Below are 139,388 nucleotides of genomic sequence, written 5' to 3'. Positions count from 1 at the left end.
ACCAGGCGATGAAGAAACATAATGCAAACACAGGCAATGCTGGTGTTCAGCAGTGTTTTTGAATGGGTCTTGTCTGCTGCCCATTTAGTTAGACTGTTCTTTCATTTCTTACTGCTTCTATCTTCAAAAATTCAGATTTTCAGAAATGCAAAAAGGCAGTCTTTTTTTCAGATTGATGACCATGCATTTTGGAAATTTATTATGGACTTTGAATTGGTTTCCTTTGGTGATGAAACTCTGCCTTTAAAGCACTATGTAAGCCTCCAGTTCCAGTAAAAACCTCCCTAAAATTTGAGTTATGGGAATGTTACTGGACAGTTCATCACACAACCATATACTTTGTGTTTTCATTTTTGAAGGTGCGATGGGTTCATATTAAAGGGTCTCAGGGCAACGGGAATTGGCAGGGGCGAATGTGGATAAAAACGTCCTCTGCACATGGATGCCTTCCTCTCCTGTGCTCAGGTAGTGTAACAAGAGACGCAGTCTAAACCACAGAGCTGGCCAGTCACGCGGATGGATGGGCAGAGGTGGAAGAAAGCGGGGGATGGACTAGAAGGTGTGATGGCGGTGAAAGGTGCTGGAAGTCAAAACTGGCTGATCCAAAGTAAGCCGGCAGACTGGCCTTGTCCAGCGTTCGTTCTTGCTTCCATCTTACAATCCTGCTATTGATTTCGTGGGTCCTAATGAGTTCTCCGAGGCCATGTGGGATTTCTGTCTGGCTATCTTCCATTCGCTGTCTTGTCTTGATGAGAGAGTGTGGGTGTTTGTGGTTTTTCCCCCTTTATTTATTTGCTTTTGACTCTCCACACAAAAACCTCCCAACTGTAAATTAGTGAATATGTTTTGGTAGAAAATTCTCACATTCCACCACGCTCACAGCAACATGATATCTTCTGACGCTACTCCTCGAATGTGTATTCAGTATGAAAATTCAGGCTTCTTCTTCAGGACTCGGTTTTATCAATAATTTCAAATATATATATGTATACAGTATATATTTTGTTTTTGTTTTTTTTCTCGGTTAGAAGTAAGAGCTGATGCCAAAACAAAAACAAGTATATTCTAATACTTATTTTTTAAGTTATTTTTTAAAGTCGTTTTTTTTTTTGTTGTTTTTGTTTTGTTTGTGCTTTTTCACAGAGGGCAGTGGCAGCCTTATAAATAAAGAGGCAAGTTCATCACAAGTTAAAATCCCCTGACTGGCTGGGAAAATATAGGTAAGGAAGTGAAAGACACACACTGTACCTTACCTCAGCACTGCTCCCTATAGAAAAGAACTTCACCACCAACAGCTCAAGTGGAGCTTTTTGGTGGCCAGCAGTAGAAAACTGTGGAACTGGACAGCTCCCTGGTGTGAATGTGTATGTGTACATAAACCTCCCTCAAACTGAAACTGCACCCTCAGGTTGTGGCTGTAAAAAGAATGTGCTCTTCATCATCTTGCCTGGTTTAATAAGGTTCTAAAACTTCACTTTAGGTGATGAGTAGGTCAAGTCTCTTACAAAATCCAAGACATAAACATTAACATTCTATATGCAGCGCCTAAGTCTTCTTTGCGCTCTATCCTCTCATATAATCTGCTGATGCTGCCTACTGATGCTGCCTTGATGTACAGTATGAATTATATACAACATATATGTAACATGCTCTTTCATCTACAAATATATACATCACCCTGAACTCTTTCCTAAACCTTCCCAAGATCTATTCTGCCTTCATTCCCACATTCACACATGCAGCACTAGACATGCCGATATTATGTGAGTCTCACTGCCAGTTTTCAATTCAGTACAGAGGAGCACAGTTTTGGAATAAGTAGGCTACATGACCAATTTAAAATCAGCATTATCACTCCAAACGTCAAATATAAGCTAAGGTCCACTCTAATCCACCAGTCATAATGTGCACACACACACTCATTCACACATATTCATGCACTCATCACATTTAATACTGATTTAATACTGATTAGACACATCTAAAATATTTAGTTTGCTCTGTTTAATGTGTTTTTTTTGTTTTATGTCCATTATGTCCTAATTTTATTTATTGGCATCTATTTTTGAATTTCTTTGTTTTGTTACTAACATTGTATTGCTTATTTAGGTGCGATACACCATAAACCCCTTGGGATCTCACCTGCACAACTGGCTTTCATTTGCTGTATTGTTCTTCTTTTCTGTTTCAGTGTGCAAAAAATAACTAAATAAATAAATAATAATAATTACAGTAACTTGCTTTGAGGCCAAATTGCTGCAAATATCAACTTCAGAGGAATGAAGTAAATCGTTTTATTTTATTTTATTTTAGTCACACAAATGCACATTCTTTAAATGTTTTGAAAGGGCTTCATAAGCCCAAGGGTCATGACATTTTCTCAAGCTATCCACCAATTCACATACAAAACACAAAAATCACCAACATTGGTTGCAATTGCAAGGTTTTCACTTGACCATAGGGCAAATGGAATGTTATTAGCTTCAGGAGAGGTGTTGTTTCCTCATATACTGTACACTAGGGTGACCAGACATCAACATTTCTCAAGGACAGAAAAAAAACAGAAAAAACATCAAGTTACAAGTTGGTGTGTAAGTGTATTTGCAGTTGTGTGTGAGCCTGCGTTCGCATGTGTGTATGTGCTGGTGAGGGTTTCAGAAGACATGGTGGTGGATGTGTCACTTAAACCAGAGACACATTCGATGTGCCACTGAGATTTGTTCAATGTTCTCTCTTTAGGATGTGTTGCTGCTCTTTATGTGTCACATGATTTTTGGAAGGCTGTATTGATGCTTTCTCTTCTGCTGTGGATGGGGCTCTATGGGAAACTTGCACTACTTAGTAAGGGATCTTGACAATACATACTGTATATATTGACATATAAAAGGATACCTTGGAGATTACAAACACACCTAGGAAGAGATGTGTGAAATTGCTCTACATGGGGGCCACTGAAAACAATAAGTGAAACCTTGATCTTATCCTTTAGCTATTGTGTGCACCATGTTTTGATGTCATTAACTGTCCTACAGTGTAATATGTGCAAATGTTAATGGTGTTATCATTCCTGAAATGGCTGCACACTGTACTGTGGGATAGGCAATTCAGACAAAATGGCATCAATCCAGATGTTACTGCCCTGGAAGGCAAGATGAGTAATTTTAGTTCACTTATTTAGCACACCACCTGTGTGTGTCCACAATCCTGTTTTGTATTATGTTTATTATACACACTGAACATTGATTATTGAATGTTCTGTTGTCCGGCTGTTGTCGCCCTTGCACCACGGGTGCCAGTATGTACTGTGAAACTGTACTGTATGTTATATACATATTCATGTACATTAATTGTACGCAGTTAATTCAAATGATTCTGACTCTGCACCTTGTCCAGTTAAACAACTTGTTCTGTAGTCCCAGTGTAACAGTCCAGTGATGCTGCCCTCACGTCACGTAGCCTCTCCACTCGAAGGCACATCATGTCAAAAAGGATCTGGAAAAGGTCACAGAGAGAAATCCACCAAGGGGTCAGTGCGTTCCCTGGGGGGGGTTGATATAAAAACTGGACTCTCGGGGCACCATCCATCAAGCACTAGTTGAGGTTTGATGGCTTGGCTTTCCTGGCTATTCTCTGGTGACACTGTGAATCTCTCAGATTACTTCTCTCTCTCTCTCTCTCTCTTCATGGCAGTTGCCAAGGGATACAGAGGTCAGGGCGCCATCTCTCAGATTTTGAACTCAGAACAGGTACGCAAATCCTCTTCGTACACCCACTTTTTTTGGAGAGGGGTGGGCTGGGTTCTAATTCTCAAGCCCCCCCCCCCCCCCCCCCTTCCAGTTGCTGCAGTAAGGAACTCTGTGCGTTGCTCCCCTGCTGCCTGACTCACCAGCTCTGAAACACAGCACCATGTGACATCTCACGACAGCCTCTGTGCCTCCAGTTTGTGTCAGCATGGCAGGGGACATGAGTCGATGTACGAGCCCTGACCACTGAACTGTGAAGTCTGCGGGAGCTCCTGCGGGGACGGCGCTGGAGGGGCGCGAGCCAGAGCAGAGGGACGAGCCGTCACCTTCAGATGAGCCGCCTATACCTGATGTTTTGACAGCTCGGGGTGATCGACGCCCACCTCTGTGTAACCGAGAGGCCGTCGGGAGAGGCTGCCAGCTCGCACCGAGACGATGACTGTGTTTACTTGTACACTAATTGTCTAATTCTTGCCCTCATTTTGATTATGAAGAAAATTCAATTACGGTGTTTTGCCAGTGCAATGGAAGAGGAATGTCACCTTGAAATTCCTGTTTTCATGCAATCTCAGATATTGCCATTATTGCCTTCTCTTCTACAAGTCTCAAGCGATCATTTCTAAATGAATTAGAAATTATATCAGTATGCGTAAACTTGACCAACTCATTATTTTGAAGGTATGTTGGGCAAGTGTTGAAAGGCTGGAAAGGTCATAAAAAAACAATTTCTTGGATTCTGTTTATACACATTCGAACACAAATTCAATATTGCAACTAATTACACACATAATCAGTCTTGCAAACTATTTCACAACATGGAAAGAAATAGTATATTATAGTAAATATCCTAATTAATTGAAATAATAACATAATTAGATTGAAGTGTTTACAGCATGAATTATTTGTTGCATGAAGATTGGTGTGTTAATTGGGTGAAGCATCATTAACTAATAAATGTGGTCACAGACTGACATACTGTGGAGTAGTGGGGCATTTTTTGCAGTCATTCTGTTCTCTCCCCATATATTTAATTTTCCTTGATTTATACCAGTCATCATTTTTTGTTTGCTTTTACTCTCCTTTGAGATTTTCTTATTTTGTCTCGATAGTGTAAATCCATTCACTTTCAATCTGTATATAATGTATCAATTCAAGCCATTCAAAGTTCTTACATCTATGAAAAAAAACAACTAACTGTAAAAACAACTCTTTTTTTTCTGATTTTGACAAGTTGTTTGTGAAAGAGAAAGGTGAAAACTTTGATTCTTGACAAGGCAAAAACAATTTAGTGTTTGACTCAAACTGTTTTTTTATTCTCTAGGGGAGAAATCTAAGTGATCTGAGAGCTGGACCCTGCAGACAGTGTCTGGATGTTTTCCACGCTCTCTGGTGATGGACCTAAGTGAAGACAACAAGCTACACTCCACAGTTGCTACCACCCACCAGTATCTGCCTCACTGCTAATGATGCATGCGTGTGACTGCAGTTTGGAAACCTATGTGTTGCTGGATTCATTCTTGTCTGTCTGTTTGTGCTTTAGTGTGTGTCGGGGAGAGGGAAGGATGGAAATAGAATAATAATTTGTGGGTGTACAAAATTGCACATATCTAAGTTATTTTCTTTGCTCCTTTTATAGAAAAACAGTTCTGTATGGATAATGATAAAAGATTCTAAAAACCATCTTTCTTTCCAATGTGTGAAATATTCATAGTTTGAAACTGCAGTGATTTTCTGATCATCTGACCTAATGCCTGAGGTTTTCTTTCTGTTTAGTCTGATGTATTAGTTTCTAAAGCAGAAATCAAATTGAAGTTAATATTTCACTACACTCAGTCTTCTGTCTGTTCACCTCATGCACCACATACCCCTCCCCTACCTGTCTTTCTAACTACTTTATTTCCCTACAGGAATCTCTTAAGGAGATTTGTCAGTGACACAGTAACCCCATCATTCTCTTCTCAGACTTATATTTATTTATTTCTCCGGTCCTGTTTTGATTATCAAAACGTTGTTCATTCTGTAGCTCATTCCGAGTCTCTGGAAACAGTTTAATCTGTTGTGGTATGGTCTATTAGTATCGTATAATGAATGGCTATCAAGTAGCTCTTTGTTTATTTAGACTCCATCACCCTTCCTTCACCCACAATGTCCTTTGGTTCCATTCGTAATAAAACTTCTGCTCTCTCTGTCTCTGTTCCTTTGATCTTTGTGACTCTTTGACAGACGAACCCCACACTGTGGCTATTTATGAGACGATGTGTGACACACACGCACGCACTCACGCACACGCACACGCACACGCACACAAACGCTCAAATGTCAGAAGGGCTATGGGCAACTTATTAGCCAAAACGTGCTCCAGAGGGAAGTTGCATTAATTACTTTTCTGCCTGCCAGTGACAAGGAGGAGAGAGGGAACGCGGTCAATAGGGTCTCCATGGAGATGTCTTCAATCCAGCTGTTTTACAGTGGGTGGCTATACTAACTTTACTTTTGCCAACATTTTAAAGTATATTTTAATGATTCTCATATGATAATGCCAACAAAGATACATACTGACATATAATTCTTTCACCATAATTGAGATGTAGTAAATGACATTAGGGTGTGTGGAGATGCAGCCAAATTATTGTATTCATATTCAGATCAATTCGGCGATGGGTGTGGTTTAAACCAGAATTGCCCTTGAGACTGAAATGTTGAAAATAAAAACTCAAATAATGTTTTTTTTCCCCCTGGGAATCATTTCCATTGCTATTGTTGAAATGCTTAAGCATTAAACTCTTGGTTTTGCAAGGACATATGAATAATGATGTAGTATGAAAACAGATTTGCTTACCATAAACATAGGATTTTATAAACACAGCCATAAATAACTATAACCATAAACAATTGTAAACAGGAAAGAAATTTTCACCTTGAACTTGCTGTATGTTAGTATGAACTGCATGAACACTGGGGGAGACTAAACAGTCAAAAAATATGTCTTTCTGAATCAAAACAGATTTCCTCAGTCTCACTCTGAACTTCTCGATGAAACTGGATGAACCCCACCATGAAGTAAGTAAGTAAGTAACTTTATTTGTATAGCACCTTTCGAGAGCAGAGACGTCACAAAGTGCTTCACAGAGGAAATAAAGCATAAACATACAAACAGACATAAAGCACAATAAAAACAGACAAAAAAAACCAAACCAAAACACCATAAAAACAAAAGTAAATAGAAAATTACACAAAGGCAAGTCTAAACAAATGGGTCTTGAGCTGCTTTTTAAAGGTGTCCACAGTGTCCACAGATCTTAAGTCCAGAGGGAGAGAATTCCAAAGTTTAGGAGCCACAACCTCAAAAGCACAGTCTCCTGCTCTGATGAACAGGAGAGTCTGGCGATCATACACCCGAGCAGCAAGTCCATCGTTGACAAGCAGGAGAACGAACAGAGCAACACACAGGACAGGTAGGATACAACGGGATAGCCGGGCAGTGGCAAAGCCAAACACAGGCGCCATCATGCCCCGGAAGTGCAAAAAGCAAAAAAAATCACTGAACAGTCAATTATTAGCATTATTAGCATCTTCGTTATGGACTACCTGATGCTATGAACCTCATAACCTACCCAAAATAAAGAAAAATTAAAAGCTGAGAGCAAAAAGTGATTTCTCTGTGATTATAGGATTATAATTAAAACATCCAAATAATATTGGAAAAATTGTGAAGAAAGAAATATTTGTGTCAAACGCAATACTTGTGCTTTGACGAATATGGTATTTGGCTTCGGGAGCATCCCTAGTGGACACAATGAAGGCGTATTGAGCAAGAATCAATGGACAGACTCATGAGGATATATCTATACCATATATACTGTATGTGTGTGTGTCAAAACAACTCTTCAATTAATTTGAATATGTGCTTCATGCACAAAAAGTGAGAAATGTGTCTGACATCAAAATAGTGGTATTGTGGTTGTGGAGGTGGATGGCTGTATACATTTACCTTGAACTCTGGTGACTTGGTTTGATTTCCAACGTTCCGAAGTGTTTCTTATTTTGCTATGAACAAAACCTCACCTAACCTAGAATTGTTGTAGTTGCCTAACCTTAACCTTAACCCTTGGCATACTCCTTAACTTAAGTTGTTTTACTTTTGCTATTACTTAACCTTTTCAATGGACGAAATGCTGTGTGCATTTGTGATATTGTCACATAATCCAGTTTGTGGTGGAGGAACGTAATGTTCACATAATTTGTGTCCACAACACATAGTCCACATAGACATAGTCAATGACTGATGCATACAATCTAATCCCTTTTTTATACGCTCAACATCCTGCCTGCATTTGAGCATCATTTTAAAAATCTTTGCAGCAACAGGATATTTTTTGGAACTCCACCATGACATGAGCTCTGAGAACAAACTCATTCAGGAAATATGAGGCGCAGCATACTGTACCTCTTCCTGGGAAGCTTTGGCACGGACCACAGGACATCCATTAGGTCCATAGTTGGACTGTCACTAGGGCCCCGTGTCTCACTAACAAGTCTCTGTAGCCCTTATTAGGCTTGTTGTTGGCCGGACACTTAGGCCTGCAGCAGCATCCACCAGCTTCCATTCTCAGTGCTTGTTGTATGGGATGACAAGCTGTTTGAAGACACCCCCCTCCGCCCCACCACACACACACACACACACACACACAAACGCACACCCAGACACATGCTTACCAACCCCCAAACGTTCCCTATATTCTCCAAACAGAAGGATGTATATGTGAGTTGGAGGAAACATGGGGGATGAAACAGATGATCAAAGAGGTTTTCTCCACTAGTTCATGAATGTGTTCTGGACCACTTGCTGTCCTGGGATTTGTGGTCAGCCGCCACAGACGCGTGTAACTGTGACGACCACTTAAGGTGACCAGGTGGATTTTTCTGCGGGGATCAAACAGATGAGCAATCTTAATAAGCAGGATACAAGCTGCAGCAAAGGGAAACACATGTAACATATTAGTAAGGGTGGCGATGGCGGTGGTGGAGAGGAGCAGTAGTTTTGACCTAGATGTTTCTATCAGATCACTGAAATGTGAATATATCCCCACCTCAGCTGAAATCAAGACTAAGACAAATCAAGTTAAGAATGAATCTGACCTGAGAGCAATAGCAAGTGGAGTCTTTTCTCAGACCAAGAATAGAATGGAGTGTAAATCTTTCAAAATTGCTCTATTAATAATATACAGCGATAGAACAGGCCTACATTCATTTTCTATTCATTATATATCCTCAATGCAGCAAAAAAAATAATTTGGCTCATTAATCAAAGTCAATACATCCTTGGGAGTAAATTTGAGGTCAATGTAGAGGAGCAAGACAAGACAAATTAGGTCTGAGAGTGAGAGTTTTTGGTCTTGAAGTCAGTCATGGGACAAAAAAGCTATCTCTACAACTCCAACACTACCTCGCAGCATATTGTGTGAAACTGTCAGAAAGATTCTGAGATATATAAACTTTATATAATCTCATATGAGGTATTAGCAACACCTGAGCTTTGCTGTATCGGTTTTCACTTTCTAGCCAAACTGCAAATTAAAAAAAATTGTATTTCTCTGAAACTTATTGAAGTTTAGGGTTTAGGGTTAGACATAAGATCAAGATTAGGTTTAACATGAGAGATAGCTTCACAATCTGTTAATTTAAGGTTAGGGTTACATTTGTAATTTACTTCCAGATGAAAATGATGTCAAATTCCAGGCTTTACAGCTTTAGCAGACAGTGAGAACGGCGCTGTATCACTGAGCTATGCTGTATGCAAGGTAAAGTTGCATCACCCTGTCAGGTTTGACAGAACGGTTAGACGCTACTCTGAGTGAGACGTCTCCTGCTAAACTAGTGTCCCTGTTGTGTCGAGTGGGAACTGGCAGAATGGCAGAGCTGGAAGTAATGGGAGCTGAAGGAGGCAGTGTTGATTTGATAAATCAGTTTTACAGTGCCAGTGATGCTCTGCTAAGCAACGCTGACCCCCCGGCGTGATGGCATACGTTAATAAAAAGCGCTGCAAGACTCCCTCCGAATCCTAATCCGCTGGTGTCACACTGGATGAGAAAGGTCTTTAAAGTAGAGGGGCTATTATGTGTGTGTGAGTGTTCGTAGTTCTGTGTGTGTGTGTGTTTCTCTGGGCAGATGCATTTACCCGACAATAATGTGTTGAGTTGTGTGTGTGTGTGTGTGTGTGTGTGTGTGTGTGTGTGTGTGTGTGTGTGTGTGTGTGTGTGTGTGTAGGTGTGTGTGTGTGTGTGTGTGTGTGTGTGTAGGTGTGTGTGTGTGTGTGTGTGTGTGTGTGCGCTTGTCCATGCATCTTTATGCAAGTGGCAAATCGGTGTATGCATGGGGTAGTGACAGACACAGCACCTAATCTACATATCAATTTTCCTCATTTGAATACACCACTCATTGGGTGATGTGGTGATAATTACCTGTTACACAGTGAGTAGAGCATGGGCTCCCACTGTGCCTCTCTTTGTCAGACTGGGTCACTGAATTTGTACACAGTACAGTGGAGTATCGCACACTGGGGACTGGTGAGACGTGACAACACAGCACGAATCCCAGCTTCTCTTTATCAGCGGCAGACAATTTCTGCTGCTGTGGGAGCGCCATCATGTAGAAAATGACATGACAGTAATAGGTATGATTTCATGGGGTGGAGGAGAGGAATGGTGTCTTAACATGTGGGAGATATATTTTCAGAAATATCTTGACAATCTGTGCTTAATAGTGAGATGTCTTCCAAAGCACAATCTGTTTTGTCGAGAAAAGGTTAAAGCATTGCAGAAAAGGTCAAGAGGGACGCAGAAAGACATCTCTCGAAGGTTGTGTGACCACACAATGGAAAATATCCCGCCCTTCTCTTTGATAATAAGCACTGAGTGGAGACTGTTGGTTGACACCATAGAGATTATGGCTGACACTTTGTGATGTCAGGTGTCAGAATCATCAGCCAAGAAGACGAGGAAGAGAGAAAAAAAATGGAAAAACTATACAGGAGAGATATGACAGATTTACAAAACAGTGGACGCTTGCGTCGGTGTGTTCCCACTTGAGACTTCCCATTGCTATGTGAACTATGTGCTCACCATGTTCTATCAATCACTGACACTTGAGGTTACGTGACAATAATAAGATGAACATCATTGCTGACAGTCTTTTGGGAGTAGAGCTGTGGATCGACGTGAAACATCTACATCTATTGAGAAACAGAATGCGTGCTTGTAATAAAATCTGGTTTATGCAGCAATTTCTGATTTCCATATTTCACAAAAAAGAGGCCAAACAGTGCCTAAATGAGGACAGATGTGTCTTGGTGTCCATCCAAGTATACAACTCGTAGCCCCTCTCTCCATTCGACTCCCTGCAGCACTTGTACTTCCACTCCACTTGGCCTAATCCTGTGGTGGTGTGCTCGCAGATGCCGCCGAGCATTAAAAATGATCCCACTCATGCTCTACCTGGCAGTACAGTTGTATGTTCCCTGCCACTGCGGAACCTCTGTACACCGGCCCAGGACTCTCATGGTGAAGGGCCCACAAATGGGAATGAACAGGTGTCACTTTAATTATGGGTCCCCTCGTTGGAGTCTGGCAGAGCCGGCCGGGAGACGGTGGCTCTTTTAATTAACCTTGGAGCTCTGCTGTTGAAACACATTGACGGTGCCACGCTGGGCGGCTGCAGATAGGTGGACAATATATCTGCCAGTCTACACGACTCCCCGGCTTTTAATTACAAGCACCCAGGGAGCATGCTCACTTGTCTTCACCCTCGCACACGCTGCCTTCTCCTCCCCTCCTCTTCTCCCTGTCTGCTTATGGCAACATCAGTTTCACATCTCTCTCAGCGCCCTTCAGTCCACTCAACTAACACCATCACTGTTAGGCAGGCCATGGCTCAAAGTGGCAGAAAATGAGGGCAGTCCACCCTAAAAAAGTAGTTTGTGTTATCTTCAGAGAGTACCTAGGGAAAATAGATGTGTGGCAGCATAGAGTGAGCCAGCATTTGTACCTTTGCAGTCACAGTTTGGTGTAAATAAATTATATTTTCTCTCTCAGTTTCCATAGCCTTCTTCTAGCTCAGAGAAAGGAGCCAAGTAGATCAGCCTACTGGTATCTCAATGCTGGAGTGCTGCTGAGACCAAGGCTGTGCTGCATATTTCAATATGTCCATAGTCATAGTATGAATGCCTTTGTGAATGTCACTCACTTTGAATTTTACACAAACAATGCGGTTGACTTTTCACACCTCAGCTTTTGATTGACATTTTTATCCAATTATACCGATAATTATCTTGCAAACTACAGATGTTGCATCTCACATGTTTCCAGCTCATTTTCAAAATGTAGCAGGGAGAACAGCCTGTGGGAAATGAAGCTTTTACATTTGTGTGATCTTACCGTAATTTTATGCCATTTCTATGCTAATATAATGTTGTTATTTCTTGATATTAAAGAAGCAAACATGTTTTATACATTTTGAGTTTTCTAATCCAGTGTTTTGTATGGAAACATAATGTGCACAATAAAAAAGAAAAGCTCTTTTAAGGAACCTGTAAGGGCTCTTCAAATTGAAGTTGAGAAATATCTTATAGGTCCCATGAGGAACCCTACTAAACCCAACCAAAATAAAGAATAAAGAGATTGAGAAAGGGCCTGCACACTATCAAAAGGCTCTTCAGTTTCAAAACATGTAGGTGATTAATTTACATGAAAAAAAGATTTTGTTACATAGAATTAAACAGATTTTTGCATCTCAAAAATCTCTTTTTTGTGCAGGAATATTATTATTATGTAATTGGTAATGTGACAGTTGTCATCTTCAACTATGTCATCATTGTGTTACAGAAGCCTACATGCTCCTTCAAACATTCACACTTAAAGTTACACTAACAGGCCACTACACTGAAGATTTCGATCTTATGGTGACACAGAAAAAAGCACAGATGTCTATTTTTAGCCGTGACCTTCAGGCAGTAGTAGTAGTCACTCGGTCAGTTGGTTGGTCCCAAAAATGTTAAGAAACTTTACTGCACATGTGCCATTGAGACCACAGCTATAAAGACTCTCTGCTGTGTCAGTTTGAGTTTAGCACAGTTGGTGAAGCATAGGTTTACAATGCCAGAGATCCTAGGTTTACGGCCAGTGTCAACCAGACTTATTTTTGATCCGGCATGATGACACCCACTCACTCAATATAGAGTACCACAAGTCCCTATAGTAATACAATAGAAATATTATAGTCATTTTTGCTCAGTGATTTTAGGCTGTATTTTAGCCTTATACCCTTTTTGTATGGGTTTTATTGCTCTGGTGCCTAGTTTGTTATCTGTCTTGTCAGCTCTGTGCCTACAAATACAGGCTTTTACAGAAACATTTACATACTGTATACAACTTGTACAGGCTTGCTGTAGTGTCAATATACAAATAGCTGGCATATATCCTTTATAAAGACTTTAAGCTGCATCAGGCAACATTTTTATGTAAAAATACACCTGGCTTCTCAGCCTAAATCACAAAGTGGGGCGGCAGCAAAGAAGAGCATCCCATCTCCCCAAATGAGACGCCACAGATTTTGCAATAAAGCCAATATTCTCTGCGCATAGGCAGTGACATATCTAAATTTACGAGCAAAATATAAAACTTGCTCCTAAAAAGCAGCGAGCGAGCACTCTATCGAGAGAAAGGTGGACTCTCCAATGATGGCTGAACCTGCGGCGAAAACATCGTCTTCACCATCTCCACCAGCCACTAAGAAGAAGAAATGAGCTCACATTAGCTGATTTCAGGGTACTGATGCCCTCAGAATTCAAATGGTTACCTCAGTTACCTGTTGTTTGGGGCCACCAATGTGTGAAATTGCCTAGTGCAACTTTAAATGTAACTAAGAGTTGAAAAAGTAATGAGAGTAGAAGTAATGTGAGTAGAGGATGTAATGAAAATGTTCACCCTTGGAGCATCTTGACACACTAAAGCAATGAAACTTCCTCTTTTCTAAGGTGACCATTTGTGTCACAAAGAACCACAAGCTACAGAAACACTCCTGCCATCAGTGACTGCATTTACATGGACTTTGTAATGTTTCTTTAGTATTTTCCACCATGACCAGACTTGCTCCACTGTACGTGTTGTGAAACCGGCGTCCTGTAGTCTGTATACTACAGACTTGAATAGGTCAGCATTTCGATGCTTTCTCCCATCTAAACTGCCAAGTATATTTAATTCTTTCATCACTGAACGACAAAACTCAGTTTCCTCATCGCTCCAGAAGTGAGACGCTCTTGTTGCCGCCATTGTTTGTGTTTTTCTGTTACCTCACTTGGCTGAAGCCACGCCTGTGCAGGTAGTGGGCAGCGGTCAGAAACCTGGATAAGATGTATACATGCAACAGTATCCCGGTTTCTTTCGGAGTACTCCAGCTAGCATAATCAGGTTTCTCAAAACCGGGATAAGGGCTTATCCAGGTTTCTGAAATCGGGATATGATGTTTACATGCGCAAACACAAAAATGGGATACTTCAAAAACTCGATCATAACCGGGATACTCAAGTCCATGTAAACACAGTCACTGAAGATGAATTCAATTATGGCTCAGTTGTGGTCTAAATGTATCTTTTGAACAGCTAAATGTAGAGTTTATTTTTGAAAATGGATTTTGAGCTGTTTCATTGGTGAACTGATAGCTAATACGGAATCATACATGGTAGCTGGCTGTTTGAAGAGAGATTAGCTTGTCATCAGTGACAGCAGCTACAGCTAACTGAACAAGCTAGCACACTAACACTGTTTGACCAATTAGCATCATGCAGGTGGCCTACCATTGCCAAAAATGCTAAAGGGAAATGTCTTTTTCTGGGACAGAAAAATGTAACTTTGTGGCGAATTGCAATACAGCAAATTTAGCCCCAATGCACGAAAAACACTATGGAAGAAGCCCCAGAAGGTCCATTTGACATGCTTGGCTTTATTCGAAGTTAATCAATTTTGATGGTGAATTCCCTGGCTCATTATACTGATGTCTTTTGAATTCAGGTCACCTCCTGATTGTTAATGGATGGATTTACTTCTCATTGATTTTGCCAATTTTGATTTGCAACAAGAGATAGGTGCTAGTAGAGAAGCTATGTCAGAGAAAATATGCATGTCTATCTAATATATGTGCTCATGTCTGACACATTCATAATCTGAAATAATCAACTCTTGCAATTAGATAATAATTACATAAACATACACACACACACACACACACACACACACACACACACACACACCCAGTCAGCCAGACAAAGGTATTGATTAGATGCTAGCTTTGGTGTGAAAAAGCTCAAGACTTTGTGAAGGTGATTCTTAAGGAGGAAGCAGTATTATTTTTGTTCATTTGGCAAGTGAGATGGTGGGTGGCTGAGGAGAAAAGAGGAAATAGAGTGCCTTTGCCAGGTGCTAATACAAAGCAAGAAGGTCAACGCAAATTACTGCTCACCAAGCCGAGGCAAGATGTGACAGTCTTGGAGACGCAATGCCTTCGAATTAAATATGCCCATTCCTAAATACCAAGGCTGTATTATTTATCCAATATGTTAGATGCCACTTTCTCTGCAGGACTAGGTATTTTTCACTTGATTTGGGAAAATCTTATTAGAGAATGCATCTGCTAGAGAAACAAACATATCAAGTCTCTCTCTCTCTCTCTCTCTCTCTCTCTCTCTCTCTCTTTCTGTTTTTCTCTCTCCACTCCTTTCTTTCTGAAATGAATTTCAATTTAATCTGAAGTACTGTACTGCAGACTTTTTAGTCACTCACACCCTGGTTCCATTTTCTCCCTCCTTCTTCTAGGCCTCCTACAGCCCTTAATTCTTTTTTTATAGGATCACAAGAAGTCCTCTGGCAGTATTGAGTTTTTGGGCTTTGGGCTCGACAGGTATCACTCTCAGGTGGCTTGCCTTTGACTAGCACCCACTGTTCTTGAGTTTGAATTAGTTGATGTTTTTCAGGTCTGATACTGTCCCCTCTTAGATATTGGATTTTCTCCTTCAAACTCTACATCTTACATCTAACTTAATGGTGAATTGCCTTAGGGCAGCGAGTGTGTGTATATGTGTGTGTGTGTGTGTAATGGTAAAGTTCACTATAATATTGCTCAACATGACTATGTGCAAATAAAATGAGGCTCTTGCCCCACGCAGGAATCCAGTCAATAATGTTGTTTTTGATCATCATCCAATTAACTGCTCTCTTCAGTTAACAAGTAAATACAACAGCTATAGAGTCTGCTGGCTGTTTTCACCTCTTGTGCCCTTTGTGTGGTTTAAATGAGTGTAATTTTGCTTCTAGTGACATAACTCCCCCACTACATCTTGCAGGGCTACAGAATTGCTTGTCAAGACTACAAAACATAGGCTACTCATTGCTGAAAGGCCAGGAGGGTAAGAAATGTTCAGAAAAGAAGCAAGATGGGATTGACTTCTCCATGACTTAAAGGAATAGTTCACCCATATGTCAGCCGAAACAAAAGTTTGTATGTCCACGTAACACACAAAGTTAGCTAGCGCAGCTCCATGTCAGCCCTCTCAAAAACAACTGAAGTGGCTCATGGAGTTCTTTAGAGTTCCAAAAAGGGCAAAAATGACCATAAAATTACTCTAAACAGCTTGTGTAGCATAATGCAAGTGTTCTGAAGCCAAACAGTTTTGGTTGAGGTTAGGATTAAAGGAGTAGTTCACCCAAAAATGAAAATTCAGTCATTATCTACTCACTCCCATGCCAGTAGAAAACCCGGAGCTTGCCAGCTGAAGTACATTGCAGCTTTCTCTTCCCTTTCCCTTCTACAGCCTGCATTGATGTCCCTCAAAAAAATCTTACCTGCCTAGAAGAGAGAAGTGGAGAAGGTTTACCCACATTTTCTTACTGACTCGTGTGACCTGGGTGAGGAGAAATACAGATCTAATGGGGTAACAGTCTCATAACATTTTGTGAAAACATATTTCTCTCACTTTTCATGTATTTGCATTTGAAGACATTGTACTCATTTCACAAAATTTCAAGAGACCAGGCTGAATTGGTAGTATGATGAAAGCAGGATATATTTACAGACCTGTATAATCTTTCTTTTCTTTATGGAAGCCTTGGGACTTAAAGGCTGCAGAGACGAATAATGCTGAGTTTTGAAAAAGAAGGTCCAAAGAGGCCTCATAGGAGCAATCAATTTAGCATTTAATTAAATTACTTTATCAATGAAACCAATAATTATGATGTAATGCTCGCTCCCATTTTTAGAATTATTTCTATCTTGGACTAACATCAGATTCACCCTGGACTGACCTACACAGCATTTACTTTCATCTTAATGTCTTTCAATATATATGTACATTATATAACAATATACATGTTACAGTGTGCATATGTTGGTACTCTACATAGAAGTTACATATCTCTGGACACTTTTTCTGCACCCATGGCACCTCTCTGGAGTATTTTGTATACATTGGACAGCCAGAAATGTCATTATCAAACTTTGCACATACTGTATGTTATCAATGTATATGTTATACGGCCACTATTTTGCACACTAACACACACTAACATCCATACTGTATGTACTTAATATGTTCTAGTATTGAAATTGTCGGTTGACTATGTTTCCATAATAATAACAATAATAATAATACCCATTTATATCAGATTTTTCTTTACTGTATTCTTTTACTATTTGCTGCTGCGATGGCCCAAATTTCCCCACAGGGATAGATTTACTGTAGTCTAGTATAGTGTAGTGTAGTGTAGTGTAGTGTAGTATAGTGTAGTGTAGTGTAGTATAGTGTAGTGTAGTGTAGTGTAGTGTAGTGTAGTCTTGTCTTGTCTTATAAGCCTCGGCCCCCATGAGATCACTTTAATTTAATATTGAACATACACTTCCTACTTGTTCCTACAATTATGCCATTTGTGTAACAATATATTTCTGTATGAGCATGACACAGTTTTTGCCTTTGACTTTGAACACAGAAGATGCCAATGTAAAACCAAGGCAGATGACTGGAGCCTTGCTTACCGTGAGTGTGCTGATCACTCATCAACACCATTCAAATCCACTCTCATCTGAATATGCTAATAAACTACTTCTCTTCTCTCTGTCTCTGTCTGTCTCTCTCTCTCTCTCTCTCTCTCTTACTCTCTCTCTGTTTATCAAATAGATTTCTCTCTGTTTCACCCCATTTGTACTCTCCATTAAATTTTGAGATAACAGAATGGCATATCTTAACATTAAGGGGAAATTAATGTTAATACAATTCTAGATGTTTATGTGACCTGTTTTCCTTTCCTCCTATGTCTTTTAACAAGTTGTCCTCACAAATTACGTGACTTGTAGAGGCTGTAGAACTAGCCACAGTTCCACACAAATAATTAACTCATGGGAGACAGTGATACACCTCCCAAAATAGACATTTCTTTCACTTGATAAATGGGGTGATGTGCATGATAAATGATACACTTGCAGAGTGAAAGGTTAATGAAATGAGAGATCATTAAACAAATGGCTTCTTAGGTGAAAATTGCCTCACGTGGATGAAGTAAATGAAAACACCTGAAAAGATTCTATTGACTTCCAGATCCATTCAGCATCTCCTTCCATCCATAGACGTCTAATTATTATCACAGTTGGAGGTGTTCTTCAATCAGTTAATTTTCCACACTGATTAGGCTTGACATTTGACGATTGACATAAATTTTCTCTATACGTGTAAATCAGTTAAAATGTTCTCCATTATGCAAATAAGATGTCATGCAGTGAAGACTCCGGGACAAACATTTGCAACAAATGACTCATCGTATACGACAACGCATTTATGATTCAGTCATGATTTCTGATTAGAAAGGTAGCAAAAGGGCAGGCTATGACAAGCTTACAGAATAGAGTTTTGTTCAGAACTATGTCTTTCATCCAACAATGGCTGAGCATTGGCAAATGAAGGGCATTCCTGTGTAAAATATCTTTTCAAAGAACAACAATGTGTTTTGAGCTTTCATAGTGCCGCAATTACCTTCAATCTGCAGCTCAAACAAATATTCAGAGAACAAACCATGCGCTGACAGATTGTTGCTATTGTTGCACTAACAGAGAAATGTTGTCATATGTTTTGAACACAGGGGGGCAGTATGGAATCACAATGCCCTGAGTGACACCCCCCATGTTAATGAGCAGCATTTAGTCTTTCTAAACAGAATGTCTTGGAAGTCTTGTATGTTTGATCTTTTATCTTCATTGTTTGATCTATGCCATGGTTTTCAATCTGCCAATAGTCTCTTGGCACCTGCTGTCATTTTGATCTGCTGTATGTACACATCTAGAACAATCTGTGTTTGCTAGAAACACTAAGATCATCTTCAAAAGGGAGATAATCCAAATATTGTGTTAATAATCACTAATATCTTGCATCGCAAATCTTTATAGGATCGGCTTATACTGTTATGTTCCTAATTAGTAGCCACTTTCGGCTCACATAATGTCATCAATGTGGATGTTCTGTAATGTGAATGGTTCACATCTGACTGACCAAGAGCACACTTAAAGGGGATGTTATGCTCATTAGAGAGATGACTCATTGTTTTCCATCCTTACTCCATTGCTTTCTTGACTGCAGGCTTGGCCACAACCCCTGGGTCTAACCCCCTCCTTCCACCCTTGTGTGAATAACTCAATAACTCCCATCCGTGGCACAATTAAGGCATTATTACACCCTCCGCTGGACCTCATGCTCCAGGCTGAAGTGTGGGGGCAGAAGGGGCCTGGCTCGACCCCCATTTCCATCCCAGCCCACTGTGAAGCTCTGGCTACTCTCATCTCTGACCCATTTTATACCCCCTCGACCCCCCCCCACCCCCACCCCCCCTCGCAGTGCGTCCTCCTGAAACACAAACACACACTCTCTCTCTCTCTTGCACACACACACATACATGTTTGTGCACACACTTACACCCTTTCCATCGTCCCCATCCAGCTATCGTGAGTCACGTCAGTGCCAACAGCTGTGCGATGGGCACCATGTGGGGCACTGCTCATTCGGCCAAGCAGTGTGGGGAAGGGGGGGGCTGCATGTGGTTATGGGTGGTAGGGGTGTGTGTGTGTGTGTTTAGAGGGGAGTGCATGGCCCAATGTGCCCCCAATACTCCCGCTATCCCCACCGCCTCTCCACTGTCCCTTTCTTTCACCCTTCTCCACCCTTAGCTCTGCATGAAGGAAGCCATCTGGCCACTGCCAGTCATCTTAGGCTGTCACCTCAACTGTGATAATCTGTGACATCAGGGTAGGCTGCACTGCACACTTCAGCTTGTGAGCTGTGTGTCTGCTGATATTTACCTTCGTCCATCTGCCATCTACTGTCTCTTTCCCTTACATACAGGATGAATCCACCTTTACATCTTTTTCTCTTCTCTGCCATTGGGATGCAATTGTTATACATTGCATAACTGTGTTGTGGTTGTTGTTCTTTCCATAGACATTTGTGAGAGGCAGATGAGCCCATGTTGCTGTATGATGTTGTTGTTTGGTTATTTGTGCTCTGGCCTTGTCACTCTCAAGTGTTTTTCTTTTCACTCACAAAAGAGACCCTTGCGGTGTCTCTGTCAGCCTCCAAAGGAAAATAGGCTTTGTATAAACTTTAATTGAGTGTTTCATGTGAGGATTTCATCTGCCAGTGCGTCTCCCATTGAATGTATTGTTTTAAATGCGATGTCTGCATCGTCTGTCAAAGTTGTGAGAGCAGTTGATTATACTGAATTCAACATTTCTTTGCTCAAAAAAGAAAAAAAACAAAACAAACCTAAATCATCCCATATTTTATGGATGTTATAGTTGAGTTGAATGTTTTGTGAATGCAAACAATTCTCTCCAAAGCTGATGAACTGGAGAACCAAAGCTCATTCCTCCATTCATTATCATTGGAACAACTCCAGGCTTTTCCCCTTGACAACATCAAGATTAAGGTCTTGGTTTTTCTTCCTTATAGCTTCGGTCGAGAAATACAGACTTGATTTCACTGGAGGGAAAAAAAGGCCAAACTGCAATAGGTGATGTTTCATCAGGTTGGGTTTCAAACATTGCGAGTCTCAAGCTGCTCAAATTCCTCATATCATTCTCTGTGAAACCCTGTGTCCACTGTCTATGCATCATTAATATTCATATACACTAACATTTTCTTGAATGCCTCCAACTCAACTAGATAAGTCTAACAAATGGACTTGCGATAGAAGAGGGTTGCACTCCAAATGTCACGTCTGCAGGCTGTTCCATTTGTTTTGAATGCACTCCAAATGAAAAGCAATTTAAGAGCTCCAACCATTAGAAAGAGCCCTCGCCACTGAAGTGCAAACCAAAACTTAATTAGGAAAATGATGATTGCACTGTGCACGCACTCAGTTTGCTTTACAATTGGCCAAGCCTCTTTTTTGATACCTCCCTCATGCAATTTATTCAGTTCAGCATGTCTACATTTGCAAAATGTCAATACGTCCAGAGATTAAATTAAAGCAAGTCTCTGTCAAGAAGATGCATCTGTCACATCAATACAGGCAAATGATTAACTGGTCGACATTTCTTCCAACTAAATAGGCACAATAGGACCTGATCCAGCCTATTCTTTGTCAACAAGCCCTGTCAAATACACACCGCATGATGGAGAATGTAATTAAGTCGGATATCTGCCATGCATCTGAAATTGTGTGGGGTTTTTTTGTTTGTTTTTTTCAAACGAGCCTCCAAAAGAGTGTATTGATTTTGTTTTCTAATCTAAGATGTCAATGTGCTATTATGTCGTTGAAAATGTCCTTTCAATCAATTTGACCATAAATCATGCAGTGAGAATCAGATGAGTACAGTGCGGCTTTCCTCTAACCTACAGAAACATTCATTTCATTGTGCCGCATTAACAGAACAGAGAAAGCCACATGGAGTCCTCCATCAACCCCCACCCCCAGTCTCCCTCCCACACACTCTCTCACACACACACACACACACACACACACACACACACACACAGACGCACACATAGGCATGTGCAAGAACACATGCACACAGCCACATGCATCACCTGTTTAAATAGTGTGCAAATATAGCCAGAATAATTAACAGTCTAATATGGAAAGCTAATATTTGATCAATCCAGAATGTCCGTAGTGTGAGTCAAGTCAACAGAGCTGGAACAAATAAGAGCAAACCTTAACACAGGGAAAGGTCATGGGATCAATAATTCATTTAAGATGCTCCCTGGGATTGGCTCTGCAGTCGCCTTGTAATCAGGAGAGGAGATTTATTTATCTTAACCAACTTTAAATCCACATTCCGAAGGTAAAAAAAAAACATTGTTGTGCCATCTCAGTCGATTTTCAGTGCCCTCACAAGGCCAAAAGATTTTCTTTCTTTTCTTTTTTTTCTCCCCCCCCCCAGGAGCTGGCATGGACTGGATCTATAAAACTACTTGAACTGTGGACTGAACATCCATTAATGAAACATTGTAGCAAAAAAAAAGCAAAAAAAGAAAGAGCACAGACAATCTAAGGAAGGAAGTCCAAGGATAAATACTGTGAGAAAATCATTTTAAGTTAGCACTGCACATCTGCAAGTTGTCTCTGTGAAGACTTGTAACCCAATTTCACTCTGTTAGAGCTGTAAATATAATAAGGGGTTTCCGTCTGGAGCTGGATGAAGGGTCGGCTTTCAGACATAACACCCATATCTTTCAATTTTCGTGACTTATGTATTTATTTATTTTAATCAAATGTCTCTGGAAAAGAATATACTTTGCAGTGTTTTCAAATAAATTTAATTTAGTTCACAGGTATAGAGCAGTGCTGCACAATGCTGGGTGCCTGATTTGCGGAGCACTACCTCCTCCCCTGATTTAAATAATGCAACCCTGCTGAGTGGAGGCATTCCAGAGGGTATGTCAGTTCAGATGCTGTAAACATGCCCGCTCTGAAGGATTTAAGCAGTTGTTTAGGGATGTTTACCAATCAAAACCAAGTCCAGGTGTGACGCGGTAACTGGTGCAAATCAGAACCTGCCTGTTGAGATCGCTAGGTGTTTGAAAATGTGCTAACTTTAAATCAAACCGCTCACCATAAATCTTGACAGTGTCCTCATTAAACATTCCACATTGCCTACCTATATGGATGAAGAGTTAGATTCCTATAATAGGCCATATCAGAGTGATGTCACAACAACAAAGAGGGTGGATAACGTCGGTGGTGCTGCATCGGCGCTACAGTGTTTTTCGTGTTATTGAACCAAAGTAAGACGCCTTTTTAAGCTCTTGTGATTAGAAATACACTGACATTATGTAGTTCTGGCTGTCCACCGCAAATGAGACGTTCCTGATGTCGTTGCTGTTGATATTTGTTAGTGTATAAAACTAACAACCTAAATATTTAGCCTATTTAAGCATGTGTCCACAAACTACTATATTTTACCAAAATGTTTAGAAATGCTTAAAAGTTCTGTTTTGGCCACTGTCTTATACAAATTAACCATAACTTTCTGTTTTTATTTTATATTATGTTATATAGCCAAACAGTAACAGCCAGTGACACAAAGTAGGCTACGTTAATGTGATTCAGTGAGCAGAAGTTCAAATTCAAGCGCTGATCTAACAAAGCAACCTCAAACCAGTCATTCTTTAGTGTTTTGCTTTATAGTAGAAACTGTGGATTGTTCGTTATTTACTTTCAGACTTGATTGTAAAGCATCTTGACTGTAAAGCAGGGTATGATAGCAAAGCCAGATCACAAACCACTGCGTGTGTTGTGCTACTTGTGCTGTGCTAGAACCGTGGTCCATTAAAAACCGTGCGGATAAAACATTTATGGCGCTTTGACAATATGTTTTACTTGTGTAACAGAAAAGGACTCAAGGATTTCAGAAAGCTTATCATGTTGGCAAAATTTCGGTCAGGAAACCTTACCTACATGAAGTGAAAGATTTTACCTGAACAGTTTTTAATGAAACGCCTTGGGACTGGCAGTGCAGAGCCAGTCACAACGGAGCTACTGCTGTGCTAGACCCAAACAAGACTAGCAAAACCGAGAGACTGTATTACTGTCACTCTAGCAAGCTTGTATGTTATGCTACCCAACAGCGACGTTTATCATTTTTATTACTGACCTGTAAGAAAATGCTTGCCGCAAAACCCGGTCATGAGTGGTTTGCTGCCAGCCTGTCCCCAGTTCTGTAGATGCAGACGGCCTGTAAACTATTATCTGTATCCACCGATTCCGTTAAACGGAAAAAGCCTAAACCTAATCCAGTATGTACCACGCTATATTTGGCATTACAGCCCCAAACACAACCCGATTTCGGCATAATTGCTAATGTTTTGTTTAGTTGACTCGTATTGGCCGCTGCTTAAAACGAACGATTTCCGCTGCCAACAGGTGCGAGTTTGTTTGTTTACAAACATTCTGATTTGGACTATATGGATGAAGATTTAAATTCCTATAATAGAGCGCCTTTCAAGATTCCATTTTTTGCTACAAGACAGATGCTGGTTGAGTGAGCTTTTCACTGAAACAGCTGTCCTTAATAAACAAATGACTATAAAGGAGGCATTTCATAGGCAATTGCATTAACGAAGCAGCAGTGTGGGGTTTTGTATCAGCGTGTCACTCAACTCTTTTCCAGCCTGCTATTAGACCATATGGTTTACAGTTTAGAGACTCCAAACAATGTTCGACTGACGAGTGACTCTCAAACTAGCTTTGGGCAATTTTAGTCTGCGAGTACACGTAAAGTACACAAGCAACACACTCACACAACATGCGTGCACGCTTTATAATGGCATCAATAAGGACGGGTTAGGCAGGATGATTTTATAGAGCGGGTTTCAGTAATTTTGCGTCCATTGTTCACTTTATACATCCTTCCTACCCCTTCTCTCGCTTCCTCTCATGCCATGTAAATAGCTGCCTGTAGATAATTTTGTAATAGAGTGCGTCGGCGCACCGAACGCTTACTCTGCCATCCGCTCTGAATTTGTGCCTTTGTTAAATTGGATTTCAAATGCAATTATCTGTCAAGGTAATTCATGACAGAATAGCCCGCTGTAACTGCTCATTTGAAAGGATGCAGAGTCATTTATGAGTCATTTTGGAACAATACTGCGTCTCTTGGAAGAGGTGAGGCCTATGGGGAGCTCGGCAAGCTTTCTACTTTGTCAGAAATGGTAGAAATGAATGATTAGTGCTTTCCAATAACAGGTTCCAAGGAGAGTGTTTAAAGTAATACAGTAAGCAAATGTCTGGCCTAGATCTGTTTAGTAATGAGCTGGATCTCGATGATTAGTCAAATCCATCACAAATGGCTCTATTTGTATAATGTTTGCAAAACACAAGCATCTTGTATTCAGCAAGGAAGCTTTTCCAGGGAAATTATGTCGTTGGCAGATGGATTCTAAATATGAGGACTAGAGTACTGGTTGTAGGTAGCTTTATGTAGGCACAGCAAGTCCTTTGTCTGTCTGGGTACTTGGTTTGATGTGCAGTAGCTTACTTTTTTCTCTCTCTGAGCCACGCGGCGCTCACAACTCAAGAGAATTGTTTCTGATGCAGGACTTGAAGAATGCTACGTTAACATGCAGGCCACATGCAACTGGATTATCTACCTAATTCAGCTAAGGAGCAATAGGACCTTTGCTTTGTATTGACTTTATGCATGAGAAAATCCAAATCACTTTGAAATTTCAGTTGGATTGGAAGCAGGCTAAAGTGTTTATATGAGGGCATTTCATTTGGAATAAGACCGCGTTGGTCCTATTAATGGATTAAAAGGCTGCATGTAAATGTAATGGTGTGAATCTAGGCTGAGATTGGCTGGGGAAATCTGTGAGGGGGGAGTGAATGAATAACTCCATCCCCTCCCCTCCCCGCCCGTCACAAATGCCATCCAAGTGCCCTTGAGCCAGGCACTTAATTGTCAACCGCTCCGGTGGAGCTGATCAGTGGCCAACTGTGTTAGCGCTGGGCAGATCTTGCATGAGACTGTGTGAATGCGTGTAACTCTCCCTCCCCCTGCAACTGCTCCCCCAGGCTGTTGCTGTAAACAAGATAGTGTTGTTAGTCTTTTTGCATGGTTAAGTAACGGTTACAAGGGAAGATTCTTTGGAATGCACCCTCTCTTCCTTATCGGGTCCCTCTCAGTTTCTCCCTCTTCCTCTCTCGTCGGCTACGTTCACACTGCACCTGAAAGCATCCCAATTCAGATTTTTTCCCCCTGACACAGATCTGATGCATTCTATTCTATCCTGAATTAGCATGGAGAACGAGACACAAAAATAGAAAGAAAGCGAAATAGCTGACTTGATTGGTATTTGGGGAGACAGCTCAATTCGGTCAAAACTCAAAGGCACATATTGTAATCAAAATGTGTTAGAACCAGGCGGGAGAAGCGGAGGTACTAAAACAGATGTGACGTCTTTTGTTGCTCTTACTCTGCACGCTCGTGCCTTTTTGACATCGTTGTCAGTTCATATTGGTATCAGCTATGGGTTACATCTTAGAATAGACATGAACAGTCATCCAAAAGAATAAGATATGAGCCGCAATTCAGTATTGAGCATGAAGGCCTGCGGTGTGAACGTAGCCTTTTATTCTTCACAAAGATCCGACTTCTGGGCAAATGATGCTATTCATGTGGTGGAGGAAGCGCTCTTCAGCCATGGCAATCTCACACTCCAGTTTACCCATTCATTCTCACTGACAGGCAGACAGTAATGCAAAATAAACACAAACTCAAACATCATTTTTTATTCTCCAAATATACAGAGCAAAAGCATCATAGATTCACAGACCAATACAGGTAAAATACAACTTTTTTTTCCTTTTTTTTCCTTAGATACAGAGGGCCACTGCCTGAAAATAGTGGTTTACCCAGGAGAATTTACATTTTGTCTTTACATTACAGTTATGCTTATGGTTCACTATTTATACCAACTTTTGAAATGTCCATGTAAGTTATGTACTTTTTTCAGACCTAGGTCATGTAGTACTTGCAAATGATTCTGTTTATTTAAACCTATTTGGAGTACCATATGGGATTTACCGCATCAGAACAATTCAGATAGTCTGGTAAACTGACAATCACAGAAAAGTATACTAAATTGACTTTCAAATGCTTTGCTGTGATCCTTTTAATTTTCTATGACTCATTGCATTGTTTTATGTAGCACACTCCACTGCTTTCTGGTACTGCTAGCAGGTTAAAAGAAATGCTAAGGATTATTTGCAAATACTATTTAATCAAGGTCTGGTTTTTTTTCCTACAGTAGCATGTTATTAAAGTACTAACGAGATATTGATTGGTAGAAAAGAGAGAGAGAGTGGTTGAAAGCATTTACACAGTAATCAAAGGGCTATTGTGATCGATTCCTATTAATGTTTCAAATGGCACCTTCTCCGATGTATTCCATCATTGACAGTAAAACCTATCATACAGTGAGGGAGACTTCAGATAGCTTTATGTAAACCACCCTTTGCAGGCATGAGCAAGATATTGACAGTGCTAATGTTTTGGCATGTTAGATTATTTCTTCATTTCTTCATTTTTTTTTTTTTTTTCAATTTATTCAGACCAAGAACAAAGTTTTGGGTATCAAACAAATGTAATATAACCAGTGGGCACAGAAACTACTACAAAGAACTACCAACCAGTCTTACTTATTTTTCTCACTCCAGAAATGCCCTAACCCAGTGTATTAAGGGCCAGTCTTTAGCATTGCTGAATAATAGACTATCCTGCATCCACTGCTCTGAAAAGGTTGCTTTGTTTTATCAGGGAAGGGCAGCAACCCCCTTGTAATTGTTCAGGGTCTTTGTGTTTATTCATCTGTTTGGCCCTGGCAGCAGCGCTGTGCTTGTAGCCAGGCAAACAGGAGCAGCTGGTGCCAGCTGAGAGGCGTCCACAGGTGAGCAGGGCAGACTGGTCCCCACATGGGCTTTGATTCCTAAAGTAAGCCCTATGTGACTGACATGGCACTAGCACCCTGCCGTACACACATGCCCGCTGTAGCAGTTGTCATGTGGGGGGGTTGGAGCAGAAGGCTAGCACATCAAATATTTATCTGTTTGCTGTGCAGTGTGCACATTCTCCAGACTGGGGAAATGCATTATGTTTGGATCAGTGCAGGAGTTGCATCAGATAAGTTATATTGGACCCAAGGGTCTTTGGAAAGGAAAGCAAATTTGTCTGATTTGTTTTCAGGGAAAGATATGTGACAGTGTGTATTTTGGCATTTTCGAATAGTGGACATACTTGAGTTATGACACTGTGGACTGTGTTATGATATAACTGTTATGCATATGAAAAACTGTATTTTGTCCCATGGAAATTGGTTCATACTGTAATTGACTGGTATGAATACTGTGGCGGGGCAGTGCTAAGCAGGAAAATTGTGGAAATTGGTTAGACTTCTATACCCCACTCATAGATGCTCAGGAAAATTAAATAAAAATGCTAAATATCTTTTTTGTCATCCTTTTACCATCTGTAGGATGGTCGCACAAACATACTTGGCTGTCATCATAATACCAACTGCAAATTAACCAGAAATATAGCCTTTTAAGGTAGCTAGCATTGCTAACAATTTTAATGGCCATTAACAAACTGAAATGTTTAATTCAGTAGTAGCTTGCAGTCAATGTGTCATATGAGCACCTGTGTCCACATGCTAATGGCAGTAAGCTGCCACAAAATGATAGTTTGACCAACAATAAAAAATATAAGCCATTTTGCTGTGTGTCTCAGAGCAGGGTCTTTCTGCATCTCACTTCAGAGCTGTCACACCTACACACCACTTCTCATCCTACAGCCTGCTGTGTGCTCACCCAGTATAGAGTGAGACACTTTTGTCTGCGGGATCTAGAGGAAGAGAAAACTGCTCACACAAACCACTCATTTGCAAAAGACAAGCTTGGTTGGGATAAGTTGATGAAAATTTTGGAGAGACAAAAAGAAAGAAAATGATTGTCTGTCTGTACAATATTGATGCCACAGGGATTTGTTTAGCTCTAATATAGTGAAAACCGACTGAGAAGAAAGAAAAGCTGGCAAAAATTATATACAGAAAAAGACAGCATTAGAGATTTATATACAGTGTGCTAAGTGCCAAGCTGGATTATCAGCGTTGAAACAGAGCTTTTTGTCTTAAGCTGTACAATGGGCGCCAATCCATTTGTAAAATTAGAGTCCAAACCACTGCCACTCAAGTGGAAAACCCCATTCAAATGCCTTGAATATAATCATATGTAAAGTGCTTACAGCAACAACTTGCTTTTGTTGAAAATGCCATGCTTGGTTTTTCATGGGCTGAGAGGCATATTGTTTCAGAAAGTTTCAGGCTCACGTCATCCCGTTTGACTGCTGTACTACCTAAAATATTGAAAAACAAGCTAATCTGATGAGCTATCAAGTAACAGATGATAGTTCTGTTGTGTTTTTGATTTGACAAATTAGAAGCGATATCATCACTGTGAGTCACTTTGTCAGTAGTGCTTTACGGTAACATGCTGCCATGTTGCTTTTTTTCCGGGAACTACTCTTTACCCTTTAAAGAGTTGATCAAATACAGATCAGACTGATTCTATAAAGCATGATTGGTGCTGCCCTTGAAAGCCCACAGACATCTGAATGGCTTTTATAGGCTCTTGGCTAAAACCACTGCAATGTAACATATGATGTAGTTGTGACTGGATTGTGGACACATTACAGAGATGATAGACGCTTAAAGGGTTAGCCCTTATCAATCCCAGCCTGCTTCTTCACAGCTTCAGGAAACATCAGGCTCTGATTACAAGGTTCTACTATAATTTAGTTTAGCTTACATCTTATATTTTATTTGGAGGTATATCCAAATTTACCTTGAGATAGCATGTAGTAGCATCCTGGCAATAGTATAGATCCAATGGTATTACTCACACTTTTTTTTGCTTCATCTGCACTATGCACTTAATTAGGCCATTCGCAACAAAACTGCACTGGGACTATCATAGTGTTACTTTGTGTTTGTGTTTAACCACAAAACATGCACTGTGCATGACTGAGAGTCTTGACAGCAGGCTCACTTTGAAACTTTATGTAACATATGAGCGTTTGTGTAGTTTCGAATTCAATTACTCATTTCTGTGCGTCTACTCTCAACTCAAACAAATACAGTGTCAGTGATTAAATAATAAATCAAATTTCATATATGTATATGTCACGTACAGTACAAAACAAAACAAAATGTAAAAAAAACAACGCTCGCTGAGAGGAGTCAGCGTGGAGCCACCATCAGCTCCCCAGTAGCCAAATGAACAGCAGACGGCAAACGAAAACAAAATACATTTTCATATTTGCTTCTCACGTCCCTTGATGAGCAGCATGATCACAGTTAGGTATACAGTCAGGGTGCACTAAGCTCCAGTGTCAACAGTTACATTGAAGACAGCGATGGGGGAGCCACACAATGAGAAGCTCAGCTAAAATATAACATTTCATTCAGTAAGTACCCCCAAGAATATGGCTGACGATATGTGGCGTTATAGCAGGAGAATCTCACAAGTACAACACATGTTGGAGTTTGTGGGCTTTCCTAACCTGGTGCCCTCTTATACAGCAGCACCATGGAGGCTGCAGCTCCCCATCAAAAGAAGAGCACATACTGTATGTCTATCTCCCTTAGTCAAAGTTAGTATTGACGCAGTTCAAATAGACCCTCAAGGCAAAGGAGATAGGGGTGTGGGAAAAGACGAGGCGTTCATTTCTCATTTGGAGTCCTCAAAATGAGTGAAATCAAAGTCAAAAATTAGGATGCTAGAAAAGAAATTATAGATGCATAATGTACACTGATATTCTTTTATCTCAGACTGACAAACTGTCAAATACTGACTCAGGGCTTTAAGATGAGATCTCAGCCCGTCTTATCTGCTCAGCTCTGTGGCCCAGATGCTGCCGCGGAGAGGAAAACAGGCGTCCTTTAAAATTGTTCGGGAAGTCTGTGGGCACATGTAGAAAGTTTAATCCCACCTACACAGGAGACGAGGTTCGATAAGCCAAGCTTAACACACAGTGTGTGTGAGGAGAAGGGAGGAGGGGGGAGAGGGAAGAGGAACAGCTTTGATAACTAACACATGTGCACATTCATTTTTGTGCTTGAAACTACAAGAGAGCAGCAGGATATTGGCTTGCACTCGTACTCGTGCTGTTACAAGTAGCTCAACACTCATAACAACAATCCCAGTTTGTTTGTTTTTTTTGACTGACAATCTACAAAAGGCAAAAAAGGTCTTTGCCAGAGGAGCTGATTGTCACACATGGCCTTGTGATATTCCTGCCCTCTGATCCTCTAATAACCCCAATGCAGCAACCAAGTATTGGAATGTTCAAATTCCAAGCTTGTGTTGTCTCTGTGTTGGCAAATAACCTATCTGTGGCACAATTCTGATTATGGGTTAAAAAAAAAGGAGGTGGTTGAGGAGTTAATCACGAGGGAAATATAAGGCTTCTTGATCGAGAAGTCTGAACAAGTCAAATGTTGAATTAAAGCCGACCAGCTCCTCCTCCTGCATCTCCAGGCTTCCGGAAGAAACATTAAAACGGTTAAGCAGTGTGTCCGACGTTTGGCCTCCCAGGAGCCGATTCTCTCACAGTTCTCGAAACAATCGTGGCTGGCTGTTCCTTACCAACACCCTGCCCCGCCCTGGTGGTCAGACGTGGGTCTGCATGCGCTTCTGGAGGGGCCGGGTGAGGTCTGAGTTCTGAGAGGAGGACTGAGAATAGTGGGAGGAGGAGGAGGCCGACGCCTTGCTGTCTTTGTCGAACTGCACGTAGCCGTCCTGCTTGCTGTAGCTGCTGACGCTGCTGTCGCACTGCGTGTCGATGAAGGAGCTGGAGTCGCTGAGCGAGCCCCGCTGGAACTCCCGCTCGCACAGCTCGATGGAGCTGCTGCCCATGCCCAGCACAAAGCGTTGGCTGTAGTCGTAAAGGCGGTTGGGACCCGCGCCCAGGGTGGAGTAGATGTTGGTGAAGGACATGCCTGTTGGTACCCGCTGCTTGCCCAGAGTCCCAGTGTTGGTGGGGTTCCTCACCTCGGTGGACGGGTTCCCTGCCATGGTAGGGGTGTGGTGCTCCTTAAAGGTGTTGACACTGTAGTAGCCATTTGTCGGGTCCTGTTGAAAGCACAGGAAAGTTTGAAATGAGCTCTGACTTTCCTAATTATCACAGAATATGCAATATGACAATGCATGCAACGGCTTTATTTATTTATTTATTTAATCATTTATTATAATTATTAATTTTTTTTACTCTTAGTAACAGCGAACCACATCTCTGGAGGGCAGAATGAAAAATAAAACCGTCCCCTCGTTTATATGCATTTATTCTTCTCAAAGCTTAACAAGAGTCAAGGTCAAACTGGCATTAATTACCATTCAAATTGGCGAATAAATAAGGAAACAGGCTGCTGTGTACATCACATCCGAAAATAAGTAACAAAAAACTGTGGCAAGGCTTAGTGTTATGATTTAGTCAACCCCCATGCTAACCTTAAAATCATGTTTCTCGCTAATTAAGCGGGCCTTGATGAATCACATTTTGGATCCAACATGTCACAGCAAAGTTCACCCGTATACCAGCTGTAATTGGACCTAAACCAATTGTAGTGTCTGTAATTCCATGTATGCACAGAAACGGGTTCTGAGGCCACAGCTGTCCTGCTTGTTGTCTGTCTGCTGGGCTCCAGGCACTACGCTGTTGCTAAGGGTCCAGTTAGGGCGCGTGTGTGTGCGTGCGTGCATGTGTGTGTGTGTGTGTTTCCATGTCTGCGTGTCTGCGTGTGAATGGATGTGAATGAATGTCAAGCCAGGATGAGCACAATGCCAAATCCCCAAAGAAAAATGCTAATCACGGGGAAATGACTGAGACAACCTGAGAGGATCCTCGTTATGCTCGTCATTATCAGACGGCGGACAGGGAGGCTGTTTGCGTCTGGCCTTTATCTCTTGTTCAGTCCCCCTGCGCTCCGGTCCCATGCACGCTCTCATTAACTAGGATCAAAAAAGCCGGCCCCAGTGGGAGCAGGTATGCAGACAGAGACAACAGCAGTACACTCCAGGGTGCCAGCGCTAACATTCGGTTGGACAAAGGGATAAATCAATGGGACAAGATTTGTTGCAGGGGCACTGATTTGCTCTGGCATGCCACGGAGAGTGTGAATAGACATCATCTACGTCTAATTACTCATAAAGGGTTGTAATGATGATAACATCTATTTGTTGAATATAAATGGCGGGTGTGAGATTTCATCTTCAATCTGACTGACAAGTATGCCAAGTTGGAGGTGGAATAAACTGCGCCCACCTGGTAAGATAAACCGCTGCACTTGACTTTGCATTTATGTATTTGCATGGAAAAGAACCAACGGAGTTCTTCATAAGGGATAGTAACCACCTTCACCTTCTATTTTAATACCTTTTTCAAATGCCTTCTGTATTTGTTTATATTTAAATAATGGGAATTTGTATCATATAAGAACAGAATATGGAAAAAAAAATTGCAGGGTGACTGTTTCAATGCAACTTCACAAGATATAGTGGGATCTTTCTCACATTGTTGACAGAGCGGAGACTATTTCTGTTTCTATCCCCTGAGCGTTTGCTTAATGCGAGCCATGGTAAGTATTCTGTTGATGCAGCCCAAATCCTGCATGTGGAAACTATTGTAGTGAATGGGAAATTATTTGTTTAGGCTATTTCGTTTTCACTTCTCTAATAATTCGATTTTGAAAATGGTAAGCTCTTATTATAAAAATGCAACAATGACTGGGATAGCTGGAGCATGACTGATGAAAATCAAAATATATGATCTAATTCTGTATCTGCTGGGAGATTATATTAGTCATTTATCTTTTCTAAACTATCCATCCAAAGTGCTGACCACATGCCTCATCCACAGTACATACACACAAGGTTAGAATATACAGTACATTGTACATTTTTCCTGATATTAGGATTAAGATATAAAAACATTAAAAGATGCACTCTATATTGTGATACTATAGAGTGCATATAAAATATGCATTTGATACCTTTTTTTAACAACCATTTCATTACCTATTGTCTTTCACAATCAAAACAGATTCCATCTACTCTGTGGTTTAATGTCCTTCAGTTTTTTATTTCTAAAACATGTCTACACATAAAATATTCTGTAAATATTTATGGTAAAGTTGTGCAACACTTTGGGATGATTTATGGTAGAACTATGCTTAGTGTTTCTAGCCTATTCTACCCACACAACTCAACGACTGACTGTGATGCTGCTGCTGCGTTTTAGTGGTAAACATGATGGACTGGAAACTAAATGTTTGATATTACATATACACATATATATTGGACATCACTGGCTCTTGCCTTCTGGAGCTTCAGGGCCAGATGGCCTTTGATTCCTTGTACCACCTTTGATGATGGCCTAATTAATTAAATTAGACCTCTAATTGGATTCATTTTGCCCCTGGCTTCATCTTTGCTAAAGCACGGGTGGCAGGAGAGGGATTAATGCATTTCAGCCATCTTGGTCCCCGAGTTGAAGACCGAGGGCATAATGCCTTCAATAACCACTCTCTCCCCCTGTACCCGCTCTCTCTCCTCCTCTTACTCCCTCCCTCCCTCCTTCACGCTCTCATTGATCCTCATTCGTACCTTAATGTGCTGATATTCCTTCTCTTCCTCCTGTAATACCTCCAGCTGCTTCAGAACAGATTCCTGCTGGAACTCTCCTCGCTCGACCTGCGAAGAAATCAAGGAGAAATGCGACACGTGAGTCGGTTGTAGTTTCTCAACTTCCATTCATAGTCAAGACATCCTGAGATGGAAGGATTTCACTTTTTGTAAACTCTTAAATCATTCAGGCATGTTTCACCTTCACTCAGGGTTAGCAAGGAGCATAAATAATGTATCCATGAATCTTTTTTTTCTTACAAAATGCAGATGTGTAAGGTATCCAAGCTGTTTCCCCTACAGTAACATTAAGTACCTATTAGGTATTTTAGAGGAAGATGTAATCCAAGACCTCTCACTGTAACTAGTGCAGCCCTGGGACATACTGCATAGAAACCACAACACTCAATACCAAAGAGGCAGGGGTTTTCTGTGTGTCTAGAGGGCATGCAGATACAGTAGTAAACCAACTGTAAGATTACCCAATATGAGTTTAACATTTCCATAGCTACACTGTTCAGGGGCCTATTCTGCTTACAGGAGTGGTGGCATAATATTGCTAAATATAGGCACTGTGTCCTTACCACAGAGCATATACTGTCTACATAGCTTTCTGTTTTCCATTATTCATAAAGCGGCTTATTCTGCAGGAAACTGCTGTTAATATTAAAGCTATCCCGGAGATAAAAGGCATTCATTATCTTGCTGTGAGTATCAACAGGACGTACAGAATAAAAGTATACATTCTGTTGAGTGTTTACTTTGTAAGAAAACAGGAACAAGAAGTGAAAAGTAGTATGGCGCGACACTCACACTCACCATGAGTTGTTTCATGGAGGTGTGCTCTTCATTTTCTCGTGCTGCATTGTGGTCTTTATGTACAATCTCCACCCGGATGTCATTTTTCGCCGACACGACTCCTTTTAGATCTGGCAGAAACAGATGAGACATGTATCTCAATAAGCTGGATAAACACCCTTCTGTATTTGTTGATACTATAATTTCCCCCAGTGCATTTTGCAATACTATGGAATTTAGCAGGATCCCTGGGTTTGGTTTGCGAGAGCTCCCCCATTTCCCGAAAAACAATACAAAGCATTATGAATCATTTGTTTCCTGCCAACACAAGATTATCTTTTTCTGCATACATATGCAATCTCACACAGCCTTCCACGGCGGCTCATTCTGTTTGGGACAATGCTGATGATACTGTCATATAACAAAGTCTTACTTTCTGTCTTAATTTTGCTTGCAAGTTCTCTCTGGTGAGCACAGATGGAGACGGGCAGTGAGGGCATAACCAGGTGCGCGTCCTCTGTAGTATACAGACAATAGACATGCTGAGGGGACCAGTAGCACAGTTTGGTTCTTGGAAAGTGGCAGTGGCAGTGGCTGACTGTCTCTAACCTGAGTGACTTGGTACATGGATGGGTGGCAGTGAACATAACACAGGATGGAAGTAGCTTCAAATGGGAGTGCATTCAGACTGAGATTGCATGACATGAGCCCTTAACACGTTCTGGCTATCTCTGCACCAAAATTGTCCATCTTAACAAGTGATTTGATCTTGTGTTAAATCTGGCACCAAGTTCAAATGCAATTTATCTTGAGTCAGAATATTTCTTGAAGAAAGCGGCATCATCCTGAAGTCAGGTATGCCACTCCACTTTACAGATGTCAAAATTGTTGAGCCAAGTCAAATACTGGCAGATTTTTGCACTAATAAGATTCGCAGACTTAACATGAGATGAAATTACTTTTCTCGCCAACATATTTGAATAGATGGACATTTGGCAGTGGCGCCTGAGGACCATGTCTTCTACTTTGGCTGTGGCATGCATGCTTCGGTGGGTGCAGCAGGGAAGTGGAGACATACTTCTCTGGGAGCGGGTGCAACAGAATGCGCCGATGGTGCCCATGAGGACGATGAAGGCGACAAAGGCTCCCACGGCCACACCGATGATCACAGCCACAGGAAGAGATTCTGCAACCAAAAGAACATGTCCTTCTACAATAACACATTGTAAAGATTTCCAACCCATACACTCAATATGTATGGTACAGAATAGTAGAATACAATACAGTACTAAGACGTAGAGGCCATCTCTCTCAGACATACACACACACACACACATTTGCCTCTTCAACACACACAAACGAAGGGAAGATATGCTATACTTTATCCCTTTAAGATACTTTGACATTATCCCATGGGCACAATGGCATGAAATGAATTTATGGCCTGTATACTCAACCAACAGCAAACTCAAAGGAAAACTAATTAGTAAACCTTTTGTGTATCAGCAAGGGTAAACAGATATCTCATTATCCTACTGTCTAATAACTTTTAATTTACACTCATTTAAGCTAATAAAGGTATTTGGCTGAGAGCTTTTATTTTCATTGAGTACTAAACAGAGTGTAAGAGTGTGTGCATTAGTGTGAGTGTGTTATACACACGCATATATATACACACACACACACATATAAATATATATATATCTATATATATATATACTGTGTGTATATATATATGTATATATATGCTGGTCCTGCTACAAAGTGCACTATAATGAGGACCTGAGTTACCAACCCACATTAATGACCTTCTCGCACTTTAAACAAATGCAAAACAACTGAGTGCTCTTCCTACGCCATTAAAGCCTATTTAATGTCTTCATTGATCAATGTCACTTTCACATAAGCAGCTTATAATTTATCATTTGGGATAAGTGGATAGAAAACACAGCTTCCCTGATTGGAAAGGGAAGAAGGTAAACAAGTGAAAAGTACTCATTTATGAAGCACTGCAAAACAAATAGAGGATGCTTTAATGAAGCTTTTGCTCGAAGAAAGCGGAAAGCAGAGAGCTGTGTCTGCTGTGTTGTGTGCTGCACAGTATCTTGTATATTCAGGATGCAGAATGTGTTCAGGGCCACCGACTGCAATGACTATGTTCGTGAGTTGCACCTTAACACGTTAACATGGAAAATTAATTTGCAAGAAATGTATCAGTGTCATTACATTTTCATCAAATGTTTCAGAATTCTTGCCATGTGCTATTTATTCCGTCTTGCAGGTCTAAACTGGTAGAATGCCACATTTTGACATCTGCTGGTGTTAGACATTCTTCTGTCAACAACTTACTTCTGATAGGATTTGGAAAAAAACATATTCTTCTATATGTAAGTGATACATCAAAGTAATCATATAGTTGTATACTTGCGCTATAATACTGAATGTGTCATTTGATTATATACATCTATGAAGCATCTTGTGCGTCAACATCATCCATTCAAATCCAAGCCATAGATGACCAAGTAGCTATCAAATCCCATCTCACACACATACACACACACACACACACACAGGCATAGATGCAAACATGTGCAGTCACAAACGCACACTCACAACAAGACTGCCACAACCACACAGACGCACAAACACCACAGCATTATGACTTCAGCTCTACTCTACACCAGGGAACCACGGCCACGTGATTTGAAGAAGAGGAAGGTGGAACCTGTCGAACCTTGGCTCCCACCTTGTTCCTTGAGGCGTATGATCTCGGTGTCAGAGCCAAAGCTGTTCCACGCTGTACAGTTGTAGATGGTCTGGAAGTCAGCGGGGACGATGTTACTCATGGTCAGTGTGGAGATGACTCCTTCCTCCGTGCTGACCGTCTCCACCGTGTAGCGGCCCGACGTCCCGGACTCTAACACCGTCTCCTTCCAGGACCAGGCCTGACATGAGAGGGAAGGAAAAGAGATGGTATGTGTTAAAATTAATGCACCAAAACAAGTACAGAGTTTGAACAGTCCCATGGCGCACTGGTTTTGCAAGCTACAGCTAGCTAGCTAAAATGTTTTCAAATCACAAAAAAACAGCAGACATTGTTTGTAGAAAATGATTTTCTCCATGTTATAGTGCATATTATTATATTATTATTATATGTTGTAGCCTATGTATTGGGTATTCACTGGCCTTTGTTTTTATGTGTAAGAATAGGCTTTGTATTGCTGTACTGGCTGTACTGTAAAAGCCTATATCTTGCCGTATGTATTGGAATTGCATTGTATTGGTATCACAATGGATTTTTACTATTGTTTCTTTTTTATCGGCTCTGGCTGGTTCCTGAGCAATATTTATGTCTTCTTGGAATGTATTGTTTTTTCTATGTGTTTTATGGACTGTGTGATCTTTCTTCCTATGCGCACATGACCAACCCAATTTCCCCCTCGGGGATCAATAAAGTTTATCTATCTATCATAGGTATAGAGTGATGTGCCTGACGCCTGACAGACTGATCTGAATTTGCCTCTTGATGCTCATGGCGCTGTGGTGACATTGTGGGAAAAAAATAAGATTTACTCACCGGATTAACGATTTATGCCGTGTTGTGCTAATTTAGCATATGCCATTTAGTGTCTGTTTTTATTCAAGGCACTTCAAAATACAGAGTGCATTCATTTTGGGCGGCCGCAGTGTGAATCACATGCTTAATTTTTCCAGTGTTAAGTACTTTTAACTGGCAGTGCAACTACAGAATGGGGACATAGATTTTACTGGATAAAGACGGGTAGAGCTGAATCAAAATTCAAGGATAAACAACACATTCAAGACTTCATTCAAGACAACATATTCAAGTTTGCAAAAATCGTCTGGTGGCTGAATAGAGTGATGAGATGCAGATTAAGTATTATAAATTTAACCTTGGTTCAAGCATTTCTGAAGTGAAAATATACTGTTTTCATTGACCTCCAGGTTAGGGAATGAAATGCACACTACGTCATGTTCTTTTTCTGAAATAACTAAGCAAAGCGTAATATATCATAGAAAAAAGGAAAAGTGTTTTTTTTTTCTGACTCACAAATTCTAACCAGAAAAAAGACAGTAGGTGGTGTATAGTTTCACAATTGTTGTCTTATTTGTTTTTTTGACATATGGCAAGGAAAACAGGGCCTCTGTAATGACACTTTCATAATGTGAAGAATAAATAGTTTGAAATCCAGGATTATTATTCAAGACCTAGTAACCACTGCCTCTACAGGCTCACCCATCAAATAAACTGGATATTAATTATGTGGCTGGTTAATGCTGGGCATCAATATACAAAACACACATTAGATGACAGTGCATCGCAATTAAACATGCGCACGCCCACCCACACACACACACGCACACGCACACACACACACACACACACACACACACACACACACACACACACACAGACACACACACACACACACAAACACACACACACAGAAATTAATAATAGCACAAAGGGGGGCTCAGAGAGTAGGCTGTTTATCTAAGGTCCATAAATCTTAATGGGATCTGTGCTAACAGAGTATAAGTATGCATTAAATGAGAAATTAAGGGCCTAAGCTCGCTATGCTTCATGCCCCCCTATTCATACAAAAACAAATGATCGAGAAATACTATAACATTCATTTGCTTGCTTGCACTGCCCATGTTTTAAGATAGTTTAATCAATAGAGCAATAGAGCTGTCAGGGCATTATACTTTACTGTACAATGGTTTGATTTCTCCCATGAATGGATATATCAATCAAATATTGTCATGAGAAAGGGGTCATTATACTTTACATGTAATTTGCATTGTTTGGGTGCTGTTCGGGTGTGCTTGTTCTAAAATAACATAAATCAAGCAATGACATTTAAGATAAAATAGTTCAAATACTTACGATGCGGTCTGGAGGTGGCGTACTTCGAATGAAGCATTTGATCTGTCCCTTTTCCCCATGTAGCGCTTGCTGAGTCTGAGTACTGGAGATGGTAGGAGGCCCTATTTGGAATGATCATAAAAGTTTGAAAGTGAGTCAGATACAGTGAAAAATGAATCATCAAATTCATTTTCAGTTTGAGGTCATGTGACAATTCTGCTTAATCAAGTTCTTGTGACACGTTGTATTGTAATTGATTTTTAGCTGTCGTCTTCTCCCCGGAGAAAATCCGCTCTCCAATTCCAACTAGGAATACCTGAAGTGTACAGTAATTTGGGACTCCTGGGGAAGATTGTATTGTGGTTCGATATGAACATGCCTCAACCCTCGACGCAATCTAACCAAGGACAGGCCAGGACTGAATGAAGGGCATGAGTGTGGACCCAGACCTCATTCTGGATGGAGAAATAGTTGATTTATGGCTGGCTTGATTTCCCCCACTGAGATAAGGATCACAGTGGAGAGTGCTGAGGCATTTCTTTGGAGCATAATCAGGACTACAGAGATGGAAAGAGAAAAATGCCGCGGTGGAAAAATAACACACTTGCCACAGTGTTTCTCCTCATTCAATTTACTCACAGGAGATTTGACCCTTCACCCAACACTAGGTTAGCAAGTGACTGAGCCGCTAGTACCCACTCTACTCACATGGAAACCTCTTTCTCCTCAAGCATCCAACCCAAAATGTATTTTGGTGTGTTCCTACATGTCCTACATATGCCTTCTGGAATAAAACCCATTATAACTCAAAACACTGGTCTGTTTTACTCCACTGTTCATAAATATTACAACTGTACACAAACCTTAACAGCCTCTAAAATATGTAAAACCTGTGTTTAGCTGTCACATAACATTGATGCTTTTAAGAAAAGCTCAACAGTAAGCTAAAGAGTGAATGAAAAAGCCTTTTAATGCAATGAATCACTATGTAAACAAAGCCAGTTGTGGGGCCAGTCTCTCAACAGGGGCTGCAAGTATAGGCTTCAACAGTGGGTCAGCTGTCCTTTAAGTGATGATTGTTGTTGCCATTCCATTTCCGAACTGCTGAGCAGGCCGTTCAAGACGCTCCATTAGCCTGTAGTTGAAACCAATGATGAGAGTAGAAATCCTTGGATGTAATGCTGTGGTTTTGATGAAAGCCTAAGTATAGGTGCGCTGTAATGCAGATCAGATAAAATACTGATCAGTGTTGAGAGTGGTTGGGGCTGCGGGACGCCAGAACTTCCTGATGAGTCTTGTGGAAGCGCTAATTCAAATAAACGGATGGGAGGTGCCCACTTGAAAACTCCACTGACTCACTCTTTCGCTCTCACCCACCTCCACTTCCTCTGACACGCAGTTTCTGTGTCGGCGCTCCCCCGAAAATAGCGCAAAGGCAAAGTTACATCTTATCCTGTGAATTGGTAAATAGGCCTTTAAATGGCTGGCAGAATCAAATGTTAAACACATCTCTTGTGATGGCTAGGGTTAAGAGTGTGTGTTTGAGGGGGTGGCTGGAGAGGCAGCTTCTTGATTAGTAAGACAACTCGCTTCCCCGCCAACTTCCCTCAAACTCCCGCTCTCTGGCATCTCTCTGACGATACATAATTGCAGTTTATTACCTGTCTCTTATTAAAATGAATTAGCATTTTAATGAGACTCTGCCAGATGGTGTCTTGGTATGCTACTGGAGGATGCTGGAAGGCTGCTACTGCTGCTACTGCTGTGGAATGATTGTAGCAAACAACCCAACCCCCCCCTCCAACCCCCCACAAACACACAAACACACACACTGTATTGAAAACTGGTCCCTTCCTTACATTGGTTCGCCGACACGGGATAACTGTTAGACTGTTCACTGTAACACGTACTGTATCTACGTGTTACTTTTGATATAAGGACATCTGTATGTGTGTATGTGTGCATGCGCGTGTGAAATGTGTATATGTGGTTCGTATGGGCTCCTATGGTAAACACACAGCAAGATCAATTGCTTGCAGGCTGCCCAAGGCGTGCGGTAGTGGCTGGGGAGGATCTATTCTATGGATCAAAGCTGCAAATGAGGAATATAATTAGATAGCTTTATCTCCCTGGCTCAGACTGTCTGAGTATGTGTAGTGCTATATTGTGGTATGTGTGTGTGTGTGTGTGTGTGTGTGTGGTTGTTTGGAATGGTTCCTAAGGAGTTTGTGTACTCTGTGTGATCGGAGAATGAACAAGTTGGTGGGTGGAGGTGGGTGGCACTGCTACACCAGTGTTAGTGTCAGGGGAGGTAGTCAAAATATTGCGTGACATGTTTTATTCATTCAAGAGAGGAGGTGTCAACTTTTGGAGTGGGCACTGCCATCTGATTACGTGATATCGGAGCGAGAGTCAAAGGCCGGGCCTTACATTTCCTTCCTAAATTGAAGACACTGTGGGGCATCAGCTTTGAACAACAGTTTGACATTTCCATGCTACTTCACAGCGGCTCTGGTGATTTCTCTCTTTTCTTTTTTGACGGAGAGAGCACAGGGTGAAGGGATACAGAAGAAAAAGGTCTAGTGGGGTCAGTGGTTGCCAGATTTTACTTTTTTATATGGAGGTCCTGTGTATGTGTTTATTCTTGAGTGTTTTCAGTTAATTTAATCAGAGAAGATTTCTTTCAGTCAATACTTATGCCTCAATATAAGTTAACAGTTTTTTAAAATGTGAGGGTGAGAAAGATTCATTACTGTTAATATTAATCCTGCTTTTTTTGCATGATTTATTTCAAATATACTGTAGACAGCACAACACACCACATCAGTGGATTGCACAAGCCAGAATCAAATAATGTCATCGTCCTCCATCCACTATTGGCACTATACCTATATTCACATTTTTTCTTTAATGTAATCTATCCCCTAAAGCCAGAAATCATAAACATGTCACATATGGAGTTGGAAAAATCGGACAGGGATTTTGTAGACCCCCAGAATGTTTAAGGTTTTCTGCCCAAATGAACTTTGTTCTTTATAGCAGTCATCAGTTCTGAACTGGAACACTTACCTCCAGAAGCCCTCGAGTGCTCTCACAGTCAACTTCACCATCTTTCCCTATTTTGTCTCAATACATCTTTACAACCGGGACCAGATTGCTTTTTCTCCCTCTCTGTTTTCCTGCATGCTGTGGGATGCATATTGTCTTCCCTTCAAATACCACAGGAGACTATATATATACAGTGCATTTACAGTGAAGTCAGAGTAGATGGCACAAGCCAGACACAAATCATTTTATCCACCCACGATTAGCACTTTGGCTATATTTACATTTTTTAATGGGTGATAATAGCACTAAATTCATGAACTCATGTTATTCCTGTGGTTTAGTCAGTATTTACAAGCAAAAACTCCCTCCTAATGCCAGAAAACATGAAAAGTCTGGAACTGCCTCAGAGACAATGAACAGGAGGGTGTTTCTATTTTTATGCCCAAATGAGCTTTATAGGAGAGTGTTCCTTGTTCAATGCGCTCGCATGGCTGCTGACACTGAAGAGGGTGCTCCTCAGTGTGCAATGCATACAACTATCCATTTTGAATAGAAATGTTAATCTTAAGGTGATTATTAAATCTAAGAATGGCAAGTTGATACTTCTGTCTTTGTGGAGAACATTCTTCCCAAGTTGTCTCGGAGGGAACGAATGTCTCAAGAGCACAAGAGGAGAGATCACATCTTTACAGCTTGAGATGGGCTGTGTGCTTGATGTTGTTAGGCGTTCATTTCCACAGTTTATACGGCTGTGTACTATAGACTGCGCTGTTTGGATGTGATGTGTCATTCTCCCAATGCATCTTGGGGTTTCCTATTCGTTCTCACCGACCCAAGTCACAATCTGATTCATCCTCGGTTGGCAAGTAAACTTCTGAGATCTTTGTCCATGCTCCATTCTCTGAGTTTTTGTTTTGGAATCATAATTTGGCCAGTAAATATTACATCAAACACATCATGGAGGACACAAGAACACATATTGAGAAAGATCCATAGTCATTAGTTGAAAAAACAAATTCCATCTGATTTGGAACACACTTGAAGGTTTACTTCTGAAACGACGTGTTCCGGCCCATTTCCAGCCCTGGGTCAGTTCCATCTCAGTAGTCTATCTACAGCTTGGCATGTGGAAAGTGAGTCCTAGTGTGCCGGGTTTTCTGTTCGTTTCTAGGCTTCCTTTCCAGTTCATTGGTTGTACATCCAGAGGCAGATTTCTTGACCATTATACCATCCCTGGACACACAGAAGGAACCTTGGAGCTGTTGACCTCTGAGCTGTTGTGCTCCATAACAATCTCAGGCACTTCTTATAAGCCTGTAGATACAAGCCGGAACTGCTGCATGGCACCTCCTGCAGAAACAACTTGCCCCGCAACTAGCTTTTTTATATGGTGAGTTATTGGATTGAAGATGTTTTTTCACGCTGAAATTTAGTATCTGAGCTTTTTATAAGTACATGTGACAGGTACATATAATGGGAAAAGTAAGTTGCAAGTATCTTATTTAACAACTACAAAGTCCTCCAAAGGATCTCTTACTATACTTAAATTGAACTGGTCAGATAAATTGTACTGTATCTTAAAAGCAGTTTTCTCTGTCGTTAATTTGCACTATTCTCAGACGGTGTCATTGCCAGTTTGAGGAAGGCTGAAATGCTAATTTACAAGGCATATAAAGGCTGCGTCTAGAAGGAGGAAAGACAGAAAAAAAGATTTATAACAACCTGGTGCTCTGTGGGATATTGGGGGATCCTCCAGCCCTGTTTCTCCCTTAATGTGGTAATGGGCTCTCTCCCTAGGCTGCCCAACAGAGTATGATTATACATACTGGCCTGCCCACACACACACACACATACACACACACACACACCGCTGGACAGATGTACAGACTCACACCTGTGCATACATATAAATTAGTCTGTATTCCATGAACATATGGACCTTAAGTGTATGCAGGCTAAATCTTCTCAAGCATGTCAGTTGAATTCAATCAATTCCAACTCATTCAGGGTAGTGGAAAAACCCATGCATACATATTGTGTACTGTATAAATAATCACACGCATGGAAGTGTACACCCCTTCTTCACACATGTAGCCAATTTAACTATTTCAGACATGCACCCTATAGAATAATTACACTCAAGCATGGCTTCAAACAAATGCTGAGGTGCTTTCCGTTGTGAAAATGTTCAACTAGAGTAAGCAATATGTATCCATTAGTGATTTAAACACAAACTGCCTCCCCTGCTAGCTGTTTGATTATAATTAAATTACATTCTTCCCAGGGGAAAGCAGGGTTCCTCATGTCTGTGTGGTATGCCACAGTGGGAGCCAGTGACACACAACGGCAGAAGGGAGGGTGAGAAAGAAAGAGAGCGAGAGAGAGAGAGAGAGAGAGAGGAAAGGAAAGGAAAATGACAAATTCTAAACATGTATTTTAATTGATGGCATAAAAGAAGCGGGGGATAACTGCGGGGAAAACAAATATCAAAAACATTCACACATGCAGAAGACGCCCTCACATCATGAACAGTCTAAACATGCGCTGCATTCCTGTCTGCTCATTGCCTGAGATGTGATCAAGGCAGTCCTCCAGAGAAGCGCGGTCATTCGTTATGCTACTCATTCACTGTCAGAATCAATTGAGTCCCGCCAACTGTCAAAGATGTTGGGCTGGAGCTGATGAGAGGTGAGGAGTGCGCACATTCATCCACAGTTGAGACAGTGGCATAGGACAATCAATGAACCGACCACAGGAGAGAGCTCCCCACGTGCAACCACTTCAACCGCACCGTTTGTACTTTCACAGGCTTGACAATCTGATTTGCCTCAAGGACTGGGGAAGAAAAAAAAATATGACTCAGGACTCCTCATGTGGTTTGGAGAAAAGCGATGAATTTCAATTATTCAGAAGGGTAAAAAGGAAGGCAGCTTTTGAATGTCAAATACAAATTCGGGCCGGGAGGCGCGCGACGCAGAAGAAGAGAGGAAGAATATAAACAAATAAAAGAGACTCGAAGACATCCAAAGAACTTGGATAATGCTTGAATGAAGTCTGCGGAGACCAAGTAAACATGCCATTTCAGCTTTGTTGTATGTTTTCCAATGTGCTCTGAGATCTGCTGTGTTATAATCTTTATTAAAACAATCCATCTTCTTTCTCTTATGGCATTGTTTTCAAAAACAACACAATCTCCATAGTTACATGAGCAAGAAAGAGATGCATCAAAACAAACCGGCAAATTGGATATTATGTATTTTGTTTACATATTCAGGCTGCAGAAGGGATGCCAGTATGAGTTGCTAACAACAGAATGGGAGACGACTGAATTAGTCATGATTTTGTTTTACACCTGTTCTGCCTTGATTTTGACTGAATTACTGATTGAGGAGGGAGCTCATTGCAGTTCATAGAAGCTCATGGTTCTGATCTTGTGCTGGAGGGGGTGCTGGTATCCCATTCACTCTGATATGCTCAACTACTGTCTGAGTTTTGAAAAGAAAATCTTTACACATACAGTACTGTTTGCTACATGATATATCTTCATCCCCAAATCAGCACCAACGTTGCTTACAGGCAAACTCTGTGTTGTTCGTTTTTGAAATGTTCTCTGAAACACTGCCAGCGATCAAGTCAACAACATCTTGCCAACATCTTAAAACCCTCGCTCAATTTCTTGTTTTGGCCCAGGTTGCTTTCAGATGGACATGGGGAGAAAAGACTCTCTAAGAGACATGTAAATCCCACAACCAAGAGCCTCTGCCACACCAAAGCACGCTCTGTGAATATCAAGCACTGATAATGAAGTCATTTGTTTGAGAGTTGCCAGGTCTCCCACCAAGGCTGGTATTCATTAGTCAGTCACTGCCTCAGAAAAGGCAGCTTCCCTGCGACTCCTGCAGAATATAATCAGCATTTAAGTACATTTCGTCTGTTTATGAAATGCGCGACCATATCTTGAAAAGAGAGCACAGTCGGTCTCTATATTTATTGCTTTATATATAAGACTCCAAAATGATGACACTTGATGAAACAGTTCTGTTTTATCACATTACCTTTGTCATGAAAATTAATTTGCATGGATATGCTACGTGTCACATCCTTGGGCTGTGTGTGTGTGATGGCTGCTGTTTTATTTCTATACTTGTCTAAGCAAATTAACCTTGGCTCCAAAATAGTGATTTACCGAAGAAAAGACTGGTGAACAGAAAATAAACGGTAGAGCTTAATCTGTTGGAAGTTCCACAGATTGAAGGTTGATTTATATTTTTCATTCCTTTTGTAAACCACAGAGGAAGCAGAATACAGACTGCAGTGACAAATTGTTTTCTTCTTGGCGGCAGTGACCCCAGACCTCAGGATTCACACTCGTGTGTGTACGCGTATGTGTGTGTATGTATTTGATAACTGTGTGTGTGTGTGTGCATGTGTGGCAGTTTGTGTGCAGACATATCAATAATGTCTTATAGCCTACCATTGACAGTGAGTGAAACCTCCTTCTCCCCAGCCCCGACTCGTGGGACCACAGCACGGCAAACATATTTCCCAGCATCCTCCTGTCTCACCGCTTTCAGCGTCAGGATGTTCTCATTGCTCAGAACCTGCAGCAAAAAAGTAAAGTCAAAGATCACCAAATGAGCAATGACAGCAAAGGCACCTTCACGTTTGTGACAGCAACAAGGCAGCTCCGCGGGAAAAAAAAAGCAAGGCAGCACATGGACCGTTTAATGCCTTAAAGGGCACCTCTCCTCAATTATTAAAATCCAATTTAGGGGCTGAGCTCACTGGAGTAAGGGGGTTGGCTTTGCCCTTTGACGTTGACAAAGGGAAAGGTGGAATGAGTCTGCTTCTTAGATCAAATCAACGCATCTCAAGCCAAGTGTCAGAGAGCAGAGACGTAAACAGGCTGGGACTCCAACTGCCTCAAAATCTTAGGATTAACGGCCATTTCCAAACACCTGGTTTTAGCTATGAGGTCAGCTACCTACTCTAATACTTCTTATAAGGCATGGAAGCCCAGAAAACATAGTATGCCATTGAATAGTAAATGTTGCATATAGCTGGCACCATCTTTATCCATACCATCCTTCCCTGTATATTATACAGTGGATCAAAGTCCAGATCATAGGATTTATCAGAGAAATACAGCTTTGAATTTACTGTAAACCACTGAATGTACCAGAGACTGAAACAAAGGTCAAAAGCAATGCATATCAGTGTAAAAGCTCACCACTCCTGAGCCCCTCTTCATCCAGACTATGGTAAGGGAGGGGTTTCCTGTCCAGGCACAGTTGAACACAGCGTCAGATCCCAGGTCCACCTGTAAGGACTGGGGCTCCGCAGCCATGCGAGGACCAACTGTTGAAATAAACACAATCAAACTGGTCACGATTCATCCATAATCAGGCATAAACTGTGGTGGCACCAACACTTCAGTATCAAAATTTAAGACACAGCAAAAAATCTATAATGATGCACCATCACGTCATTGGCATTACTGAACAGCACTATGAAAAGGCATACAGAATTGCCTAAGGAGCCACTCACAGTAGACGTCAACGTTGCGGCTGATGTTGGTGCTGCCGAGGGGGTTGGTGACCTCACAGGACACGGGCTCTGTAAAAAAGGAGTGGTCCACAATCACCTCATAGGTGTCTCCGGAGACCTCCTTGATTATGCTTCCTCCTTTGGCCCACCTGATGAGAACAGTAGAAGGGAGAGAGACACAAAAATGAAGGGAAAGGGAAGAGGCATTAAGACAGGTTTTCACCCCTCCTTGTGTCAATAGCGTTCTTTTGTGTGAATAAATCATCATTCTGGGGCAGGTTTCTGTGCTGGCTTCAGCATATTTTTGTGGCAGCCCTCCATGCTGTGACAAGCTCCCTGGCGACTCAGAGCAGACAGCACGTTCCTCATTACGCCAAGCAGAGAGCGCAGCGCAGAGTGCCAGCTAAGAAAAACAAATCACAAAATGACAAATGGGTAGCTCCCCCACCTTTGAAGACGTCGGTTGACACATACTGTATTGCAGACAACAGCTGACGTTAATAAATTGACACGGGATCACATAAAGAACATCTGTTTGTGTTTGTGAACGATGGCTTCTGTGATGGGGATACAGACACTCCCTACGTGTTTAGGTAACACTTTTATGATGTCACGGGCAGTGCCGTCTCGCTCTGCGTGGCGTGGACGGCTCTCCGCTGCTGCGAGAGACAAGGCCCATTTATAAAACCGGAGCCGAGGCATCTGCGGACGTCTCGGGTCTCTTTGGAAAATTTACATGGTGTTTTGGGACCTTCAATGCATCATGCATCTAAACGCTGCCACCTTCCACAATAGAGACGTGGCTGCATGCTTATGTGGTGAATGAAAACAATGAGAACAGAACCGGTGCCTGTCTCCATTTTCTATTCCTGCCAGTACTGAGAGCAGTTTTCACGGGATAGGGAACTCATTTGTTTCCCATGACTAAGCTGGCCCCATGCTTGACTGAAATGCTATCATTTAAATGAGAACAGATTACCTCATTCAATCAGTAAGTGAAGTGAAGCAGAATTCTAATTGGGCTTCACAGGCTTTTTTGCATGTTTTTCTTTTTTTTTTTTCAGACAGCAGACTTTTCCAAAGTTGTGTTCTTCTTACTGTGTGACAAGGATGCAGTTGAGAGCTCAGCGACACCTGTGTTGCCAAAAATATTGAAATTAGGGCAGACGGGTGTTTTTGGCCCGTTTAGCCTCTTATATAACTGATCCAGTAGTAGTATTCTAGTGTAGGGCATACTCGTGTTTGTGTGTGTGTGTGTGCAAGTAACTATATATCAGATGCATTCTCTGTTGGGGAGTCTAGGGAGAGAATATATATGCAGTTTATACATCCACAACCTAATTCTTCGAACAGCTACTCAAGTATCCCTTAAGTATCGGCACAGGGAAAAGAAAAGCAAGTGTGTATGCTATGTTTTGAATGAAAGATTATGATAATCACTATGGTAATGATGATGATGATGATTGTTGATGTTCATCGCATCACTCAACCAGTGTGTCTACGAATATGAAGGAGAATGGTTGAAGACGTCTCTGTTGCTGTTTCTGAAGATGATGACAATGCTGATGATGACAATGATGATGATGATGATGATGACAATGATGACGATGATGATGATGGTGATGATGATGATGGCAATGACAATGTTGATGACAATGATGATGATGGCGATAATAAAAAATGATGATGATGATAATTACGTGAATTATGCTCATCACAGTTGAGATGATCATGATGATGGGAACAATGATGATGATGCCAATGATGACAATGATGTTGATGTCGATGATAATGATGATGAAAATTATGCTGATGACAACTGAGATGATCATGATGAGGACAACGATGATGATAACAATGATAACTGATGCTGATTATGACGACAATTGCACAAATTCTCTGTATTTCACTGTCTGTATGCAGAATGGTTTGCACATAGGTTTTACTAGCTGATACCGCAGGAGCCGTAATGAGGTAAGCACAGATGTTCGGGCAGCAGGTTGCTCCCAAATGGAGGTTGAGGCTGCCAGGATTGGGAGGCCTAGACAGCGTTAGAGGGAGCGGAGACAGAATGCCGTCTTCTGCAGGGAGTATGGGAGCACTGTTGGTGTGCTGGGCGCTCTCCAAGACTCATGTCTAAACATAGCTGGCCCAGGGTAACACAAACACCTGCATTCCCATTGGGAGGTTAGAGGGGCCAGTGCATGCTTACTCAATAGCTGACTCACTTTACTCTGGTTTATCCTATTCAGGGATTTAGCTCAGACAAAGGGGTGTGAATCAGGTGCACTTGAGTGTTTGCGTGCGTTTTTATGTGTACAATATGTGCGTGTTTGTGTATGTGCGCGTGTGTGTACACTGACGCTGTTATAATACAGATAAACAAGTCTGCCATTAATGAAACCAGAGGATGATGGAGGTATGAAAGGGAAAGAGAATTTACTATTTGCTGAACAGTGACAATTCAATTAAATTAAATAGGTATCTATGCCATCAGCATGGTAAATCAAGCCGCACAATTGTCAGCATGGTTAAGCACACTAGAGTGCAGTTCTATTCTCCCCTTATATGCATATTCATAATGATGACTGTCAAAATACCAGTGGAATATAAAAAAAAAAAACCCTACGATATTGTAATAACATGCTGTCGTTTTGACATGGACATCAAATTGTGATCTGTCGCTACAGAAAGACACAAATGAAAACACAACCGAGATGGTTGCTGCTTTGACACAATGTGACAAGAGGCCTAATATTGGAAGAGAAAAACAATGTTATATGTATTTTCTTCTGATACATCGTGAAAAACATTAAATTTTTGACATGGGGTTGAAGACGTGCAACGGAGGCTGTCATTTGAGTGTCTTTCTGTTCAAAGAAAAGGCGAGTGCCGTGTTTGTCTAGCATTACACCTGTGGCATTAAATATAAAGAGCATACTAGTCAAAACCAAATCACCAGTTCCCCACCAACTGCCGGTGTAGCAAGTGACATCAATTTAATTTGCTGTGTTAAAACACTTCCCTTTATTTGTATTATTTTTTACAGGGGCAGTAAAACACTTTATTGTTAACGCATGATTTTCTCTCTCGCACATATTTGTGGCTGCGGCTCATGGCGGGATGCACTGGGAGGCATAAAGAGAGTTCCGCTTTTTGTGTCAAAAAATGGAATGACGGAGAGTGGCGCGGCTGCACAATTCATTAATTAGCTTTACCTCCGAGATATGTAAAAAGAAGGGAGAGGGTTGAGATGGTAGAGTCAGACAAACAAAAAGACAACAAACAATCCGGCACCAACAACAACATCGGAAATATTTAAGTGCGGAGCGGATTGGGATGTCGTTTGCTGCGGTGTCATGTAAAAAAGCTGGTTTTGTTGTCGCTCGGTGCATGGTTGAACGTGCAGACAAGGGACCTGATTTGCCTTGTTTGTTATTCTCCCCTTTCTCTCCCCATCTCTCTGGTGAGCTCTTGTTTGGATCCGGAAGAAGCCTTTGCATCTTCATCAGCGGGGTGTTTGTGCGTGATTGTGATGTACGCCAGTCACCCCTCCCACCATTATCAACAGGTAATGAAGACGTTCAGAAGCCCTCCTCTTTCCCTCTCAGAAGGCGTTGATTCATGCAGCACACTTGAGTGCTGACTGAAACGCATGCCCATTACTCTCACTTCATTCCCGCTTTAAACAGCATATTAACTTTTCAGCACTTTCTTCCTCTCTTCTACCCTACCCCCCCCCACCCCTCCTCTCCTCCGCCTCCACACCACGTCCTCTCTGATTCCCTGACCTCTTCTCTCTTTACTCTCCCCTTGAGCTTTAAGTGAGCTGGCTCAGGTTCAGGTATCTGTAGAAACATATCTTATTTCCATTTGCCCCTTTAAAGTCGGATTTATTGCACCGGAGCGGCAATCACAGGGGGTTGTGGGCGGTAGAAAGCGCCATGCTTTTGACTGGTGCCCCCGCTATCTTGGGTCTGTGTCTCAAGTGTCCATCCAATTGGAGGATGGCAGAGTGGCGCGGTGCACGCCGGGGATGGATGGCACTCCGGGGGTTGGCAAAGAGGCCATCCGTCTAAGAACTACTCTGTCCTTGTGCCGTATCTGATCTGAGCTAGACAGAGTGTATTAGTGCTGAATAACGGCCCCACACTGCTCGACCGGCTCCCTGCTCTCCTCTGCGATATTTGTCTCCAGAGGGAGGAGGTTAGGGGGAGAGGGGTGGTGGTGGTGGTGGTGGGAGGGGGGGGGGGGGGGGGTGGAAGCCTCCCAGGCAGCCATGATGAGGCCCCAGAGCTCCAATGATGCATGGGAGCCCCAAGCAAAATAAGTGCTTGAATAAATATCAAATAAATCGAAATTGGAAAAAATAAGAAACTGGGGAATTGGTTAAGAGCATAGTCTTGTAGTATCAAAAGCCATTTCTCAATTACTCTGTCTTCTAAGCATTTGGATATGATCGAATCCGACAGTGGACTGTGTCAATTACGGAAGGCCAGAAGAGAGGGAGAGAGAAGAGGAAGAAATAAAAAAATATGGAGAGTGGGAAAGTGGCTGTTTTTAGCCAGTTTTAGCCTCCGCCTCCCACCTTATTCTATTCTGTAGTTTGTCAAACCAAAGGGAAAAGTCATCTCAGCTGCCATTGCTTCTTAGCTCTCAATACCCAGGGGAGATGTCTGATTCTAGCATTGATCCAGTCTCATAACAATAGCGGCGAAATCCCATTGCGAGTGCAATAGAAGACCTGCCTTTGGTGTGCACCTACACAATCAAATACAAACCTTGTTTTCCACAATATCACAACCCCCCCCCCCCTTTCCTTTTTCAAAAGGGCAGAATCCATCAAAAAAGCAACATCTCTGTTTTGCCACCTGTGAGTGTGTTGTACATCCATTTCATTTCCCAGTACCATTACAAGATTCAGAGCTGGCCAATTCCCTTTACTATCGATTTCATTCCACTTATACTTCGCTCAGTTTTTAAAACCTCCCACACAGAAAACCATCTCTTGACAAATCACTTCAGCATTGCACTTCTCCAAGGCCACGCAAAGATTTTATGAAAATAATTAATACTCATTTTGCTGTTTTATCACAATGCCCTCAGCTAGTAAAGGGGAAAAAAATATTTAATTTAATTATTTTTAAATGTCTAAACTGTCAGGTGTAACCAAGCACTTGTCCACATATTAGCTACTGAGAAATTTACATGGAAATCAAGAAAACATACAAACTTCATCGGTGTTTTGGCTGACATGCGGGTAAGTATGACAACATTTTCATTTTTAGGTGAACCATTCCTTTAAATTCAAACTCACACACTTGCAATCAAGCAACATTTCTACCACAATGCAGTGCAACACACATTTCAACCCCCTATGAAGCCGCTGGGGGGAAACCTGCCTTATTACACTTTGGAACACAACCTGATTTCAGCACAGCTGTAACCTTGACAACCTCATCACATGGCGTGCACATCATATTTCCAGCTTTCCTCCTACACAATGATGGACAACTAATGTTCAAGGGAGACAATACGACAAAAAAGCAAACAGCTAGGCAACAAATCATTGCATTCCTTTGCTGCAGCCCACTGGAACATGACATTGGCATCCCGAATTAATTTTGTGAGATGTATTTTCATTAAATTTTTCAGTGTGGCTCCCAGTGACAGTGTTTCATTGTTTTGTTTTTTTTTTCTTTTCATTTCAAAGTGTGGGCAGATATAATGGTGTCATGGCATCATAAAAGGTGTCTGGCAATGATTAATGCTATCAATAATGAAGTTCCACATTTGACTTAATGTGAAAATGTATTATCCACAAGCAGCATCCATCAGAGAAGACCTTTGTATATCATTTGAAGTTAATTCCAACATTTCTTTTTTTCTTTTCTTTTTTTTTCTTTTACATTGCAGGGCAGTTCATGATGGATTATGCCAGAAAACCCACACAAATATTTGTTATAACATCTCTATCAAACAAAACAAAATGGTTCTCCAGAGAAGGAGTGGGGGAGAGAGGGACAGAGAGAGAGAGAGGGAGAGAGAGAGAGAGAGAGAGAGAGAGAGAGAGAGAGAGAGAGAGAGAGAGATAAAGAAATGGAAAGAGTGGGGAAATGGATGGATGGATAGATGGACAAACTGTCAGACAAATGGATGGATATGGTCATTTTTGACATATTCCAGAGATAAATATTCCTGAAATATTCCTAAATCTCTGCTCATGATCTCACCTGTAGAGTGTGACCGGAGGGTTGGCCTTTGCGGAGCAGTGGAATTTCACAAGGCTGCCCTCCAGAATAGGCTGAGGCTCCACTGACAGATTGACAAGTGGAAGATCTGAAACGCATAGACACACAAAGACAACCAGTTACAGTACAGGCAGCCTCCTCAAACGCCACGTAGTGAGCTGTAAACCCGAGACCAGTACTCTGTTGTTGACATTTTCTTGGACTGAATAAGTCTCGAGAGAAAAAAACATTGCACATTTTGCAGGGGAGACAAAAAAGAAACCTTATAAATAGTTTAGAAATCATGTGACCTCAAATGAAAAAGATACAACACACACACACACACACACACACACACACACACACACACACACAATAAAGTCCCACTTTTTCTCAGGGGGCCTACATTTGCAATATGTTTTTTCTTGTGACCCAAAACTGGCACTGATTTGGCAGCCTCTTATGTAGATCTACCATACGTAAGTAAATCTAGTCCATTTAAAACCACTAGCTCAAAGTCTTTTATTCAGCTTATCTTACAATGCATTGGCAACACTTACAAAGGTTTAAACAACATACTCATTAGCTTTTCCTCCAGAAGAATAGGCAATTACTCCTGAATAATTTGAGAATCCATTTTAGTCTTCCTGCCACCCACTAATGGGTCCACACCCAGTTGCTGAATAACTGGGTGTGTATATTTCACAGGTATGGGAGAGAAGATACTACCTCACTGTTGTTTACTATATTCATTAGCAACATTCAAAGGCAAGAACACGGCAAATCAAAGGGAAACTTGACTTGATAATGAGTTTTTCAGTAATTGGCAATTTGCAAACAGTGGATAGCCTACAATGCAATCCATTACAATTAAAATAATAAACAACCACAGTGATAGATACAATTAAACCAATTCCTAAAATAACAAGCACACAGATTATGCAAATTTAACAAACAACTTAATTCATCCTAATTGACAAAGGTGGAATGCTTTTTGAAGATACATTTTAATTCCCATATCAACCCTGTCCCTTGAGAAACAAACAGTTTTACCTACTGTATTATTTACCCCTCAGACTCAAAGAATGAATTTCAAGTAGGTGAAGCTATTTGTCAGGGCTGCTAGCTTTGAAAGGAATGCTAAATATATTTAGTTGAGGCTTCGAATGCAGCAAGGCAAAGTCAAAAGCAGACCTGTGTCCAATATTAGTTGGAAATAATGTTTTGTTTGTTTTTGTGTATCTTCTAATCTGTATGGAGCAGCAGATGGGTGGAGAGTATACCATCAGGACAATTCAGGCAGTCTCCAGTGAGTTATCGATCAAGGAAAACATCTGGGACTCACTGCATTCTCCTGCTGAATGTTGCAACCATCATAGTCTAAAACAAACCTGAATCCTCAAAAGTTAGTCGGAAGAAAGCGGAAGCACACATTGAAGTCTGCCATTGTGTGAATGCTAGTTATTTTACCAATTTGAATAGAAAATAGATATATATTTCTTGTTGGAAATTCTCACCACTGTTGCAAAGTGAGATACTCACTTTTCAAAATTAACAGTTGCAAATCTGTGCTGTCATAAAAGCAAATTATTCTCTCAAATTATTCAAAAGGAACTTCAGTTTAACCCTCCCAGTGGCAACAAACAGAGCTCTTCATCTAAAACACCTCTTAGTTATGTCTTAATTTGCCCAAACCTGTCGATGAGGATCCATTAGATCAGGCCACATGTGATTTCTGAGTGCATCAATAAAACTTGGCTAATTAAAAATACATTTTGACTGACATTGTTGCAGAGGATGTTGTTTCCATTGATCTGTGACCTGCTGCCTACAGAAACAGAGCAAAAGATGCTTCTACTGAAAAAAAAAAAAGATTTAACATTACAAAGCCTAGGGACGCCTTAATAGCTAACAATTTTCTGAGACTGCTTCGGAGACTCAAACAGTATAATCACATTTCTGCCATTGCCTATGCTATTTGTAGCACCAGTGGCACACTGGTAATGTAGCAGGGATGGGAGTAGATTTGTCATGAGGAGAAGGAGCTGGAGCTTGGTTTGATGTAGGTTCAGCAGTCTGTTTGGAAGGTGTACTCACTCTATGTGCTCTGTGTTCAATAATACTAATGTGGTAATCAGGGACTGTGTTTGGATGTGGTTGTGGGCACGCGGATCCACAGAGAGCTACAGAGGCGCACCAACACTGCTGTCATGCAGCCAAACAACATTGTGTATAGTTATGGAGAATGGTTCTGTGTGTGTGTGGGCATGAAGTGGAGGAAAACTGCTTTTTACCCTGTGGCTGTGCAGATGCTCTGGGCTGGCTCAGCTGCCACAAAGCCCCAGAGAGGGGGTGGTCCAGGTGCCATATTCCTCTACACACACACACACACACACACACACACACAGACACACACACACCTCACCTCACCTTTTTTCATTAGAGTGCCCCCCATCCCCACCAGCCACTCTCCCACCTTCAAATCCACAAGCCCCACCTGTGCCAGGTCTTCCTGTGCCAGTAAAGAAAACAACAACGTGGTAGATGCTGGAAGACTCAAGGCCGCAATGAACCAGCGGGTCTCCAGCTAGAGAGCAGCCAGGAGTGTGTGTGTGTGTGTTTGTGTGTGTGCACGTGCTTATCTGCGTGGCTGTGCCTGCATGTGTATAGGCACATGTTGGAGGGCGCGTGTGTTTATGGAAGTGCACGTGGGTGTGTGTCATAACAAAGCAGGAGACCAAGCTCCAAGCTGTGAGCAGCAGTGTGAGGTAGGTGTTTTTAGCCCTGGCCATGGTTAATTTGGTGGACAAAAAGGTGGGCAGAGAGGACCTCAGGGGCAAAATGACAGATGTGCCAGCGGTGGAGGTGGTAATAAAAATCCACAGAGAAGCAGGAGAGAGACAGAGATAAGAGAGAGAGAGAGAGAGAGACAGAGATAAGAGAGAGAGAGAGATCTGGAGGTGGCGGCGCTGGTAATAGACGCAGTAATGTGGAAGTTAATTTGCAGGCCTTTCTGCCAAAAGCGCTCCTCTACTGTACTTTTCAACCATGCCAAACTTTTTCCTCTTGTGGAGCTGCCAAGAGACTTCTAAGGACACCAATGCTCATTACTGTCAATTCTACTACTAATTAGGGTTCTTTTAGGATGATCGAGGTGTAACAACTGACCCTCCTGAAAAAAGACCTCAGTGCCTCCCTCCCCGCAGGACAGTAGTGACATGATGACTTAACATCCTTTTCGAAGTCAGATGAGCAATTTGCTGGATAGCTCCAACTCCCTGGAGAACCGCGAGCAAAGAGGGTCAGGGGAGCAACAGCTGTCAAAGTCTGCCAACGGGGGCTCTGGGAGTGGATCAGGGACTGTCACTTATCTAACCTTCAACCCTTCAGAGATGACAGATATCTACTTAATAAAGAAGTCTGTTTGTCACTTTGATGTATAAATGCATGAGTTGCTGAGCGAACCCATTTGAGGCGACGTGCGACAGCACATCAATATGCAGGCCTATTAATTCCTCTGATTCGTCAAGAGAGTGGTAGCAAGGGAGGCAGAGGAGGGAGGGATGGATGGATAGAGGGAAGGGGGGGATAGCGGGATTGATGGAGGCTCTGGTGAAAACAACAGGATGAATGGGGGGGTGGTGTTATAGCTGGCCGACAGCTTTTGATCGGTTAGTTCAAAGTGTAGACCAGATGGTGTTTTTGGAACAATCCTCCAACTTCTTTCTGTTTCCTGGAGATAGTGCCAACATAAATTGCTTTTTTTCCCTCTTTCTTAAAGCTCAATTTCCAATCTCTCCGGGTCATTGTAGACAGCTGTTCTCCAGTAGGACCAGCCTCAAACTCTAGGAGCGGCGGCTGCCTCTGAAAGATGGGGAAGCTGTTTGTGGGCCATCAGCATGCGGCTTGTAGCCTTAGCAATATGTGCACACTGTCATCTGGTTGGCTGAATGGATTGCTTGAGGGAGGCACAGAGGGACAGACAACCTCAGGTGCAACATCTTGATTATGAGATATTCAACCATGGAGTGCACAAAATGTACTCAGTCAATTCAATGCAGGCAGATGTTTTGCTGATCATACTGCAGGTTGTGGTATGGAGGGCTTTATTCCTCATAGAACACCTGTGAGCGTCTAAATGTGTTCAAGAGCATCAAAGTTTTATGCAAGATAATCACAGGATAGTAGTCAAAGCTTAGTTTAGAGCATCTTGTGTGTGATCTGTAGAGCACCTGTCTTCACACAGCCAAACATAGAACATCACATGAGACAATTCTTTATCACAGCGTCATTAGACCTTTATCTGGGGTACACAACATGTTGAGCCCTTTATTCCCCCCCCCCCTTTCCCTTTCTCTCTCACTTCCCAGTTCTCTCTCAGATGAATTTGCCATTATCTGCTTGATTAAGCAAGAAGAGCATGTAGCTGAGCCAGCTACCAAAAACAAATCCTCCCCAATTGCACATCTGCATGTTCTTTATTAATTAGTCTCAACAAATGGCATTCATTTTCCCCCCACATGGCTCAGCTTGTTTGCAATGCAAACACATGAGGAACCTTCACTCCTCTCATCCCCTGTGCTCTCATTTTCCCCATGCGTGTATGAAAGGATGTTACTAATGTGGGGCAAAGCTATGCAGACATGCAGCTGGACTGGGAATATGTGAAATTGTGTGATGAGTGGGGAAACAGCGGGACATGCAACTATGGCATAAGAATCATATTTCTCTGCAGCGGTTTCATGTTGGGGTGTTTACTCTGCTTAAAAGTCCAAAGGGCATAATGTAAGTTAAGTCCAAAGTCATGCTGCTGGAGAACACAACATCAGGAGGTAGGCACCCCTCTGCTATCAAATAATTACAGTCAGCTAATGGACTGGTTTGGACAACTGAAGTCAGCAGTCTATCCAGGGTTCTGAATCACCTCTGTTGGCTTTAAATCCCTCTCATTTTGGCAACACCACCAGTACATGCTGTATTTAGATGCTAATTTGTCTAACCCTAGGTCAGATAACTCTGTATGAACTTCTGTGGGGATGAAAATGCTGAGGTGGATGTAAATCATGAGCATTAAAGTGATGATAAAGGAAAATACTGTTGTGAAATGCATTGGATTTTGGACTGGTTTAAGCTGTAAAGCAATGTGCCGGGTAATATTTAGATTACTCTCATTTGGACTGCCCTGAGGATGAGGCTGAGCTGCTAAGCTCATAGGTGAGTGGAATAAGGAATGTTACAAAGGGCATTAAGTCTGGGAACATTTTAATTACTTTTGTTGCCACTGACATTATCTCACTAAACCACTAGACCACGGTCAATTTGATAACTCTGAGTAGAAAAAGACTCATCAAAAAGAAATGTGAATTAATAATGTTGATATTGGGACATACACAAAAGGAGATATGCAATAGACAATACACACATAGGTATGCACATTTAGATGCCCAATGAACATCATCTCATATTTTGGCAACAACTAGCTGCTGATGACTGAAACTGTAAATTTCAGTCTTTGGGGAAAAATGTCAGATTAAATTCATAAAATGTGGATTTTTGAGGCAACGTAATGCAATCACATTACTAGACTACTAGATTAGAACAATCCAGTAGATAACAGCACATTACAATCAATAAATTGAAGCAGGTATTCATTAAATAGCCACACATACACACAGTGTCTGATTCTCAGTCAAATGTCTGCAAAGGCCAATCACCCCGGTCTATTATCTTCTGTCTTCTACTCAAATCTATCAGGTCAGACCCAGCAGTGCCCAATAGAGATCCAGAGGGACTTTCATGTCAGCAAAGAAATAATGCATCTCAATCAGAGCTTGGAAGGACAGAAGTGGTTCTATAGTTCAGCACAGCCTCAATGGCCTATACTGTATCCAGCTCTCAACTGGGTCCCTCTTGGACTAATAGCAGCCATTCACCAGAGCCTCAGAGACTGCCATTGATCCTTCCATCTTTGTTACTAGACCAAGGCACATTGTGTCACCACTTTATAAAACACCTGAGACCAAGCCATGCAAAGGGAATGGACTTGTACTGTATGTATAAAAACTATAATGTATGTTATTGAAGGGCTTTCCTGTTGTCTGGGCTGCACAGCAATTCCATACTTGCCAACCGTGTGAATCCAGAAGTTATTTTAGTTAAAAATTATAAATCATTTCAGAAAATTATCATTTCACTATTTACATTTTGCAATTTAAGTTTGGCTCCAACCACCACTGAAGAGATAACCTAACCATAGAGACTACATTTTTGTTGCAATTGTAATTTTGTTGTAATTTGAAATTTCATCAAAATATGGGAGAAAATCAGGAGAAATGACACCAGGGTAAGAGCAACTCTACTATTAAGATGGCCAGTCATTCCGGATCTTGTGTGGGGCTATGAGGGCGATGGGATATTGGCTTGAGGAAGGTTTAAAGGAAAGTGCCACCTTCAGACACTCTTACAGTGAGTTTGTGATGAACCACTTTCCACTTTCCCCCAACCTAACAAAAACACACTACCAAATAATGCAATGGACCCAGGAATGCAGGATACATTTCCTATAGCTTTTTTTTTAACAGTGTTAAAGTGTTTTAGGGTGGAGTTTTCCTTTAAGTGCCCTTTTGAAGGAGGCAGGGTTGTACACAATATCCTCTTAAATGCTTAGCCATGCACTGTCTAGCAAGTTGGGATAAGAGGGACAAGGATGGAAAAGCTATTTGAGACAATTTGACTCTCTTTCTCTCTCCCTCCCTCTGTCTCAACCATATCTCTCTGTGTGCTTTAACATGCGCATGCATCCATTCATTCCCCTCTCTCATCTGTGTGTGTGTGTGTGTGTGTGTGTGTGTGTGTGTGTGTCGGGGGGGGCGTGTTGTCCTGTGCAAGCATTCAGTCCTTTGTGCCTGTCTCTGAGTCTGTCTGTGGTGTGTCCAGTGGGGAGATCTGATCTGGCTGACACTCTACCGCTCAGCTCATTACAGTCTGTGTGCCCCTCTTCTGTATGACAACAGCTGCTTCTCATCAATATTTACCACTGCGTTGTCCTTCCACACTGCCCCCTGTGGAGGAGTAACCGCACAGGCCAGACCTCTGTGGTGGCTGGTCCTGCCAGAGAGGGAGGGGAACCTATCTCTGCTGCCGTCCACCTTGCCAGCGCTCCATCATTTATTTATTCAACACCTGTTTTGCTTGTAACAATAGGGACCGAGAGCAGCGTGACTGGGTACTACTCTCCATTCACCTCCTTTACAATTCACAGCGCATTCACATTCGAGTGGCTTCCAGACTTCCAACCACTCAACACTCCATACTCACAGTGGTATTATCACAATGAATGTGATTTTATTACTCCATCAAACTATCAGGTACAAATAGATTTGCGCGTGAGTAATCACAGGCAACTCAATACTGCACACTTTAATTTAGATTACTGTATTGTCAATTTATACAAGGCAATTGAAATTTGCCGTGATACACACACACAGCTCCCAACATATACGCGTGTGTTCAGCGAGCTCAGAGTCACCTGCAGAGCAGCGCCACTGGAGCAGTTTGGTGTTCAGCGCTGTGCTCAAGGGGCAGAGATGGTGTGTGTATCTGCATTAAAGCTTATATTTTGGTAGTCTCTATTTAAAACGAGAAAGCTGCTGGATATGAGTGTTTCATATCCTACTGCTGAAGCAAGAACATTGTAATTAAATTAGTCAGCATTGGAAGTTATCAAATTGATACCCAGCACGAATGAATCAAAGTTCAATTACCGTACATTTCATTTCTGGAGCAGCTTAATTAGGAGGTGGGTCTTAGCACTGAAGTCTGTGCTGAGCGGATGCACTTTACCTGTCAAGGCTGAGGACGGGGGTGGAGAGCAACTGGGGGGGGGGGGGGGGGTTAAAAAGTTGGCACATGGAGTGGGGCACAATTTCAAATCTCAACAATTCGGGGTTTCTACTGTCACTCATTCTGATCTCTCGCACGCTGTGAAAAATGTTTTCGGGAGCTTTAATTGTGTAAAGAGCACATTTCTGAATGCTAATTAGAGATCCACTGCACTCATTTTTCTGGGTTAAATCATACATTCCGAAGTGAGGATGATGCTATGATAGTGAGCATCCATCACAGATGCATCATTATACGTGATGGCAAACTGTTTTACATGTGGGCAGACTTCCCTCTCTGACTGCTTGACAAAAAATGATGGGGACAAACTGCAAGGGTTGCAAACACCAACATCTGTTAATCATTTTTACACCCGTGCCTGAGTTAGCCCGATCGTGCCGGGCCCGCTCTTGCCATGCTTGCCTCGTGTGGTGTACATAATGAAAAGAATGGAGCCGTCAGTCATAATGGCTCTCTAAATAGCATTTTCTGCTTTATTAGTCATACTTAATGGTGTTGAAGGGGGCTGTGAGTGATGCAAAATCCCTTTGTTCAGAGCCCCTCTTTTACTGTGAACGGTTCTTGATCGAAAAAAGATTCCCTGACAATTGAGGCTCAATGTGTTTTACACGGTGGGCTTACTTTGCCTATTTTGGAGGGGAATTGTGCATGCTCTCATCAAAAAGATTGATGGTGCAGGCGAGGAAATAAAAGAGGTGGGGATAGTGTGCATAGTGCCACGGCAGAAAGGTAGTTGGACCAAAAAGAAAATCCCATTCATTTTAGATGGACGGCTCCTTTGATATTTTATCATAGAGAACAAAAAAAAAGTGATGCATCATCCATCCATCCATCCACCCACATGGTATGAAAGCAAAATGGAAACCAATTATAAATATTCATCAGAGCTTAAAATGAATCCTAGATGTTTACAGAGTGTTAGTCACGTATGCCTGTCTGACAGTTTCAGGCCTCTACATGTGGAAAGTACCTTAAATATTGAGTGATAGTGTTGAGAAGTGGAATATTCTTCATCTGCACTGATCACTAACTGAGGAACAGTGGGAAACTATAACAGGTAAACAAAATAATTCACCTGAGACGGAGATGGGGGAGATAGACACAGGGAGAAAGCCATAAAGAGAGGAGAGGCAGAGATGAAGAAGTGGTATACTTACGTTGGATGTCGATTGTGACGCTGGTCTCCTTGCCATTGGGGACTGCCTTGTTGGAGGCCTTACAGATGATCTGCTGGCCTGTCTCGATGTTGGAAGGCGATAGGTAGAGAGTGCTCACCGTGCTTTCTCTCCTGCCATCCCGAAGCAAGGTCTGCAAAGAATAAAAGATTGAACGAGTAAAGCCGAAAGTAACAGTTGTGACTGATTTACGGGCTTTCTAGTATCTAATATCAGATCAGGGGGCCAACACGGAAAGAGAAAACATTTTACACATTTTGTATAGTGCTTGCAACTCTCTGTCTGTGCATCAATTGTTAGTTCTAAATGAACAATCAGTTTTGTTGCACAAAATGACCATAATATATCAGCGGGAGTTTTGTGTTGTTGATCACTCCATTGTTACCTCAATGGCTGGTGAGATTTCAAACTTTCTAAACAAGCAGTCCAGTTCATCCTCTCTCTTTTGGTGGAAATGCTCCAGACCCCCAGGCATTTCAATATACGCCCAAGCTCCACCCCCTGAACTACCCCCCTTGTGTTCAGAACTTCTTTCATTTTCATTTGCACAACCATGGAAAAATGTACAGCCACCAAACGATTGGATATGCAAGACACCTAAAAAGCCTCCTTCTAAAGCCAAAAAGGCCAATTACAAAGCTCGCTCCAAAACCTGAGGGAACAGCAGTGCAGCATTGGCCTAACATTTGTTGGACAGGTAAGCGACCTATGATGTAGCTAACATTAGCCACACAAGTTAGCTAGCTAACCTTTCTTGTTGATGCAACATAGAAAATATTAGCTTGCCACAGATTGCTGCACATAAATAAATATCTATCTAGCAATATGCTAGCTAGATATACAGCCTGTTGCTAGTGGCTAAAGGGTATTGGGTAAAGTTGGTTAGCATTAGCTACAGCTTGAGCTGTTAAACCTTTGGTTAGCCAATAACATGGCATCACTATTGATTCAATCTTTTACTTAACTTGCTCTGTGAGATGTTCTAAACATTTAGGTTGTAACAGTTTGCAATGAGATGTTACCTCTTCACTTGACATTTCTGAACCTACTTGTCAATAAACAGAATGTCACAGTTTGACTTGTTTTGAATTTATGAGTCAAACTCTTGTGAATACATGTGAATACTGTACACTCAAAATGTATGTGGTCAAATAAATACTGGAATGCACAAATCAGAATTCTAAACATTTAAAATGTTTCCATACACACAGAGACAAAAGGTGGAATGAAGACACTTTTGTGGTGAAGGTGTCAAATTGCGAAAACAGCAGCAAATTCATACACACCGTGTCCCTTGGGGAGCCAGAGACAAACCCCCGGAACACTCTTGCCTGTAGTTTTGCTCCAAGGCTGATTGATATGAGAAAAAAAAAGTAGAAATATGTTTTTTGAGCCTCTTTTGTGTGTCTGGAGAGCTGTGCTCCAGTGCATGGCTTGTCATACCCCACAAAGGAAATCAATCTTCTTTTCAGTGTTCATCCTCTGAGCCCTACATTGTGGGAGCCATCTGGAATCGCTCGGTAGAGCAGTAGTTCTCACTCTCCCTCAGACGCTCAGGGGAGGGCTCTGGGAGTCTATGCTAACCAGTGCGGGACAGCGCAAAGTCACTGACTAGAACAAATTGGCTGGGCAACGGGGCACAGTGTGGTCAACCACAAAGTCAAGATGCATTTGCCTGCCACCTCTTTAAAGGAGGCTCACTGCTGCTCTGTGTTTTTGACTGTAATGTTAAGGAAGAAAGGAAGGCCCTGCAACAGTAAAACACATCAAACATTTTCTCCACATGGAAACAGAAGGAGTGTAGGTGTATATTCAGTTGACCAGCAGCGGCTCACAGGAGCTTTGCTTTACTGCACTGGTACCTTTGGATTAGCCTCACAAACAGATGGGTTGCTTCATGGATAATATTTTCTTTGCTTGGATTCTCACTGTATAAGAAGTAAAAATATTAACAAATATAAAGTTTGTGTTGAAACCAATGCATTTGTATCTTCTAAAATAGTACAGCATTTCCATCTAGATTCAAATATAAAAGAAGCATTCTAGTTAAATGTAATCTATACTGAAGATTTCCATGCCATATCTTTAAATTTACTAACACAGATACTCTTGGGATATTTGTAAACATTTGATTTTTGGGGTTATGAAAGGTTATTTATGACACCTAGCCAGTTACCTTGCATTACAATAACCTTACAAAGTTCAAGACAGCTAACCAGCATATTTTAGCCGCCATAATCACTAATAATTAATCATTAGTGGAGTGAAATTGCAGCTTATTGACAACGTACAGACTAATAGCAGTAATTATCTCCTCATATCTCTATACAAGGGTTCTTTTATTTCAATATAAAATTGTAATGTAACCATGTGCCATCCTTCTCACCTACGCATACCACATTCTGAATAATATAATTAAAATGTCAAAGAACTTGTCATTATATAGGAGTGCCAAGACATTTAAACAGAAATCTTTGCCTTTCTTATCTTACTGCTTTTCTGCTCAAGTACCTCTTAGGTGGCATGTCACATTAAAAAATACATCTGTATATTGGAATGGTGATAAGACTAATTTAATCATATAATGCTACATTATAAAACATGTTACAGTATAAGGACATTGTAGATATCCTCCATGTTTCTGTGAAGTCCATTTGTATGTGAAGAACCATGTGATGAGATTCATAGTTGTGCGTGAGTCTTGGCGCTCACCTCTAAAGCAGAACGCATTAGCTGTCAGACGTGGGATGTGTCAATGTAATATCCTTTCTGACACAATCAGGATTGTTTCCCTCGTCGCTCTGGACCTGTCTGAAGTCATTAATCTTAGAGGGGGTTAGCTGGCTGCTACATTGAATTCAACACCGTGCCACATTACAAATTGATAAATTTTCATATCACTGCCTGGAGCATGTGAGGAGAATACTTTTGCCTATGCTAAGAGAGGAATGGCAAGAGTAACAAGATTGAGACGGGAGGGCTGCTTTTCCAGGTATGAGATCAGAGAGGTTCCCTGCTGAGAAACCATGAGTGGACCTTCAGACCACACAGTGAAGGCTATTTAAGAGTTTTAAAGGGAGCAAACAATAAGAGGAATCATTCTTATTAAATTCAGATAGTTGCAATTTGTGAGTCGATTCAAAGTGATCCTAGATTAACCTAAAGTGCATGCTTTGTTGGCAGCATGTAATTGCATTGCATGCATTGACGTTTGAGTTGCAAGTTCATTTTTCTATTTCAATTGTGATAAATCAGTGGTGCCTTTACCAAAGTGCAGCTTTAAGGGCCTATTGTCTGACAAACCTTGTGTGGTATTCATGCAAATGTAAGATACAATCTTGAATTTGTTTCACCTTTTAATTTTGTGTATATTCACATATGTTCTTGAAGATGGAAAAGTTAATTTTTTGTATCATTCTTAACTTATAATAACTCAAAATGTACAACTGTTTTAGTCCAATTTGACAAATATTAGAAATGCAAACAAACCTTTACAGCTAAATACATGTTTACTGTGAATGTCTCACTAAAATGTCTTCAGTCCAATAAATCACTCTGTAAACAAAGTCAGCAGTGAGGCGATGTCTTAATGACTCAAATTTATGCTTGAGATGTAATATTTGGTATCACTGGACACTTGAAGACTTGTTTTTTTATATGAATTCTGTTGTGGCCTTATTGTAATGCCATATATGAGTCTCTGATTTACCTTTAATACGTGAAGTGTCTTGGTATGGTTTGAATGACCATGGAAAACATGTAAGAGGCATTTGTTAACCATCTTTTACTTCATTTAGGCTTGCTAGTCACTGGAAACAGAAAATAAATAGAAAATACAGTTTGAAATGAATATGACCTGCTGAGACCTGGCAGGCATGCAGGGAAAGCCGTGATTTGGGTCAGTGATAGGGAATGTAGAGGAATGAAGCCTCCAAGGGGTGACTTTGAATTTACCAACAAAGCAAAACCCAATCATTTATGTCATTAATATTCTGCTGATCATCCAACAAGCCTTTGATATGCCCAAATATCAAATGTGTCTCTGGGTTACATTCATTCAGCCATTTTTAATTCTGGACCACACAAGGGCACATTTACTAAAATAGTTAATATATAATAATTTCACTCAAAAAACAAGAAATCGCTTCAACATTGTACTATCTACTGCTACAAAAGTGAAAATACACCTTTTCCTGGTCACTGAGGTTAAAAAGATTTATTTTGATTAACTTAGCTCAACTACAGACCTCCAATTAAGATCATTTCTAAAGTTCTCCAAAGCAATAAATTGAAGTGATCTTCAATTCTGATCATACCCTTAATTTTAATGCAGAATAACTGTGAGGTTAATTAGCTTGACAAAATCTTTTGAGATCTATTGAAACAGGCGCAATGAATATTAGTGTTGAAAATAAAGGGCCCTTTGACTTAATATGCTACTCAACTACTGGGAACACTACACCTGTCTCCCACACAGGAAAAAAAAATTGACATGCCTGATATGTACTCAAAATTTAATGAGTTATTTTATTCAGAAGTATTTTCCCCACGCCCATCACTTGGTGAGCATTTCTATTAAAATTAAATTGCTCTAATTACACAGAAAACTTTGCCTCGCGATGAAGGTTGGGAGAAAAATAATTAAATTGAGAGGCAGATAAAGCAACAGCTTTGAACATTTGTGGGGAAGTGGGGGGTAAAATAGGAGGATGAACCGTATCTGTGGATGGGAAGAAGATACACTGAAGTTTATCTTCTGAAGTTTAGGTGCGTTATACATTTGAATGTTTCCCGATGCTGTTGCTCTGCTGAAAATGATATCTGTTAGCAGAACGGGCTTCATTTCAGCTTTATGGGCACAAAATTGCCCTTATACCCAGCTTTAAAATGCACATTATTTTTAAGGCAAAACTGGCTATACAATAAAAAGCATCTACTTGCAGTAACAACAGCTAATAAAAATGTTCCCATTTTTTGATTATTATTTTTTTAACCTCCTAACATTGAGGTAACTGCCCAATCTTCCCCAAAAATATGTTTCACACTGAGGATAATGCCTTTCAGGGATGGGAAAATATCATGTTTTTTAAAAGATTTGCTCTACCATTCCTGTGCAAAAGTATCTTACTGTGAATGTTCACAACTCCAAACCACAGTTCAGACCTGGAAGCTGCACAGTGCTGCACTGGTGGCACTGAGCAGCTCCACTGGAGCAGCTGTGGGTTGAGCGTTTGAGGGAAAAGAGAGCATTACTCATTCATTTCCCCTGCCCACATTTTCACATTCTCACTAGTCTTGGGATTTGAACCATCCACCATGTTAATTCTTTGGGTTACCATGATACCCTATACCATACTTCAACTCTAAATCAAGAGACTCAATCAAGTCTTTTTGCTGAATCTAACAGATCCACTTTAACCACTGGTAAATAGCTTATAATAGGTCAGGTAGAGATGAGATTGTGGAGGCCTTTGCTGAGAATTAGATGTGGGTCAGAGCTATCATCAAATATGACACCATCAGGAAGCCCATTGCTCCGACTCCCCCACCACATCTGCTCACATCAGTCCTCTTCGTTTGTGGGGTGTGAGAGGACCATCAGAGCAGATGATTATGCTTACAAAATGTCCCTCCGCCCCTCTTCAGACCCAAAAAGAGTCATCTTCTTTTAATCGAACCCATTGCTTTTTAATGGTAGGCAATCGAGATAAGAGGGTAGAGGGACGTCGTCGGGCTCAGCACAGGCATGTGCCATCCATCAGCCAGCTCCAGCACAGAATATCCTTATATCTGCCTTCACTCCAGAGAGGAAGTGAAGGCAGGAAGCACACTCTCCGCCCACCATTAGCGCGCGGCACCTCCGGCAATCACTTTATTCAAATCGGCTTGGTGCCGTATCCCAGCCCAATCAATGGCATTTATCTGCTCTTTGAAAAAAGCCGATAATGGGATGAGACAGCGTAGGGAGTGAGAGAAAGCGGGGGAGGTGTTAGTACTCTAAAGTGCCTGGTCTCTTTATGTCCCTTGTTTAAATGGAAATAGAACATGGCGGTGTTGACTGCATGATTAGCCTGGAGGGTTAATGCCACTCAAGAGTCTATGGGGTCAGATGACCATGACACCAGGCTGGTGTGAACAGTGGCTATTGTGTACTGGGCAACAAAAGCGGGAACACGATCTGTCATTGACTATCAAATTGTGCCAAAAAAAAAAAAGGTTCAGACGGATTCCCAGCACAGAAAGTGACATAGCAGATTTCATAACAGGTTGGAAAGACTCAGAGAGATAAATGGAATGGAAGGAGGAGAGCAAAAACACCAGAGACAGTCTGCGAAATGCAAAGTCAGTGATACTCTCAATGATCTCACCATCTGCTTGTCTGAGTTGATTTTGTTTACTGGGCAAAAAGGACAAGCATCTTTTGTAATCCCAAACACAACCTGGATTTTCAAGGGATTTAATTTCAATAAAACGCAGTCTGGATGCCGAGGCAAATAACTAAGCGTGGCTCAGGCAATCACTCTGACATATCGCGTAGCGCTCTTTCAGTGGTTCTTCACAGCAAAACAAGAAATGCAAGATGATAAATTAATTAACAGTTTTTTTGTCCCTTTCATTCTCCGTCTTAGGTTGTCTGTGGAAGCCAATAAATGCACAGCCGCAATACCACCTGTCACTCCACCCCCACCCCCACCCCATCCCCAGCCTGTCTGAAAACCTTGTATGACACACACCTCTATGCTTACCTTGGAGTACATGGCCCCGTTGAGGACCTCTCCGTTGCGGATCCAGATGATCGAGGCCGCTGGTTTGGCGTTGTCGGCATGGCAGGTCAGATTGAGCGGGTCACCGGCCCTTAGGCTCACCACCGGCCCCCCACTGATCACTGGGTCCTCAGGGGGAACTAACAAGACAGAGAGAGAGAGGGAGAGAGGGAGGGAGGGAGAGAGGGAGGGAGGGAGGGAGAGAGAGAGGATGCGTTAACTATAAATATTTGTGTTAAAATTATATAATAATCCATGTATTCATATTAATTGTTAACAAATCAATAGAACATGTAATTCATGGGGAAGAGATAATGTGAACTGTTGGTAATATATGTAGACATTTAATAAAGATGAGTTATTATGTGCTATGTAATATGTTTTGGTTTTGGTGGGTGCAGAATAATGTTATAATGGAATAAAAAATGCGACAGCGTGTAATGTCTTCTGTAATTTTATTTTTATATTCATCTGTCTTATTTGTCTGGGATATTGCATCTGCAGTGACATTCAAAAAATATGATGAACTTGAAAAGACAAAGCTAATTACAAATGGCACCTGCAAGGGTTTAACTGCACGGAACATAACCACCTCAGACGGTTAATTCCCATGAAATGAGAGTACTTAAAATGCCGAATAGGGAAATGCTTAAGTTTATTGTATACAAACTATCTTTTTGGGTTTCTAATGCCTCTCTATTACATAAAACTATCGACCAACAAACATGGGGAATTTGCATTGCAAAATTGAAGTCTCAGTGATTCATGGTCACTCATTCAGTGAAGGCAATCATATCTCAGAGAGACATCTATTTACCTTGTGCATAATGCAAAACTAACAGTGGATCGCACAAGGCACGGCAAAGCCTTGCACAAGACAAATGTCACACTGTAAATAACTATCAACTCTGCCATCTTATTCAAAGCAGATGTGACTTCTACAGTATAGATGATAGCAATTAAAGCAATTCAGTCTTATGAATTCACCACCCCCAGACACACAGACATAAACACACATTCAAACAGACAAACAGAAAAGACAGCATCACATAACAGTGGTGCTCTTGCTTCTAAATGGCACTGATCAAACTCCTCTTCCTATTTTACCCATGAACTGATCATCGTTTTTTTTTTTTTTTCAGTCAAACTGCAGTGAATTATTGATTGACCTGAGTGCTCATTACAATGCAGATCTGGGGCAAGATGAAATCAAAGGCTGCAGGCAGCTGCCATATTCCCTTGCAAGAGCGTCATGATTGGAAGGAAGGTTAGTAAGGGTTAGATCTATGTTGTCAAACAGCATTGAGATGAGTGAAAAGAGAAAAGGGAATTAGGCTTACTGTATTGTACATTTAATGACGGTAAGTATAAAAGGGCTGTTATAGAAAAGACATAAATGAGAGCTTGGAGTCAGAAAGGTGTGCATATACTTTCTCACTTTTCTTGGAAGTTAATTATACATTGTCAACACTTTGTTACTTAGCTCAGTATTAGTTGTAAGTTCTAAGTGCATTTTTTGATGATAAATAGATCCCATGAGTTTTTAAGTGTAAATATATTACATTTACTTTGCAATGTAGAGCTAGTTTGTTTCGCAAATTGTCAAGTTTGTTTGTTGTCACTTGATAATTAGGGGTCCAAGCACGTAGTGCTGGAACCCTATTGTATTTGCTGGAATTATTCTTTCTTTCTTTCTTTCTTTCTTTTTCTCCACTAAAAGTGTCTGCAGCTCAGAAACCGTAAGTCCTACAGCAGCCATATTTGGCAGGTGGGCTCCTACGGTGCACCGCTACTCAGGCAAGGCAGCCCATGCACATTGGCCAGATGGTGGCGCTATAACAAGCAACTTTACATTTTGGCCAGTAACTTCTGAACCGTGTGTTGTAGACTGAAAATTCTTGTGTTCCTAGATTCTATGGAATGTGCCGAGTCCAACCCATATACCACTTTCAATGTCCACCATATTGCATTGTCCGCTATTTTGAATTATTTAAGAAACTCCTCCTAGGCCATTCATCCAATTCACATGAAACTTGCTGTGGAGAATCTTGGGACCGTCCTCTTTCAAAGTTTTATAAAGGTTATTGATAGGTCAAATGGTTTGGCTTTTATTGACCAATAAACTTTAAACGAAACACGCCATAACACTAAATTGCCCATAACTCATTAACCATTCATCAAATTAAGCCAAATTTTAAACACATGTTAGGAAGTGTTGCGTGAATACACCCCCAAAAGCATTTTCAACTCTACCACTAGTGGGCGCTATAAATGCAAAAAGTTTATATCTCGTAATTGGCTACATGGATTCGTACGAAATTCGGTTCGCACGATCTAGGGTCATGACTCAGTCGATGCATACAATTTGGTAATGATTGATTGAAGTGGGCATGGCTTATTACAACAAATCAAAATTTCTAGCCATTTCACATTCCAAAATTCAAAAAATCTAAATAAATCACCCGTACGTCCTACAGAGCTGAAATTTTTTCAGCACACCCACTGAATTGTGACAAAAGTTTGCCTTACTGCAACCTATGGTCAATTCAGAAGTCTGTCACTCTATATTTTTCAAAATATGCAAAATCAATTAACATCTATATCTCCACAAGTCTTCATTCATATGCTACCAAAATTGACACAGACATTCTCTAGATGGTAGATATCAAGTTTTTCAAAGGGTGTTCAGATCAGTCAAACTGTGAGTCCGCAGTGATATTCAATATCTTATGTGATGTCATTGCCTCAATTTGTGAGAAGGTGTGTGGAAACCATGTCTCCCCAGTGGTGCAGTCAGTAAGTCACCTTCTCTGGGGATAGAAAGGTCCCAGTTGGCCAAGTTCTACTTGCTAATAATATAGCAATTCATGCATGTGGTATGTTTTCAAGTGCTTATTGAGGTCATATTAAGTTGAAGGTTGCCTTTTGTGACCCTGTGAAAATTTATTTTTATTATTATTTTTCTCTGCTAAAAGTGTTTGTGCAGCAAAAACCGTAAGACCTAGAAACACCAAAAATTGGCAGGTGGGTTGCAAGTTCCACCCACTACTCAGTTTTCCCCACTGTCACACACAGCAAAGGGGAAGTTGGCAGAGTGGTAAAGCTTTGGTCTTTGGACCACAAGGTTGTGAGTTCAAGTCCCTGATAAACTGTGACTGTTCTGAAGTTTCATGAAAAGTAAATCAACACTAAATGACACAGTGCAGAAAACTCAAAGCAGGTGTTTGACATCATCTGTCAATGGCAAACACCTGATTGGGGTGTGGCCAGACCTTTCAACCCATAGAGAGCAGTGCAGCAGCGGCTTTCTGGTCCGTGTGATTTAGTATTGTTTTATTTGTTAATGGAAAGTACTACAGTGTTTTATAAAGTGATTAGCACTGTCAATCATAGGCTGCAGTATCACAATACTTCTCCCCTTAGTTATTTTCTCCTCAGTAACCCTGTAACAGGAGTTTAGCTCAGTAGGTAAAGTGTCTGCCCCTTGTGTGGAAAGTTGTTGTTTGAAATCCAGGCTTGTCCTTTCTGAAGTCATTAGTTGTAAAGAACAAGCGGTATGTGTTCTAATACAAAGTCTGGCCATTGTGAATAACTTCAACAATGTGGTTGAAATTATGAACTTGTTAGACTGCATGATTGATCTTCACAACATGTCAGTTTTTGTGTGTCTTTCTACCTTCTTTCTACCCATCTGTCTGTCTTACCAAATTGTGCTTGGACCCCTCAATCGCCGCTTGTGGCTATATTATGATAATTAATATGATACGATTTTTAATATAAGTACCATTTGGAGAGGGACATTGCGATTAGACCTGCACAGCAATCGCTTACTCCGGTTACCTGTCAAAAACCAGCTCATCTTCAGTCTTCAAGTGCCTCAGTTGATTAGCACATGGAGGTGTTTTGATCTTTTGCTCTTATGACTAATGTCTTTCCATTACATAAAATGAGTGCCCAACAAACATGGAAAATCTGTGCCTCCCCAAGTTATTAGATGTCCTAGACATCAGTACCACACACTTTGAATGACTAAGTATGAATAAGAGCAGTGTGGGAACAGTAAAGTCTCAACTTTTCACCAGTTGAGTCTGAGTAAGAAAACACTAGGTTTACACTGTAACACTGTAAGCTATGTATGTTAAAGACAATACCCACTCATGGCTCCCTATTCAGAGAGTAGAGTGTTTGAGTTTGAAATGCAGTGTTTATTCTGGTCGGTTGTTCGAACACCCTTTCATGTGGTCTTCATTAATATGCAAAGGGAAGGGAGAGGCAGAGGAATCTCAGGTCAGCACTAGCAGATCAGACAACGGAGTATGCTGATCTAGGCAAGTAAGAAAGAATCTTTGTGAGAATATGGTCACCTTCTGGTCCTTTAGCAGCGATTGGAAGCAAGGTCAAGAAGATCGTTTTAGTTTATCCTTATCCTAAGAATAGAACTACTGCACGGTATGCAAATGAGACTGGGAGCATGTGAAAAGCATTATGAGCTGGGCCTCTTGAGAGAGCTCTCTGATTTGTTGGTAAAAAAAAAAAAGAACAAAATGTGATGCTCAGTGATGGCATGGTCACAATTGATTGCAAAGATCCAGTGTTATTGGCATGCTGTCAGTGCTCACTCACACACGCACTGCTGAAACATTAATTGGATGTCAAGCATATAAGGCACATGCAAAATTGACAATTTTTTGATGGGCCAAATTGGAAAAGAGAACTCAACAGTATATGACTGACATGGCACAGACTTGAATACTCACCACACAACCGAGTGAGTGGATTTTGTTTTCCTGTTATTGCTAACATGTGACAATGTCTTCTCAAACATACAGAAAGAGAAATTAGAGGCTTTTAACCCTCTCTCAAGGTAAATGGTCCTCCCTTCTTTTCACATGTTCAAACACTATCAAGGTCTCTAAATGGATGCAACATGTTCATGAGAAACAACCAATAGATGTTCAGCAGGGTTATACCTTCAAAGACCGTTTCAAAAATTCACGATATGGCTTCCTCTTGACCTGAATATTCTTAATTGCCTATTTTTATGGACACATTTTTAGTGTATTGTGCAAGAGAGGTTGTGATTTAATGCACAGTGGAGCTCCATAAGCGGGGAGGTCATTGGCAGATCAAACAGAGCGCCGCTACACTTTCGGGTCGTGTCCTCTGGAGGGCTGCCTGCCGGCACTGAGGGTGAATGGCAAACAGACAAGGAGGAGAAGGACATGCTTTGCTGCCTCCGCCATGCACCCATACCTTTGTCTCTGCAGCCCAACATCCACTGAATATAAATGAATGACCTGGACAAATAGATTTGAGTAGATATTAAGCTCTTTCTCTTCAGCTGAGATCTTCCAATGAGCCTGCTTCCTATGACCGCCAGGTCTGACAGTTATACAAAGGCCAGGCCTTGAACTTGAATCAGCCATCATCATTACTGGGCTGTTTGCAAACTCGGCAGTCCCTAATGGTTCTAAATTAGCACTTTACTGCGGCCATTCGATGGATTTGGCATAAGTAGTACGGTCAGCGGTTCGGATTGATCGCTCCCCTTTAATTAGAGGGCTGACTTGCTGCAAACCTTGCTCCACTCACCACTTTTAACATGGGGATAATGTAATCCCATTCAACACTTTCACAAAACGTACACTCGCTCTTGCATGCGTTCTGTACACATGGACATGTACACACACACAAACACAAGTGATTACAGCTTTTGATACAGATTAATCAATAGGAGATCAATTAAGAAAAGATATTGTGGTTTTTGCTCGTTCACACTGATCAAACAGCCAAGACATCTGGTATCAGCAGAAGAGCAAGAATTTAAAACAGGTCTAAGATACAGCCAAATTTAGCGAGTTTATAACTTTCATCATCTTAAAGGATTTTGTGCGGTTACTTTGACCCAAGGCTACTTGTTAGTGGTTATGCCAGGCAATTTCACATGTTTATGCTCTAAGCAATCATTTCCAGAGGTTGAAGGAGAAACTCCATTGGCCTGTCTGTCACAACTCACATTAGCCTATATATCCCTATCCGTCAGAGAGGTGATGCCACTGTTTCATTTTAACACCGCTAGAATTTAATGGAATTGCATCATCTCATCCAGTCTGAGATAAGACTTGGGGTTCATTTCATGTATTCCTCCCAGTCTACTGCTCCAAGACATTTCTGACCATAAACCCTACCTTGGACGCCTCAATCGGAGAAAGAAAACAGTGAAGTCAGAAAGACTGGATTTCAGTGAGATCATTTAATTTTAGTGCATAATCAAAGATATCCATAAATGAGACTGAAGCATATCGATGTGTAATTAACCCAACAGCGCAAGGCAGTAAGTCTGTCGCCTCCAAGAGGGGGCCTGAATAAACCTGGGGGTCATAAAGCTGCCTTTTGTCCCGCGATACATATCAATTGTCCAAACACCTCCGTAAAACCTTAAATTGGTCTGAGGGGAAGCTGATGGCACGCATTGTAATTGGCCGAGAAGTCCACTTTTGGTCTGGTAACAACTGGCTTTGCCGATGGTGAACCTGCTGGGTGATTAGTGGCCAAACCGATGCTGGGGAACATTCCCCAAACCAGCCAATGAAATCCTACGTGCACCTCGGCTTTCCAGGAGCGTGAGCAAGGGAGAAAAAGCAATTTGGCGGCGAATGAATGAGAGCGCTCTCCTCACAAGGAGCGGGATGATGTAGGGGAGGGGAGGCTGGCAATGTAGCTTGCTGTAGTGCTGTGCTTTGGCAGACGTGTCCTGAACAACAATGAGGATCCCGACTTGCCCGTCTATTTCGGAAGAATGCTCGCGCGGGCCGCCTGTCACCCCGTCGCGACAGCTTGCGGAGTTTGTGATAGATAGATCAGGAAAAAAGAAGACAAAAGGGAGAGGAGAGGAATACCCAGCGCAGGTGGATACAGGAGACATACGTGGCTCACTGGCCCAAATCACCGGCCTTCTTCAAGTGCTGTCATTGTACACCTGTTTGAAAGCCACAAGATCCTGAGCCATGTGTGTATGTGCGCACACACACACACACACACACACACACACACCAGACACAGAGAGAGAAGGAACAATGAATGAACGGGAAAAAAAGAGTGAGAGAGATAGACAGAGATGAGCACATTTCACCCAGCTCTCTTCCATGGATTCTCAATTTTCAACAACCAGCAAGTAGTGATGGCTATCAGAATCAGCATGGCAGACACTGCTACATGTGTACAAGACATGAACAAGCAGCAGAAGATTGTTGAGTGCAGGAATCTGGAAGTGTATGTTGGCCACTTACTGAGGGGTAAAGAGGCAGATAGTGGGAAAAGGCGCAAATGTGGGATAGATGAAGGAAAATATATACTGTTGAGGTGGAGGGAAAGGAAGATGGGATGGGAATGAAAGGGGGATGGGGGAAAAGAAGGAGGAGATGGAGTGGGAAGTACAGTATATGCTATTATTTATTGTTTATGCACTTTTTTTCTTACAGCACCATGAGTGCAATTTTTAATTTTTTTTTTACCATGAATGACCTCAGTGAGAATCAATCCTTTAACCGTGGTAGTGCTAGAGCCATGATCTACCAACTGAGCGGGGCCGTATAGAGGAGCGGGGGGAAGGGAGGATGAGGATGAGGATGATGCGGATAAGGAAGATGAGGGGTGGGGAGATGCCAGAGCTGTCAGAGGCATGCAGAGCCTGCTCCGTCACAGCGCAGCCATGTGCAGCCCCAAAAGCTGCTCTCCACAGATTGGGTGGGTACTGACATTGCTGCTCACCACCCGGCTGTGTAGTGCTATATTGCGGTGTGTGTGTGTGTGTGTGTGTGTGTGTGTGTGTGTGTGTGTGTGTTTAGTGCTGGTGGTCTTTGAATTCCAAAAGCACAGTTACTTAAATATCTCTTTCTGGTAAGTACAAAAAAATGCTTCTCTTTCAAGGATCTGCCAATCAATGCCGACAGTTTTACATTTTTCTTCACGTCAATCATTAGTTGGGGAAGGACAATTACAATTAGCAGCGGCAAACTTATATAGTGTGAATCAAAAGCCCAACAAACTGCACACAGTTGGTGCTGTTGTTCTGCAAAGCACAGATGTATTCGTGTCACTTCTCCTCCTTCTGTTAAAACATTTGGAAAAAAAACCCATCCTACATACAGTCTGTCTACCATAATCATGCACCTGTTCACAGCCTCTCTGATATCATAGATGTAGTTATCATCCCATCTCGTGTTTCAGACGAAATGGCGGAAAAGGCAGAGTAATATAAATGTTACAGCCACATTTCCTCCCCAAAATGACTGCCGATTAGGACACCTTATCTCTTTTCACTTCAGCAGAGATGCTTGGCTAGACCTAAATTGACTTTTGTAAGAGACAAATTGGTTACATACACAGGAGGCACAAAAGATAGTTTCTTTTTTTTTCTTTGTGAACTGCTAAATGGAGTGTTGCAAAATTTTCATTTGAGTATCTCGGATTTTGGCACACACACCAGTCCTAGAGCATCAGTCAGAGGGAGAGAGAGAGAGAAGGAGAGAGAGAGGGAGGGAGAGAGAGAGAGAGAGAAAGAGAGATAGAGAGAGAGAGATTCTCATCAATTAGTTTAAATGATGAAATAAAGAGAATAAATGTTCACAGACAGACATCACACATACACACACACATGCACTCAGACACATATGCACATACGCACACACACAAACATACACTTCCCAATACCATGTAAGAAATAAACAAACAATGAATTGAATTGTGTGGAACAGTTGTTGTGTCTTGTTTGCAGCATGACATCTTTTAGTTCCTTGGTGTTTCCTTTTTTTCCTGAAAGTTCACCTCTATTATTGAGGGGATGACATTGTGATCCTTGAGAAATAATGAATTCAGATTTATCCACACAAAAAGGCTGATTCAGCTTTTGCAATTTGAAACGACAACAAAAAAGATACCCTTGGGCTTTTGTCTACATGAATATTGTTGGTGCTGTGTCCAAAACATTGACAATGCAGGAAAATAACTTCAAATAACAACAGAATGGCTCATTGAAATGGCATGCTCTAAATTATTTTTGTAAGAAGACCGGCGCCATGCTGTGCTCATGAATGCGAGTAATTTTGAAAAATGACTTGCATTCATGATCTTTGAGGTTTCACCCACCACCCGCCTCAGCTGTACAACTCAATTTTACAAGAGGACGAGCTGGATCCAAGGGCTAGGTCCAGATGTAAAAAGCTACAAAACGCCATGCTGGAGACAGTCAGTCACCTCCCAGCAGAGTGAGAGTAGGTGCAGACATGAGGTCGGCATTATAAAACATATACTCACTCTCAGGCTGGGTAAATTAATATCTGCAAATAATTATCAGTATTTTTTTTTTAACCCGGGTACCAGATGGATGCGGTTTGTCACATTGGCAAACATAATGAGTGCCAGAACGTTTAGACTATTTTAAAATCAATACAGCATGCTTCCTCATGATTGGCAACCGCTCTTAACAAACATTTGGAAATTAGGTAATGCTTTTGATGAAGTACATGCTCATGTATTAACTACATTATGAGTGTAGTTATAAAATTTGGTGATCATTTTAAACCTATTGAAACCTTTATAATGTCTTTTGACACTATCTATACACCAACAATGATTCATAAGCGCTTGTAAAGATCATTTGTAATCTTTTTTTATTAATATTTGCTTATATTGGCTTATATGTTAATATGTTTACAATGTATTATAACACCTCCTGTTGAAAAAAATAACCAACTTATAACACACCTAGGTACAATGATAAAGCTTTACGGCGACAATGTGTTTTTGTTTGCATTAAGTAAAGAGAGATGTTTGCTCTTAATGTATTATACAGCTTTGTAAACTACATTTTGTCTGTTTTCAGTTAAGTGATCTATTAAAAGCTTTAAAAGCCTCTATTTGATCTCAATAGCATGCTCTGATATATTTCATGACCCTTCACTGGGCAGAGCCAGAAGTAAAGTAAATAATTATAAAACGTTTGACAAACGCCTGTCTGAAAATAAACCAAGCTGATCACCCTTGCTTGCCCTTAGTATACTTTTGGAAGGCAATGTTTTTTCACATCCCTTGCTCTCTTGTAATTATAAATTAATAATCTGAGAGCTGTGAGCCTCAAGATAAAGTGACAAACAAAGGTTAGAGGACTGTCAAGGAGCTTGTGATGCGAGAAAACCTGTAATTATTACTAAAGAAACAGACTACACCCGTAGCAGTTCAACTCTAATTAATGATTTGCTTGAGAACGAATGTAATATTGAGGACTCATCTAGGCAACTCTGTTCTCTTTGAGTTAATCTTTGGCAAAGTAAATATCTCCTTATGGGCAATTTCAAAACTTCAATTAACAGAGATTACTTATGGATGTACAAAGCCTGTCGGCATTACTTTGCACATTACTGTGCATCCCTTTAATGTAGTTTTTCATATTGGAGAGCAAATTCAGTAATCAGAGAAATCCATGGCTCTGCATTAACTAGTAATGATTCAAAGGTTGAGATAGACCGAGAGAAAGAGAGTGAGAGAGATAGAGAGATGGAGACAGAGAAACAAAAAGTGTTTAAGACAGAAAGATGATATTAAAATGTCAGCAGTGACGCCACATTCCGTCATGACAATGAACGCAACACATTTTCCTTTGTGAAAACGATGAACAAGCTCCTTGGACCGATTCCGAGCTAAAGACCTTAATCAAACAGTGGTGATCTCCCTTCCCTTCGTTCTAGTGGTCCCAGACCAAGGTGAACACATTAGAGCAAAGGTTTGGAGCAGTGCCAACTTGCTGCGGGGGATATAATTAGCCTCGGGGGTCTTTTTTGGACCAGAAACCCTCCATTCTCCACCTTCATGACTAATTCACAAGACCTTGATTCTCCTTTGGCATCTGGGGGTAAGCCTGCAAGCTACGCATGGTCTCAGACGGTGGACGCTCACCAGCCGGAGCCTTTTGATCCAGGAACTTCTTTTTCTGTGGATGAATGTTGATGTGTTCATTGTTTTCCACTTTCATTTTCCTCGTTACTTGATGTACTTGCTGAGCATAATTCTCTCTTCAATAAGGGACTTTCCTCCTGATTGGACGTTTTATGATCACAAATGTGCAGGCTAATTAAGGTCAGCGGAGAGACTTTACATCTTTGGCTCCGGTGAACTATGAGCGTTTCAAGGACAAACTTAGCAGATCAAGGAGAGAAGAAGAAAGATGTGCATGGAAAAGGCTTATTTTTATTTTTTTTTGCTAGTGGAGAAGGTCTTTCTCTAAGTGTTACTCAGTGTCTGTGTTGTGGGTTTTCTGTGCTTATCAAAGTCAAGAGGAGAAAAGTTCCTCTGATATGACGCAGAGAGGAGCTTGGGCCGATATTGAGTTATGAAAGATGAAGGGGAGAGTTTTAGATTTATTCTGCTGTCAGGTAGGAGAAGGAAGACTGTGTGTGTGTGTGTGTGTGTGTGTGTGTGTGGGGGGGGGGGGGGGGGGGGTGTTGGTGTGTACGTAAGCATATAGCGTGTGTATCTATGTGTGTGTGTGCGTGCGTAGGTGTGTGGGGCCGTAGCTGTCTTCCAAGTCGATAGACACACTCTGTCACCACTGGCAGGTAATTGACAGCTTGGAGTTTGCAGTGACACAGGCCTTGCATATATTTCTCCCATTACCTTGCGTGTGTGTCAGCCTAGGGTTCTCCCTGGCAGTGCATTCAGGAGTCAGCCGGCTCGGCGGGGGATTAAACAAACGTCTTCTATCGGAGGCTTATGGGGAGGAATGATAAACTCTCTCACCCTCAATCAGCCAAATAGGAGCTGGAATAAATGGTTCCGCTTTTTCATTGTCGATGACTCATTTTGTTAGGGCCTTGAATAGGAAACTACTGTATTTCCCGCTACGCAGCTCGCAGTCCAGGCAAATTGCAAATTATTTGTGTTTTTTTTAATTACTTTGCGTAGCAGGTGGGTGGGGGTTTGCAGCTTCGGGACAATACGAATTCTGTGCAGTATTTACTCTTTTAGACCCAGGTATGGCAGCTGTCCTCACTCTTTTCAGACTTCTGAAATCTCCAAAGTATACTAAGCAGGCTAAAGATTACACCATTAATCATGACATTTGGTTGACATTCATTTTGATACCTAAAAAGCACGAGAGTAAAAGTAGTTTAATGCCTGAATTGATCAAATCCAATCGACAATGACCTTGGTAAGCACGGTGTATGGATGTGCATCCTGAATTATTGGAGACTCTTCTCCTCCCCCTGTCCTTGGCGCTGTGATCAAACGACCAAGTTACTGCGAACAACACTGATGATTCAGAGTAGGTAAACTTTGAAGGGGCTGAACGACTGGAGAGCGAGGGAGATAGCAGGGGAAGGTGGAAAGTGAAGCCGCCACAGACCCCATTTTTAGCCCTCTGTAGAAGTATTCATAATTATTCATTCATATCCATTTGCAGGGGGCTTGGCAGCCGGAGAGACGTTAGGCCGCAATCTGTCTTCCCCTCTCTCCTTTTCTCCTGCTGCATTCTCCCCTACAAATCGTTAGTTTCACTTTTCATTAGGCTGGATCAATAAGGCGGATCAGTCGCTCGTGGCGAGGATACTGCGTGGCAGACACCCTTCTCTCCCTCCCTCCCTCCTCTTTTTTTTTCTCCTCTTTCCTTTTCCCTTGTTCTCTCTGGCTCTGTCATTGACTCCTGCTGTCTTTCCTGCAATTGCCCATCCACCAGTGTGGGAGGTGGTGAGAGGAAGGGGAAAAGAGAAGCAGCAGGAAGCTGGAAGGGCCCACAAAAGAGAAGTGAGCCAGTGATTGTGCTAATGCTGCCCAATAAGGCAGAACTGGCAACATTGAATGATAACCCAATAAAGTTTAATTAAGAACCAGTAACCTCTCAGGCTTAATAATGAAAATGGAGGCTACGTGCAGAGGAAGGAAATTAAAGTGGGAACGTAAGGGTCTGAAAAAGTTTAGTGATGCTCTACACTGTCTGCCAGATGGGAAACGCTGATTGTTGAGACAATTGCTTTTTGATGCTTTTCTCGCAAAATATCTTGTTGGTTCTCTCTTTTCTCTTTGTAAGATTGAACAAGGCTGTGAATGTTTTGTCATATTGTATGCGTTCTTGCATGTGTGTGAATGTGTGTGCGTGTGTGTGTGTGTGTGTGTGTTGCATCTGTTTGTGTCTTTATGCGTTTGGTTTGTGTGCATTTGCTGCTAATGCTGTGTGACTAGAGAGTGAAAAGTCAGTGAGTGGAAGTGGATGGCACTAGTACAATAGGGAGGTATGCAAAATGTGTGTGTGTGTGTGTGTGTGTGTGTGTGTGTGTTTGTTTAATCTACACTCACCCAGCACAGTCAGGCGGGCAGGGCGGGACCTCAAGGCAGCCTGGATAGCTTGGCACTCAAACACGGCGTCATCCGTCAGCTCGACACGCTGGATTCGCAAGTGATGCTCTCCTGAACTGTGGTCCCCAATCACTGTGTAACGAGGATAGCCTGCAGCACAAACACAATCGTTCATTGTAAACACCTTCAGAATCAGTATCCTGTTTGCTTGCCAAATGCAAGAAATGAAATTCAGCATTGAGATTTTGGTGTAACCTTTTCATAATGACAACAAAAGGACAAACAGGGAAGAAAAACATCCGTGGGCTACATGTTCACATGTTTCTTACTAATAACGTAATACAATTTAGTGTCAAATTACTAATTGTAATTGGTAAATGCAAAAACAAATGTGTCTTTGTTGAAATAATAAACATTAGCTTCAGTGTGTTAAATTTACTTAAGCTGCATCATCAGAATAGATTAGTTGGTGGGTGAGTAATTTGGCCCGTGAAAACACATGTGCGATTTTAACGTAGCACTTTAATACAAGGCAAGCACAGTAAATTTAAAATACATATTTTTATAACACTCCTGGCAACGTTAATGAGTGGCTGTGGAGGTTCCCGCCTTGTGGAGAAATGATATTTTACTGCATCTGTAAACAGGAACAGCTAGAGATTGAGACGTTTCAGCACTGCTCTGCGGAATGATTTATAGTTTAATAATGCAAGAAAGCAGAGCAATATCCAAGAGACCTGGCCATTTTACACAAGTCAAGTCAGGTGGTTTTAAAGATATCCCCAACTGTTATCCAAATATGCATTGAGAGTGTGCTGTGGAGTGCATTCCTCCGCTGGGGCAAATAATCAGGGAGAAGAATGTGTTTGACTGGGAAGCTTTATGGGATATTTCTCATGCTTTTGGAATTGCTCGTCTCTGGTGATGCCTCTCTCTTTTACTCTCCCTCACTCGTTCTAATTATTGTGGATATGTGAGATGAAATGAGAAAGTCCTGTTCATAAAAATTCCACTCAACAAAATGTTGAGAATTTCCGGCTAAAGATTGCTTTTTCCTCCCGAGGTCCTTTAGTAATTGATCGACGATGAAAGTAGTTGATAGGATTGGGAGGATTTTACAGCAGAACAAGACTAGACTCTTAAAAAAGCCTCTCTCCAACTTTGAGGTTTATAAAAAAGGAACTTCACACATCTGACTCCCACACTCTTCACTTAGCACCCAAAAAGTCTATCAGTGCCAACCCGACGGTTGGATCATTTCCAAAGAATGTCGGGGTGGGGGTAAAATATTGATTTCCCAGCAACGGCCAGGCTATGACTCATGTTCACTTCAGAGATTCCCAAACACTTCGGTATTTCACTATAGAGGTTTTACAGGCAGGTTATATGTTTTAGCGCCCAAAAGGAATATAACAGACTGGGCAGCCCTCTAACGGCTCGTAAGTCCTTGAGTTCGTCTACTTGCAAAACCCATTGTGTGCCGAAAGTCCAATTACTGACGGCTGCTTCATTGAATCCCATTGCCTTTAATAGAGCATGAAGTGGGCCTCATTTTATGCTAGTGGGGTGAGTTACAGCCGATTAAACCACTCTCTGCATTTCATCCTTATATGTATAGCCTTTAATCTTAAGGGTCTATACAGTGGGAGGGCGAAGGACAAAAGAACGTCTAAATATAAACATAAAAGCTAGGGAGAATATGAACAGATAAGCATAAAATATGTTGCGAGCAAACAAACAAGCAAACAAACAAACAAAAAAAACAAAAACAATGAGAAGAGATGTAGAATGCACCAGCGGATGTTTGATGGGAAGAGTTAGGGTTAAAAACAGGTAAAAAATTTGCATTTTTCATTACTTACATTACTGCTAGTGCTACAATATGTCATTCACTGAGTGGTAGCTGAGCTACTCTAAAAGCAGGTTGTAAATGTAACAAGGTTAATAGAGACCTGATTACAACTAAGAGCTCCCATTAATAATATTAATAACCATTGAACGAAAAGGAGCTTTCTGCTTTTTCATGCTCAGAATAACACCCTAAAATAGAGGACCTGCCATTATGTGCACAAGGTCACCCAGAGAGCCATTTCACTTCAATTTTATATTCATTGAGATTGAGATTCGAAGCAATGATGCCATTGAGGATCACTAGGATAATGATCATTGCGCATTTTGCATGGTGTGACCTTGAGCTGACCTTTGTCTAGCTAATTTCCAGTGAGTGCTCATGTACCGCAGGAGCACCATTTACTACGACTGCACTTTTGTGTTGTTGTTTCTTCATCGTAGAAAGGTACAAGCCATGTACATTTCTGTTACACAAATAGCTGATCTGGTCAATTACCTCATCTTTGCCTCTGGCCAACTAAGAATAATTTTGCTGTGTTGGGATTTGGCTCCGTTACAGTGAAGTTTCATCTCTGTGCTTCTCTTGGTTCATAGCTGGAGCCACCCGAAAAGAATAAATTGCAGATGCGGTGGCTTCTGAACGGTAGTGTATTATTATATGATTTACTTAATGTCAAAGAACACTAATGTGTTTTTTGCCTTATAACCACCTTATTTTTTCAATATGACAAAATTTGTACCGGAACACGTGAAGACTGATCACCTCTGTGCATGTGATGCGTGTCTGTGAACGACCATTGATCTCAGTGAATTTCAAAGACACAACGTGTTACCCAAAGCAAACAATGTAAAATAGGCCCATTAAGGAGTAATGAATCCATCAGGGGAGGAATGGATTTGTCTCTGGGCTGGATCAATGGCGTGTGTGTGTGTGTGTACGTGCATGTGTGTGTGTGTGTGTGTGTGTGTGTGTGTGTGTGCATACAACATGCAGAGGTGTGGCCTTGTGATTTATAGCATTCACCTATAGAACATGTTTCACACAGTGTAACCACTAGGGGATAGAAATAGGTTAGCCACAGCTGAGAACAGGTGACCAGCATTCAATTTGTCAGGAGACAAGGCAAGAGCGACACGTGCTTGCCAGCTACTGTAATTGCCAGCGTCTAAGAGTTCCTCCTGTGAGTCTCCTGTATTCTGCCTACATAGTACAGAGTATATGCTAACAATTAGTTTTTTTAATCATTCACTGTGTGCACTCCTGGAGAATTCATTCCACTACTACTAGAATCAATTCTAGTAGGTGCTTTGTATATAATCGCCATCATCATGCGCAGCAGATACATTCGCGGTCTGTCATGCATATTCATGCCATTGATTGGTATGTATCTGAGCCGCTTTGGGGGCCACTGTACTTCTCTTTAATTAGAGTAGAAAAGCGGGGCACAAAAGGGAACGAATAGGAAATTCAGGGACAGATAGGAATCATTGGCTTTTGTGCTCTGATTTCTTGCACTGAATGGTGAAAGAGTTCTCTCAGTTTAATCACTGCTCCTCTGAATGGAAACAGGTCCCAGGCGGAGCATGCTGTTGCCGACGCAGCTTCTTTCTATGAATAGCAGAGCAGACCTATATTATTGAAATGCTCCACGCAACATTTGATGCTGCGCACTTTTTATGTATACAGCTGCCACTTTTCCTTTCATTGTGTGCATCTTGCAGTGGATGTACCATCAGTCTTTTACTGCCGACTGCATTGCTTGTTTATGTAGGCAGGAGTGATAAAAAGGACAGCTGCGGAGCACTTTATTTCAAAAAAGTGTCATCCGTCTCAATAGAAGGCACTCAGCCCCTGTCCGTATCATACTGTTGCTTTTTAGAGACCTATCTTCTCCAGGCAGGCAACTACATTCCCCCTCATACAAACACTGCGATTTCTTTTTTCTTTATAGACTTAAGAGAGGAAGACACGCATTTAGATTCACTCCAAGCGTCTACATCTTAGGTCTGCTCACTGATCCATATAAAGAGAAAAGACCGGTAGCGGGGACGGACTAAGGTCAGGATCACTGCCTCCTGTCCATGACTGTTAAACTATTCACTGATGTGTCGTTAAGGGTCGAGCTTGTTCCCCTGACTCCTGCGCCCCTCTGCCTCCTCTCCTGTCTCTCTGCTCTCTTCATTTCTCTATCTCGGCCACTGCAGAAATGAGATTAGTTCTTGATCTACCTGTCTGGTTAAACAAATAAAAATAGAATGAGATAAAATAAACTCTAAATCTCTGCTCCACTCTGACTCTGACCCTCTCTCTCTCTCTCTCTGTCTCTCTCTCTCTCTCTCTCTCTCTCACTCTCTACCATTCTACTGTACTGTATCTGGCCATCGTAAGTCTTTCCCCTTCCTCCCTCCTCTTCCTCCAAAGGAGACTCTATGACTGCTGGACCATTGTTTACTGCAAACTCTCAGCCTCCCCAGGGCCTGATAAGGACCTGGCCAGGGAATGGGATGGCTTTATTGGGGCTCCGTCAGCCACTGAGGTTTAATTATGGACCACTATCGGTGACAGGACAGGCTTACTAGAGCACTCGCTGAAGGTCAGAGGGTAGCGGACCCCTGATCTCAAGTGGAATACATATTTAATCATTCCCGATCATAAGAGACTTTTGTGTTTTAAAAACGACCCCGGTTGGATATTGTGCAACCGTGCCTAGAATTGCAATTACTCTTAGACTCAAGCTATAGATTCCTCAGTGGTTGTGGCGAGGCGGTGTGTGAGGAAAATCCAATAGCTCTATAATAAAGACTGATATTCTGCATTGCTCTGTAAGGGCACAGAGGGCCGCGCATGGATTCATGTGGATCTCCGTTTCAGGTGGGAAATGAACCATCATTTCAATAATGACGCCGGTATCCCACGCTTTTTATGGATTTGCTCATTCGATATAAATGCTTAAAAAGGTTGTAAATATTTATTCGGAGGCGTTACGTGTTCTGCTGATATTCATCAAGGTCATGAATACATAAAGCCTCAAGTGGTGTAACAACAGGCCACTAAATGACGGTGCAGCCAGTCACTTTTACTCCAAATTAAACAATTAAGGCAATTATACAAGAGGTGCAGTGTAATTAGAGGACGTGAGCTACTCTTCAAAAAGCCATTTACTGGCCTAAAGTACCAGAAAAGGACCAGTGGCATTATTGATTTCACATTTCATTTGGGTTTCTGTGCTTCTCTGCCAAACACAAAGTATCACAGAATTAGATGGAGCTTTAACACCGAGAGAGAAATTAATTTATAACTCAGTTCGGTTACAATTATTGAGTGTCTCTCTCTCTCGATCACTCATTTGTGTTCATTGACTTGATTTGTTCACTTTTTAACTCATTAAATGTTTTGAAGTGAGCAACCCAAAGACCATTATGGCATCTCTTTTCTCTATATATCAGCTCAGTGATATATTTGGGAGAGGGTAGGATGTTGACAAGTGAGGGTCTTCAAATGACAAAAAGCAGTGCTGGGAGAAATTTGAATGTGACAGCTAGATGACAGAGTGCAAGTAGCAGAGGGAGTTGAAGGAGATGGAGAAGGGTGGAAACAGGCGCATGATGGAGGAGGGGTGACACGACCCGGGTGATGAATGCTGTTCCTTACCTGAAAGGTCTCTGCCGACCCCCAGCGCGAGGCCATCTTTGATCCACAGGACAACGCCGTGGTAACCAGGGAGGGAGCAGGGTAAGGTCACCGGCTGGCCCGCCACCACCACCAGGTCCTGGGGCTGCTGGGAAAACATGGCCTCCACCCCTTGAGGACAAAAGAGAGAAAGGGGGGAAATGTTTATGATATATTCGGGAAGAGTGGACAAAGCAAAAAATAAAAACTCAAGGTCAAAGAATGGAACCAGTGGCGTCTTATACTAGGGATGGGACGATATGCTTATCTCACGATACGATGTGATACATGATATGGGGTTCAAGATTCAATACAACCACGACACGATGTAATAAATAAAAGTTCAGTGACAGCAAAGTCTGACTGTGCAGAATTATGTTGATTTCTGAGGCACAAATCTTTCTAGCAATGGCGTTGGCTTGCTAGAATGTAAACAAACAAAACAAACAAACAAATTAAAAATGTCATTACAGAGTGCAAATAATATAATTTGGATGGAGAGCTTGTGCAATTGCGACAGGAAAGTCATCTCATTTGTGATTACTACAGCAGAATAAAACTAAAAAATATCTAATATCGTGATTCATTATTCTGCCCCACGATGCGTACCGTCATTTTTTTGTATAGCGGTATATTAAATTTCAATATATCGTTCCATCCCTATCTTAAACACATCCACTTTCTATGTGTCGAGCACAGAATGACACACAAATATAAGGGAAAGTGCACCATATACCCATTCCCACCAATTTCAGTCAAACTCCTTGTCAAACTCATGTTGAAAGAAGCCTAAACGACGGAATACACATTTTTTAGTATTCATGACACTCAGACGAGATGCTGTGTGTGAATCAGAGGCGTTAGTGCAACACCAGGACTGCAGCGCAGGCTAAGAGACAGCCGTCACACCTCAGCTGGGTTCATTTATGTAGGAATTTCAACATACAGATGGGCTGGTCCCATACACACGGCAGTGGCTACTGTAACACTATCCTGTCTGCCAACACCGTGTTAGTGGCAGCCATTAACTCAGGCTCAAACCCATGTACTCCAACTGTGTGACTGTTATTAGCCGCACTCTGCTGCCGTGTGCTCAGGCGGAAAGTGGTGTGCAATGAACTCCATTAGAGGAAGAGGGGAAGAGGGTTGGACGGACGGACGGGGGGTGGGAGGTGTAGAGTTGAGGGGACACACCACTAATGTGTAGAGAGAAATACTGGCAGGGGCTGAAACTGTCCATCGACTAAAGCCTACACAAACAGACGCACACACGAATCCTTACACACACATGCACTCTGAGGTTAACAAGTGACACTTCTTGTCCCTCGCTTTGCTGAGTTCAGTTCATTCTCTATTTCTTCTCTTCATTTTCAATACTTTCAAGTCCAATTGGCTGGAAAGCCGAGGATAATATGGACCCACCTTGCTCTATAACACAGTATCCCTTTCTGTTCTGGTTATGTGTGGTGGGAAAACACAGGCAGACATACACACACACACTCCCAGTACATCCGCATGTGTACGTGCACACACACACACACACACTTCATCTTCCAGCATCTGTGTATCAAGATCATCATCGACTGTGTTTCTTTCTGTGTTTAGTTCTATATTCGAGGGCAATTACTCATCCTATTACAGGCCAGAAAATTGATTAGCTTTGTTGTACGACTTCAAGCCACATCAGAGGAAAGATTGTTGTCATACTAGAAAATGATTTTAATTTAGGTGAAATATGCCATTAGAATCCACATGTCATTTTTCAGTCTAGAACTGAGCGCCGTGTGATGGATAGCTAGTTAAGGAGGTAAGCAGAAGTTTTCATATTGATTCATGCACTCTCACAGTCGCACATGCCCACGTACTGCACCACCACACACACACACACGCGCTCAAAAATACACAATCCTGTACACTGCCTCATTTTAATGCACCTCCATTAGTAAACCAACATCAGGAGAAAAAAAAAAAGCACCCTGTTAATGTATCTCAAAGCATATAATGGGCTCTTCATCATCTGGAGACTCGACAGCTTCTCGAATTTCCCTGACTAACATTTCTGTTTTGTCGGCCCTTGGTAAATGATTTGGTGTGTGCGTAGGTGTGTGTGTGTGAGTGTGTGTGTATATTTAGAGCTATAGGAGACGCTGGCTGCTAGGTGAGACGTCAACTGCGTCTCACCATACGCGTTGCCCTCCAGACCTAGACAGCCTTGATCAGGACTGCGTGTTCCCACGTGAGGAGCTTATCTCTAACCGGTCGGCGCGCGGACGAGGCACGCGAGCGCAGACAGACACTCGACAGATCGGTTGGCATGTGTCAGAAAAAAAACCGGCTCGAAACGCCGGGGAATCCTGCCTTTTCTTCCGCTCCTTATATATCTGCCCAGTCAGGAATGCTATTATCAAACAGTTCAACCTGTGCTATAATTGATTTAATGTCGGTGGGATCTCTCTGTTGGCAGCGCTAATGCCCGCATACTTCCTTACAACAGACCCTCCCTCCCTCCCTCCATCCCTCTCTCCCTCCCTCCATCCCTCTCTCCCTCTCTCCTCACTTCTCCCGTCCCCCCTCTGGTTTCCTCACCTCATCTGTTACTGAACAAAAAAAAAATAAATAAAAAATAAAAAGTAGACAGATTGGATGATTTTTGCAGATACCCATCATGCTGCTACCCTGTGTGACAGATCTATTTCTCACCAGACAAAACTATATTACACACAGGATACACGATAATCAGCTTGATTATAGCCTTCAATCAAAGGAAAAAAATTTCTTAGCTGTTTTATGCGTCCCACAGTGTTTTAACACTACAAAAAAAGCTGATTTTGGCACACACTGTACAGTGGCACTACTACATGCTCATCCTGCATTCCTTTGAATCATAAGTGGCACTTACTAGTGCACACAAAAATGTATATGCACTTGCTCTTTCTGTTCAAGTTGCTGCTTTAGTTTTGTGTTGTGATTTCTCTCTCTCTCTCACTCTCTCTCTCTCTCTCTCTCTCACACACACACACACACATTTCTGCTGATTTCATTTCAGCTGTGAATGGCTACATGATACATTTCTTCAGCCATTCTAACCTCATCACCCACATGTTTCAAAACCGCCCTTGAATAGGTGAGGTATTCATAGAGACTTGAATATGATCGTAGTAGAGGGAATGTGTTGGTAAAGCACTATGCCTTTCCCAGATGGCTGACCTAGAAGGGCTATTAAAATACCTGAGTGGCGAAGAGAATCAAAGACTGAGCAGGCACTGCCCTTCACATGCCACTTGACCAGTCAAACAGAGATCTCCTTCATTCACTTGAAAGCCCAGGCTGAGTCACGCCACAGAAGAGCACCGCAATAGGGGAGCGGGGCGGTGCGTTTGAGGAGTTTTGGGGGGGGGGGGTCACATCAAGGTGGATCTATTCATTCATCTCCTTTGCCCTAAATGAAGCTCCGTCACATCTGCCAGATTCATCCTCCAAAACGTGGCTCCTCCTTTTCTAAATTTTCAAAGTACTATTTGATTTTCTCTGTTATTTTTCAATTAAGAAATAAGGGGAAAAAATGCTTGTATTGCTTTTTTAAAAAAAAAGATAAAATAGCTATTTACTAATTACTTTGGATATATTTCCTCAACAATCAGCTTCATGTTCATCAAAGTGTCTTCTTTGGTGTGAAGAGAAGGTTTTGCCTAACAACCAGCTCCACAAACCTCTGGGAAGAACTGGGAAAAACTGACTGTTCACATGAAGGAAGTGTATGCAGCAGTTACAGTTGCTTAGGGAGTTTTTTTTAATGAATGTACAGTTTAAGTTGTTTTAGTGTTTGCTTCACAAATAGATGGGGTATGATTTTTTTTTCTCAAACTAAACCGAGTTAGTCTTTAAAAGGGTTAAGTTATTGCAAACCGATAAAGAAAACACACTTATTTATTAAGCATTTTCAAACGCTAGGTGTCCCAGTTAAGAATCAAGCCCCTCACATAGGCTTTCACCACTGACAGTGATAGCTGGGTATACCTCTGCAGAGGCTCAGGTGCCGGCAGAGCTGGAGATCCACGTTAATAACGCTTTATTAAGCATCCTAATGGGGCGGATGAGAGGGAGCCTAGTGGAAAAAAAACAGTCTGGAAACACCAATGTGCCGCGAGACAAATGGGTCTTGATTAGAGGGGTCAGGTTGTGTAAATGTGTGGGCATTAACAACGTGAGAGACAGATACCTGGTGTCTGTCGCTAGAGACAACAGACAGTCTTGCGGGTGGCTTTTTCACTTAGCAACAGCTCCGCACGGCAATGGAGAAACAGGTTAGGAAGTAGCCAAATTGGAACTATGAATACATTGAATAGAACTGATGAACTTAGTTTGTCGCCATATATTGCCTGGGAAGATTAATGACAGTGACAGGGGAAGGCTTGACTTGCTTAAATAAATAGATAAGACTGAAATATATCATACTGACTTGCTTTTTCTAACAGCCACCTTTACTTTATAGATACAATACAGACTTTATTTGACAATGTAAATATTGGATATGTTCACATATTTTCCTGAGAGGTTTGATCGTTAGATGAAAAATAAAGTTTTGGTGACCTTTTCAACTTATCATAACTTAACTTCAATCCAATAAATTACAATATAATATGGAGCTACAGTGTTTCAGCAGGGAGTGCCCTGTTGTAATTGCTATCCTGCAATTGCAGATTGTATCTTGAAGGATTAGAGGGGATTCTTCAACCAGATCAGAACATCTACATTGCTCAGCATGTGGTTATAATGCATGTATCGCTCACCAGTGTGCAAACTCTACAATGGAGGCACAGTGAAATCCTGATGGGTACAGAACATGACAGTCATCATAAAATGAACAGTCAACAATAAAATATACTGCAGTGCTGATGAAAATAACGAAAAAGCTCCAGCTATTGAACAGAAAGGAAAGGATTTTCTCTAAGGCCATCAGTAAATTTCTCCAGTTCTGAGCATAGAAAAAAAAACATTAAAAAACCCATCCTTTCTATGTTTGATATCTCTTTGTATGTTCTATATTTTATATCTCTTTTATATGTTGTATCAAGATCATTCGGATTAGTAATTTACAAGGGTGACTCCCTTTGGTCTACAAATTTCTAAGCATTACGCACTGGTGAATCCGTTCTTTATCATCAAATCATAGACTAGCATTCATGCTGGTTTTGATTGAATGCCCTGGGTCATTCAGAAAGGGGAGGCCAGAGAGCTTTACTGAGACTGCACAAGTATTTCAAAGGGAAATCAAAAACAGGCAGTTAAAGACTGTGCACAGAGCGTCCTTCATAATGTGGACGAGCACTTTGCCTGGCCTAATGTTGTCATTTCACTTCAGATAATTTGTTTACCATTGGACGGCTGCTGCATTTCCACACACTCCAGCGTTATTTTCCCCCCACCGCTCTTTGCCAATCAGGCCTGGAAATTACCGTTACGGACACACATCCAGGCCACTTCAGAGAACTAATCAGCATGCTGTCTGTGCAGCATGTGGCCACACAGCACCAAAGCTTAGCCCGGGATCATTATCAAAAACTATTACCCCTCTGGCCTGAGTATTTTCTACCAGCCACTTAGAGGAGGGGCGGGAGGCCTTCAGAATAGGGTGAGTCAGTTGTGTGTGTTGCGTTTTAGTGACCAGTGACCATGCACGGTTTCTTTTATATGACATTTCTGCTGTAGTCTACGGCAGTGTGTCAGCGGAAGCATGGGGGAGAGAAACAGGGGGAGGAGGTAGGTTTATTTTTACCTTCTCCTCATCCACTCGTTGCAGTTGCCATAGGTGACAGGTACCGGCCATCTCTGATAAAAGTGTGAAAGTAGTGACTAAATCCTGTCAGTATTGTACATTCTGTTGCAGTGACCATCAGAACCGGAGTCAAATGAAAAATATTATCCACTCACCCTGCAGGGTCGCTACTCGTCAATTCATTTTCACCCCAAAAATGAAACGCACCCCACTGGAAACAGCACAGCAACAGGATTTTTTTTTTATATACTGTATATATTACCTGTGGCAAGGCTCTGAATTATTTGAGAAGAAAACAATGGCTAAAAGATTCTGGTGGTTAATTTAATCCAGGCCTGAGGACCAAAGTAAACACAAGTTGCCTGCAATATGGATTATGCTATCTAAATCTATCTCTCTCCTAATTGAAACTTGCCTATTGGGCCTCACCTGATTGGCAGATCAATCTGAGCCTAACATCTCTCTGCCTGTAGTTCCATATCCAAATGTTTATCTGCAGCTCATCCTTAGATCTTATTTACCAAATCAGTTTAGCTCATCAGTTCTACTCACCCAAGCCCAATGCATACGCATGGAGAAAACAGAGGAACGACTAACACTCTGTAACAGAATGGAGATTCTCAGTCGTCACTGCACAGAAAAAAGTATGAAGTAGCAAATGACTGAGATAAGAAAAAATCATTGACTCTTAGTACAACCACATAATCTAAATGCAATCTATTAAAAGTAAAAGCCTGTTCTAGTATGCCACCCAAGGCAAAACAGAAAAATGCAGTCCCATACCCATGATAATGATAGCCAATAACTTGGGTTATGATGTCACTGACATCACTGGCATTGTAAGATTGGTTGGTTTACCTAGATGGAATTATTGTGTAGGCATGTAATATCCTTAGAAAATGGGGAATCGTAAATAACTACTGTGTGTGTGTGTGTGTGTGCGTGCGTGTGTGTGTGTAGAGCACTCTGCATCGTTCTTTTTTATTTCAGAGTACATCATTGCATCCATTAACTGTCTAAATGTCACTGAAGATGCTTTGAAAAGCACAAAAAAGCTCTTAATTGTTTGTAATATCAATAGCTTTGTTCCCATCAATTCAACTAATTTCGCCTTGTCGCCCGACTTCTCAAACAGAATGGCAGGTTAGGGATTGACAGGGGACATTTATACAAAGCACACCCTCTCCATCTCTTCACCAGACGTCCTTCTCCTCGGCAGAGACAGAGACGCATGTTCTTGCCCTTCATCACCAGGCGCTGATTAGTCATACGCCCACTGCTCCAGCATGCAATCTCTCATTCTCACCATAAGTCTGATGGCCATGATTGGCGCACTTAATTATCTGCAGCGCAATCATTAATTTGACATCGCCAGCGAGGCACGCTGCTGTGAGATACATCAATTCATTTAGAGGACGTAAACCACAAAAGGAGGACTTCCACCTCGCCTGAGGTAATAAGACTCCCATCCATTTTTGCGAAAGCCAGCTTGCTTTATTGGGATTGATAACACATCCAACCTCTAAAATGTCTGAAAATGCATCTTGACAACTTTGTTAAAGGAAGCAGATTGAATGATATTTCTCAAATTGTGCAGGTGTTAAAGCAACTGCAACAGGACTGTGATAGCAACTAATTACCAGTCATAATATATTGAAAGTCATGCTTCGATCAACTGTGCATTACAGCCTAATTTATTCACAATATAAATGTAATGACTTTAAATCAAGAAGTCATGGGTCACCACATCAGTCACCCAATACCTCTGATTAGCTGTGATTGATTTCCTGCTTATAAGAGTTTAATAGGGCAATTAGAGGGTCATTCTCCTGATGTTTGGTCAACTAAACTTGTTAAAACCATAACCTGGCTTTTTTTTTTTTTTTTTTTTATAATGCATGCTTATGTACACAATGATGCATGATACACACACAAATTAACACATACACAAATACACAGACACACACACAGACACACACACATGCACACATGGGAGTAGACACAATACGTCACAGCACACTAAGCTCGCTATAAAAGTACAGGGGCAGGCTGACACTAAGGCTCCAGATGAAAGCTACTGAAATGGACAAATGAATAGCTTGGCTCACCTTCCTGAAAATAACTTACCTCCATGGAAAGTGTAACATGCAGTAACATAGAAAGGAGTTATACGCCTGCAGCCAATGCACACGAGATGGTTTAGGTACAGCAACCTCTTAGAAACTCAAGTCATTCTGACCAAAATTGCCTTCGGTGTGTACTGAAAAGTGGAAATTACATGTGACAAAGAACAAACGTTTACCTTTACAGAAGGAAGGAACAAGATGGAAATTGCTGAGAGAGGATGTCAAGGCCTCACACATTTCTTATGGTATTTACTGTTGGTGTTCTCTCTCCAGAAACCATGGTGAATAAAGATAAGAATTTTGTAATTTTTTTTTTCTTTTTTTTTTTTCCCTACAGGAATTCAAAAGCTTCAAACAATCTTCAGAACTGCAAGACAAATTGTGATATAGAACAATGCTGCTAGATGGGCTATTTTGTTAATATAAAACATTTAATCCCTCAGCTACAGCTGGCAAAGTTACAACAATAGTTACCAATAATGAATATTTCATAGAAGCTCTATCAAATCCATTAGATGAGGCATGCTTTGCTTTCATTTTATCTCCCTCATCAGAATGTTCAATACCCATTTTGCCTGCCTGTCCACTGGTAAAACAAATAAGCTGACACATAATACACCAAGCCTATCTGTGCTGAGATGGCTGCCATTATAAGTAAAATTTGTCTGTGGGAATGCAAATACGTGCAGCAGGGAAGATAAACATCAGTGCTGCCGGAAGACGTTGTATTTATGCCCTCTCTCGCGCTGCGCATTAGCGGAGCACGACAGTTACCAAGGCACAATCAAGACGGATCGCCTCCGATGATGACTTCTAAAAATTACAAATGGCAACAGCGGGAAGGCCTTGCAGGCGCACGCTTTATCATCAGCCACACGGCCAGAGGAAGTGAGTTTTCATGGACATCGGACACTGGAGTATCAAAGGCCAGAAGCCTTTTATTAGATCTCTCTAGCCTGCATCTTTTCTGGCAGTTTTCATGCAATTAAGTCCAAAGTGCATTAAGGCTTCATGGGCCATGGAATAGATTTTTAAGTTATCTTCCTTCCTAAATGCCAAACAGAGAAAAAAAAATCTGTTTCTACATCTTTTATGATGGATAGAGGGAGAGTGTGCTGTAATGAGCACATAAAGGTCTGAGATCACTGTCAGTCTCTAAGTGGTGACAATTACACATTGTAACAATTACTCATAAAGTGGTCAACTCATTGTACATACAGTATGTGAACTATTCTGTAAACAAGAGACCCAGTCTGACCAGTGATTATAATTACTGTTATGAAGCTGCAACTGCTATGGGCTGGTTTCCAAGGTAACTACAGTTCAAAGAGAACAGTTCTAATATTTTAGTTAGTATAAATGCGACTGAACACCGTATAACCTCCCTCTCCTGGCTGGTATTGATTAAAAAAACTGCAGGGAGATGGAGAGACTCACTTTGCAAACTGGACTACTTTTTTTAGCTTACACTTTTTTGCATAATGGAAAGTAAGGACATAAAAGAGATGCAAATGAGCTAGGGAGATGGAAAGGAGAAGGAGTTGGGGAGTTCAGATGGGGCCTGATTGAATAGGAAGGGCCCCTTCTGTCTCTCCACTCCGTCGTTACATCCTTTCTTTGTCAACTTTCACCACTTCATCTCCTCCTGGCTCTTCAGTGCTCTCTGTCACAAAAGTGCTTGTTTGAACATCGAAGTGTTCAGCCTTCAAGGCCAGCCGTGCAATTGTCTCATTGCTGACACATGAACACTTGAGTGTTTACTCAGTGTATAGATGTCAAGACACCTGATGCTTTGCAAAGGGGATCTGTGTGCAGGGGAGGGACTTGAAGGGTGTTCAAAGTGAGCTTTCATTGGGATTGATCATGTTCATTAAGGAATGATGAGCGTTTGAAACAGACTCAGGTGGCTGATTTGATGGATGCGATGTGGAGAGGGCCTTAGTCCAATAGGCATGTCATATATTTTGAGGGAGAGTCCCATTTTTCTATTACACGATATGTCACAGGCATAGAGAGCCACATTAAGCTGCCTTTTGTCCAGCTATAACTCATATTTTGTAGGGCTGACAAGATAAAAGTGTACCTTGACTTTCAAGACCTTTTTTTGCTCTTTGACTATGATTAAATCAAGAGATAGATCAAAGCCCTTGGAAAATAAAGCCCAAAGGCATGCATCTGTGTCAAGAAAGGTTAGAGAAAGTGTTCAGTTCATATTCAGGTTTTAATAAGTCAAAGGACTTGTTAACAAATTGTCATGCTCCGAAATATGTGTGGTGGTATTTATTCAGCCCACAAAAAGGTGTCATTCCAGAATCAGGGGAAAAACCCAACCTCAGCATACTGTGTTAAACATATTGACTGCTAAATTATAATGTCACTTTTTGTTCTTTTTTCTGTTAATGTCCATTTTCCTTTTAAAATATGATCAGTGTTTTCTGTGCCCTGATTTCCACAGCATCACTGTAAACAAAAAGACATGTTTGTAAATTTTATCACGGATATTTAAGCTGCATTAGAGCAATTATTTGCCAGCTTCATTAAAATAGTGGGCAAGACATGGAAAAGGTAGGCAGGGAATACTATAAATGTGCCACATTTTTTTTGTCCAAGATGAGGGTTTCTCAACAGTGTTATGACACTTTGAGCTGTTTACTGTTTTCAGCATCCCACTGAAATGTGTGTGTCATATCTGTCAAGGTTTCTCTTGCAAAGCGATCTTGTATGTTTTCTCCTCCTCTATTCACTGTAAGCCCTCGAACACCGACTTCAACATTCTGTTCTTTATGAGAAAATATTCTGCTATATCAGACAGTGGGTTAAGTCTGCATAGTCTCTGGCAAACTGAACAAGAGTACAGCATAAGTGTGTGAGATGGGGAGAGAAATGTAGGCTCAGCGACTTTGATTTCTTCAACTGATTTGCATGCTGTAAGTACAAAAGACTATGAGACACCGCCCAAGGCCTCCAGCCAGTTATATATAGATAGATAGATAGATAGATAGATAGATAGATAGATATTTTTCTTAGAGCAAAGCCCCCTCTGAGATGGCTCAATATAACACATCTGCTCAGCATAATTCAAAAGCCTCAAGTTAATTTCCATGAAAGCACATGTTAGGAATTATGTTTCCAGTTGACTCCAATGGATTAGACTAGATTGAAGCACTGCTGCAAACATCTATCAGACGATAAGGCGGCTAATGCTCAGGTTGCTTCAGATGGAATGGAATTCCAAGAATGAGCGATGCATGGGGTGTCACACATCTTCATAAAGGTAAGTTCTCTGCTATGAAAGACATCAATCACAAACACAATGAGCAATTTAGAATGCCTACTGACGGTTGCACACAGAAGTTCGTCATGATCACGGATGTGTTGTCTTTGAAAACGTCCTCTGACTGCAGCGTCGACCCAGCCGTGACAAAAGATGGAATGGGGTGCAGGAACCCTCTGTCACTTTAGGAATGACTAACAGAACCTATGTCACCATGACCATTATGCAACATTCATTTCATTACATCCTGAAACGTAAAAAAAATCACTAGCCAGAAATTGAAATGGTCTTCCAGAAAAAGGAATGTGGACTCATTAAATAAAGATGCTAGCACTGAGCTTTCTCTGACTCATAAAATCCCCATTCGACACCCTCCAGACGGCGGAGACATCCATTTTCCTCTCATCGTCTACAGCTATTCGCGCTTCCCTTGGAGACAGCCTCATCTCATTCTTCTCCGCTGGCCACTGTGACATTGAGAGAGACCCCTAATCAAAACATTTGTCTTTCTTTCAGCCTGCGCTCAGACCGGTGAATGAGAGCTGACACCAGAGGGAGACGTATTTGTCCCAATCAGGGCCTCATCTCCGTGTCACCGCCGGGCGAGCGTTCCATTTCGACAAGGCACTGATGAATCCGCCACTTAGCCTTGATTTGGAGGAGCGGCTCGCCACTGCCAAAGTGCCAGGTTAAATCACAACGTCAGTGGCTCAGCCATGGCTATTACAGGAGACGCAGGCATTCTGCCATTGCCATAAATGCTGCAATAATGATCCCTGCCTTGTTTATTGTCATGTAAGCTGCAATTAGATTTTTTTGTTGTGTTAGGAAAGGAAATAACGCTGTTTATATGAGAGTTTGTGTATTTGTACGTGTATATTTGTGTGCGTCTTGTATGTGTTGTGTCACTTATGTGCTCAGATTGTCTCATCTTTTAATTTCTTTTGTCTTGTAAGTGTGGTATTTTGTGGCATTAAGATAAATACAGAGTTCCAAGTTGCCTGGCTTTCACTACAAATCGCTAAATGGGCTGCATTACATGGTGTCATCTTAGGAGATGGTGTGTTGCCATGGTTGTGCTGCCACAGGCATCCAGACTCTTAATGCAAATGACACGCTCACATCTAGTCCCGATGCATTTGTGTTGTGTGCTGCTTAATGGAAATGGACCCCACCCCCCTGATTAAGACACATCTAACTGATGGAGCTAGGTCAGTAACAGGTCAGTCGCAGTGACAATAACAGGGTCCTGATGACAGCCTCACCATGATCTGTTGTTCCATTAGAGCGTACTTAACTTAACCCCCATCTGGTTAGCAGGTTGTAAGATGTCAGCAGCTCTACATAAGAACAAAGGTGATGAGGATGAGTGTAATGCACTTTGGATTTAACCAACTGCATGCCCATCTCTTCAACCCCTATCTTTTACATTAGTGAAGAAAGCCTTTCGGAGTATGTGTACGAGTGTGTGTGTGTGTGTGTGTGTGTGTGTGGAGATGAGAGGCAGGCTCCCGCTAGCTACCTGTCAGACAGTGGAATGTTGTTACAAGACAAGGGAGGAAAGGAGGTTTTATCAAGGTGTGCAGGAGACCACTGACATGAGATAAGAGGCCCGAGTCGGAACCACATTATGCCACACCTTCACTAAGAGGACTCTGTCAAGGCAGGAATAAAGAGATCCATTTCAGTGTGGGAGCCACCATAATACTTGACTGGGGAAAGCCATTACCTTTCAAGTATACACTCTACCTTTAAGTGCATATAAGGCAATAAGCAGGCACTCTATCCTGTAATTTCATTTGGACTCTCTAAGCCTTTCTTTGAAATCTTCCCTTATATGGACAAAACATTATTTTCCAGAAAGTTGTAGGCAATGAAACAAGATAGAAAGCTGTAGTGTGTGTTCGGAATGTGAATTCAGCTTGTACCAGGAGTGTGATTCCAAAAAGTTAGAGAACCAGATGAGGTGATTGTCAATAGCAAGGTTTGCATGTCATGGAGGGGACTTAAAAAGAGCTGGGAGCTCTAATGAGTGTCCTCTGCCAGTCTATGGAGTTTTCCAGCAGTACATCACCAAGCTCCAAATGGGACCACAAAACATCTCCCTTTGGACATGTTTTCACACTGCCACCTTGTACATAACACCATTTCCATGAAAATCTCTCAATCAAAACTTCATTTGCATTTCAAAGTAGCACTTTACAGCTATGGTGAGGACATAAAATCACATCTGCCTTCAAATAAATAAATGGGAATTCAAATTGGTGTAAAAAGATTACATAAAAGAGGGAGCTGGCAGAAAACGAAGCCGGCCATATTTTATGTCATTTACAGTACATTAGCAAATGCCATAAAAGTGCACAGCTGTGCTAGATTCTGTAGTCATAGGATTTAGGGGACTTAAGGCAGTAATATAAATGGGAGGGTAATGATAGAAAAAGGTTTGCCAGAAATTCTGTGGGCAAACAGCCTAAAAATTAATTGAAAATGCTCCACCTTAACTTTTAGCATTTTTTACTTTAGATAGGCTACACATAAGATTCTAACTAGATCCATATCTTTAAAGAGCTGTTTATCAAACTACTTTGCTTAAATGGAAATAAATACACCTTCCTCAACTGCAGACTCCTAGGCGAAAGTTAAAATTTTTCAAGATGAAGGCACTTCACCTTAGTCAAAGACATTTATCATGAAAAGGCTTGCCTTGAACAGATAAATCTTCATCTTTGCAAATAAAAAAAGAACATCCTTAATCCTAAAACCTGAAAAATACGAAGTTTTCAAAGACAACTAGGACTTTTTTTTATTTTTTTTTATTCCAAAGGCACTTCTATTACATTTACAGCACTTCAACTGAGAAACTCTACTTGTAACCCTACATCTAAATCCCCCTTGCTGTTTCAGAACAGCTCACTGCTTGACTGGTGTCTATCACGGCCCGAGGGACCGGCCTGAGCGGACTCCAAGGAGCATTCGTAGGCAGGCCATTGTTAGGGTATCAGCGAACGCAGCGAGCACAGTCTTCAGTGGATCACAGGAGGGGTTTGATGCTGGGGCTCAGGTACCTCTCATCTCAGGTTACTCTCCCTCTGCGCTCCTGGCCTCCCCCGGGGCACTCCGCCACATCCAACTCAACATCCTGGTTACCAGAGTGTGAAGCCCCGAGAAAGCCTTTTTCAACACTGCTCCTCTCCTTTTTTCCACACCTCTTGAACTTTCTGTTGCCGACGGTGATGCCCGGGGCCGTAATTCAGCTCCCGATAGTCGAAGAGCTTTGAACCCCCCACACCCTCCCGGCGATACCCCAACCCCTCCCCCGCCCCGCCTCTGCCTTTTACGCTTTCCCCTGTTTTTTTCTAATTTGATGTGTGTTTTGCTCCTGCCAATGCTCATTTTTTTGCTGTGCAGGTAAACCACCTGGAGAAGCCCATTTGAGTCTTTTGTATCAAAAAATCAACAGAGCACCTTCACTCCTCACAACTTTGCCTCCTCCAACGCTGCTCCTCCTATGAGGTGTTGGCAGAGGTAGCTGGGCTGTTACAGCCTGGAGGTCAGACCTATTTTAGGACGCTATTTTCAAACCAACAGAAATCGCTAACTGGCTCTCACTGGCTCAACAAGTGATGCTGACACGTGTGCTGCTGAACAATGGGCTTGTGTGACGGAATAGTTCCTTCCACATTTCCTATCTCATTAGTACTGGAGAAAAAGTCAGGTTCCTGCCAACGCCTCTTACTCACACAATTTAGCTTTACTAGGGGCTGATTAGGGGAGAGAGAAAGACACAGAGAGTGAGAGAGAGACAGAGAGAAGGCCAGAGAGTGAACGACCAGCACGAGTTTTAGAGTGGGGAAACATCCCGGAATGGCTTTGCCCTAATGAGAGCTCATTGGGAATATAGACCGTTAGAGCCAGAATGCCAAGCATGAAAAGCAGTCATAAAAACTGTGCCATCTACAGTACAGTCTTCTCGAGAGACCGGCTATACAGTACCTCATTATATGAAAATGAGCTTCCATTTAAACCTGTTCACGATCCGGGGTAGGTCCTCACCACCTCTCCACTTAGTGTGCATGTCTATCGGGGTGTGGAGGCATATCTTAAAACACTCTAAGAGGTGATGACATGGGTTCTAAACCAATTAGAGGCCCTCTTAACAAGACGCAGACGTGGTCCGGAGCTGTTTTTACTGGCCACTTACAGGCTCTCCTGCAGTTGCTTTTTGCCTGGTCACTGAACTGCAATCGTGAGTCCGACACTCATGGAGTTGGAGGCTATTACCCTTGGCTGCCATTGCCTAGGTTGTCGGAGCTATTGTCCCACTGCTGGGCATGACGCCAGCTATCGCAGCTGTAAGTGGGCAAACTCTGCATGGCACACAAACGCACGCACACACACACACACAGAGAAGCATGTACGTACAGTATCCGTGCACACACAGCCATACACATATATACAAATGTACGTGCATGCACACAGGAGTGCAGTGCAGCCGTTGTAGCCGCTAATGGAGATAATGTTGCTTTATAGAAGGTCAGGTCGGGGGAGATTAGAGTGGCTGCCCTGCACTGACAAACTGACCTTTAGCAAGCTAATCCTCACGGGAAACTCTCAGTGTGACATATCTCCTGTTGCCTTGCAAACATCTCTGTGCCTTTGCTTTACTTGCACAGCTCAGAGGCTTGTATGCATGCGCTCCTTTTAAAGCTAACCTGAACAGACAGCGGCACGCAGGGCCGAGGCTGCGAGTAGAAGTATATCTCAGTTAGCGAGTTTGTTGCAACCAATTGGAGTGAGTTGGACTGGTGATGTGATGCCCCTCGGGATGTGTTAGCATCAGACTCACCTCTGTCATGCTACCGCGGGCGGTGCACGTGCGCGCGTGTGCATGCGTGTTTGTTTGTGTCAGTGCCCCGGTGCAGGTGAGAATGAGAGCGAGTGGAGCTATGACTCCCAAGCAGTTTCGCACCCCGCAGGATGACAACTCTCTCCCACACCTGGCTGCAGAGGAGCAATTAAAATGTCACAACCTAAGCCCTCTGTCCTGAGCTTCCTCTGTCTCTGTCTGGCTCTCTGTATCTCAATTTCTCTCTCTCTCTCTCTCTCTCTCTCTTTCTCATTTTTCTCTTTCTCTCTCTCATCTGTAACACTACCTTTTCACAGCTACCCCCCCCCCCCCACACACACACACACACACACACACAACCCCTCCCTCCCACCACCACTATCACACACACACACACACACACAGAGCCACACACAGACACACACCACCCCCCACAGCTGATTGAGTAACCCAGCCAATTCTGCGGCGGTTGACAGGAGGTGTCATAACTGCTCTCATTTAACAGAGCATACCCTTGGTCCACCAGAGCCAAGAGTGCAGGGTGTGCAGGAAAATGCAGCGGCCATCCACGTGTGCTACAAGTGTGCATGAGGTGCAGCAAGTGAGAGCGGTTTATTTCTTCTTCTGCTCCTTTAGAGGAAGAGGAGGTGACTGCTTTTTGCAAAAGGTAACGCAGAAGGGATTGTTTACATACATATGATAAAAGTGTGAAAAATCATTGATGCTGCATTGATGTGTCTAAGCACTGCCTAAATTGGACATTTTGTTATAGAATTGCAAATAGTGGGTCCTGATTTACAGTACAAGTCAGGCATCTCGGGAGCATGCTAAAGCCCCAATAAATAACACAAAAACGGATTATAAACCAGACAAAAGGCTCACTGAGTGTTTGCCTGATGGAAAATTCTCAAGTACGTGGATGGGGATTCTAACGGAAATGAGTGCAGTGTGCATTAACATATATCCCTTGTAGTGGCACCCTTATTACCACTTTGTTCTCTTAAAATCCCTCTTTAACCTTGGTTGAAAAAAACACTGAATATGAATAATGGGTTGCAGGTCCTAACCTGTGTGGTGGTATTACCCTGTGTTAAAAATACTGTCAAATACATTACAGGGATAGAGCGGTATGCATAATGCCTCCTCCACCAATGTACAGGTGCATTTTTTTTTTATTTCATTAATTATTGTTGCCAGTTTCCCTGCTGCTCCAATGTAATGAAGTGCAGAGAATAGCCATGAGAGGGTTATGATGTGCCACAACAATGGGAGCTGAGGCCACAGGGCATAAACTGATCTGTGGAGAGGGTGATAACTTGAGAAAGTGGAGATATTTGATTATGATCCATGCCCTTCATTCATTCCTCCAATAAATTCTGGCTCATTTTACTGAAAACATCCCTCATTTCTGGGTCTAGTGAGCATTTGCACCCGTGAGAATACATCGTCTTGAGTATCCAAACACATGGCAGAATGAGGCAATACGAGTAGCCCGGTAAAGTGACAACAGCGACCTATTGAAATGAAAATGTGTTTCTTTTGGGCGAGCCGGCACAGCTTGATTTCTTCTACAACTGTGAGAAGGATGCGCCTAATGATGCACCAAATACCATCATGTTTCCAGTATTAAGTCCCTGTTGCAGATGCATTCATTGATAAGTATTAATCCTGTAAGCCTATGTTTCACGTGCACACACACACACACACACTTTCACATCTCACATCTCCAGCTCAGTCTTTTGACAGACCGTGTGAATGTGTGTGTGTGTGTGTGTGTATGTGTGTATGTGTGCACAGGAAGATTCGGAGGTTGTCTGCTGTGTACAAAGGCAGACAGAGAAACCTTGAGAAGTGGAGATGAGTTGAGGGCCCATGAGAATCAGATTAGCATAGGGAGTCCAGACTGAGAATCACGGTGCAGCCATGGTCATTTGAAGCCTGTGTTTGACAGTAACCATGCTAACTTAATGAGCGGTAGGATTCCAGCTACAATATAAAAGGGCACAGGGCATGCATACCAACTGTAGCATCTAGCATTTGCATGATGGTTGGCATGTGAACAGGAAGAGCAGATGTGAGGTTTACAACCATTAACCAGCACCTAGCTGTGGCTCTTGAAGAAACAGGGACAAGGACAGACTCTTCTGCTCTGCTAATGACTGTTTGTATTTATCCTCACAGTTGGCTAACAGAGAGATACAAATTATTTATTTGCATTCTTATCCATAGGGGATACTATTGGACATGCATATTGATGGTGTGTCCCTCCAGAGATGTAGATCTCTCCTATTACCTATATCTTCCAGCTGCCTCATCTGTGAGCAGCATGCTTCAAACTCTGGGCCTGACATGATGTGACTTTTCATCTGCAGGCATTGGAATCACACAGGCATAGATTATGTATTCTCCCCCTTTGTCTCTCTTTCTCTACGCCCGAAGAGTACAATTTGTTATCTGGAGAAATTGTTCCCATCTCTCTAGCCATCATGGTGGAGCATATTTTCATGATCTCCAGGATCAAGGGTTTCCAATGAAAAGACTCCATAACATCCAGTCACCCCGGCTTCACACTGCATGGCTCCTAATGAGCCCTCTGTATCTCAGCAAACGGACTGAAGTTTTTTTTCCGTGTCTCTGCCAATTGAGCTGTGACCCGGCTAAGCCCTAGCAAATCAAAGACATCTTGAGCTTACTCATTATTTACTTGTGGCATCTAGCAGAGAAACATGATTAAAGCAAGCCAAATGAAATAGAAGGGAGAAGAGAAGAAAAAGTGCCGCCTATACAGAGATGTTTAGATATGTGGACTGATTTGATCAAATGTTTGCTGTGCGGTTCTACACAGCTGAAGGTCACCGCTGCCAATTAAACAGAAAAAAGCAAACAGAACCTGCTTTTTTTCATGATTTCATAAAGATACTTCACTGAAGATTTACCCAGATACGAGTCAAACCTTCATTATGGTATTAATGCTATTAATTATGCTATCAGTGCGGTGTTTGTACCTGTGAGAGCGAGTTTGAGAGTGTTCCTGTATGTCTTTCAGGCAGACGCAGAGATGGTTTAGCTGTGTTTGTGGAGTGTCTTTGCACAAAACAACTGTTAGCTCAACAAGGGCGATTCTAAAAAGTCCACAGCTTAACACACCATCAATCACTGCTAGGTACATGCCCGTGTGTCCAAAACCTTGATGTCTCAAGAAGTCACTTTGTCTGGATGTCACCACACTGTGTCACATTGCTAGAGAACATTCAGAAGGTCAATTCACTCTACATGCGTCCCATATTAGGAAAGTCATTCCCTTATCAAAAGGTTGATCTCATGAGTCAAAGACAGACACATCACCACGTCAATAAAGAAACTCACAAACAGGATTAGGGGAAAAAGGTTCTATTGGTCTGTTATTTGAAAGAAGACTTACTGCTGAGCATGTCCAGCAAAAAAAGATAACAAAATCTAAAATCTAATGTTATCCCAAACAGTGGCATTCTCCATTCAGACAGGTTGCTAATGAACAAAAACGCTGAAACTTGTACTGGTCCAGTGCTAATGTGATGCCAGAAGAAAGAAGCTGACAGTAGATTTTGTGTTATGAAAGCTCTGCTGCACGAGCATATGTTTGCACAGACAAACATACATGCCAGACACAATTTAGTCATTAGAAAGAAGCTTTTGGACGTCAAGGCAACACATCCTGAAGGAAGAGATGGAACAGACCCTCGGGGAAGTCAGAGAGAAAGACGGAATCTAGTTTGTCCCCACTGATGTGGAGAGGGCTTAATTAGGGCCTGGGCATTTCATTAAGGCAACTATTAAAGTCAGCTCCGGTTAGTCTAACACTAGCATGCCACAGTGGAACAGTTGAGCCATCGCACAGACACACACACACACGCATACAACCATGCCCATCCTCCAGTGTTCATCCAGTGGGCTTTAACAACACGGAGCGGAGCAAACTCCTTTCGCCATAATTAATCGGAGCACTGTCTCCCCATTCCCCACCCCCCTGCCACCCCCTTCACATACATACACACATATATAGCACCCCCCACCCGCTTTCCTTACACTCGCAGGGGCCATCCGTCATGTTGCCTTAATGTGTTTAGTTGCTCCACACAAGGACGAGGGATTTTGAATGAAATCATAAAGGACACTTAGATTGCCGTTACATGGAAGAGGGGATCCCATATATCACACCCCAGTGTGTGTTCAATTCCAGGAAATGACTTAGGCCTTATGCTATGATAAATGGTTGATCTCTCCCTTCTCTCCGCTTCATAACCACATAGAATATAGGAAGATGGGGGGGTGTGCAGTAATGTCATAACTTTATTATGTTACTGATTGCCACACATTTCATATACAACATATTCATTTTGTATTGCATTGCTTTCCTAATGATAAACACTACATATTGTGGCCTATTTCAGGAAGTCATAAGCCATACTAAATGTATGGGGAAAAATGGTGTACAATGTGATTCTGCTTAGTGTCAGTTTAAGCCGAGCCATTGACTCTCTTTCCGCCAGCCTGCCTTCCATTCTTTCCAGCCAACTGATCTCTAAACCGTTTGTTAGCCTCTGTGTTCAGGGACTGCAAGAGTCACTCCACCAGGGGATTGGAAGGATGGGAAGACAGCAAAAAAGAGAAAGTGAGTGAGTGAGAGAGAGATAAACTCATCTCTGATCTTAAGTGACAATTTGACTTGGCATTTTGCCAGGAGAACGCAGTACTGATGAAAGAGTGCATAAATAAAGGATGCAGAGAAGATGTCAGCCAGCCACAGAAGAGCGGAAGAGACAGAAAGAGAGAGAGAGAGATGGAGAGAGAGTGAACCATTTGGACACCTCTGGCTAGATTCCCTTGCCCATTACGGAGTCTGGATCTGACTTCACATGCCATTAGAGGCAGTGTAAATCAGCAATTAGGTGCACAAATGAAGAAATGTCAGCTATTACCTGGAGCACAACAAGTCGACAGGCCTCGCCACAGAGCATTCCAGCACAGCTAGGATCCCCTCCCCTTCCCTTAAACACACACACACACACACACACACACACACAACATGGTCTACATGCACGTACACACACATGCATGCACACACCCACACAGTATTCCCCTCCAAGTTGAAGTCAACAGTTCTTGACTGATTTTGGCAATATGGTTGCACTGAGCTGCACGGCTCAATTAGAGATATTTGTTGTACTTTACAGTAGGTGTGACATCTGTCCCCTGCGGAAAAGAAGCTCACTGCTGCGGACCTCAGAAAGAGCACACGGATGGAATAAAGTGCAAGAAGAAGAGTGTGTGTGTGTGCGTGAGGGGGGTAGAGGGAAAAAAAACACAAAGAGAGAATGTTAAAGGGAAAAGAAACTAGGATTGGAGAGATATTTTTGATGCTCGCTTTGTGCCTGAATCCCCCTCTCTGGAAACTTTGATGAAAGCAAAAGCCTGACTCAGACACGGAGAGGTGAAAATGGAAATGCTGGGCTCCCTGAAGGGCAGGAATATTTTAGCTTGTGTTAAAAAATGGCAAAAAATCACCATCCCCTGTCTTCGTTCACATGCATATATCATTTTGCCACGTAGTCTCTATCCAGCAGTGAATCTTTTTAACTTTCTGGCCATTCAGTATCGGGATGCTAGAGCTCATTTAAATTCATTTGCCTCAGTCTTGCCTCCCTGCACTTCCCCGCACTTGGAGCAGAATCTTTATATCACTTTCCAGCCGCCCTCGCCTCCCTATCTTCCTTCAGGTAGTTTCGGTCTAAAAGCCTGGCCTCTGTCTTACGGGGAGGACCCAATAGAGTAGAGGGACTGGACGGAGGAGGAGAAGGAGAGAGGGAGAAACTGGGGTGTTGGAAAAGCAGGCCACTTTGCAGCACTGTCAACAGAGTTGGCCTAATTATGCAGCCACCCAAACAGAGGCCCTCTAATCCGCAGGCACACTGGCCTGTCAGATTCCCTGCAAAGTTCCAGAACACACACACACACGCGCGCAAATACACACATACACACATTCCACGCAGCCGCTACTTCAGCAGACCCACCTCCCTGCCCTAAGCCGGCAGAAGCCTCACTTTACAGCGTTGGAGGAAATTTACACAAGAGCGATAAGATCGAACATGAGCGTGCAGTGTCCTAGATTCACTCTCTGTCCAAGTGTCAGTTTGCCACTGTGAACGATGGGGTGCTGTGACCTGGGGAGATGGAAGCGCTAGACCCCATCACTGGAACAATGCCCTCTAGGGATGTGCTTACTGTAATGCAAGTTATTTAACCAAACAGCTACATTAGCCACGGAGAACCTATGTATGCATGTGTTTGCATGGGGGTGTGAGGGGAATGAGAATGTACAGCAGTGACATAAACATCCGATGTTGACGTAGTCAGATGTTGCACGCAGCTGAAATATTCTGGGGATTTTCGGTGACCTGTGTCTTTTGCTGTGTTTGTCAATGCTTTTTAAAGCAGCCCACACGCTCCTCGATGATTTGCCTGGTAATTAGATATATTCCCAGTGTTCTGTGCTAGCGCTAAATGTCATTATACACCTCATGTAGTTTCTTCCTCTGAGCTAGGTAACACATTATAATGAATGCCTTTTTATTCCCACTGCACCCTTCAACATATACAATTGCCACCTTCACACACACACACACACACACAAACACACACACACACACACAAGCACGCACCCAGACGCACCACCCCCTACCATCACAGCACCTGGTGCACGCTGACATTATAAGTATATGGCAGTATCATACCAGGTAATATCTGGGCAAATGAGAGTCAAGCCAATTCACTCCCATGGTGGCAGGTTACTGGTGCAGCTGTCTGGCGTGGAAAAGTGTTACCTGCAGGAATAAGAGCAACACAGTATCCCTGCGAGTTCCACTTCATCGGCTAGACTTGTTCATTTGGCATGAGGACTAAGCAGGAAGGCTCAGAGTCAGGCAGAAATAAATGAAGTCAGACTTGTGAATGATAAATTAAATTTCCCTTTCTACACTTTGGAGGGCCTCCAGTCTGCAGCTCAGAAATTCTGCCATCTTTTTTGGCCCATCATAATTGTGTGTGTGTGTGTGTGTGTGTGTGTGTGTGTGTGTGCGTGCGTGCTGTCTTGCCTCTGTTAGTGTGAAAGAACTTGTCACGGTTAGGGAGGCAAGGCTGAGTGAAAATGAATAGTTTGTTGACTGGGTGTCTGCGGCTCCTCTCTCACCCTGACATTACGGATGCTTCCCATTTAGGTAACAGAAAGCTGCAAGGGCTTGAAGATGCCGGAGATACTTGGGACGATGAGGGCAGACAACAGCCATGCTGCTGAAGGCAGCAGCTCCCTGCACAGAGATGCGTTTTTCAGGCCAAGCTTGGCAGCACGTTTACACTGCAGCCCCCAAACGCATGACAGGCGTGGCATACAAAAAAAGCCAACACCATCTCCCAGATGGAATAGGAGGAGATGCCTTATGAGTCCTGTTACGAAAGGCGTGGAATGACTTCCCAAAAATAAAACCGCCCATCTAAGCAGAGTTTATATTCTTGCTGCATCTCTCTCTCCTTCCCTCTCTCTCTGTCTCTATCCCTCTCTCTCACACACACGCCCAGCTGAGTAAGCACAGATGCCTGAGTGACTTTTTACCTTTGCCCAACTTCCTTATTCCCCTGCCAGATGCTGTTTGTCTTCGTCCCTCTTGCCTTCCAAAATAAGACAGTATCTAGGGCCATCTGAGCAACTCACGGTGGGATTGTGCGCCGCTGGGTTTAGAACGGTGTGTGGGTAGCATTAATGTGACAGAGCCTCCCAAACGTGCCACAAAGTCATCATCTTTAGCCCTGGCGGCAAGAACGCACACAAAGGGGGTTAGTAAGCTGAGCTAACTGGCTGGCTGCTATCTACCGCACACCCCCCACCACTAAAACAGGGCTTTGTATGCTAATGAAACTCCACAGATAAGCAACGGCAGGCAGGAGAAAAATGTGTAAGGCATTAAATCATGGCATTGCTAGCATTAAAGAATAATAATAATGGAGAACAGCGAGACGTCTCCGGTTATTGATGTGTCTTTTATGACATGCCTCTATTGAAGAGAGTGTGACACTAATGCCTGCCCTGTGGCAGAGGGAGAAGGGGAATCACAGACAGGGACCGCTGTTCATTTATTTGGATAAGAAAAATGAAAAAAAGCACACCATGTCAAAAAAACATATACGGTAATAATTTCAAAATCCAATTTAGTCTCGTTATGAGACTTGGGAGTGTATATCAACAATAACACCGGCTCTTACACACGATTTGGTGTTATTATTTCACTTTTTTATAGATGTCTGTGCAAATGGGTTTGGAGATTGGGAGAGATGAAATACTTATCAAGTTGGCTGGAAGGAGGAGAAAGCTTATATTGCAGCAGTTTCTCTTCAGCTCACCCACGGCCTGATTGTAGCAGAGTTTACTTTAAAGAGACACATGCCCCAGGTGCCAACATGTGACAGTTGGGCTCAGATGGGTCTCAACCACCATTTGCCCTGTTGGCAGCACTTTGCCTCCATATGCTGTGGAGTGGACAGGCAATGTGGGACACTCAGCTGGCCTTGTGGAGTGGGTCAGGGGGTATAGAGTCCTCTGCCCAAGGCTAGCTGCCTGGGGACTTTCAGCTTCTTTGTTGTGTATGGCATTCAGAGTATGCTGGCAGCGTATTCAAGTCCACATCAAGCAAACAGTGCAAGAGAAATATTAGAGAGGCACAACATGGTCGCAGAAGTAAGTCTCAGAGGTAATGAGGCACTGTGGTGGCAGCAGCAGTGGTAAAAGTTGTTTCATACTTATGTTATACTTAATACTATTAAATACTATCTGAATATGCCTGACAGAGGTGAAAATGTGTTCATTAAAATTAAAAAAGTTATGAGTAAAATTGTGTAAAACACAAGCCTAATTCATTTTTTTTTTCATGCAAATGTTTTACAGCCAGTTTTCAAGCTGTCTCATTGCTACAAGTTTATCACACACAAAATGTCCTTGGTGTTTAAAGGTGTTAACTGTCTCTTTGTCATTTTGTTTTTATTTTATTTATTTATTTATTTTTATGTGCAAAATAAGTAGTTGTCTATAAATACATGCAATGGTCAAATTCAAATCAGTGCAGGCAAACCCTTGACTATCATTTTTTGTCCGTTTACTGCAAATAAACCAACAAAATGACACACATTTGGCTTTAGGTAGCAAGTAATGCCTTCTATACTACACTAGCATTTAGAGAATATATAAAGACAGATAGATAATGTTAATAAGTACAAGTGATCCCATTTTTTGGCTGGGTCAGTAGGTGGCAGTAGCCACAGCTGACGAACAGCCCAAGAGGTCAGCCTGTCTCAGTCCAGTTCAACAAGCTGCCTCAGAGTTGAACACGTTACAAGATGTTAGCGGAACTGTGGCCAATGTGTTATGGTCTTTTGGCACAATTTGTTTGATGAGTTCCCGACCAGAAGGTAATTTGAATTCATACATATCTGTATACCTGTACATGCTCTACTTACAGAACAGAATACAGATGACAACATAAAACTATGCTACATCTTAGTCGACGATTCATATTTTCTTAGCGAGTCGGTTGACTAAACATAGCCACCATTAGGATAACAGAAGAACAGCTTGACATAGTAGCATCCTGCTGCTAGCGGCGCAGCATAGCAAAAGACAAGGTTATCAGTAATGAAAATGAGGTATCAGATCTAGTTAGTAGGGCTAGGCCATTTTCAATAGTTTGCAATAGTCTAGATAACAAACATTAGATAACGTAAATTGCGCTTACCTGTCTAGGACAAAAACAAGTTTCATCCTCTCTCAGGTTCCTCCATCTTTCAATAGCAATACCAATGTTTGGGCCTATTGCTGTTTTTGACCTTGCTCTATCAAAGGCAATTTGGGAGGCATATACCAGGGTTTTTTGGTATTACAACTGGCTGTTTTTTTAAATTCTCTGTCCAAACTGTGAATGTTTCCTATCTCTTCTACATCTCTCTCCCTGATGCAAGACAACACTGGGGAGGGAAGCCACTTGCATTGTGACCCAAGTGAGGAGACATGACAACCACTGATGTGCTCATGTGCTCCCAATCACCCCCCACTACCACCACCATCACCACGACAACCGACAATGGCTCTAGAGCATATGTAAATACATATTTCTTTAATCTATGTCTCTCTCTCTCTCACTCTCTTTCCCTCTTTTTCTCTCCCGATTCTCATGCGGTGCATTCAGAAGCCAGGATCTTCAAACAGCCACGGCTTTGCGTTTTTCACAGCTTCTTGTCTATGTCGCTTTGCACTTTCCCCTGAGTTTCCAGTGCTGCGTCTCTGTAACCCCACCCAGCACCTGTTAGCCTAAGGCCTGACTGAGAATGCCCCAATCCTTGCAATGTAGCAGAAGAACTGCCATTCTCTACAGACTATACGGCTTCATCAAATGTGTTTGTGTGTTACTCAGGGGAAAATAATGGAATGATGTCTTCCTGGGGTGAAGGCTGAGCAGAGTGATGGTAAAGAGCATCGTTAAAAGCATGTGAGTGTGCTCCACAGAAAAAAGGGCCAGGCTGCTCACGAAAGGGCAAGCTTTTATAGGGACAACCTTTGGCTATGAGTACGAGCAATCAACATCTTACCTTTTTCCAAAGCTCTCAACATGCCTCTATTTTTTCCCCTCAGCAGTGGATGTCCTTCCAAAGTTAGTTGATTACTCTCTCTCTCTCTCTCGCTCTCTCTCTCTCTCTCTCGCTCTCTCTCTCTCTCTCTCTCTCTCTCTGCCTCTCTCTGTCTCTAAGCATGGTTTTCGTCACACAGCTGTGACAGATTGTTGAACCAGCAGGTCAAAAGCCCCTAATAGGTTGTTGGTTCTCGGACGCGATAATGGCGCTGAATCACTTTCTTTATAACACTGCCGCTTTAATGGGGGGCCAAGGGTGACAATAACGCCATATGAAAATAATAGTGTTTGCCATGTACTGGCTTGTTGATTTGCTGCCTGATGGATTTTTAATATTCACTGCCAGGTCGTTCCAGACGGTTGGTTGTGGCCATTTAGCAGTTCTATGCTGTTGGAAAGGAGCTGTGCTGCCACAGCTGAGAGATGGCAGGGGTTGGGGGAAGACAGTAAGGTTGTACACTTTAACTTAATGATCGTCTGTGGCGAGTCTGGTCCGGTCTTGACCGGTCTGAGCAGAGGAGACGTATGCTCGATGACTAAAAGGTTTGTTCTAATTAACAGGAGTGACCGTGTCTGAATGGAGAGGCAATAATCAGGTTTGAGAGGACAAGAAGGGGAATGGGGACGCAGTGACCTGTGAGGGGAGACAGATGAAGAAACAGAGACAAGGAGAAAGCAAGTGTTCGTCTGAAAATGCAGACATGGCTAACTGACTGAGACAATCAAAGTGCCCTCATGATAAGACCCTGGAGCAATGGGCTTGGGTGACTCATTGATTTGCAAACATCTCCACTGCAGAACCACTATGTTTCTACCTGTTGTTTTGTGCAGACTACTGTACACATTCTTAATAGAATGGATAATGGATTAACCTTTGTAAGTGTATATTATATGTCTGTAGCCCAGGAAAAGAACACCAGAGGACACAAACTAAAATTTGGGATCTTTAGGTGGTGTTCACATAAGCATGTGTGATACATCAAAAAACATATATCCCATGTATTTCAATGAGACCTATGCATTGAGGGATGACATGGATTGACAGAGTGCATGAAAATATCACACGATCTGTCAAAAAAGTTGAACTAGTTTGACTGAGTGCAGGTAAACATCATCCATGGATGGAAAATCAGCCAATGAAATTTGTACAGACTGCTTCAAAAGACAAAAGACTGTTTCAAGACATGTCCACAACAACGCAACCTATAGGTGGTTTCAACGCATTCTTGAATGTGACGGATGGCAAATGTCCCATGTGAACGCCGTCTTACTCCTGACTACTTCCACTGGAGAGAACAGCATTATTAAAAGTTTAAAAGTTCAAAATGAAGGTGAATGGTGTCTTTGCTACTCTATCCTGAACATCCTGGTCTTCTCTCTTTGTATGCTAAAAAGCGCACGGACTCAGGTACAAAACCCATTCTTATAGTAATGTGTACAGAAATAAACATAACAAACTGTCACTAACTGTCACTCAGCACCACACATGTGCAATACCATCAGGCCCATCATGCCTTTTAAATATGACATTAATCTCACTTGGCCACATCTTGTTCAATTAAACTGTCTATACAAGTAACATTCGTGGTATTTCTTCTTACCTTTGGTTATTTTGATAAATTAAATTCCTTTTGTTTCAATTTCTCTCCTTGATTATAGAACATATTCTGTCTGGGTACTGCGTTATGAATTCCCATTCATTTGCAGGTAGGGTCTAATTTGACACCTGCCTCATCATTTACAATTAGGCATTATGGGATCTAATTGGCCATCTGCCTCTGCCATCTTGTGTTCCTGGAGAGGGGCCATGTTTGCCTCCTGCTGTTTAGACAGGCCACAGAGACGGCCCATATACTTGTAGAGGCCCTTTGCTCTGACCATGACCCTTGGATTCTCTTAACTTATAGATGTTCAGTGCCTGAAGTACTTAAAGCTCATCATTCAATATCTTATGTATAGATAGGGTATATAACTTGTCTATAAAAGGGTGAACATTTTTGCAACCGAGGGCTTTAATTAATTAATATACTTAAAGGAATTCCAGAATTTGTTTTGATTTTGAGTTGAGAGAGTAAGTGGAATTTTTCACATGGTGGTTTTCTTCACAGAGAAAAACCCATAGGGCAGAATGCTGTTGATCTGGTTTAATTCCATGCTGTTTGGGGGTATTTGTGGCAGTGAGGGGATATGATTTTAGGGTGGTGATATATCAGGCAATGTAGATGGGCAACGCTCCTAGTAACAGGCAATTGAGTGAACACTAAGAGTCATTGTTCTGTAATTGCTGAGCATAATTGACCCCTTTTACTAAAGATGTAGAGCCAGTGAGAATATCAGTGGCAAGTGAATGTCTGGCACAAAGAAAAAATGAAGGAGAAGACAAAGACGTTGAAAAAGAAAGATGTAAAGGAGAGTTACATATTGCTCCCTCACTTGTCCTCACCTCTACTGAACTCAAAACCCTTGGCAGGCACTGTAATTGCTCTGTTCTTCTTGTCAATCACAGTGAACTCTCTCCATAGCCATTCCCAATTTTAGCTCCACCTGTGCCCCATCATCTGCACGATGTGGTGACAGGCACCACATTTCTGATGACAGGCAAGAAAATCTTGAGTGACAGTGGCTTTCATTCTTTCATCTCTGTCACTCACTCTCCCTGACCACTGGGAACAACTGGTTCAACTTAGCTTGTTGTCTCTATAAGTGCTTAGCTTTGACAGTGAAGAATTATATCTACCCAAATGTGTTTCTCTGAAGCCTCATGGCAAGGCTAGCATTAAAGGGGACTAACCACAAGTTACTGTGCAGTAAGTAAACAACCTCATGTATAATGCAATGATTAAAAGAGCATTTGCCTGCGGGCTTGGGTTGGCTTCGAGGCACTGTGTTTAATGTGGTTTGAACAGTGGCGTTGAAATTACTACTCTTCTCCCTCTCTGCAATATGGGTTATTTTAAGTCCACTGTAAAAAAGCAGGGGGAGTCCAGAGTACCCATGGGACTTCAATGCATTTGCCCACTGGCATATTCTACAAACAATGCCACAGGTTTCTTGCTTGTAGCAGCAAGGGTGCTGCAGTCCTGTTTGTTACACATTCCTGGTTCTTTATATTTTCCCCAAATAATGATACATTTTGAGTATTGTTTGACTTCATACTTTAGACTTAGGGACTAGTTTGAAAATTACTCATGTGATGCTCAAATCACAAGGTCACTAAACCAGACATAGAATAAACTGGAGATCACAAATAATTAATACATTAGGCTAATAATAATTAATGAATGTAATCAGAACCATATAATCAGACTGAAAATGCGGTCCTTGTGTTCTGTTCTCCATAGGGGAAAATAACATTCTCACAGTGACATAATGACATGCTGTCTGGTGCCACTGAAACACATTCAGATTTCACTGCTGACATTTCCAGTATGACCCTTGCACTTAGCGCAACGATCCTGTCTTCTCTTCAGACATTTAGATCCATTCACATTTCTGTGTGTGCCACACCATGCTGGGTTAATTAGCCTAGTTCAGTCACAGCTTATTTGGACATGCTGCTCACCCTCACCCCACGCAACTCGTAGGACTGTGTGTGTGCATGTGCGTGTGTGTGCATGTGTCTGCGTGTGTGCATGTTGCTCATGTCCACAGCCAGTAATAACTTTTTTTTGCCTCCAGAGAGAGTCCCTCCCTCATATGGTACTAACTCTAACCATGCCAACATAATCCATGGGGGTACTACCCATCAAAGACCAACTGCACGCCCCGCAGGAAACCCAGAAGACAAAGCAGTCTTGTATCTCACAACAATATACCAGAAAGGCTCAACTGAAATGAGCTTTACCATGCCAAGTCTGTACCCAATCACACTTGTTTTATTCCATGCATCTTAAAAGCCTTTGAACTTGTACTGTATTAAAAAAAGCTAGAAGATGTGTGTGTGTAAAAGAGAGAGAAAGAGAGATAGAGAGAGAAAGAGAGAGAGACATAACAATATAGAGTCAACTTTTGTTTTCTCAAACTCAGAAGGGCAGCAAACTAAGGCTTGATTTTCCTGGGGCTCTTGTTATTTAGTTTACATAAGTTATTGATTCCACATTCCCCTCTCAGCGTTATTGTTCAGATATGTTTCTTATGTAATGAATTGCATTCAAAGGCAACAGCAAAAACAAAAGATAATTTGGTTTGTGAGAAGAACAGCATTCCACTCGTACAACTATGAGCTTTTCCTACTTGATACTTGTATCTGTTAATGCCTCAACCAAATTTGCACATTGGATGCTATAGGGTTGAGATAGGCCCAGGTGAATGGATACAAAGCTGCACTAGCCAGAAGATACTTTACCGACTTTTTTTCGTTTTTCTAGGTCAGATCCAATCAATTCCCATTGACATCAATACTGACTGGGCGACTGAAGGGGAAAACAAATCAAGGAGAATATAATAGGTTTGCATACAGTATTAAACAAGAACAGTTTCTCATGGAGGCTTGTAAAGTACCTATGAGGTTTTGTGTTGTTTACTTATATCTTATATTTTTTTCTTGAGGCAATTTTGCTTTATTAGACAGCATGCAGTGGAGAATAAAAGAAGAAATGGGAGAGAAAGATGGAGTGAATGTGATAAGGGTACCAGCCAGATATGAGCTCTCAAAACTGTGAGTACATGGTCTGCTCCTAGGTGAGGATAGTTTAGGTTTGATAGTGTGTGTGTGTGTGTGTGTGTGCTTTGTCCTATGTATTGCATCACTTTGCTTGGCTTGAAGATTTCGCCACTGCATGATAAATAAAGTAATATTACTACTTCCACTTCATCCCTCTCTCTGTCCCTCTCCCTTTCTCTCTCTCTTGTACATGCGTGTGTACGTGCACACCAATGTATCTACAATATGACATAGTATACCCTGCCACAGAGGTGGGAGTTGGCTGGTTGCTGTGTCACTATGACACAACATGACAGATGTGTTTGGACAGTGGAGTGCCGGACCTGCCACACAGCATTAAGCTCACACAGTCAGAGGGGAGAGCGCCGAGTGTTCCCACACAGGGAGTCCAATCATGGATATAATAATGGTGTGTCCACAGTGAGGATCGGATGTCTGAGCTGGTCTGAGAGACTGCACAAAGCAGGAGAGTTGTAACTCAAATCTCTCAGGATATCAGCAATTCACTGGTGGTTTCGTTGATGTGGAGGATTTCGAAGAACAACTTTGGCCTGATAGGCTTGCAGCTTACAGTGAATTTCTGCAGCTGAATTCGGATGACTTACCGCAAATTACTGACTCAAGCCTACATAAAAGGACTAAAGACAATATCATTATTCTTCCATCGTTCACTGAGGTTTTTTCAACGTCCTGATTAATCATGAATTCATCATAAGGAGGGCCATGCACACTAGGTTTGGGGCATTGACAGATTTGACAGGTATCCTTTTTCATGTTCATTTCTTGTCTCCCCCTCAGCCTGTCTGAAAGCCAATCAGTGAACTACAAGGCAGCCTATTGTCGATAAAAATCTCTCAGCCGATGACAGATCCCTCTTAAAAAATTCAGTGTGCTTGATGAATTATGGAATGGCATAATGAAAGTTGTGGAGGACCTTTCTTCTCACACACGCACATGTTCAAATGAGTCATCCGATATCCCTCCCGCCCCATAAAAGAGCAGACTTGGACACATAATGAACATACCCTTTTGTCCCCATTATCAGTTCACCTGAGGATTCCTGCAGTCGTTTTTATTGTATTGAACAATGGCAATTACCCCAGGTAGCAACTTCAACTCAACATAATGCCACTGACAAAAAAGGTACCAAGATGAGACTTTGTGAATAACCTTGGGAAAATGGGTCTTTGATTACCATAAAATTAATTGCCACATTTATTACATAATAAGCACATGGACATAATGTGAGCAGAGGGAAACCTTTGCTCTGTACCATGAGGAATACTGTATGATTACCCAAGGCTTAATTACCATATAGGAATTAATCATGGGCAAAGGTGGAATTCTAAAAATCTAGCTGACGCATCTGAGAGAAATGACACTCTGAATGTATTTGTTTGCACATTTGGCTCTTCTTTTCCAATTAGTTAAAATGATATCCAAATAAACTGGGTGAGTGTTAAAGTGTTCTGCTGAAATAATACTAAAAAAAATCTGTAAATAAATAAAAATAGCTCGAGCCAGGCTGGCTGGCTGGCTATGAGGACAATTTTCACACCCGAGCCAGGCCTGAAGTACTATAGCAACACATTGGCCATTTAATTATGTCACTTTGGCAGGAAGAAAAAAAAAAAAAAACTGGCAATGCATATGAAACAAGCGCATGCTGCTTCCCTACCCACCAAAAAACCACGGAAAGCAGAGACAAAATCCTGAACAAACATGAAGGCAGAGCAAAACCCCTGAAGTTAATATTGGAGTGGATGGGCTTACAATGCTATGCACGGATGTTTTGCTTTTTTCTGCGTTTGCTCGGGTTTCATATCTTTCCTGACAGGGGTGGGGTAACCAACTGAGATGAAAAAGTGTTTGAGAAAGTCAGACTCTGCCAGTTGGGGTCTGTGTTAGTGAGTGATACAGCACTCCATGGTGTTGTCTTAGTGCCAAGGCAGCGCTGTACGGGCCTTTGTACAGTCTGGCCTCATCTCTGAGGATAGTGGACATATCAGGCCTGGGGGAGCAGCTGTGAAGTGCGGCTGCTGTCAACATGACTGTGGTCACGGCAGAGGTCAGCGTTACTCGGACCCCCCTGGCTAAAGCATAGTCTCCTCTTTTAATGCCAGGAACAGAGGGCTCTCTTTCGCTCTCGCTTACATACACACATGTGCAATAACACCCCCTACACACACATAAATACAAAGTTTCTAAATACCCCACTATCTGTAATACACACAAACACTGGTTGTTTAGACTGAAATATTTCTTGTATTCTCACACGCTCTGTACGAAACAAAATTCATAAACGAACCAACTGCTCATTAGTGAAACATGAACGCCCTGAGGCCCCTCACACCCTACTGAAATGACCCGCTCTCCTCTTCACTACCACTCACTCAGACTAAGTGATCCATCCATGGTGCAACAGTGACGAGCTGTTGTAAACAGTTGCAGGAGCAGCGTAAACTGTAAGTGCCTGCGTAAGCCGCAAGTGCCTGCAAATATGATGTCAAAGAAATAGAATCAATAGAACAGCCACTTCCTGATGGATCAGGGTAATCTCCTATGGTACATGTCAAGATGGCTGCCTTAGAATTTTGATATTGTAGTCATGGAAATGAGCATTGTGGACAGTGCATGAAGCAAAGCAAGTTGGAATGTTCAGCATGGCTGCCATCCGAATGTTAAGGTAAATGATGTCATGGCCATAGTAACATGATGTTCGCTGAGTCTCATGCACCTAGCCAATACTGATTACAATATTAACAAACATTCTGTGGCAACCATCTTGAGGTGTACCCATAGAATTTGAACTGATATGACAGTCATTCCCATTAAAATCTACACTCTTGAGTGGTCATTTGGCTGGTACACTTACAATGGCTGCCATAGAATGTTTGATATGGAAATCAGTGTTGATTTGGTGTATGAGACGCAGAAAGGTGATGTGTTACCATGGCAACAGCATCATTTGGATGAACATTCCAGTGGCAGTTGTGATAAACATTCTAACTTTCTGGTGTGCTGTCCAATTACAAATCAATGCCTATTTGCATGGCAACATAATCAAAATTCTGTGGAAGCCATGTTAGGTGTACCAAAGGAAATTACCATGATACACCAGGACGTGTCCTTTCTACCCATTCAAGATCTGTGGGTAACAGACCATTCAAGAGTGCTGATTAGATTAGGAATGACCATTCTAATCTTTCCAGTTCTGTGTATGACACAGTATGTCACAGAGCCCGCCCACTGCTCCCACCATGAGTCACACGGCTGTCGCTATGGCGATAGTGTTTCCTGATGAAAAGCTGTCCACCAATGAGATGCCTGCGTCACTCTAATCAGTCAGACAGCCTGTTCATGCTTACAGCTGAGCATCCGCCCACTAATTTGTCAGCCGTGGGCTTTAGGATCTGCTCCTTTCCTTTACTTTTTCCTCAGTACACGTACAAGAGATCCTAATGAGAGCGCACATGCTCAGCTCTAGACTGTAGACTGGTTTTGACTTTATACCTCAAGCTAGGACGGCATTCAACACTGGATGTAGTGGTGAGGGTGTGACATTTCCCAGGCAAGGGCATATTCACATACCTTTCACAACCCTCTGCTCTGGGGCAGAGGCTAAAAATAATTTGAGGATGTTGCAGAGAAGCAATTTCACAATAAAATCTCTCCTGAGCCTCAGTCTTTTACTGCTCCCTAATTGGCTACAGGACCTTCTCACCTTCTTTATTAGGTGTTTTGACAATGTGAGAGCTCAGATACTGCCAGCAGCCTAGCAAGGTCTTTCATGTTATTGTTGAATCACATTTCATTCTCTAATGCTGAAACATGATGGTTGAAAAAAAAAAAGTGGTGTTTTATACACAGAAAGTTCAGGCATCACAAAATGTCAACAATTTTTAGAGACCCTTGTCACAGCTTGAGACCTCCTAAAAATTCTACAAGTGACTTCGCGACGTTAATTGTGGCAAAATAATCTATTTATTTTCTTTATAATGTGATTACAACAATACAAACAATGATTTCTTTTCTCCAAAAACAAGGAAAATTAGATTTTAACAATTTGACGATTAGCATCCCATGCATCTCTCCAGTAATGACAAGGTATCTCCAAACTGTGTTAGACATTTGATTTAGGATGACTAATGGACTCTGGTTAATTTTGGTTGTGTGTGTTTGTTTGAGAGGCAGAGCAGAGAGGAGGCCATGCCTGTGCAGGAGAATATGTACTCCTGGCAGGTCTGAACAAACAAGACAGCGAGAATCGCTCTGCCATCTACACCTCATGTCTCTCACACTGTTTGCTATTAGTCTCCTGGATCCAGGCATCAATGGAAAGTATTGCACCTGTCAAATGCAGTGTTCAGGCACCATTCCCTGGTTTTCAAGGATAGCAACGTAGCTCCTCTAGAGCTTTGATCAGATGTTCCTGTATTATTTCAAGAGGAACAGTGCTTCCAAGGTGATTGCATGTTGTTTATAGCTTTTTTACTTGGAGTATTCAAGATCACATCTCATTCTATTCTCAGACTCCATTCCTCATTAGTGAGAAAAGAAGAAAAAATAGCCTAATGCTGTGCTGCAGATTGCATACAAAACAAAGCAGGGTGTTTTCCACAAGTTGGCGTTGGCTGGCACTCAAGGCTTGTATATTATTAACACATTGCACTCCATGTGCATGTGAGGCAGTGTAAGGCTTATGGAGAAGCCTGCCTGAAGGTGTGGGTTTCCGCCCTCCGGCTGTGTTGTGCTCCAGAGCAGTATGGCCCAAGGTAGCAAGAGAATTAAAAACAAGCCCTGTCAATTTTCATTATTAGGCATCAGGTGCCGTGCCAGGTCCAGCCGTCATGCTCAGCTGCTCCCTGCCGCCCTTCCAGCCTTTTAACCCTAATTGACAGTCTAAAGTCCACTATTCTGGAGCTGCCAGGGAGAGAGAGAAACAGAGAGAAAGAGAGTGACTTTAAGGTAATATGCATTGTTTGCATGTTTATTCTCTGTAGCCTGAAATTCTGGAAATTCTGGCCAGTGTAAACTATACTAGTCTTTTATAATAAACTAAATATGAATGATGACACAATGACACAAACTAAAATTATAATTTCTGATGTAAATCGGGAGAATAACTACCCGGCTTTATAGGGGCTTTATTCCATGGAAAATGTAACACCTCTGCCAGACAAGGCTAACTATTTCAAATATTCCCCTACCCCTTATCACGCTGATTAATTGGGACAATGGACCCCATTACATTGTCTGCGACTCCCGAAAGGTGAATGCCGCTATCTGCTAAACACTGCTGTGTATTTACCATTGAACAAGTTGACTCATAAGCTCTGTAGCCATCCCTGCGCCTCCCCTCTCCTCTCTCCTCTCTCCTCCCTGCCGTTAAATGCTAAACCGAGCGAACCATGCTAATCGGCGGGAAGAGGCGACTAAAGCTACTGCTAATCCATTCTGGAATTACGGGGGAGAACAAATTAAGAAACCTCAACTCATTAGCTGAGCTTTAATTCGCCGCCCCTCCTGGAGTAATCCCTAAACCAGCCTCTCCAGTTAATTATACCGAGGCCCTGGATGAGAGGCCCCTCATTGTGTTTTTGTTGTTGTGTTGTGTTTTGTTGTGGTGCATGTGTGTGTGTGTGTGTGTGTGCGTGTGTGCATGCATGTGTGTATTCTCTACTCAGCCAGGCAAGCTAAGGAACATCAATACCATGGCAATGTCCTACAGTGAGAATCACCTAATGTTAAATATTCTTCAGTGGGTAAGATAAATGCAAAGCTTTTGACAATTCCAATGATTTATTTATTCAAGGGTTCAGGCTGTAAGGGAGATGTGGTGGTGTGTGTGTGTGTGTGTGTGTGTGTGTCTGTGGTTTGGGCCATGAAAGGAGACTGCATCATGAAAAGATAAACATCTCCGATCAAAAATATGCACCGATTTCTATTTGTTTTCTTCTGTGGCTGTAAGGGAATGTTTGAGGCCCTTGTGTGCATGTGGGAAGTGCTAGGTACAAGCTGTGATGAGAGGAGGCAAAGTCGGAGAAATCAAAAGACGCCCTTTCAAGTAATAGTCACCTGCACCAAGCTAGAAACTAAATGATTTACAGGCTTTGGCGTTTTCTCTCGCCTCTGTCTGAATATTGATGTACACAAACTTATGATTATACCCCCTTTATTTGGAGCAGGGATCAAAGAAGCATAAAATGAGATTTGGGCAAACTGTGGAAGTGCCCTAAATTCCTTTTCAGTGTTTACACATCTGAATATAGATTAATGCAGGCTTAAGAGTGGGATACCGGCATTACACGCTTCCTTATTCAGGTGTGTTTAGATGCACTACCAGGAGTGTTTTGTCCAATGACCCCGTAATTATCTCCGCCTGACTATTTTCTGTTACTTGACTTGATTATGGCGCTCTTCATGTTCACCCCTGTAACTCTTAGTTGTGTGCCTGAAAGTGGAAATCAATATGAACCACCTTTGATGAATGGCCCGGCCATATAAGAAAGGTGCAAAACAAGGACACCTTTACAGAATGGAACGCTGTGCTAACTGAATGTGCTGCAACTGAAAAATAAAACAAAATACAATAGAATTAGTCCATCATCTAAAAAAAAAAAACATGGAATAAAATGGATTTGGCACTTGTCTGCAAGAGTGCTGAACAGCTTTACTTTTCAATCTACAACCACAAAAAGTTGAATCCATTGTCAGACATCAGCCACTTTGTAAATGGACAGGAGTTGTTGTGGCCACCAGCACCCTTTAGAGAGGATTTCAATGGCTTTCTGAGCTGTGCAGATGGATTCACATTTGAACCTTGTCATTACATTGGTGATAAGCCACCCATAAGAGAGGCTTTTGTAATTTCAAATATGGATAAGTGGCAGTAGGGGATCAAGCAAGAGCAATGGATGGAGGGATGGATGGAGGGATGCATGTGCAGGCCTGTGCTTTAAAACCACTTCAGGTACCTCACTTATCCTGCCCAGAGACACATGCGGTGATTGTTGTAATCAGACAAAGCCCTTCAGGAGGCCTAATTTGGAAGCTGTGTAATACCTGTTTCCAGTTTGCTGTTGTTTATGCTCTGTTCACACAAGTGGCTCGGCCATTTGCAATCACCGCCAGGATTATTAACCCCAAGTGCGGCGGGCTGACAGATAGGACTGACGCTCTTGTCGGCCCTCCCTCCCACACCCCTGCTGTGAGTGCATTGATTTGTGGGCCGCGGGAGGTTAGTGTGGGAGCCGCTTGCCATGGATCTCCCATCAGGCTAATGAGGCACAGCGTGACAGCCTCGGTGATTGGGTGAACAGAGGACCCTGCTCCTGGCATGTTCTGTCAGAGAACTGCACACACTGGTGCCAATCTCCCCTCGATACACGCTGCTGTAGTCCTCCATTAGGGCCTTATTATGGACAGGGGTCAAATTTCCCTGAAGTTCTGATAAGCATTTCAATGTTTATCTTCAAGTAAAAAGCCGCGGTGTCATCCGAACACAAGGGGGTATCAAGTTAGAGCCCGGCCCACGACACCAAGAGGCAGATAGTTTTGAGAGAAAGCAGACAAATTGTGTGCGTGCGAGTGTGTTTGTGTGTGGGTGTGGTCGTGCAAAGAGAAATATAGCTTGTCAAATTCAATTATAAAACGTCTTTTCAAGCATCTACAGGCAGCAAGTCACAAAGAAAGGAATTGAAAAGAAACAGAATAGAAAACCTTGATCCTTCTTGGTGCTTATAATTAGTTTTTCTGCACATGAAAAATAAGCTTTTGTTCTGTTTGGCTCATCATTGTTTGGCAATTTGATAGTGTTCATTGTCTAGTGGATCTCGGGGTGTAGTAAATTATGTTTAAGGCACACACAAAAAAACCTTGGCATTTCACCATTATTTGACTGTCACAACACTTGACCCCCCTCGCACACACCTTGCGCCAACACACACACACACGCACACACACACTAGCCAGAGGATTCCAACTTCCCTGGAGTCTCAATCTGACACCGGATCAGATCTGATCCGACGCAATGCGAGACCACATCCACACTTCTGCCAGGAGGTAGAGTGAGAAAAAATAATCTGTCTTTAATACCTAAACCTAATTAGCTCTGAAATCTGAGGTTAATTAAACAAAAGGAGGTTAAATTAAGTGACTGGGATTTAAGTGGCGACATACCGGATTAAAAACGCCCCCGTTTTTCTCTGAATCACTCATCCTTGCTATCCACAAAAATCCTCTGCTCCGCTCATCCTCCTATATCCTACATCCTGTATTTTTGAGGAATTTGCACCCATGTAAAGCTGCCTATAGCTCACCACCAGATATGTATTTTGTAGCACTACCCTCATACACTTTCTCCCCTAGTTCTCACATCGCAGAATGTGGTGTGTGTGCCTGCGTGTGTGTGTGTGTGCGTGTGTCATGTTCCTCACACATAAAGGTCACCATGATGGCCGGTGATTAATGTAGTCATCCCACCACAGTGCGTCTGTATGAACCACTCTAATGAAAGGCATAGCAGAGATCAGAATTAGAACACCTGTCACATACTCCATCTAATAGGCTAACAGTGAGAGAAAATTACCATCAGGTTTCTCACACGCAGATAGAGGGTAGCCTTTCCCTTGAAAGGGAGCAGAGTGTGCTAATGAATGCTTAATTGACATATCAACTAATGGCCATCATAAAGCCTACTGAGTGGCCTAACGGGCCTAATCCATTGCCCTTGTGCCATCGTCACATCCATGATTTGTGAAGAACAAAACATGAATTCTCCACACTCCCACTCACCCACCTCATCCTCTCCCGCTGGACTGCAGTGACATGGGAGTGTTTTAGTAGCAAACTATACGCATCCCCTCCATACCAGGCTCTATATGAAAATGCAAAACACCTGGGGAATCTGAATTGCAGGATAACTACCTTACCTATGCAGAGGCCCCCGCACTTCCACTAAGGCTACCAAACGCTTCCCGTCTTCACCTCTCTTTCGCACACACACATCTATCAAAATGAAAAGCCTGCCACATTTCATTTGCAAACATTGCCTCTCTGCAAATGACCTTTTGTGGGTGGAGAGAAGCAGCAGATTGGCCATTCAGTCCTTTTTTTGGGACAGAGGTGCCATGATGATAGCCCTACCACTTGAAAGCCCAGCACTCTTGTTGCTGCCACCTGCGCTTGCTGCTCAGGTTCCTCTCCAATCAGGCTTTCAGCGCCGGTTAGTTTCACTCGGCGGCGGCTGCTATCGGCAATCATCAGCCTTGTGGCGAGAAAATCCAGCTCCCCATAAAAGACCCAAGGTATGTTAACCTTGTCATTAATGTGCTTTAATCTGCTACAGCCTGCCACTGTAAACAACTTTTAAAAAAAACAACGTAAATCCTCCTTTTCCCAGGCACTGTTTCCTCCTCGCTAATGGGCTCTCACACATCCTGTTGTCTCATTGTTGTTTTCTGAAACATGGTAGCCTGAGTCAAAAGGATGGAGACACAACTTCTAGAGCAGCCTTTTCATGTTTTCCCTCAGAGGGGAAATGTGCTGCGAGCGGTTATGTGCTAACGCTATTAGCAAGGTGCCAGACTAAAAGAACTGAACAAGCCGTTGAGAAGGACCGACAAAGCTGCTACCAACGGATATATCCCTATTATTATCAGATTCCTGTGTAGGAGCCCTTTGAGGAGCCCTCAGTGAAACACCATTCTCTCTCCACCCGAGCTCTGTCATTATCAGGCTAGAGAGTTAGGCACATCCCATTGCCTTTATCAAGACTCAATGGCCACCTCCGCCTAGAGTGCCTCCACATGGTGTGTAGATACAAAGATATAGCCCTATTGAACCTCTCTCTCCCACCCCCTTTCTCTCTCGCTCTCTCTTTTTTTTTTCTCTCTTCTTCAGGATGAAGGGAATGGCCTGAGGGGGGTCATTTGTATCTGCTGTGCCTCTTCCTCCTCTTATTTGTCCAGCCTGCAGGCCATCTTGTTGTTACAGTCTATGTGTCAAACGCATGGAGCCAGGAGACAAAAAGAGTAATAGCATCAGAGATCGGTGGCAAAGGATGTTCAGGGACAATGCACAAGCAATGGAGAAGCTCCCTTTCTCCCACATTTGGTGTGTCCCATTGAATCGACCCTTATCTCAACAGAACCACTGGCCTTGCAAGGCTTGGCTTCAAGGCAGACAAAATGTAGAAAACATGCAAGTTTGGCTGCTGCTAATTTCTGACAATTTGCAGTCATTCTTCAAGCAAAGAACTGGTTCATTGATAATGTCTCATTTAGACCACTGCTACACTACAAAAATATCTTAAAAATGTGATCCCTCCAGTCTTAAAAGCGTATTTTAGCACAACTGAAAGAAATCTTTAAGTGGGGTGAAATAATTTCAGTTATTTTTCAATGCAGTTTCATTTTTTCACAAGTGATGTTATCTTGGAATAAGGATGATCACGGCACTTATTTCAAGATATGCCACTCGATTCAAGTTAATTCATAAAACAGCTTTAGTTGCATTGGAATCTCACCTCATTGGCAGATTTTAAGATTTAAGATTAAATGACTGGTGACTTTTTGAAGAATACTATTTGCACTGCTGATTGAATAGCAATTTACACGAATAACCACTGGCTATACATAAATGATTGAATAAGGATCGGCCTACTGCCTGTGCTGTTGTTATCTATGTTCCTCGATCCTTCAGCTAACTTTCACTGAGAAATGTGCAAACTACTGTACACCACTGACTGATCTCTTGACCAAAGCCTTTGGAAGAGATTACCAGAGTAATCGTCAGAATGAGGTTCCTCCAGGAATCTGCTATGAGAATGAATGGATTACATGAAAGTAATTCCAAGCTCAATATCAGAAGCTATCCCGAAGCCAAGAAAGCAGATTCTGATCTCATACTGTTGCTGTGTCCTCCGGCTTTCTGCAGCAGTCTAAGCACCTCGGAGACTCTCTAGTGCATAAACCACCTTCAGTTCATAGCGCTCTCAAGGTCACAAGTTCACATGGATATTTTGCACGTCTTGTTCTACACACTTGCCCAATAGGATTTTTTTTATTTTGGATTACAATACTTCTGAATACTGCATCGACCCCTGCATCACCTAGCTTCACACACATAAGCGTGCATGTCCACACTCACATGCACACATACTGTACCACATACATAATTAATACAGACATAAACACACACACACACATACAGATGCACATACAGAAACAATGAACAGCAATTTGATAATGTATCTTCAAAAAAGCTTGGAAAGGCTCGGAAAAAGGAATTCCACCCAGTGCACCGCTCTGCAGTAATGACACGGGTCCACATCTGTCACTCTCTGCCCCTGGCAAGACCCCATCTCCTGGGAGAGAAGGTAACAGGCGGCTAATCAGCTCCCTCTGACATCTTCATCACCAACAGCCACACGCACACACATGTGGTCACTTGGTCACGCGCAAGCAGACACACACACACACACACACACACACACACACACACACGCACGCACGCACAAACAAACACAAAGACCTGAAAACCCACCGCAGACAGATAAAAAGGATTAGGGTCCTATAGGCCAGCAGACGACAGGACAGAGGAAGGACAAGCTGTGTGTGGGTGTGCGTGTGTGTGAGCCACGCTCTCTCTCTCTCCCTCTCTCTCTCTCTCTCTTTCTATCCATCTATGCGTGCTAGATTATGGTCTGTCTGTCTTTCTCTCTCGCACACATGTGCACACACACATGCACGAGGCACGGAGCCCCATCTCATTACCAAACACACAGCCTTTTCCTCTTCCTCTGCCTCGATCACTCTTCTCTGTGATTACTGCGCTCAATAGAGGAGTAACGTAAAATTACTTATTGACTTGAACAGAGAAGGTTATTTATAACATCAATGTCTAATTCCCCTGAGGCCTCGCCATGCAACAGCTGTCTGACACGTTTATGCTTCAGCCAATGTGCAGATTATGGCAATGAAAGACAGCACTTACTATCCCTTGCCTGATGTCATTATTTGCTATTTTGCATATACACAATATACATAACTGTGCACAATGGCTTGGCAATAACAATAAGGCAAGTACTGTTATGACAGTAAATACCACAGGGTACATTTACATTTTGATTTTAGCCCTTTAGCTGACTCTTATCCAAAGCAATTTACAATCTTACAGTGTAGAATTGGAATAAGTCTAGATTATACCTCGATCACCGAAATTACAAACAGCCAATATTAAGGAGTGCACCGGGCAACACAGCAGCACCCAGACAAATTTGATGCTAGTGTAAGAGTTAAAAAATTCAGTTAAGAAAATTTAAAATTCCATAAGTAATTTTAATTTTTGATACATGTTCAGTAAATAAATAATAAATAATATACATTTAATAGGTCATTTAATTTGATGTTGGATAAGTATAAGTCAAGTCATGTTCAATGGTTTGAGTTTAAAGTTTATCACTTATCAGTTAAATGTGCTATATTGGTTCAACCTGAGACACTGAGGTGAAGATGAATTGAATGGTACAGCCTATTCCCCCATCATCTACACTGAACTCACAACAAAGAGTGCTACACTAGATATGTTTGTGGCACAGGGTTTTCTGAAATATGTCACTGTAAGTGGCTTTAATTAAAGTAGCAATTAAATGTTACTAAATGCTACTAAATGCTGTTTAGCATACCTTTGATCTGGCCATTTTAAATGATCACACATCTACGAAGTCATCACTCAAAATCAGGGAACAGAACAGCAAAAGCAACACGAAGACCCCCTGCTTTCCCTTCTCACCTTTGGGTGTGAGCTAGTACTTTATGCCATCTTGGAATGGCTCCCCTTTGGTCCTATATTGTGGGCACACAATTTAATAAATACCTTATCACAATTTTGTGAAGTGTGGCATATTCATCTTGTGATTGCAGAGAACAGTTCAAATTAAAGTTCTTAAAGAGTGACAAAAGTTATTGTTAAGATAGAAAAGGCTGAGATTTGTGTAAAGTTGGCTTCAGTGTACAAAAGCCAAGTCTTATCCCTTCTGCAAAGGATTTAAACCCATTAGAGAATGAAAATGGCTGCTGTTGATGCATTCAAATAGAATGCAGAATTGCCTAGGCTCTCATCCAATTCATTCCTTACATGAAAGCACAGATAAAATACAAAACTGTTTTTTTTTTCGCTCTTTCCTTTTTTTTTTTTCTAAACCTGATTCATACATACAGCATTGCACTCTCTGCCCTGTCAAATGGTCCTTTAGTACCCTTTGTGAATATTTTATGAAAGAGGACTGTTTTGTCGAGAGACAACTGTCTGCACTTGGGGTTGCTATTGAAATATCTCTAAAAGCGTGTAAAGTCTCCTGGCATTCTGCAAAACTTCAAAGATAAATGGAATATTGAACACTGTGTTATAAAATCAGTAGCCACAAAGTGCTTTTAAACTTAGTACAGGCACTTAGGACATTCATTTTGGAAATAAATGATCTACTGTGTGTCCATTCAGCTACATCCTGCAATTCTACAACAGTACTATCCATACTTTATGCGCTGGAAGGTACAAAGTGAAATAATTGTCGAACTTCAGCACATAGCAGCTTGACATTTTTAATGAACGTTTGACATATCAGGCTACCTCTGCACCTGGTCTGTGGAGCTGCCACTGTGCACCTGCTGCCTCCTTGGGTGAGACCAGCATTAGCCTGACATTAGCCCCGGCCTCACCCCCTAATCCCTGGGAAGGAGAGGAGGCACAGAGCAAACAACTGTTGGGCTTGTGGCTGGGAGCAGCTGCAGAAACGAGGCCCAATGCTGGGAGGCAGAAGCAAAGCCGTGAGGTTAAAACATAAAATAAAATCCCCAAAAAGCCATCTTTCTTTCTCCATGTTCTTTTCTCCCCTAACCTCACCTGCCTCTCCCCTCTTACCCACAGAGCAGTCAGGCCAGTCTCTCTTTCTCTCTAATTCTTTCTTTCCCACATGCATAAAAATGTATGTGCATGCACTCACACACACACACACACACACACACACATACACTCCACAGAGATAGTTGAACCCTGACAACCAGCGGGCTAAACCTAGCATTTACCTCAGCAGCTGGGTTCACCACCAGCTACAATTACAACCATTAGCATGCTTAATTAACAGATTCGCTGGCAGCACATGCAGACTGAGCCAGGGTTCTCTCTCTCTCTCTCTGCCTAAACCACCAGGCCTCCAGAGAACCAACTCCCACACCACTGCTTAGTAAGGTGTGTAATTTGTGTGTGTGGTGGGGGCAGGGGGGGCAGCACAATTACACTGGTTTGCCTTTTGGGAGTAAAAAAAAAACTGCAACTTTTCTTTGGCTCGGCTGTCCGTCTCAAAAGTGACCCAGGATGCGTTTGAAACAGCAGTGTCTTTTGATGTGACGTACACAGCCAGAAACGGTAAACATGTAAACAAAAGCTGTGTGAGTAAACATAATCAAAGCGGCGTCCCTCCTCATTGTGGCTCGCTGGGTGAGAGGCATTGGCAGCAGTGCCAGCCCTGGCACATGTCCGAAACACTCGCATGGTGCCTAGTAGTACCAATAATACCCCCGTTTGCTGAAAACCTCAATTTACCTCATGTATTCAGGAAATGAGACGGGTGAGGCAGTTTGAAGTGACTTTTTGTCCTTCTTCTAACGATGGAGCGCGTCTCTACAGGTGGACGCGGTTATTTTCACAGTCCCAGACCCTCATTAGACGCTAGCATAAGGACATTTTAATGAACTCACACTGACTCCTACGCAAGGGGTATGTGAATAAAGAGGCAGCCTTGTTGCTTGGTGAAGAACAAATATTTTCAATTAGCGGCCCTTGACTACTGGTTGCAACATTTTTGTTTGCAGAGAAAACATAGCAGCCTCTGAGTTTGAATGTGCAGCGATCAATACACCACTCACATATTTCCTAACACACTGCGAAGACGAGGGTCATCACTGGAGACGTGTGGCAGTCAATTGTGCTAAATATAAATCGTTGCAAATCTCATTTCCTACGTTTCCTTGTTTGTGTATGTCAGTGTCAACCAAGGAAACAGAACAGGCATTGTCATTTCATTGAAGGGCAAACAAATAGCTCTCAGCAACTTGAGTTACTAATTAAACATTGGAGGGTGCCTCAGATTTGAGAACCGTCTCCATTGCATTTTTTTTTTTTTTTTTACATTTCACACTTTTTTGAACATTTCGTGACCTTGGTATTATAAGGTTCTATCTGACCTTTTTGTCAAAACTGAGTTAGTCGCATGAACCTATTCTATGAGTGCCTGTTGACATGTGTGGTGTTATTTTTTGAAAAATATGATTTTTGAGTCTGTCATTTCTAAAACAAAAGGACCCATCTCCATTTAACTCAATGGATGCTGAAAACTTTGAAGCTCAATATCTCAGAACTATCCTGAAGGCAGATAGAAGCTCACAATTTCACAAAATGATATAGGTACAAGACGCAAAGGTGAACTGATGGTCGCACTTCAGCAGTTCAAAACGGTCACTGAACTGTTCAGTGACAGTTAAGAAAATAGTGAATAATAGTTTCACTACTATGCATAAATAGTGCATGATAGTGAATAATTGCTTAGTAGTGCGAAGATTCTGAGAGCTTATCTTTCACTTCTCCCTTGGTAAATTATGTCATCTAAACTTGGGGAGAAAAGATTACCAATGAAAAGACATGCAGAAGGAAAAACAAAGAAAAACAAAGAAAGGTGTCATGGCTGGACAATCCTCAGTAAACTACTTGGGAATAAGGATACAACTATATACGGCAATAATGTAACGCTACAATGATGCTGAAGGAACGGAAAAACCAATTAGATGTGGGCACTGGTGCAGAGTCCTCCAGAGAGACCGACTCGCTCTGTTAAAAATGTATCATAGTGCTCAGCTTATTAAGATGTCATCTGTGCAAGCTCTGCAGGTTCAGGGTAAATACCCCCGTGGCACATTCTTCTGTGGGCACGTCTATCCACCCTGTCGCCGTTTTTGCAGTCGATGGCTCTTTAGTGGCTGTCATTGGCTGCCTAGAATGCTTCATAAACATATTGTGCTTTTTCACCTAATTAGGCTGGAGGGATTTCACTAAAACACAGACAAGGGGGGCTTTCTACTCGCATCGGCAATACTGAAGAACCATACTGCCTCCCAGCCACAACCCCACTCCTTTCTCTCTCCCTCTCTCTCTTTCTCTCTCGCTCTCTCTCTCTCTCTCACTTTCTCAGCTCTCAAAGTTAAGAGTGTCACTTCCCTCCTTTATTTATTATATTTTCTTATGTCAGAAGTGCTCGCTTGCTTGCTTGGTAACATGTCAAAGTTGCAGTAAGAGTTTGTGGTTGGAGGTCCATTGGGGCCAGTGTACTGAAAAGTTTTCAAAACAAGTTATGAATGTGCCACTGATTCGGGAATTTACAGTATATTATTATTTGCTTTCATCAATGCAATATATGGTAATTTCTTAGATGCAGCAGTGACGTTTACTTTAGATACCATGTCTACTGGGCTAAGTATTCATACATTGCCAGACTTTATGTTTGTTATTAATTCATGTCTCCGGCATTATGAGCAACAAAAAAATTACCATCCAATTAGATTCCTGGCAGAAAAGATACTAGTCTTCAATGAATTATAACAGTCATTGACTGGCTTGCTCCAAGTCTAGTTTCATCCACCATTTCCATACACACACGCGCCTACGCACATGCATGTACAGTACACACATATGCACATGCACACATGTACACATTTACTCTCACACACGCACACACACACACACACACACACACACACACACGTGCAGTGTAGACGTGTGAACGAGACATCTCCATAACCGACCAGCTGACCTGAGGCCTGCAGGGCTGCTGGTGACTCCGGGAAGAAGGATAATAGAATTTCTCCAGCCTCTTTCCTGTTAATTACAACAGACCCTGACTCTAAATAAATATTTATTCAGTGGGTACAGCAATCTGCATGCTTAGTGTACATAACCAAGCCCTGGCTAGCCAAGCAAAAGTCTGATGTGCAGCTAGTGAATAACATAAGAAATAATGATAACAATAATAGTTGTCCTGCATAGCCCAGTGGGCACAGCATGGTACGACTACTTTTAAGTTAACCATGCTAAAAATGTATGGACTATATGGTGCTCAACCTTCTGCAGCTAAAATGCAATATTACAGCTGGGCTTTTGACAAATGCGGATTTTGGACCAAAATACAAAAGCAGCCGCAGTTTATTTCAGAGTCAATATTTTCATATGAGTGACTTCGGAGGGTTTAATAATCCTGCTGACTTTACAGGCTTTGGTATGAGATGAAACACTATAGCTGAGAACGTCGGGGTTGTTGACAGTGTCACACCAAACTAAATCCGCTGCAGCTTTGTGTAAAAATACCCCTCAAATAATAATAGCTTCAATAAAACACAAATAAGTCTCTTATTCAAGGGTCAGTGTTGGTTCTACGCTGCACCACATGGCTATAGAATAAAACAGGGCTTAAAAACATCTAGGACAAGCAGGAGGAAGAAAAGAAAACTTGATACAAAACTTAATGATATGGATTAATCTTTTAAGGCTGATGTCGACTGTGCGCTCCACCTACCTACTGTACAGGAATCACACTGCAAACACACACACACCGTCGAATTGGAGAAGTTTTCTCTGAGTGATGGAAAACTTCAAGGTAGTTACTGTTGCTGCTTAGCTGGCAGACCCACCGCAGAGTTGCTGGGGTAATATTAAAGCAGTATCAAGGAGGAAAGCGGGGATCCCATGCCATTTTGCTGCAAGGCAGAGGTAGGTATTAGGTTTGGCGGTGTGGGGAGCCTAGGTGGTTGCTAAAGGCACCCGCAGTGTTCAGAACACTGTCAATAGGTAAACAGTGAGCAAAGAGAGCAACATCCAGAGGCAGTTATTGCAAATCAATCTTGATAGAAGGTAACTCTGTGGTATCAGAAGGGTAGAATAGCCATAACAACATACATATTGCAAAGGGGTATTTGGTGTATGAACAGCTGCTTATCAGATCTCTGATTCAGGCTGAACAGCCTGATTATGGATGTCAGTACAGATACATCAGTAGCTAAGTATTGAGATGATTGACAGGGGAGAAAGAGAACAACTTGAACCAGGACTGTGAATTTGTTTATCAATATATTGGGTAACAATGTTTGACAGACTGGGAATGGACTAATATGATAATAACCACTCTAATACCACACACACAGATGTACACACACAACACATGAG

General features: G+C 42.0%; 1 protein-coding gene across 1 annotated transcript; it reads right to left on the bottom strand.

The window, feature by feature from the left end:
* Positions 1 to 31,495: 31,495 nt before the first annotated feature.
* On the bottom strand, positions 31,496 to 89,848 carry LOC139661453 (kin of IRRE-like protein 3). The gene is made up of 15 exons (XM_071539879.1): positions 89,710 to 89,848; positions 84,207 to 84,356; positions 70,842 to 70,999; positions 64,078 to 64,228; positions 55,022 to 55,127; positions 48,789 to 48,937; positions 48,472 to 48,599; positions 47,716 to 47,842; positions 40,215 to 40,315; positions 38,049 to 38,247; positions 36,381 to 36,488; positions 35,736 to 35,819; positions 35,324 to 35,433; positions 34,487 to 34,573; positions 31,496 to 31,957 (listed from the first exon to the last, which is right to left on the bottom strand). The coding sequence occupies exons 1-15, from the start codon at positions 89,846 to 89,848 to the stop codon at positions 31,496 to 31,498; spliced, it is 2,259 nt and encodes a 752-aa protein (XP_071395980.1).
* Positions 89,849 to 139,388: the final 49,540 nt, after the last annotated feature.

The sequence above is a fragment of the Centroberyx affinis genome, unplaced genomic scaffold, assembly GCF_046629955.1.
Source record: "Centroberyx affinis isolate AG114_WGS23_722 - 3 ecotype Tasmania unplaced genomic scaffold, CSIRO-AGI_Caff_v1 ptg003530l_1, whole genome shotgun sequence".
In the NCBI taxonomy this organism is placed as follows: Eukaryota; Metazoa; Chordata; class Actinopteri; order Beryciformes; family Berycidae; genus Centroberyx; species Centroberyx affinis.
This window is presented reverse-complemented; position numbering and strand designations above follow the sequence as displayed.

Coding starts and splice junctions, on each gene's coding strand:
- LOC139661453 (XM_071539879.1), bottom strand. CDS start 89,848: ATGTTTTCCCAGCAGCCCCAGGACCTGGTGGTGGTGGCGGGCCAGCCG. Junction 84,357..89,709: donor GGTCGGCAGAGACCTTTCAG/GTAAGGAACAGC, acceptor TTTGTGCTGCAG/GCTATCCTCGTTACACAGTG. Junction 48,600..48,788: donor CCGCAACGTTGACGTCTACT/GTGAGTGGCTCC, acceptor TTATTTCAACAG/TTGGTCCTCGCATGGCTGCG.